This window comes from Phaethon aethereus, assembly GCF_964289735.1.
Source record: "Phaethon aethereus genome assembly, chromosome: 18".
NCBI classification, from domain to species: domain Eukaryota; kingdom Metazoa; phylum Chordata; class Aves; order Phaethontiformes; family Phaethontidae; genus Phaethon; species Phaethon aethereus.
In genome coordinates, this window is record NC_138594.1 from 1443099 (window position 1) to 1586880 (window position 143782).

The following is a 143782-nucleotide window of genomic DNA, read 5'->3' on the forward strand; positions in this document are numbered from 1 at the left end:
GTGTCTGGGCTTTAAAAACAGACCTTGACTCTGCTGAAGCCCCCTGAGAACCCCCTGTGCATCTTGCACAGCCAGAAGAAGTCTTCCTTCAGCGGCCTCCTTTTAGGTGTTGCAAATATGGGGGTGGCAGCAGGTCAAGGGGGTGAGGAGGGTCCATGCGTGGGTAAGGAGTGGCCCTGGTCCCCCCAAGCGAGTCTGGGTGAGAGGGGGATAGAGGCTCCAGGAGAACTGGCCAGGGATGAGCAGAGGTTTCTGCTCGGGGAGGGGTGAGGGATTGTCCGGTGCTGCTGAGTGGGGAGAAGGGGGTGGTGTGCGCTGGTGTGGGGGGCAGCGGGCGCTCGGCATGGGTGATGAGGTACCGGGGCTGCCTGTGCACGGGAGGAGGCCAAGGGCCCTTGGCTGGTGGGCAGCTGGAGAGGGCTGGGCTGGGGGCTGCTGTGGGCGCAGAGGCGGCACGGGGCATGCCAGGCGTGCCGGGGTGCTGGTGTGGGTGTCACAGGGTGACGGGGTGTCAGTGACGTGGCGGTGGAAGGCGCTGGCAGCTGTGGTGCTGGGCTCAGGGGCTTTCGGGCTGCCTCATGCTGTAGGGGTCTGTGACGGGCACGTGCAAGTCCCTCCCGCTGCCGCCTCTTCATCCCACGCACACCCGAGGACACAGGGTACCCCCGCAGAGCCCAGAGGGGCTGAGGAACGGATGTTTCCCCACATCACTTGGGAGGGGAAACTCTGCCTGAAACATGGTCCGTCTTGACCTGGGAGCTGGCGGGAAGATGCTGTTGATGCCTCAGTGCCTGCCATGGAGGATGGTGCACTATGCCAGGCATCTGCATAAAAACCAAAGGCATGAAGAATGTTATTTGACTCTTGGAACATTTTTTTTCTTCATATTTCTTGTATCTTTCAGGCAGGAAGGCCCAGGGAGAGTGGGACATCACTAGGATACTCCCGGGATGGAGATTTTTCGTTTGTTGAATCCAGGCTTTCACAAGAAGGAAAACCACAGGACCCTAAATCCCTTGGGACAGCCTGTGAAAGAAAATCACCCACACATTGAAGGTACTAACTCCTTCGGGGCATAGAGAGTACAGCTCATCAGGCGCTGAGAAAAAGGTGGCATCCACGACCCTGCTCTGGCACAAGGTGTACCAGGAAGGACAATAGCTGCCCAGGATGCAGGACACCACGGCACGGGAACAGGGTTACAAAGCAGTAGGGAACAGCCCTGAAGCTGTAAGTGCGAGGGCCTTGTGGTGACGGCGGGGTCAGGCTCTGGCATCCCTGCCGGGGAGGGCAGGAAACTGAAACGCCTCTCAGACAGGACCCAAGGGTCATGCCAGGCCAGCAAGCTGCTGGGGAGCTTCATGGTGGTGGCTGAGTGTGGAGGGGGCTTTGCAGGTGCTTCTCTGGCCAAGGCAATGGAGGGGTGAGCAGGACCTGTCCTGCCAGCACAGCCCGTGCTGTCCCAGGAGGCGGCTCCAGCAGGGATGGAAAACCAACGGCCGGGGCAGAGCTGGGATGGGCTCTTCTCCAGGCAGCGGAGGAGCTCTGCTACCGGTTTCTTTTGGGGCCTGGAAGGAGACCTCAGGAGTCCCTTTGATCCCTCCTCTGCCCCACAGTGGGACCTTGGTCTGGACTCAGCCACCCCAAATGCTCTGGACCAAATCTTGGCACCTCACCTTGGTGTCTTTCCTGCACTTTAAAGCTGTGACTGCCTGTACCACCCACCCTGCTCTTTGCCTTTTGCGACGGGAGACTGGCAGTGTGTCCTCCCAGCTCCTCTTCTGCAAGTTGAACAACCCAGGCAGGCGAGTGCTCCTGTCCATCAGTATTCCCAAAACAATCCTAGACTGAGGCTTGTTGTCTCATTCTCTGAGTAACTATAACTTGGCTCAGTCCAGGCAGTTTATCGCAACACATTTTGTTGCAGAGTGTAGTTTAGAGATTACGAGATGTTCATAGGAACTGGGGTTTTTTTCATCTACATCTTTTCAGAGTCACTTCTGCAGTGTCTCAGGATTGTTCCACATTTTGAGCCCATCTGTGGACAGATAGTCCCTCCCTGCAAACAGGTGGGTGAATGTCCTGGGAACCCTTTTTTAATCAAAGGAAAGATGCGATGAATCTGGAAACCGACACCAATGGGTACCGGGGAGGAGCCGGAGCTCTCCAGCCTTCCTCTGCCACTCGCCTGCGGGCAACAGGAGGTTCACCTCGGGGGGACCTCTGCCCGTGCCCACCACGTGCCCTGTGTCCAGCGGCCCATGGCGACCAGAGCTCAGCTGCTGGAAAATGCAAAGGGGTTTGGGCAGGGTACCAACTGCTGCCTTTGAAGGGGACACTGACCCGAGGGGCAGGGTTTGCAACCAAAGCCAACAGAAGAAAAAGCCTTCAGAAACAGGAGACTCCAGCTTGCTTGTTTAGAAATCTTCCAGGAGAAACTGTTGCCATGAAAGAAATACTTCTGCTCTTGCAAGAAGAAGGCTGTAGCTGCCCCAGGGCATGGAGCCGATACCTACTGGTCGTAGCTGGGACGGCTGTGGCTGCCCCAGCTGGCGAAATCAAACAGCAAACTGCGAGCAGACGAGTGGCAAGACAAAGGGGTTTTTAATAATGAAGGTGTTGCTGGTAACATAGGTAAGGAAATGTGCTTGCTTACAAGTTTGAAGCTGACAGCATCCCTTTAAATAAGGAAATACTTTTGCTGAGAGGAGAAAGTTATCTGGAAAGCCCTGTACAATGACGCAGTGTAGCAGCTAACACTACTCTGTTTCAAGTGCTATTAATATTCTCCACGGATTTCAAAAAATCTCTCACTTCTTAGAAAAAGAAATTCTTTTAAAAAAATGCAACCTGTGATCATCTATCCTAGCAGTGCCCTGTGACCGTTTGTACAATAGAAAAGTGGTGCTTTAAATAGTGAGTCGAAAGCTACTGCCACGTGCTTTATACAGCATGCAACAACGCTGCGGACTGGAGACACAGCAGGGGCTGCAGAGCCTCCCCTGACAGCTCCAGCATCCTGGGGGAGCGCCCCGTGGGGACCACAGCCAGGCTGCCCGCCGGCCCCTTGCGCTGGCCCTGCTCCCCAGCTGCTGCATCTCCGATGTGCTGTCCTTCCAGTAACACAAATATTAAATACACTCAGTCTGTAAATAGTTTAACAATCTTTGTCAGCAACAATATTTACTTTGGCAAAACCATAACTGCAAAGAAGTAGACGTGTCCGTCAAACAGTCTGCAGCAAGTTCTTTGGTGGAAGCCAAGAAGTGAAGCAAAGGCTCCTTCTCGCTAGAGCCTGAGGAAACATATTGCACAGAGACTCATAGGAGAAACGCTGGTGACTTCAGACGGGAGGCATCACTGCAGGAGAGCATCCACCTCTGCGGCTGCAGGAGAACTAGCTCCTCCAGGTTCAGTGATTCACAGCTGTTCTCCGGGTGGCCTTGCTCTGAGCTGAGTGAACAGTGATGCTGGGTGAACTTGGGGAGAAGGGGATGACTGCTGGGGATCAAGGAGGAATGGGAAGAAGGACAGAGGGATGGATAGCGGAGAAGTGGAGGCAACAAAAGCAGATGCTCACACAAAACCGCCACCACACAAGGGCCCGCTCAGCCCTGCCCCACCTGCAGGTCACCAAGTGCCCGTTTCTGGCTCCCCCTGCTCCCAGGTCACGCAAGGTGGTGGAGATCTATCCTGACTTCTGGCTGTGCAAAGCACAGCCCCTCCAAAGCCTGGCTGTATTTTCCATATAACTTGCTCCTACCAGGGACAAAAACACATTATACATCTCTTCATCTGTACCCACACCAGCTGGGACATGGCAGCTCCACGAGGATGCCACGTCCCTTCGATAACTGAACCTACAGCCTGAGCAGCTGCCTCCAACGTCCAGAGCTCTCTGCTCCAAGGTCACAGGCCTCAGTTCAGACTGCAGCTGGGGTGGGTCCCGGGCTTTCAGACCCCAGACACCGTGAGGACATGACAAGGTGCCACCACGAACATGGTGGTCTCCATCTTTCACCCACCAGGAGCAGAGCTGTGCAGGGACGGGGCAGCGCAGCTTCAGGGGCAGGAGGAGGGAAGCAAGGCGAACCCGGCTGTACGGAGAAGTGTGCTTATCGCCCTGGCTGGGCAGAGCCTCCTTGCTCCCACAGCCCCTGGCCTGGGCATGGCCAAGATGAGCCCAGCAGGATTGCCTAAGGGGCTGGACGGGCAGGAGGGGAGTAGAAGAGGGGGCAGAAATGGGTCCTCCTTTCTGTGATTTCCCATTGCCACCCAGGTGAGGTCTCCTCACCACACAGTTTTGTCATGAGCTGCTCCAGTTCCCATAAGAGTGACTGCTAAAATGGGGCAGGGGGAAGATAAAAGAAACAAAACTGAAGTTCTTGTCAATCTAAAGAAGTGTTGTTAAAGGCACTGGTGTCCTCTGTGGGGATGTGTCAATGGAGGAAAACCAAAGTACCAAAGCTGTTGGGCTGTCAGTTCGCAGTAACTGGAAATTCAAACAAGTTTTTATGCTGGGAAAATGACTCCAGTTTCCCCTGAATGTGGCACGTTAGCCCTGCGTGTTCTCCGCATGACAGAAACACTGTGCTGGCTGCTGCAGGCTTACAGTATCCTGCCTCCACCGCACTCCCTTTCACCACTGCTGCAGGTGCAGGTCCATGCTGGTGTTTAGATTGAGATCAGTAACATCTAGGAAATCAATGTTGAAGATGCTGGGACCCGCAGGGGTGAGCGAGCCAAAGCCAGTGGCGGAGCTGGGGGGCGTGAGGTCCAGCCACTCCATCGTTTCCCACGGAGACTCAGTGAAACTCATTTGTAAACCGGAGCCATCGGCAGGGGAAGGGGAGAGCTGGGTTTCCATGGGCGAGAGGGGAGTCTGTAAAATCTCTTGAGAGGTGAGCAGTTCATCTGCAGCTTTGCCAGAGAACCCCTCCATCATCCCTTCAAAGTGGGACTCTTCTCCCCCCATCTTCAGCAGGGTGATTTCACTGACCCTCCCCAGGGGACTGTGGGCATTCAGCAGGACCTCAAGGTGAGCATCACTGCTGCCCGGACAGTGCTCGAAGGAGAGCTGGGCTGAGGAGACCTGCTCAAACGTGGTGGATGACTTTGGGAGAGAAGTGCTGGAGTTCCCTGTGGACACTGTTATCTGAGGTACTTTCTGGAGGCAGGACCGATCTTCCTTAGCATTGGCTGGCATTTCTGTCAACAAATGAGAGGGGTTTGAGGTGCTCTGGCAGTGCCCACCACTGCTGGGCACAGGGACACCACCACAGCCACCCAGCTGGGCTCCTGGGCATGCCTGCAGAGACCCACTCCCCACTTGATCCCCTTGGCATTGCTTGCCCATCCTCCCTGTGGGAAGCCTCACACATTCCTGCTTTCTGACCTCGACTCCCCTGGTTTCGGACACGGTCCTCAGGGCACGAGCACTGGCAGCTGTCCCCACAGGGCTGGGCATGGGATGTGCACAGGAGAGGGCACAGGCAGCACTTTGCACAAGGGAGGGCGCTGGCAGTGCTCTATGCGGGAGATGGCACTGGCAGCACTGGGAATGGTGAGGGACACTGGGGGCTCTGCATGGGGAGGGTGCTGGCAGTGCTGTGCACAGGGCTGCTGCCCTGCTGTCCCTTCTCTCTGTGCAGTCTGCATAGGTGATGACCAAGCCCGGACCACCCCACCATTGCTCCAATAGGCTTTTGGATTCAATCTCAGTGGCTCCTGGCACAGGGAGGGCAAATGAAAGCTGTACTCAACTCAGGCAGCTCTGCTGGGGTGCACTGAGTGCACTGAGCCCCACGGGCCAATGCTGGCTTGGCGGGGGAAGCCCTGGAGGGGAACAGGGAAGCAGTGCGTACCTCCGCTCTCAATCAGCACGTCCAGGAGCTCGTCCATCTGCTGACTTCGTGTCATCTGCTGCAGCAAACGACAAAGAGGAGAGTAGAGGGCATTAGGAGGAGAGTCCCTCCAGCCACAAGCCAAGTAGGTGGCTCTAGACCCCCCAGATGGCTTTCTCCCATGCAGGAGAGAGTGCCACTCCAACACGGGGCTGGCAGCGGCTTTCAGGTGAGCACTGCAGGGCCCTGGGACAAGTATGGCAGATCTGGAGAGCAGGGCGCCAGGTTCCCCCACCCTGCCATCTATCCTCTGCTCTGTGGATGCCACAGACTGCCCTCTTCCCAGGGCCATCAGGTCACACCAAGCTTTTGGACCCAGCACCTCACACTGGCATGTGCCTCCTTGCAATTCCTGCAGCTCCCTGGGGGCAACACATCATCATCCTCCTTTCCTTGACTGGAGACTGGAAGGACTTTCTGCAGGCCTCCCTGCCAGCCAGCATAAGCCCATTTTTATCACTGCAAACAGCATCACTCCGTTTTTCTAAAGGTACTATCATGACCAGCACTGAGGCTGCTGACAGGCTCTCACAAGAAGTAAGGGGTTCATAGGCGATGGAGACAGTCCTCCCTATGGGAACAGTGCTCCAGGGTAAGGCTAAGGGAGGCAGATGGCATGGAGCAGGGTGCTTTGCTGATGGCCCAAGGAGGGAAGGTGAGGTTTTCTGGTGACTTGGGAATGCTCAAGAGTCTGTTTCTCACATAGCACTGAGCACCCCAAAGAAGAGTACACCAACATCCTGGGGCATTTGTGTGGGATGTCAGGACCCCAGGGTGGACTGACACCTTCCATCAGCACAGAAGATGCTATCCCATACAGTGTGGTGTCTGACTGCTATGTGGCAGTCATTCAGCAACTAACTCTTCAAGAAAAGCCCATTCCTTATGGAAACAAGCCTGTTCTACCCAGAGAACCCATAGCAGGTTGTAACTCCTGCAGATGAGTTCTATTAATCACAAAAGAACACCCTGCACAGCCCTAGCCCTATAGAAAATAAAAGTCATGCAGTTACCTGCTTTAATGCATCCTCATAAGGTGGAGGCTGCTTTACCTCTGAGAGGGCTGGGCTTGACTTATAAAAACTTGGGGGTGGAATAGAAAACTTTTGACCTGCCTGCGTAGCCATCTGCGTGGGGGAAATACAGGGAAATGGAGTCAATGCACAGGGAGGCATGGCGGGAAGCCCAGCTCTCTTTCACCCCTGTTGAAGCCAGAGTGGTGCCAGGGAAACTAATGACTCTGTGGGTCAAATCGGCTCAGACAAAGTGCCTGGCCTCCAGGCAGGAGAGAGGGAGGTAACTTAGTCTGTCAGCTCAGCTCTGAGACCCAGGGCCAGGCTGACCTCCAGTTGCTGCCAGAGCACAGGCACGATGCTGCAGAGCATCCTGGTGCTTGGTCCAGCCGTGAACGTGCAGAGCAAGGGGCAGAGAGAAATGATGCCAGTGATGCAGCACTCCTCGGCTGCCAGCTGCCTCCCAGCCCCTCTGCTGGGAACCCTCTCCATCGCCACCCACCCAGGACATCTCACGGAGCCCAGGCCAGGGAAGACCACTCAAAAGAGTCACTGCCAGGTCAGCACCTAGGCTTTCCCTGTGCCTGTGCCAAACATCTGCCTATCAGAGCCAGCTTTTTGCCAGTCACTCCTTCCAGGGAGGAAGGGAGGAGGAGGGACCTCATCTGAAGGTCCCAGTGCCTGCCAGCTGCTGTCCCCATGGCCTCTAGGCCCTTGTGTGCCCTTCCCCACTGCCTGGCCATGGCTGCCTTGTCCCATGAGAGCCAGCGCTAGGGTATGCAGCGTGGCCCCGGCAGGCGGGTCCGATCCAGAAGTGGATCCAGGGCAGTGGTGAGGCCGCTTGGCCTGGCTGTGCACATCCTGGCCACCTTTCTTCGGAGGGCAGGCCTGGGGGGGCGAGGGGGTGGGGGGTAGCACTCCAATGCTGGGCACAGAGAGGGAGCTGTTGGTGAAGAGAGTCCCTCACCACTGGGAGCCCCTTGCAGGCAGCAGAGGAATGCCCCCAATGGGTGGTGTTGCAGCCCGGATGAGCTGCAGGACACTGTGGGGCCGTCCCCTCCATACACCCCTTGCGCTTGGAGGGAGGAGCTGGCGATGCCCCCGAGGTGTTGCTGCTGCCTGCTGCTGCCTGCTGACCGCTGCCTGGTGGTCCGGAGCAGCCTGGCTGCCTCTCCTGCAGTATCACCTCACAGGACATACCCACAGCTCTGTCCCATTACCCAGCTCACCTCTACTGCACTGTGCCCCACTGCTGAGGTCACCCACTGCGTCCTGCTGTCCACTGCATTCCCCGCTCTCTGCCCCACTGCCCAGCTTACCCACAGTGCTGCTCCCCATTGCTCAGCTGACCCAGAGCAATGCTCCCCATTGCCCGTTTCACCCCAGCAGCAAGGTCCACTGCCTACCTCACCCCAACAGCACTGCACTCCACTGCCCCTCCCACTGGCAGCACTGTCTTTCTGCCCCTCTCACCCTAAACTGCTCCCCATTGCCCACCTCACTGGCAGTGCTGTGTGCCAACTGCCCATGTCACTTATCTCACTGTCCTCTGAATGACTTAGAGACAATGCTGCATCCCACTTTCTGCCATCTTGCAGCACTGCACCCCACTGCCCAGCTCCTGCTGCACGCTGCTGAGTGTGCTAACTGCGGGAATGTGATTCGTGAGCTGCCCTGCTCCAGCACTGGGTGTTTCGCAGTGGCTGTTGCTCTGCTGTGCGGCTGTTGTGCACTCAGAGTGCCCTTGCTGTATATTTTCCCTGAATGCAGCGTGCATACCTTGCACCACTGTGTGTGTGTTTTACATGCTGTATGATAGGTGTTGTTGCTGCTTGGGAAACCCTGGTAGGGTCTTGAGATGAATTGGGGCTGCAATCAGCATACCTTATGTTGCTTTTGTGTTTTGGCAGCCTGTGCCCCTCTTCAAGCTTTTGTACCTGTCCAGAGGGCTAAGTGAGGAGTGGTGGATGCTGAAGGGACAACTCTCTGCTCTGCTGGTTGCCTGGTGGGGAGGCACAAGCTCTATCTGACTGCAGACTGCAATTGCAAGCCTTGCTCTATCTTTCCAAGAAAAGGCTTCCCATATGACTGGGGTGTGACAGTATCCCTCCTTCAACCCAGTGGTCCTAATTCCTCACACACTGCTAGGAGCCACAACAGCTCAGCAAGATGCTGAAAAGCCCTGGAACACCTCAGCTGGGCTCTCCCAGGGGTGTAGGAAGCTGTGCCAGGGCTCTCCCAGGGGCTGAGAGATCTGTGCTGCACCCACTGCGGATAGAGGTTTGCCAGGGCTCCGTGGGGCAGAGGGAGCTGTGCCAGGGCTTCCCCACGGTGGAGGGAGCCATGCCAGGGCTCCATGGGGCAAGGGGAGGTGTGCCAGGACTCCCCCAGGGGCACAGCAAGCTGTGCCAGGGTCTCCTCCCGAGGGGAGAGGCAGCTGAGTTAGGGATCTTTTAGGGCAGAAGAAGTTGTGCCAATGTTCCTCCAGGGGCAGAGTGAGCTGTGCCAGTGCTTAACCTGGGGCAGAAGGAGCTGTGCCAGGTCTCCCCAGGGCAGAAGGAGCTGTGCCAGGGCTCCACAGGGCAGAGGGTGCTGTGCCAGGACTCTCCCAGGACACAGGGATCTTTGCCAGTGCTCATCCAGGGGCAGAGAGAGCTGTGCTGGGGTCCCCTGGGGAAAAGGGGAGCTGTGCCAGGGCTCCCCTGGGGCATCAGGAGCTGTACTAGGGCTCCATGGGGCATGGGAGCTGTGCCGTGACCCCCCAGGGCAATTGGGTGCAGTGGCAGCAGGGTTCCCCAGAAGATGCCCTGCAAAGGACTCCGCAGTGCCATCAGCTTCCAACCCACTGTCCATCTGGGCTACTCTCTGCTTTCCAGGCAGCCCCACACGCTGCTACAGCTCCCTGGGTGCCTGCCCTGGGTGCCAGCAGTCCCAGTCTGATAGGAAAGGACTCAAACTGGGATGTTTGACCCACGAACCACAGACACCAGCGCGTTCACCACTGCGATGCAGTCTGCGGTGCTCTCCACTTACCGATGCTGTGCGAAGGCAGCTGTTGGTCTGTGGGGACCCGCTGCGTCCTTCTGCCTGTGAGCCAGGGGACACTGAGAGGAGATAGTGGCTGTTGGGGGACGGCGGCAGGCTGATGTGCTGGGGGCTCTTTGCAGCCCCGAGTGGAGAGTGCTGGGGGGAGCACTGTGGGCTCAGGAATGTCGAGGAGGTGACAGTGCTTTGCCCTGCAGGCTCCAAGCAGTGGCTATTTACAATGTGAGGCAGCTGCGACACCCCACAGTTACTTAACTTATCTGAGCTGCTGGCTTGGCCTTTCAAGGCACTTTGTTTGGATGCAAATGGACAGCTGGACACCGCATTTTCTTGCTTGATGTGGACACCAAAGAAATGCTGAGTGGACTGCTGCTTCTCCTCGAGGCCATTGCTTCTCTTTCGCTTCTGGAGCTGCATCCGTAGCTCTTCTACCTGCCTCTGCTCTTGCTGCAGCTTCCATGTCAGTTCATTGATGACCTTCTGCTTCTCTACCAGCATTTTGTCTTTCTCTGTGTCGATCCCTTCCAGCTCCAGCTGGATGCTCCCTCCATTCATGCTGCTCATGAGGCTTTCTTCAGCACTGCCATGAACTGGAGAAGGCTGGAGACCGAACTGTGGTGAAGACATGGGCCCATCGTTGAATGTGTCTGGCAAAGAGCCGCTCACAGAGAGGTCAGAGGAGGCTGGAGAGATGGGTGGAGTGGAGCTAGTGCTGCCAAAGTGATAGAAGCCATTTGATAACATGCTGGTGGAGGACTGTGACTGGTAACTTGACAGGGTGCTTGTTGGAGTGACTGGGAAGGTGACAGTGGTGATCTCACTGAAGTTTGGCACCGTGTTGCTGCCACACTCCTGGAAGGGCCGCAGCCGTTCCATCAGCGCTGTTTTGGTACCTGACACAGGCAGGCCTCGTATTCGGAGCTGCTGTCTTAGTTCTGAGACCTAGAAGGAAAGTCACCAATGATCAGTCCCAATGGCAGATGAACCCTTTAGAAACACAACATTTCTAACAAGGAGTCTCAAACCACAGGCTCCCAGCTTCCTACTTCAAAGCTCTGACCCCACAGGTTCTCACAGTCTCATCTGCAGTCACCAGAGTCACCATGCACAGCCCTGACCACTGCATGTCCTGCAAGTCCTCGACCTTTCCTAACAGGAAAACCTTCCTCCTTCCTCCAAGAACTGTGACTGCACTCCATGAACCAGCAGTGGTCCTTGGGCCACAGGGGTAACCCAAGATTCCTTTCCTAGCAGTAGATTTCTACATGAGCAGAAGACTTTCACACGGACCAGGAACTAGCTGATGGTATCCTTTAGCTCAGAGAATGTGACCACATACCTTGGAGCCAGATACACCATATTCAGGCACCTGCACATGGTTCAGGTATCTGAGCTGGGGCATTGATATTGCCAAACTCGTGTTATTTCTACCTTATCTGATTTCTTTCTTTAATAATGAGTATTGCCCCCAGGTCTCTGCTCCTGAAAGGACTTTGCCTTCTCTATGGTTGAGGCTCCGTTAGCAACGTATGAAAGAACCATTGATATGAATGATTCTTCCTTATGCCCTGCCTGTCTTGCCTACATGAGAAGTTTAGGTGCTGTTCAAAGCAACGCTCGTAGCTGCAGACTCCATGAGATACCAGCTTGTGCAGAGAGACGAGCTGGCCTGGCTGCAATGACCACTGAGAATCTGAGTCACTAAGTGGAGGTCATGCTGACCTCCTAGCTTCTGGCTGGTCTGCAGCATCCATGATGTCAACCATAAAACCACAGAAGGTATGGAGCCATGAGCTGCAGGAGCAGCAGCACAGATCATCCTTTAGTCCTCAACCTGATGGCCTGCCCTGCAGCCATCTCAAGTTATAGCTAAGGTTTGCTGATAAATGCCCTGGAGCAAGGCAACCATGTGCCACCTGCAGAGCAGCAAACCCATGCTTTCAGTTACCGTTGCAGAGACCAACTCCTGACCCAGCGTGGTGTACTCCTGGGTTTGCTGATCTGTAACACGTGGTCACGCCCAGGCAATGCAGCCTGTGGCACTACACTGCATGCTCCAGGGGTAGCAAAGCATATTCAGGTTGTAAGATTCTGTTCCTGTGGTGACAAAGTTTGCACTCACTTTCAGATCATCCAGGTTAGATGGCAGAGGGCCTGGCTTGATAGATGAGACACAGGTCTGGCCTGAAAAGGTGGTTTTCACAGGAGAAAGAGGAGTGTTGTTGACAGAAGTTGATGAAGAATTCGAACTTTTGACCATTTGCTCATTTGATTGCCTGAAATAACAAAGGAGATTTGGGGTAACTTGTCTACCCCCACTTGAGATCTTTGTGCCAGTTGTACCTTCTCTCTGCTCCCTTAGGGCTTCTATCTCCTGTATCAGACCTGAAGGACCACCAACCCCAAGGAAAACCAGGTTGGGCTGTGAGGAGATCGCTGGTGACCCACCAGCAGGTCACAGGTGCCCCAGCCAGTGCACAAAGCCAGAACATCTTTGCAGGAGGCTGTGCTGTGTTCCCAAGCTTTTATGTTTCACTTGCATGCATCTATCCCCCTTGCAGTGGCACAAATGCATACGGGAGGGGAAAGCCTGGAGGGAGACAGGGCTAAACCCTGATATTGGCAAGTTGCCACTCACTTTAGCTGGCCTTGGTGCATCCCTGGGTAGCTGAAGTGCTGCTGCTGCTGCTGTTGCTGCTGCTGCTGCTGCTGCTGGCTGAGGATCTGGAGCTGCAGGAAGAGCTGCTGCTGCTGGAGGAGTCTGGCATATGCAGAATCCATGGGTGGAGGGGACTTCTCTGCCTTCTGGTCTGGAGGAATGTACTGGTGATACTTCAGCTTCTTCACCTTGGGCTTGGTGTCCTTGGGCTTTTTGTGACGGTTCTTGCTATCACTGGATGATTTGGACTGTTGGTCCAAGAAGGAAAGGAATTAGCTGGGAGAAGAGCTTCTGCTACCCCCATGAGAAGTCAGAGGCCTGGGACACAGAGAGGGCAGCTCCTGCCGGCACCCTGACACTCCAGCTCCAAGAGCTGCTAAGCCTGCATGTGGGGGACTCCTGTAGGGCCACATCTCATCTCAGCTGTGCTAGAGACCACGAGATGGAGAATGACCCTTCTTGCCTGGAAGGTATTTCAGTGTTTCCTTGTATCTCCTTCTGCTCCTAGCCTCTGGAGATGTTTCCTGAGCAATCACAGGGTGCAATGCTATATACCACATGCCATTATAAAATGAGTCAAATTGCAACTTTTGACAGCAAGGTTTGTCTCCCTGTGTTATTCCAAGCCTTAACGCCAAACCCACAGACCTCCCACACATGTTGGGTGCAGCATGTGAACATTTCAGGCTTGGATGCAACCGGGTACCCTGGGCATTACCTTCACGGCGGAAGGCACTGGAAGGGGTGGGCTCTCCTGTCCCGCTGCCTGCTTGGGGCTGTCGCAGCAGCTGCCCTGTCCCGAGGCCGGGTCCGGTGGGTGGCCGTCGGCACCATGGGGGTGATCCTGCAAGGGAGAGGTGAGCCGTGTGATGGGAGAGGGGATGTGGGCTGGTGCCAGGGCTTAGCCAGCCTGGATGGCCTCTGCCTGCAAGGGGCACCTGGTACCCCATTCCCCCTGCCCAATGTCATCCCCAGTCCCTCAGTCCATCCCAGCCCCCCATGTCTATCACAGCCCACTATCCCCACTTCTCCTAGGCTATGCCAGTCCCCTCCCAGCCCCTCTGTCTTCCCAGTCCATCCCGGTCGACTCCAGTCTCCAAGCCCTCTCCATTCCACCTCAGCCCAGTATCCTCATTCCCCCCAGTACACCATTGGCCCCTCAGTGTCCCCCAGACTAGCACAGTCCCCAAAGTCCACCTCTGCCTGCCCCAGTGCCTCCAGTTGCTCCCTATGCCAGTCCAGTTCACCCCAGTCTCCCTGCCTGCGCCCAGCCTAGGCTAATCTCCCCAGTTCCACCCAGTCTCCCCAAGGCTAGGCTAGTTTCTCCTCCCCTCTACCCCCCGGTCCACCCCATTCCCCCAGTCCCCCGAGTCCCTCACTCCACCCCGGCCCCCGCGCCCGCCCCGCCGGCTGCAGTACCCAGGCCCGTCAGCAGGGGGCGCGGAGGTCCCGTGCAGCCACGTGTCCCCCGAGGCGGGGCCGTGGGCCCCCCACGGCCACCCGGCGAGTTCCTCGGCCTGGGCCGCCCGCCTCGTCCCCCTGCGCTCCCCGGGCGGCAGGGTACCGTGGGCCCTACCTGGGGCGCCCCGGCGGGGCCGGTGGGGCCAGGCTCCGGGGCCTTGGTGCCGGCCGCAGGCTCGGTACAGCCCGGGGAGTCCTCGCTCCTGGCCTGCTCCGGGGACAGCCCGTCGTTGCTGCTGTCCTCCTCGAAGGCAAAGGCGTCGGCCGACTTGGGGAAGCGGACCTGGGAGCCTGCCAGGGGAGAAGGGGCGACGGTCAGGGCCTACCCTGCTGGAAGGGGGATGAGCGCACCGGCGGGGGGGACGGGGTGAGCCTTGTGGGGTGCCTCCATGCCTGCGCCCACCTCCTCCAGACCTGGCCGTGGGCGCAGGACGTGGTGCACAGAGCTCAGACACCACATCCTGTTCCCAGCCGTGCGCAAGGACGGCTCCTGGGTGTGCCCCCGCGGACGAGGCAGGTGGAGAGGAGGTGGCATCAGCTCCCGGCTCGTGCTGTGGGCCGTGTTACTCGCGAGAGGGAGAGAGGAGGCTTCCAAGGAGCCTGGCCTGCCAGGGGCAGGAGGCTTTCTGCAGGCAGGTAAGGCTGACGCAGGAGCAGTTTTGCCATCCTACCCCACCATCGGTCTGAGATGGGGAGAGGGGCATTAGAGTTACCCTCCTCATAGGCTGAACACCCTGACCCGAACACCACACCATGCGTAGGACCCTGTCCTCAGCAGAAGAACTGAGGTTGCAATCCACCTGGAGAGTGACCCATCTGTTCATGGCACAAGAGCCAACACACGTGGACCTGGCTGCAGCCAAACAGAAGCTTCCAGATCCTGTCTCTGTCCACAAGCTTCCCTGGCCTGACATGCTTCAAACCACTACCATTGCCTCCTGACTGCCCCAGACATTGCTTCTCCCCCTTGCAAAGCTCCCCGCACACTATCTCCTAGTCAGATGGGCAAGAGCTCTTGACCCCCAGCTCTTGCTGATAAAGTGCTGAAAAAGAAAAGGTCTCATGCGAGCCTCGGGAGGGCTGCAGGTGGGGGTAGAGGAAGGAGCAGCGTGGCCACACTCGTAATCTCCTCGTGCTTGTGTCTGGCATTTGTCAGGCAGCTTGGCACACCGATAGTGAGGTGACAAATGGGGAAATAGGAAGGGCCTGGGGACAAGCTTCCACCTGTCCCTGCTGCTGGACTAGCAATGTGCGCCTTCTCACTGACACACAGCCTCCTGCTCTGACCTCTGCCCCTATCTGGGAGATAAGGGTTATCTCTGCTTGCTCCGGCCCGTGGTGCCAGGTTGGGCAAGGAAGCAGGGAGCCCTGACTCCCTGCCTGAGCTGCTGCTCAGCCACCATATGGTGTGGGGATATGAGAGTCCTGTGAGAGCCTCTCCTCCCCACTCTCCAGAACATGGGGGTCCTCATATGTCCCTGGAAATAGGGCCTGTTCCCTCTCTGTCAGAGGCAACACCCAAACTGGGTCTTCCCTGAGGAACTGCAGCACTGCATGGTCTGGCACCTGGGCTGCTTCCATGCCTGCAGACAAGCGTGGGCATCCTCTCTTAGGAAAAATGACACCAAGCAAAGGGGGACTTTGCAAGACTCCTGCTGGGCATGGCATTTAGTAAACATGCGCTGATAAATGGTGCCAAAGCTGGGAGCCCAAGGGACCTTCAGGACACAGCAGCAGCCTGGAGCATGACAGGAATGTGCTGCATCCTGCTGCTTGATACCAGGGGCCTGTGCCGGGTGGGGAATGCTGCCCTTATCTGTCCTGCTCTCGCCCAGCTCGGGGCTGACCATATTGTTTCACGATCCCATGTCTCTGCTGTAATCTCAGGCAGAATGGTGTTTGCTCGCGGCTGTTTCTAATGCACTGGGTATTGTCCTCTCAAGCATATTGGACAAAGTGATGACAAGGACCTGGTAAAAAAATGTTCTTATATCACTGCTCAGCTATGTAGGGCACTGGCGGCCTCCTGTCACTGGGACGTTAGGGCTTTCGGTTGGGGTCTGGCACTTTCTGCTCACCCTGCCGGAGGTGATTAGAGGAACACGTCAGCTGAACTTTCCACTGTCTAAACAGTTGAGATTCCAAGGTTAAAGTAAAATGATTTTAAACCCTGTCATCTTTCTGGTATTGCAAAAACAAAAGGCTTAACCTTCAGAAGTGCCAGTGCTCATCCCTGTTCTGTGTTCAGCCCTTCGCCCAAACCATGAGCATCACAGGGTGCCTCTGACTCCAAAAATCAGCTTCAGGACCCTTCAGCCTGGGGCTTTCTTTTGCAGAAACCTGGGGGGCTGGGATTGTTCCTGGGGCAGGTGCACCACCTCCTTCTCATGGCGCCCAACAGTACCAAGTAGCTTCATGTTTGACCCTAATGTGCTGTTTCACCCTAAATGGGATAAAACTGGCTTACAGGAAACATATTTTCCCCAGCAATGTTCTAGAAGGAAGGGCATTGCGAAAGGGAGAAATTTAAAACTGAGCAAATAATTTTAAGCCAGACTTTTTGTTTTTAACAATTTTGTCCTGTAAATCTCTGTTTACCACAAGCTCCTGACAAGGCAGCTGGAGAGAAACTCTGTTCAAACTTCAAGCACACTTGCCCGGACTCCAAGCCTCAGCTCCAGTGGATAAAGTCATGCTCACACTGCCTTGAATGTTTATAAAGGGAGGATTTTTAAACCCTTTTTTTCCCACTCTTCTCTCCTTCAATAAGTGGCTGGGGAGATTTTACTTGAACTCTCCTTAAAAATTCCTCTTCAGACAGAGTCCTGGAACATTTCATCTTCAAAGGCAAGAGCTGTGAATCGCTAGAAATGGAGCAGCTCAAGGACCAGCCTGGAGAAGCCGCTGTACGAACGCTGCATGCACTTCACAGCAGGAAAACCAAGAGCAGGAGCAATTGTAGGGCAGGGCAGAGCAGTATCTGAGCCCGGAATATTTCATGTCATTTACGCTGATTTCTGAGATTAAATGAAAGGCAAAGTGCTTCCTGTTTCAATTCCCACTTTTGGCATCACTCCTGTCATTCAAAAACCCCTCCTGTCCTAAAGCCCTGCCACTGTCCCCAGCTTGGTCTGAGCCCCAGAACAGGCACTGTGCATGGATTATGCCAATGGAAAGAATCCTGTGAGTTGAGGAACCAGGAGCAACAGAACAAGGAATTTCCAGGGGTCAGAGCATCTCTCAATGCTTCACTTGAGGCCCGAGGGCCAATTTGGACATGCGGAGATGGAGTGGCAGAATCCAGGCTGGCCTCACAACCACACATGTGCACCCAGGTTCTCTCCCATGTGAGGGAGGAAGGAACGTCCTGTCTCCAGCAATATCATTTATGCGCTCAAAGCCTTGGGCAAAGAAGGGGTTTTAGAAGGGATGTTCTTTCTGAGGAGACGTGGCTGAACAGTTGTGCATGTTTCCATGGTCATCGCTCTAAGAGCTCTCTTTTCATAGGCCTGGATAAGAAAGCACGGGCAGTGCTGGACCAGGCTGCTTACTGTGAAAATAACAAAATTTAAGCAATAAAAGTAGTTCTTAATACCAGGTTGGTCACTTCCTGCAGTTGATGCAGTATGTCCTCATAACCTTGCCAGCCCCTGCCCCATGCCATGCACACAACACAACATGCGCGTTCACTTCCACTACCTTTTATGGCCTCTTTCACAGCTGAGTCCACAGGAATAATATTCTTCTCCACCAGCTCCAAAGGACCTGGCCTAAGAGCAATCTTTTCATTGAGATCATCTGCCAGTCGAGCTCTTTTCAGCTTCATTTGAGTAGACTGAATGGACCCCTCTGCAGCTGAGTCTAAAAGGCCAAATAGAAGGCATCGGTTCAGGACTTGGAGCAGTTGTAAGCACAGCGCTTGGTGAGAATGTGCTCCCCCTTCAGCACAGCCTTTCTGGGCTGTGGTCAAAACCTAAGCATGGCTCAGTGAAGAGCTGCTCTAAGGCTGGGAAGCAGGATGCTGGATTAGATGGGACTGGTAGGGTTTAGGACATGGGTTCACCTCTGACCCTTAGGCCCAGCTTCTCCATTCCCAAATAGGAGACTATCTTTATTAGCCTAGACTTGCAAACCCAGCCTGCAGCTGGAGCATCCTCTCCAAAGCCCAGGAACGATCTGCAATGGAAATGTCATTAACAAATGGTGCTTAACATGAGGGTCAAAGTGGACTCCAGATCCTGCCTGCCAGGAGCCCGTTGGCCCTTGCATTCCCTACTTCCGGGGAACAGCTGGAGAAAAAAAACATAAACAGTGTTTGACAACTGGAGTAAATTCCTTACACTGGAAGATCAAAAGCTGAGACTTTGGGAGTGGACATTTGGAAGGGGCATGACTACAGTGTTCCAGGCCTTCAGGGGAAAACAAGCTGCTGGAGAAGAGCATAACAAAGGCAGCTAGATCTGGAAGCTACAGCCCTACCAAACTCAGCTGAGTTCTCAGTTGTTGAGGGGTGACAGCAGAGTGGCCAATTACAATAGCAAGTGGTGATTTCCTGAACAAGGGTGATCTGGCTCCTTTGGTGGCACAGGTGTGAGTAGTGAAGGAGCGGGATCCTAAACTAGGCCATGTCTATACCCTCAGAGGTCTAAAGTAGGAAGGGCTGCATCTTGGTTGTGATATTTTCAAAGACTGGACACTCTTCTAGAAGAGATGCTGTAGGCAACATGAGCTATAAGGGCTTGATACCGGGGAAAAATGCTCTACAGGAGGTCAGGAGAGCTGGTTTAGGGTCACTGCTGGCCTCAGACTACAGTGAACACACATGAGTTCTTTGAGATGAACAGTAACAGGAGGTGTGCCTGGAAGGTATTTAGATGATAGAAGGTGTCTCAGCAGGCCAATTTCAATGAGCTCTAGGTCCTGTTATGAACCAAATGGACATGTAAGTCCATGATACGCCAGGGCACACCTCCATGAAATGCAGAGCAGGACAGGCAGAGGTGTGAGCAGGGCTCTGGCTGAGAGGTGTGTGTTGGGCAGCACAGCCAGCTTGCTTAATGCACGCCAGGCAGTATCTGGTCCACCACCAGCTGTGTCTTGCTAGCCCTGTCCATGTCTGGTGACTGCAGCCGTTCCCACACCTGGTTTACAGTCCACGGGCCCCAACTCCAAGGCTGTATTGCTATTATTTAACCTAAGGGAAAGTCACTTCCCACCTGTTAAACGGGCAATAGTGCTGGCTCATTTTAGGGATGGAGACCCAAGGAAAAAGTGAGGCAGTGGTGCTGATCTGGCATGGACCCCTGGCTCAGCCCTCCTGCATGCCAGAGGAAAAAGAAATATGGGCTTCATCCACGCTGAGAGCAGATACCAGCTTTTACAGTTGCCAGAGAGTGATGCTTCTGGCATCTATGCTTCTTCCAGGGGACTGACAGGACTCGAGGAGAGAGGCTGCACATCCTCCCTGTCTCTAAGGAGCTCATTATCTCTGGAGATAACGAGGGACACTGCAGTGTTTTGCAGTCTCTGATGGGATGCAGTGGAGCTGTGCCAGCTCTCTATCTGGGAGGGGACACCAGGATGGGAGAGGAGGGAGCTGCTGTGGCTCACAGGCTGATAGCAGGGCTCACCTTTTTCATATGGCTGCGCTTGGGTCATTGACTGCATTGCCATGAATTGTCACATAAAACACCCAGAATTAAGGCAAAACAAAAGATGTCCAGCTTTGGGAGGGTATTGCAACAGGGATTTCAGTGCCCTGGACAACAAATGCCCTGGGTATGCTTTCCATGAAGGTCACACCTCAGCACTTCTGTCTAACAGAGTCCTCTCTCACAGCTGTTCCCTACCCCACTGTCCTCCAGAGCATCTCATACTGCTCCCTATGAGGGATGGGACAAAAATTAGATGGCCTTGGATCTGCCTCTGTCAGGGAATAAATGTGTGTCCTGCCTCCTGAAGACCAGGTCTGGACTGAATTCCATACAACATGTGTCCCATTTGAATCTGCCTCTTATGAGCAGCTGGGGCAAAGTTAACTGTGATGAGAGTCCTGAAGGGAAACCAAGTGGGACGGGAGAGACGTGAGTCACAAGGCAGGAGACACAAGGAGTATGTGGGAGAAGCTCAGGCAGTCTTACCTTGTAAAATGTGCATATTGATCAGGTCTGATCGTTCAGGCCTGCTTCTGATCTTGTGCTTGAGATAATCTTCAGTCTGCAGAACACAAATGCAGAAAGTGTTACCTGGCTAAAGCAGCAATAAGGTACAGAGTGTCTGCCCCTGTGCCATCCCATGGTTCTTTTGGATTTATTGTAAGCTGGTTGAGTGAGCATTCTTTTTCACTGAGACACTGGCTTGTTCTTGGGCAGAAGTTCTTCAGAAAGGGAACAATGTGCATGGAGCTGCTGACTTCACTATCCCCACTCCTAAGCTGTGTCCCTTCAATTTCCCTTGGGCTTTTGATGCCTGAAGTATTACGAGAGCTTATGGGAAGGATGAGACCTCTTCTGGGAGTGGTGGATCTGCTCCTAGCTTAGCATACCATGTCGCCTTTGAGAACTGCACCAAGGCAGCTCCAGAGTCTACTGTTAGCAATGGCGTCTGTGGGAAGCCTGGCACTCTGGGGTGAGACATAAGGCTGAGCAAATCATGAAGATACCCAGACGCTCTACCCAGGTCAGTCACGAGGCTTAGCCTTCCCGTAGTCCTGCAGCTCCTATGCTCTGTGGTTCCTCACGCCAGTTATGATGTGGGGTTGGGAAAATCCACTTTGCAGATCACTGCAGCTGAGCTTGTGATGAGCATGGTCCTGGACCCTTGTGCGAACTTCCTCATGGCTTTAGGAACAGAAAGGCACTCAGAGGTACAGTAGTGCCTTCCCATAGGGCCAAGAAAGTAATTGCTGATGACAGCTGACCTCAAGGATACAAATATAAGTTTATCCCCTGGTGAAGAAAAGCTAGAGCATGGCTTGGACAAATTATTAGCTGTTTGCTAAGTTGAGACGCAAGAAGAAAAAATACAAAAAATGTACTTAGTTCAAAGAGATTAAACTCTTAAGGATAAATACAAAAGAATAGCACAAGCAGCTGAAGCAAACCTGGAAAACCCATAGTACAAAGTGTACAGGATCATGAGAAAAAGATTTTATAAGCACTTCTGTAGCCAGGAGAAGGCAATGGAAAGTGCTGTCTGTGTTCCATAAACAGGAGAAATAATTGTGGATGCTGCTGAGATGGCTACAGGATTTAATGCCTTTTTAAAACATCTTCACTAAAAAGATCTATTTATCAATCAGATGACTAAGCCGAGAACCTTCAGCAACAAAAGAGAACAAGCTGCAGTTATCAGGTTGGAGAACAGGTTGGAGAATACTCAAATGAATTAAATGTTCCCAAACAGTTTGAGATACACAAGGTTAGAGTAATAGCAACTATCTGTGGGTCTCCAGGAAACTGGGCAAGGGAGAGCATAATTTCTTGCTTCAAAAGAGAAGAAGAGAAGAAACTGGGAAATTATAAACCAGTCAGGAAGATATTGGACCAAATAATCAAACAATCTATATAAATGGATTTTGAAGACAGCAAGGAGTTGAGTAACAGCCAGGATGGATTCATCAAGAACAAACCACATCACACCAACCTAATTTCCTTCTATGGAGAGATGATGGAGTTCTGTTATGGGAATAAATGATGAATGTCATATAGCTTGACTTTAATCATGTCTTGACATTATCTCCCATGGCTTTCTCATATGCAAGCCAGAGAAATTTGGTCTGGACTAACATAAAAAAGGAGCATAGCTGTGGGTCACCAAAGGAATTAGGAATGGCTCACAGTCTGAACAGAAGAATATATCAAATCATATTACACAGCAATTTTTCCTACTAGTCAGTATATTCATTAATGCCTTGGATGACAGAAGACATACTCCTTAACTCTGAATCATTCAAAGCTAACAGATTACAATGCACCATGATTTGGAGTAATTGAAGACGTGATCTCAAATACATTTGATACAATTTAAAGAAGGACGTTTGGAAAGGACTGCATTCAGGTCACTGTTAGCCACAACTAAGCCGGCTGATTAAGCACTGGAGTGGATGAAGACTTAATCCGCCAGACATGCTTCTATAGTGGTCACTGGATAGTGGCCTTAGGAAGAAATTAGTTACTGCATAAATAGAGAAAAAACATAAAATACTCTGGAGAATCTAGTGATCAAGAGCTGAATGACATCCCCATATCAGCAGGCAGCTTTCTAGGAGATGCAATGAAGGATGTCAGATGGACCGTAGGAGTAGCAAGGCCCTGTTCTGCACCCTGCATCTGCAAGGGTCCGTGGGAAGAGTCTGGAGGACAGCTACAGAAATCATTAGTGAGCCAGAGGTGGGATCAATGAGGAGAGGCTGAAGGGATGTGAGGTTGGTCAGTCCAGAGGTGAGATGGCTATAGGTAAACAGGATGCAAAATACTTCTTAAAAGTGCTACAAGAGTAAAGATAAACAGTTCTGCATGTGCATGCATGTAGGAGGAAAAGTAATGGGATTAAACTGCAACAGAAAAGCTTGGGCTGGGAATCAGGGGACACTTGCTAACAGCACAGGTTAGAGAGCCCTGGAGCAGGTTGCTGGGGTGTCTGTTGGTGGTCACATATCTGTCAGGAGTGACCCAGATGGGGCTGTTCTGCTCTGGGGAAGAGGCATGATAGCTGTCCCCTGCAATGCCTCTCTGCCACACTTGCTGAGCTCCTGGGAATAAGTGCTAAAGCCCTGCTGAGCAAGACTTCCTCAGGAAAGTCAGCCTGCTCTCTGTCCTCCAATCCAGCAATCTATTATAGGACATTGACTTCAAAGTCTGCTGCACTGGCCTGATGCCAACCTCTAACATAGCCAGTGACATGTTTAAACAAATAATAGACATTTTATTTACTGAAGTCTTTACAATTCTTACCCTTCCCCCCAAATTTTTTCCCCAGTTTATTTTCACCAACACAATCTCTTGTTCGGACCATGTGTAGGTTTGCCTGGTTCCTGTGCCAGGTCAGAGCAAGCTGGTGTCCGCATCTCAGTGCAACTAAATTCACCTGATGCATTTCCAGCTAACCCTCAGACCAGGTCCTGACTTGGACTAAGCTTGAATTGCTGTCCTACAGACATGACATTGTTTGTGTTGAACCCAGCATTCACACTGCAGTCACATAGCCTGACTTTCTGCTGTGATTTCAGTTCCTTTTGACTTTTTCTGTTTATAAGCTGCATTTGTGTCACTGGGGTGCAAATGGTGGAGAAAGACCTCAGATTTTTTTTTTAGCATCAGCTGAAGTAGAAAAGCTTTCAAAACACATGAAAGTGGTTGTTGTTATCTGCTTTCTGTTTACAGAACATCAGTTTGGAGGAATATCAGCTAAACAACAAATGCCATTGAGTAATTATCCAGAGACAGCAACTGCTCCTTCCCTGTCACAACTCTTAGCAGGGTATCCTTGCAAAGGAGTATGTGTTTGTTATTGGCTGTGCTCATTAGTGTCTTCATTAGGATGCTCTAAAAATGCATGCAGTTTGGGATAGACTAGACCATCCTTCCCTTTTTCCCAGGCAACTAGCCAGTGAAAGCCTTTGAAGAGAAAGACAGAGACGCAAATGTATACTTAAACTGTAAAATATATGACACTTCAAGGATACTTTGGATTGCTTGAAATTTTGTAAGCATAGTAATTTTTCAGAGTCATATTCTGTTTCTTATGCCAGCCGTTTATTACTGCAGGAGACTCAGGGCAAGTGATTTGGAGTGTATTTAAGTTCAGAAGAGCACTTCTCCATATTTTACAATCATTCTTCCTCGCAAAGGTCCTTTTCCACATGACTGCAAGCACGTTTTGCAGATTAATGGAACAAACTCATGTGTTTAAGCAAAACCTGCATGACAGAGTGTTCCCTTTTCTGTGGACTTCCTTCCAGCTTGGTCAAGGCTGAATGATGGGTGCGTGGAAAACCAGTGTGATTTCCCAAAAAGTGATGGCATCACAGAGTTTTGATGTGTTCTGGAAATGGCTACTTATCTTATCTCTGCCTTCAGCAATATTTAGGGAAGCCTGAGATAATGGGGCTGGTGGGAGTCTGGCCCACTTAGCCCCTTGGACGTTGTGTGTTGTAATGGGCAAGCTGCACTGCCGAGCTAAAAGCCAGGCTCTCCCCTGATGACAAGCGTGAGCTCCCTGGGGACTCACTCCAGGTAACAAAGGGCATCTGCATTCCTTCTGCACACTTGCTAAATAGTGAGGCTCTGTTTGTCCTGTTTGCTGCTGGCCCTGCTCTAACCCCACGGACTTGAGTATGAGAGCAGAGCAACCAGAACAGCGAGGAGCAGGCTGTGGACCTGGCCCGGAGAGGAAAACACCGCTTCAGTTGCTTGTACATTTACTGGAAGGACTGTTGGTACCATGCTGAACTACACCCTGGCCACAGCCTCTTGTAGAACCCAGGGGCTGTTGTGAAACCCCATAGCTCAGGGCACAGATGGCCTCTCTGCCCTTTTTAAACCTCCCCTGCTTGGAGAAGGGTGCTGGAACCTTTGTGAACCCTGGCTTAGCCCCACCATGTCTGGAAGCAGGGGAGAGACCCTGAGCCTCATCCTTGGCCACAAGGATGCCAGAGGAGGGGACAGTGGTGGAAGGTGCTTTCAAACCCCGCAATGCATGCAAAGCGAGCCCATGTGTTCCCTCATTGGGATGGCTGCAGGAGTTACCTTGGCTCGCTCCAGACTTTTTCGCTGTTCATGGAATGTGGATGGGCTTTTCAGTGCTGCAACAGGAAAGAAAGAGGAGCAGTCAGCACAGGAGCAGAAGCAAGCAGCCACCAGGATATTCAGCAACAGCATTTTAATGAGTGCTATAAAAATAGCAACACAAAATAGCCCTTCTCTTTATTGCGCTGACTAAAAATAACTCAGGAAAGCTCTGGGAAATCCCGTGCTCTCAGACAGTCCACAGCAAGAGAGCAGGGGGGACGAAGAGCACGGGGAGCACAGGAGGCACATGGGCAGGGAGGGGGTGCAGGCTTTGAAATGTAGTGCTCTGTGAGACACATCAGAGAGCAGATGCGGCTTTTCCCTGGAGTGCTTCCTGCAGGTTGTGGAAGGCACCACAGACCCAGAAGACAGATCTGGGAAGAACAACAACCTGAGAGAGGACCTCACCTGCAAGTAAAACCTGCAGATGACTGAGGCTTGAGGTCTGCTTTACCTCCTGGGGCTGTGTGGGCACAGGCTTCAGCAAGGGTATTTCAAGGCAAAACCCCAGAGCTGTGGTCCTTTGTTCCTCCTTCTGGATTGAAAATTCCAGTTCCTCTGGAAGTCAGAGAAAGTTCCTCTTTCTCTGACCACCCATCCCTCTCCTTTAGGTTCTCACTGGGCATTTGTCCTGTCCCCTGCCCAGAAGCATCTGTGTGACATGGGACCTCCCTGAGTACTTGCCCGGCCAGGTAGCAGGCAGAAGATCATGCTCTCAGCATCTCCTAACACCAAGGAGGATTAACGCAGAGGAGCTCCCGAAGCAAAGCCATTAATCTCTGGCTGTTGGACCAATGAACACCGGTCCCATGGAGCAGTCTGTACTGGAGTCATGGAGGACCTTGCACATTTCCTTGTTTACTCTGGTTCAGTAGAAATTGGAGCAGAATTTGCACGATGAAGGGGTTAATATTTCTCAGATGCTGCAAAAATTCTTTTCTGGCTGTGTAAGCAAGCAAAATAAACTGTTCCCATTGGGACGGGGAAGGGGAAGGTGTCCTGACCCACAAAAATGATCTGCTACAACTCTTTGGCAAGAGGAATGCCCTTTCCATCTTCTGAATGGGATCCAATAAGGACAGAAATTATTTTCACACAGGACATGTTACCTCCATCAGTCTAGAGGAGGATGAGGAAAGGACTGGGGCAGCCAGGAAATGTTTGGGGACCCTTTGAACTGGCTTTTTGTAGACAACACCCTGGGCAACCCCCCTAACCTCCAGTGAATCCCAGTAAAACACAGAAGGCACATTCCTGCTCCTAACATTTGGAAAGCAGACATACAGACAAGCTAGTGTTACTGTGCCATGCTCCAGTGAGCAGCCATGAGGACTTGTGACAGCTGGTTTAATCAGAAGCAAAATAAAATGATGCACATGAGAAAATGAAGCTAGCAAGAGAGATGACCTTTACAGCCCTGCCCATTGTGAACTACTGACATTGGGAGTGTGTTATGGGCATTGACCAAACACCATGCTATTCAAGGGGAAAATGTTGCAGAATTTAGTCATTTACCAAGATGTTTGGAGGAATTATGTGGATGCTGCAGCTTGTATTAGTCTGCAAAACAAATAAAGACATTGCTAGCACTGGTTATTCAGACAACTTGTCAGGGCATGACATGTCAGCTTCAAATGGCTGATGGTCTGGAGGCAACAGGGCAGAGCTGTTGTGCTTGGTGTTGATAATCTTGGGACTATTGCCTGTAAGGTTTGAGTTAGAGGATGAGGTGGTAGCTGTGTACAGCAAGAGGGTCTTTACTTCAAGTGTAGCTATTTCTGCTGCCCATCACAGTGGGGGGAACCTTGCTTTGAGGAATCCTTGATCCTGCAAGATGCCTCCACCTCCTTTTGGGCAGGTGAGCAGAATCTGGCTGGGGTCCGGGGCAGGAGTCTGTGCAGGTCTAGAGGAAGGGTTCATCCATGTTCAGCTCTACAGCCTGCCTTTCTGCAAGTAACCCCCACATGCTCTTGATTTAAAATGCTTTTGCTGAAACCCTACCAGTTTCACTAGGAAAACAAAACTGCATGTATTTTTGCATGAAATGGAAACTTCCTACTTGGTGAGCCTGAAGAATGGGGCAGGCTCTGCTCTCAACTGCACTCTTATGCATCAGGAGCACGGCTGTGTCTCAATGAACCTGGATCTCCCCTTGCTTTCAGAGGACACTCCATACACAGAGTCATGGGACTGAAGGGACCCACAGGCTGACCTTGCCTAGCAGTCTGCCACCTCTCTTTATCTATAGATCTTGTTTCAGTAGTGTTGATTGTTTCGCCATCCAGTTGTTCAATTTACAATCTGAAAACATCTGAAAATCAGAGTCTAGATTTGAACCTGAAGTCTTGTGCAATGCTACTGCCTTTTGCTCCTGAGCATCCTCCTTTAGGCAGTTTCTTGCCTTCTCCAGTGATGAGGCCATCTGAAGTTTCACATTTCTTAGAGGAACATCCAAGGGAGTGTGAACAGAGCTCAGGTATGCAATGGCATTAATCTTTTCCAGTCAAACCAAACACAGACTGGGCTTGGTAAGGATATTCATCTCACTGCACTATGCTCACGTTAACAGTGACACTTCTTTCCGCACTATTCTCTTGGATACCAAAAAAAGGCCACCTTCCTAGGACTTACTCCAATGTTTCATGCTTACTGTGCTATAGCTGCACTGGTGAACAGCTCAGCAGGTTCTGTTCAACTCCCCTTCCTACAAGGGTTTCTACAAGCCCTCAAAACTTTTATCCAATGCTATTCTGTTACTCTGACCTTCCATCTGTCTTTCTGGACTCTCTATAAAATGGATCAGTTAGAAAAACAAAGTTTCTCTGTCCTGGGATTATATCAGCAGAAAATGTATGCAATGGCTTGAAAACAATCCTTGTGCAAAATCTGATGTGCAATGTGGGATCAAGTGTGTGCTCCAGGCCTGGTACCAAACCTGATTCTTACCATGGAGACCAGCAATGCCCATCTTTTCTCTTTCTAGAAGGGCTGTTCTCAACCACTGTGGGTTACAGCCATATTGGTTCATTTCTCGCCTTCCTGCAATGCATGTGAACTGAGATCCTGTCCTGGCCCACCTCACGTGCTGGTCCTCAGAGCCAATAGGGCATGGGAAGATATGGTTATATTTTTCATAAGGAATGACTCCACATGCCCAAGCCACGGGGAAGCTGACTGGGGCTCCCATGTATTAAACGCTAACATCTGACATTTCCTCCTGCGATCAAATTCAGCAGTTAAATTCTGCACTTTTGGTTTTATAATGGCCAAAGTACCTTTTTTTCTATTACTTTCAGTGAAGTGAATACTGAACTGTGCTCAAGCTTCTCAAAATGTCCTTCTTGGACAGAAACCAGACTGGAAAATATCAGCCTAGAAGTTTGGAGTGCAATGAAGCTGTAAGTAACAGGAAAATACCCTTCAGTTGCCATCAGATAAATTCAGCCTAATATGTGGCCTGCAATGTGCAAGTTTTAAATGTTAGGTGCCTTTTGTAAAAACACAGTCCCATGCACTGGGCCCTGCAGGGCAGCGTCAGGTACACAAACCTCTCAGTTGGCCCTACTGCTCCATACATCTGCAATGGGGTGTCCTGCACCTTGCCTGAGTGTGCCCACCTTTACAAAGTGGACTGAGCAGTTCAGGAGATGTTAGATATATTTTTGGCCACTGACTATGTTGCCAGTGCTTGCAATACTACAACAAATGTCGTAATATTTTGCTTAAAGCTTCAACTCCTGGAGTCCTGTGATTAAAATGCTTGCTCTTTGGTGGCAGGCAGCATAAAATCTGAATGTTTAAAGAAATAAACAGAAGAAAAATGAAAAGAACCTGCATTCATTTAAGACTGCATCAGTCTTAAAACTGATCATTCTGACAGTCATGATTTTTGTCATCCTGCTCAAATTTTCTTAATGCTTGATGCTGGCACTACTGTACTGAGAAGACATCTGTTTCTGTCTACTTTGACACAATCACGTGGCAAAGAAGGCCAACATCCTGGCCTGTATCAGCAATGGTGTGGCCAGCAGGAGTAGGGCAGTGATTGTGCCCCTGTACTCAGCACTGGTGAGGCCGCACCTTGAATATTGTGTTCAGTTTTGGACCCCTCACTACAAGAAGGACGTTGAGGTGCTGGAACGTGTCTAGAGAAGGGCAATGAAGCTGGTGAGGGGTCTGGAGCACAAGTCTTGCTTGAGGAGCGGCTGAGGGAACTGGGGTTGTTCAGTCTGCAGAAGAGGAGACTGAGGGGAGACCTTATCGCTCTCTACAACTACCTGAAAGGGGGCTGTGGCGACGTGGGTGTTGGTCTCTTCTCCCAAGTAACCAACGACAGGACGAGAGGAAATGGTCTCAGGTTGTGCCAGGGGAGGTTTAGATTGGATATTAGGAAAAATTTCTTCGCTGAGAGAGTGGTCAGGCATTGGAACAGGCTGCCCAGGGAGGTGATGGAGTCACCATCACTGGAAGTGTTTAAAAAACATGTGGACATGGCACTTCAGGATATAGTTCGGTGGGCATGGTGGTGTTGGGTTGATGGTTGGACTTGATGATCTTAAAGGTCTTTTCCAACCTTAATGATTCTGTGATTCTGTGAATCCTTCAGGAAGGCAGCTGCATGAGAGGGGCAGAGAGATGGGCGGGGTGCAGCAAGCAGTGCTATAGCCATTCTCTTAATGAGCTGTTGTTCTGCTGTTTAGGGAAGAGCTGGATAACAGTCTCCAAGGTTAGCCAGAAGCGAAAAAAGTGACACAGACTTTGGAAAAATTGTGATCTTAGCAGTGAACCCAAGAGGCCCTTGATGAGATGGAAAGGATAATCCTCTGCATGGGTCCCAGATAATCACAGGTTCATGCACATGAGCTACATCAGGATGGAGTTATCCATCGAGCAGGGCTGAGCTCCCAACTTCATTTCTCTGGTAGTGCTAGAGGTTTCATGATGTACCTGCAGCTGCAGAAGGGGATCATTTTCATTCACTTACTTTTTGGGCTCTAGCAACTGGCTTTCTGATGATGAATAATGCTGGCCTGGAGCTTGTCCTTCAATGCCAGGTTATCAAGCATGAATGTCAGAGAGGGGAAGGCACGGACAACATTCGTCAGTCTGCAAGCAGGCAGGCCCAGGTGGGGTTTCACTAGCCTCCAGTGTACACTGACAGTTCTGCCCTGTGGGGTCCTGGCTGGGCACAGGCACAGATCTGGAAATGTCTCACTCATCCAGGGGCTGCCTCTCTGCACTGGGGCCAAGGCAGTTACCCACCACTTCCTTCTTCCACAGCCTCCTGGAATGGGCCCTCTATACCTCTTCCTCATTCGTGGGTCTGATCCTGCCACAGAGGTTCCTGGCTTTTACAGGAGGACATGAGATTCTTTGCCCTTGCCTACATGAAGAGCTTTGTGAGTCTTCTGCTTGGTGTTGGATACGCTTGTCCTGCTACAGTGACCGCTTGGATAGGGAGCTATGCAGCTGAATTTTTAGACGGTGTAAGCTAAGCATCTCTCCTAACTTCAGTTTGAGCAGCAGCAAATGCTGGGCACCATTGTACAGCACCAGGGACAATAATATTTCTACAGGGAAGGAAGCAAAGTCCCCCCGGTAGCAATCTGCTCAGAACTGAGTGGGTCTGAGCAGGCTGCTGGTGCCACATGGTGCCCCAGCAGTGCCCAGGATGAACACAGTCCCTCTGAGCCAGGAGTGGGTGAAAAAGGCAGAAAAAGATACTCACGTGGCATGATGCCTTGGTCTGCCAGCTGCTCACGGGTCCTTCTCTGCTGAAGTCGTAGCTGTAAAACTGTGAGAGACAGAGTGTCAGGAAAAGATGCAGGATTTTATTAATAAACCTATCATTTATTTATTAATATCATTATTAATAAACAAATTATTTATCATCTATCATTATTTATTAATAAATCTATCGGTAACAATGTGTCAGGGGGTCTGTGTGTGGCACAGAGGTCTGGCACTGATCCCTGCTGCTGCTGGACCAGCCTTGGTGCAGCAAGTGCTCCAAGCCAAGGAGGACTGGCAGGAAGGAGCTGCGTAGCCTGCACTGAGCCAGTCCTCACTTTTGCAGACAGATGAGCAGGGCAGGGCTGCTTCTGGTGCAGGCAGTACCCCAGTGCCTGGGACAGACTGATCCCTGCCTGACACCTGCAATAACAGCCTCAGGTGACTATGGCTTCAGCTCAAATAGTTGCTCAGCTCTGAACTCTGAAGCTGGGAGGTCTTTCCTCACCCCAGCACTGTGGGTTGAGTAGAGTTTTCCAAATCCATCACCCTCCTGAGGGCTTGGCAGCATATTTCCAGCCCTGCAAGGCTTGGCACTGGATGCAGATATGCTTAGTCTGCTGAGGGGGATGTAGATAATGTAGTGAGGAGAGATTAGTGCCATCTCTGTATGAACCCACTGCTCCAAGGACCTGCAATCTCCAGTATACTTTCCTTTTGGAAACAATGCACTGACAGATGGGAATGAACCACTGATCAGGGTCATTAAGCAGCTTAGCAGCATGGCCTCAGCTACAGAGCATTGATTAGGTGTAAAACAAAGAAGCACCGCTCAATATTTACAGTATGCAATGACAACCTACCGTACATCTGCAGCCTGCCTTCAGCAAAGCCACCTCTGCGTGGCCCAGGACTGCACAAGTTAGTTCATCCCATCGCTCAGGTAACCCTGCCTGTACTTTGAGCTAGTAACATATTCTACACCTTTGTTTTTGCAAATTTGTCTTCAAGAAGATACACGCCTGTATCACAAGGTAAAACATAAAACTCACTTCCATATTTTCCTGATGGAAACTCAGTAAAGCCTGCCACAAGGACATATATCTTTCAGCGGTCACAATATAACCGCACACATATCCCCTGCCTACCAGCACACCCCCAGACGGCATCTCTTTAGCTGCCCTGAGAGAGCCAGTATTGGAAAGGGAAGAGAGGGTATAACAGCTTTTTTGTCCTCAGGAGCAGCTGCTGAGCTCTGCCAACAATGCGGCTTCCCTGCAACATGGATGGACCTGAATAATAATCCCTTCCAGAGGAGTCCCCAAAGCACAAGGCTCCCTGATTGCCATTGTGACTTTACCATGTCCTCTGTGCAAACCATGTGGCACATTCAGAGCAAATGTTTAGTGACGGCCTAATGTGGGACAATGATCTCCTGCCAAATTCCAGCACTTCTTAGGACACCAAAGATAGATTCTTGCTCTGAGGGAAAAATGTAGCCTTCGGTACCTGGTCTGCATGCATGCTATTCCTGTTATGCCAGTGTGAAGCTGGTGGCTAGAAGTCACTGTCTAAGAAAGAAGTCTGCAGCCCTCCATTTCCCCATGACACCACCCCCAGTCAGTGCTGGTTCTGCCCTTGGACATGGGTTTAGACCCTAGCACTCTAGGTATCTACATCGAACCCAGTTATCTGCATCCCCATTTTTCAGGAGTCACACCCCTGCCTCAGAGAACCTTAAAACCAAATCAGGCAGTCCATGCTTTAGGAATGCCTGTCTTTCCTCCTTGACTGTAGAGGCAGTCTAATGGTAACCAGCTCATGGTAGGTATCTTACACAGAGTGAGGTGGACCCCAGTTTCTCTGTGTAGAACCTTCTCTATGACTGGTCACATAGCTTTGCACTTTCGCCAAGGAAGAGATGTATCTTTATGGAACAGGTGAGCTAAGGGAGGTTGGAGACTGTCCAAGAATGAAGAAGCTTTGAAGCTCACCCAGGAATGATTCTCGACTCCCCTAGGTCCTGGTCCAGCATCCCAGGCATCAGAGCATCTTGTGTTAAACTGAGGCAATTTACAGACAACATCCCATCATCATCAAATGGGAATCAGAGATAGCAAAGACTTCTAGAGTCACATACAACACCCTGCCAAGGACACAGAAGTCTGCCCCATCTAGCTGTAAAATATCCCAAGTCAGGATGCTCCATTACTTCCCTTCACAGCTCCCACATGTGCCGAATTATTTGCACCATTTCGTTCCGACCTCCAACACAGCCAGGCCAAGTGATACACCACATCCACATGAGCAAGGGGGATGCTGTCAATCAGATGACTGTCTGTTCAAAGCCCACATTCTCTGCTTCTTCTGCTTATTTCATAGCCCTTCCTAGCAGACTAATAATTTAACAGCCTCAGGGTGCAGTCAGCTGTCAGCCAGGCCTGTTTAGAGAAAAAGGAGATACAACAAATTCCCTTGAAGCATAGCTTGGGAAGTGATGATTATTTTGAGCATGGTGGTTATAAGATCCAGAATCTGCCTTGAAGAAAGAAGTGCTGAAAACATGTGTAGGCTTCACTGCTAAGCTCTCCCTTTGCTTGGATGCAGGAGCAGCACTTAGGAGCCCAGATTTCGCGGATCCTACTGCCTTCCAGCAAACTGCATAGTCCAGGGGAGCCTACCCTACCGCAGCTGGTCCGTGCTCCAGCTAACAGCCTCTCCTTTGTTTCCTGTGCTAAGCATTGTGGATAGACCATCACAGAGGGGACATGATATTATTTAATGATAATTTTGTGCAGAGAGAAAAGGTCTCCAAATTGTTTTTCATGCTGACAGTCATAAAGGCTCTGACCCAGCAGTGATACAAGCTGTTTTGAGGGTGAGAGCTAAGCTCTTCCATGGGTGAGTGGCTATGGGCAAGCCATGCAACCTCCCTCAGACACGTGGTTCACCTTGAGCCATGCTGAGCTTACAAACTTTCTGGTCTATTCTAAAGCCACAGGGCAAAGACGAAAAGTTTATCCAGCCTTGCCTGTTCAGGGCAAGCTGACAAAAAATGTGAGGACAGGCATATACAAATGCTATTTCCAGGAACAGCCCAAGCTTGATGGTTGAAACAGTTATTTCGGCTACTGAATATTCATCAGTATCTGGACCCCCTCATGCAGTAGGATGCATGCCTTGACTCTCCAGTGTCATCTCTATGAACTTCCAAACCCTTTTGCAAACCATCTGAAGAAACGTAGCTGTGGACAGTGTCAGACAATAAAACTGAACTTCCCATCCCTGCAGAAAGTGGTAAAGCAGCCACTACTTTGGGCAGTCTCTGAGTCAGTGCTGCAGCTTGCAGCTCAGCAGATGCCAAGTCAAGGCTTGCACCTTTCCCTTACAACTAACAATGCTTAAAAACAGGGCTGGAGGAGCCCCTTGCATGATCCAAGCAACCACTACTGAGGTGCTTCTTGAAGGGGACTGGAATCCATTGAAGCTGTGTCTGACCCAGCTGCATTCCTGTCCTCTTCCTTTGCTACATGTCCAGAGGCCTGAGCTCTGAGTGCTGCCAATGACTCACTTTGAGATGCTGTCACCCACCACATACAGGAATTATTTTTTTCTGGAACATTCTTTTTTTTCCAAGCAAACTGCTTTGCTAACACTTCAGAGGAACAGTTACATTACAAAGAGTGATGAAAGGAGTACCGCTGGTGAGACAGTCTTGGTCCCACACTGCCAGCATCCTTGTTTCCTGTCTGCACCAGCTTGGGTGGTGAAAAGATGGTGAAAAGGTGAAAAGATGGTGAAAAGGTGAAAAGATGGTGAAAAGGTGAAAAGAAAAACCTAGATTACCTGTAAAGGTCCCTTCCAACCCAAATCATTCTAAGTATCCCCCAGGGAGCAGTCATGCACACTGGTCACCGTGTGGTACCAAGCTGTGCTGGTGCCATCAGCTTTCAGCAAGCCTGCTCCTGCCTATGGCACCCCATGATGAGAAATCCCTCCCTAGATGAAGCAAGGCATGTCAGAGCTATTCCAGTGATTTTGCTCATGGACTTCTGTTAGAAATAATCCTCTCTTCTATGCTAGCACCAAGTCCCATTTAGTGATACAGCCTCCAGAAACATCCTCTGCAGTGGGCCTGTGTCACTGGTGCAGAGGAGACCACCTGGCATCAGCCATAGCTAGCTCTGGTGGCCTGAGCTCTGAGCACTGCCTATGACTCGCAGTCTTGAGTCATCCTCCTCCCTAGGAGTTTAACTCAGAGCTTTAGGAAGCTAAAAGGAAAGCTTGGGCCTTGCCTGGCCTGGTGATGCACTGGAAAAGACATGTTCAAATCCTCCCTCCACCCCAGAAGTGAGCAGACCTGGCCACCTTCTTCAATCGGTGGGGGCACTTTTGAGTCCAGTGCTCAGCAGCTGGACAGAATGGGACTTTTATTACCTGCATCAGAGCATCCCCCATGCTGAGGCATTGCCAAAGCACTCATAGCACCCTTCTCTCTTTGGTGAATTTGCTTTAACAGCACAGGAGGCTGAGCAACACTGAGGCACATTGCCCAGGGAGGTGGGAGAACTGCCCTTCTCACAGGGTTCAGGACTAGGGCAGGGAGGCAAAAACATGGCTGACCTGATGTAGTGCTGGCAATGGTCTGTCTCCAAGAAGGAGGCTGGATCAGAGCCTGTCCCTTCCCACCAGCACTTAGGAAGTGACCAGAGCAGGTTTCCTGGAAACTCTGAGGCTGCACGAGGCTTTCTCCGCATTCAGCTCAGCCTCGCAGCTGAGACGAGTTGCCCAGGTGGAGCTGCAGGCGCATTGCTGCTGCTTGACTTCCGACCCAGCATCTGTCTCTATCTATGACAGACCCTCTGGAAAGGGGAGCGACTGAGGCAGAGTCCTTCCTGCTTCAGCTCTTTCCAGCTCTCTTATGTGGTTTCGGGTGAAATCCCAACAGCTGCTGGTTTCCTCCCTGCCTGGCCTGCACCAGCACCTTTGCTCTGGTTGGGAACCACATTCACAACCAGTGAAATCGCTGTGCTCTCATATTCCCCTGAAATAAGTCACTGCTGCTACCAGAATTGGTGGTCAGGCAGTTGCCTGTTGATCCCTGTGCCTTGCGCTGCTTCCTGCACCCACTGCTGCTCCTGGGCTGTGCAGTGAAGGGGACCGGCAGGGGCACCATGTTATGCCAGTTTGACCCAAGTGCGTGACCATGATGGGAGGCAGCAGTTTGGCAAACAACTGAAGCTGGCACTGCCACTGAAAAAAGCCGCAGCAAGTCACTGTCCACTCTGCCAGCCACCCCAGCAGCTCCTTCCTGCCCTTCATGGCCCAGAGCTGGGGCTTTAGGAGCGTGAGTGTGGCTGAATGGCGGACAGGATGGGGACTGCTCTGCTGGGGCCAGTGGGGAGCTGGCAGCAAGCTGGGAATGGGGCGATGGGGAGGAGAGACTCCTGTGCTCAGCAGCAGCAGCTTTGTTGCCTGTCAAACAGCAGCTGAGCAAATGTGAAACACATGTTCGTCCATGGCCAGTGTATGCGGCCATGGTGTGTACCCGAGGAACCTGATGACTTGCCCCTGCTCACAGACCGGCTGCCAGAAAATGGCCCTGTTTTGGACCGCTGGGTCTCCCTTGAAAGGCAGAATTGCTGCCTGCTTCGGGACTGCCTTCACAGGTGATGTCTGGTGCTTTCTCGCGTGAGCAGGGGGCAAGCTGCCCAGTGGGAGATGCCTGTGGGATCCTTCGACTGTCCCAAGGTGCCAGCAGGGCGGGAGCAGGGCTGGCTTGGTGGCAGGGTTGCTTGTGGCCTTCTCAGAGCTGTGGCTGTTTCTTGCGGCTGCGCCAGGAGCAGGAACCTGTACTCAAAGCCGGACGCCCAAACGGGCAGGGCAGCCCAGAGCAGTGCGGCTCTGTCCCAGCTGGGCAACAGGCCGACATCAGCTCCTGATGTGGGGGCTGTACCTGGGTGAACGTGGAGTCACCCTGAGCTGGGTGACGAGGGAGCTGACCTCCTCACCGGCCGGGTGAAGTATGGGTCCAGCAGATCATCACAGGGGCTGCTTTTCTGGAGCTGCTCTTTTACAAAAACACCTCGGCCAGGCTCTGTCCTGTGGCCCTCCATGGCTCTCGGCCCATCTGCTCTGCTGATAGCCAGGTCCCACAAAGTGATTTCTCTGTAGCATCACGTCTCCAGGCCCATGTTGTCCTCTGACAACATGGCCTGTGTGGGACCCATGTGAGCAGAGATGAAACTCAGCCAGCCACAACCCAGCTGAAAGTGGCACAGCTCAGCTGGGACAGCCATGGAAGGCCCTGGTCAGCGCTCTCATGGCCGGGAACTGCCTCGGAGTGGGGCCCAGCCACACCAGCTTTACCTCTGCCGGTGGTGATCTCGCTGCAGAAGTGGGAGTATTTTGCATTCTCCCAGGCAGATGTGCTACGAATTTGTGTGTGACTTGGGAGGCTGCAGTACACCAAAGATCTCATCTACATTGGTGAGACAACATCTCTAAACCCATGTCGAGGCCTGCAGATGCCTTGGAGGACACATAGGACCACACCTAGCAAGGAGCCCAGGCCGCCTAATGGGCACAGGTCACCACTAAAGAACAACTGGCTGTGAAATCCCTCTGAGGGCTGCGTCCACCATAATGTGCAACCCCAACCTTGCCATGGTCCTGAGAACAGGCTGTGACCAGACTTCTTTGGAGTCATGCCTTCAGGATCCCTGTGAGCAGCCCATACATCCTTCTTCTCAAGCACAGTGAGGTATGTTTCAATCTGTGCTATAACACATGCCTGACTGACAGAGAAACGTATGTCTGTCAGCTAAAACACTAAGGTATAAGCTGCTGGAAAAACAAAACCAAGCACAAACTGATCTACATCAAGTCAATGTTTTACAAAAACTTCATGAAATCACAAAACAGTGTCATTTGTCATGGAGAAGCCATGGTTTGAATGCACACAATGATTGTGAACTGTATGAGTTCATGATCTGAGAGGAAACCCATGCACGTGCTTTATCTTTGGACACTGGGAAAATGAAAATAAAGGTTCTGCCAAAATGCCTGGCCTAACACCCTAGCAAGACCTACTCTCTTCTGCCTTTATTAGCCTGCTGATTTTGGTCCAAATCACTCTCTCCACCACAGGCAGACAGAATAAACTCCTCTCCAATCTCAACCAGCTTCATTCAAGCCCTGTGTGTAAGCATGAATCCTTTCCTCCACAGAGCCAGGAAAGTCTTCTCTGCAAATTCACACCCATGTGTCCACAATTAGGCCTGGATATTACCCCATGCCAAGCCATGCAGAGCCATATTTAGAGTGTTAAACTTTCACTTCTCACCAATTATCTGAACTACCACTGATGTTATGCAGATGTTGGCCTTGTAAACTCTCTTTCCATATCGCTGGACAGAAAAGGTCAGAGTTAATGTTAAGTCTGCATTTGCCAGCTTTGTTTGCTCTGTCTGATGACAATATTTCTCTGCTGCTAGAGTACAGTTGGTTTGTATTCAAAGCAGGAGATCACTTCACATAAATGATTGTCTCTGGGAAGAGTTAAATATGTTTCTGGAACAGCCCTTAGATGTCCTAGTTGATTTAGTGCAATCCCATTGATAATTGGAGCACATGGGATAGCATGGCAGGCTTGAAGAATCATCATTCCTGCAAAATTTGTCAGGATGACCTCAGATCAGTATATTTATCTTTGGCAAAACAGACAAAATAAACGTGCACACAGATCCTCAAGGAAGGGGAGGGGGAACCTGAAGGCCTGCAGCATGTTGGTGATTTGATCTATCTCCTCTCGAGCAGTTCCTGGTGCCCTGCACTGGGGTACCTACTGTCCCTCCACACTGCATGGCTATGCTGGTCCCTTACTGTGGGAGAGAAGAGCAGAAGAAAACACCAGGGGACTCAAGGAAGGACTGCTGGGCACTGTATGAAAAAGCCACTGCCTCCACCAGATCAGCCTCTCCTCGCGAACTTTCTGTTTCTTGCCACTGATGCTGCCAGATGGAAGCAAGGGACAGGAAAGCTGACCCTTGAGCCACTCTAGGAGGGACACTTATGTCCCACCATCTTCTAGTTGCCACCTTCTTGCCCCACTTTCTGCCTGCTGTGTGCCACAGACATTAAAGGGATCCTGGGATGAGGAAACAACAAGCAACTAATATATCTCTAACACCCTTTAACACACACATAGCTTTTTCAGCTGCTCATTGTGTGGAGACCATGGAGAAACAGCAACAGTTGAGTTATTAAGATTTACCTCAGCCCTCATTAACATTGGCCTGGAATCCTTCAAAAGGGATTCAAACTTGTCATGAGTCACGGAGCACAGCTAATCCTTCCCAAACCTGGGGAGCAAGCAAAGCCTCACACCTGCCTGTGCAAGACCATTTCCAAAGCAACAGCGCATCGTTGAAGCACAGCTTCTCAGGGCTTGGCATTTCAGGGCCTGATCCATCCTGGCTTGTCTGTCCCTTGCTCTGTGCAAGCTACACAGCTCTCTGAGTGAACTGCTGTTGTCTGTTGGCATGTTACAGCCCCTGAGTCATGCAGGGAGGTGTGGTGCAGGACGATGGGTTGTCTGAGACATCCATCCCTCTTCCAAGCGAATGGAGGACAGTAAATCAGAGCACCGCACCTCCCGCCATCCTTGTGGGGCTTTACAGCTACCAAAGTCTGCACAGGGAGCAGGGACACCAGAGGAAACTCTGTCCCATAGAGGCTTTGCACATAAAAGAGATCTGACCACAACCATTAAATGTTAGCTTTTCTTCTCCCCATGTTACTACAAGCTGAAAACAGCATTATTGATTTATTTGTATTCCTCAGCATTCCTCTTTCCTCCCCTGTCTCACAGACTGCAATGAGCAGGGTTGTGCTGCGGCCATGTCCCTCATTACCTGCAGTGGTCGCAGCAGTGGGGAGAGAGAGGTGCAGACACGTATTTGGGATTTTGGCAAGCCTGACTCAATAAATAGGCAGAGAAATCTTGTCAAACGGGAAATCTTTCACCAGGCAATAGTGAGGGATGGCAGTTGTGGGAATAAGTCATGAACCAAAGAACGCCCCACAAATTGACTGCCCTAGAAATGCTGAAAGGCATGAGAATTTATGGATGCAAGGACCCACAAAGTTTACTTTTACTGGAGAATCATTTGAAAAATATGTTTAGAGATCCCACTGTTGGTTCCTTAATAAAGCCAGCTTACAAATAAACCAGAAATGAGCCTTAAAAACAATACTGGTTCATTTGAAAAGAATGCAGGGACATGTAACACAGCCCATCCTCCTCTGTCAGAAAGGTGGCAGTGTTGCTTTGTAGTTGCAGGAGGAATTGTTACAGACTGAGATTTTTTTCAAATGAACAGCAATGTACCATAATATACCAACAAAATCTAAAGAATGACTTAATCTAATGAAATGTAAGATCAGAGCGATATGGAAACCACACTAAAGCCCTGGCCCCAAGTTTTGTGTAATTCAGCCAGGCTAGGACACTTGTGTTTGCACACACACTCTTGGATTTTCAACTAGCTGCCAACTTTGTATTTGCCGAGAAAACAAAGTTTAAGTTGACCACCCAGCTATCTAAGAGATCCTGATAACACCACTCATGTCTACCATCAGTATCATAAATCTCTAATTTCATTATCTACAATGCACGAGGAGGCAAAAACACACACTGCGTGGGTGACATGCCAGACCGGGTGCATGTTCCAACGTGACTACCCTGTCCGGTTTTACAGCGTCCCATACGGCACATGCGGCTGGTTTGTCTGAACATCCTCACAGATAATATTCCCGGGGAGAACTTCACCCTTGGGAAGGTCAGAGAAAGCTCCTCGAGAACATTTTTTTGACATTACCATTAATATTACAGTATGTTATGTTAATTAAAAAAATTACAAGTAAAGATACCCACTCACAAACACAGCATACTTACTATAAATAAAGCCAGTGAATAAAGGCATGAATATCCAGCAGAGGGTCTGATTTAGAAGTGACCGTCCCATAGTTCACCTTCACTCACCTTCACTCACGCTGAACGTCCTCTGAGAAGCCCCTTACCGGTGCTTCCCCTAACTTACGAGACAGAGGCATGTTTTACTTGCAAACCCTCCGAGAGTGGCAATCAATTGTGTGGCTCTGGTTTTATTTCTCTGATGATGTCACTTTAAATACTTTTCATGTTCCATTTGTTATTTTTACTTCTAAAAATGACGCATTTCTTCAAATTCATTTTTCTCCAATTAGTCACAACTTAATGGAACAAAGTCAGCTGCCTGCATGTCAGAGAGAGTGTCAGGCCCATCCTCACCGCGACTATTACAGACGGACCCACAAGAGCACCTGGAATATACGGGTGGCGTTAGGTACCTTGTTTATCTCAGATGCCCTTTTGGCTTCCTGCTCAAATCCTTTGCAGCAGAGCCAGGGCAGGAGACCTGGGAACTGCAGTTTTACGAAAATAAACCACAGACATAAATCGAAGACAATGAAAAACCAGGAAAAAAAAAAAAAAAAGCCACACAGAGGAAGGAAGATGCGTTTCTCCACTTGCGGAACAGCCTCTGTAAGAGCAAAGCCGTGACAGCTCTACTACCCCCTGAATATTTTGCTTGCATGCTGCTTCCAAACATTTAATGCAAAACAGTCTGTAGCTACGGCTTGCCGGAGAGAGAAGTTTTAAGAGAAATCTCAAGGTTTCCCCTACCTGATCTGAACTTGCTCCGAATCAGCAAGGAGTGCTCAGACCCCAGGAGTGTCATGGTGACTCGGGGACCAGATCCAGACGCCCCTCACTTAAACCATTAACTTCCTCCACAGAGAAAAGCCGACCAGACCACGGCTAGTGCTCAGGATTCATCCAGCTCTCCTGGACTCTCTGGGTGCTTTTACAGCTGGCTGGCAAGAAGCAGCAAGTGGCTTTGAAAGATTTGGTCCCATCCAGCACTGACCCTCCACAGACACCAACTGCTCCCCCTGTGCTGTGTTGAACTAATTAACGTGGAGCTAGTGGGAGCCTCCTCCCGCCCGGAGTTTACTACCAGCAGCTGGGTGTCCTGGCTGATGTCATCGTCTAGCGGGGAGCAGCGACTATCGGAAAGGGTCTTAGCAGAGACAGAAGTTTGATATCTGATACTAATTACTACCGGCCGGTACGCAGCCAATCAGGGCGCTCCCCGGCTCGGCCGACTTTGGGAGCTGCTCGGAAATATCAACAGAGCGAGGGCTTAACTCTTTGCAGCGTGGTGCGAGGCAGGCCCCGCGGCCTCCGGCTCCCTCGTCGGGGCGGCCAGTGTGGTTTTGGGGTCCGTGTGTCCCTAAGGTGAAGGAAGGGCTGGGTCAGGGCAAATGTCCCGGACAAGGGGACGGCTGGGCGCCGGTCCTTCTGTGCGAGTGCCGCATTGGATGCCCTTCCCATCAGGGAGACAGAGGACGCGGCTACTCGGCACATGGAGCTGCGGCTGCGGCTGCTGCCGCCCCTCGTCCGGCTTGTTTGGGTGCTGGCATGCAGGGCAGGCTGCGCCCTGGGCTGCACAGGTCCGAGGCTGTGCTAGGACGCTGGAAGTGAGCACAGGGGTGCTCAGGTGTTTCGGCTGCGCTTGCCTCCTGCCACGTAGGTGAGCCCAAAGCTGCGCTGCTTGGTGCACATCTTTGTCAGTTTGTGGCTGCATCTGTAGGATTAGCCGCTCGAGATGCTTGCATACGCCGTGGCTCAGGTAGCACACGCTGCAGGCAATCAGAACATGTCCTCTGGTTCTGTTACACACAAACACTCAGAATATTGCCAAACAAATGAGGCAGGGCTAAATCTTGACTTAAAGTTTCCTGTGCTACAGATGAGCACTGCAATCCCAAGGAGGCTGGGCACAGCCATGTGCTGGACATAGCTGCAATGGAGCATGCTTCTCCACCTGCCAAACGTTCTCTCAGAGAAGAAAACCTGTTTGCAAACAGCCAAAATAAAGAGATGCGGATCCTTTGAGGCTCCCCATTCCCAAGCCCATGTCTGGTTCACTTGAGGTAAGTGGATGGAAATGAACTTACGACACCTTTTCCCATGTAACATAAGTGGTACAAGTTAAGCTAAGTCAAGGATAGGTCTCAGCTTCCCTGACACATGGGTCTCACCTGGGAAGCTGCCTAGATTCCTGCTAGAGCATAAACATCCACCTGAAAACTCCTTCAGACCTGGTTTGGGGTTTTTTTCTTTGCTTACTTGGTGTTTTTTTGTTGTTTTTTTTTTAAATCCTGTGGTTATTGGGAAGTTCTTGTAAACATTTTTGCTTTGTGATAGGAATTTCAGGGCTTCCAGACTCCTAGGCCCATGTGGTCAAAGACCTTAGAAGCCTGGTAGCCCCAGAAGCTCTGATTCCAGCATGCCCCACTGAGAGCTGAGAAGTACCGAGGTCCCGCACCCCCCTGTAGTCCATGCGATGTGGCTGCTCTGAGCTGAGCTTTCTATCTGTTGTGGGCTGGACGTGTGGTTTCCTGGTCATCCTACATCTGATAAAGTGGATATTCCTTAACGTCTGACAGTTATTGAAATAAATTAATCACCAAGCATGGACGTGATTCAGTAAACAGAGCCCTACTGCAGTATCCAATGAGCTGGCTTGTTTCTTACTAATTTTCCTAATATTTAGTCCACTATGTTTGAAATGTCCTATCTAATGGACTGCTCCTCATAAGTAACAGTGTCCTGAAACAAATGCCACCGTTTAGCAGAACCACACCATGAGCAGCTCAAGAAGAAGACAGGACTCATCGACACCCAGTCTCAAATTGCAGCTTCATGTAGATTTTTGCATTACAAACTCCTGTATGATTTACTGCCCCTGCTCAGGTACCCCTGGATCCTTTTGGAGCCTGCCGGTTCCTAATGTCTTCTGCTTCATGAATTAGCTGGACCTGCCTGAGGAAGGTCTGGCCATGCAGCCTCATGTGCTGGTGACACCCTGGATCTGTCCCTCTGCTCCTTCAGGACTATCTTCAGATGTGGTCTCTGGTTCCACATCAGCCATGATAATGCACATGTCACCCAGCAGCCCAGAGGAAGGGTCTCTAGCACTTTTCACTCCACTGTTATGTCTTCCTGTGAGAAGAGGAAGTCAGTCCCTTCTTGCTGCTACTGGAGTGGTTCCTGTCCATGTCCTTTTCTTCCTGAAATTCACCATCTCCAGTCTTTCGAGTTCAGTGGAAGAGGAGTGGAGTGCAAGGGAGACACTGCAGTCCGTGATCCTGCCATGACCAGGTGACCCACCTAGTGGATGAGGGAAAGGCTGTGGATGTTGTCTACCTGGACTTCAGTAAAGCCTTTGACAGTGTCTCCCACAGCATTCTCCTGGAGAAACTGGTGGCTCATGGCTTAGACAAGTTTACTCTTCACTGGGTGAGGAACTGGCTGGATGGCCGAGCCCAGAGAGTTGTGGTGAACGGCGTTAAATCCGGCTGGCAGCTGGTCACAAGCGGTGTTCCCCAGGGCTTGGTTCTGGGGCCGGTCTTGTTCAATATCTTTATAGATGATCTGGATGAGGGCATCGAGTGTTCCCTCAGTAAGTTTGCAGATGACACCAAGTTGGGTGGAAATGTTGACCTGCTGGAGGGTAGGAGGGCTCTGCAGAGGGATCTGGACAGGCTGGATCGATGGGCAGAGGTCAAATGTATGAGGTTTAATAAGGCCAAGTGCAGGGTTCTGCACTTCGGCCGCAACAACTCCATGCAATGCTACAGGCTTGGGGAGGAGTGGCTGGAGAGCTGCCCAGCGTAAAGGGACCTGGGGGTGCTGGTTGACAGCTGGCTGAACATGAGCCAGCAGTGTGCCCAGGTGGCCAAGAAGGCTGACAGCATCCTGGCCTGTATCAGCACTAGTGTGGCCAGCAGGAGTAGGGAAGTGATCGTGCCCCTGTACTCGGCACTGGTGAGGCCACAGCTTGAATCCTGTGTTCAGTTTTGGGCCCCTCACTACAAGAAGGATGCTGAGGTGCTGGAGCATGTCCAGAGAAGGGCAACAGAGCTGGTGAGGGGTCTTATGAGGAGCGTCTGAGGGAACTGGGGTTGTTTAGTCTGGAGAAGAGGAGGCTGAGGGGAGACCTTATCGCTCTCTACAACTACCTGAAAGGGGGTTGTGGCGACGAGGGCGCTGGTCTCTTCTCCCAAATAACCAGCAATGGGACGAGAGGAAATGGCCTCAAGTTGTACCAGGGGAGGTTTAGATTGGATATTAGGAAAAATTTCTTCACTGAGAGGGTGGTCAGGCATTGGAACAGGCTGCCCAAGGATGTAATGGAGTCGCCATCTCTGGACGTGTTCAAAAAACAAGCGGATGTGGCGCTTCAAGACATGGTTTAGGGAACATGGTGGCGCTGGATTAATGCTTGGCCTTGATGATCTTGAAGGTCCTTTCCAACCTTAGTGATTCTGTGATTCTGAAAAGGCCATCAGCAGGGACGGCCTAGGACCACCAAAGAGCAGTGAGCTGCCCCAAGTGCACTCTAGGCACAGGAGCTCCAGGCCTGATATCAAAAGCCTGGAGGAGGCTGGCAGGCCAGGACTGGCCCCTGCTGCAAGGCACTCTGCTGGGTGGGCTTCTCCCATCACCTCCACAACCAGCACGTTGTCTCTACTGAGGCACGTGCACAGAAGAGGAGTTGTTGAAAGACCCCACATCAAGGATGTAGACAGTGCAGAAGCCTTCTGGGTCCCTGAGCCCTTGAGTATCATAGCCTTTCCTCTTTCATGGAGATGCATTGGCCACCTAAATGAAAAATGAAGACAAAGGATTCTTGTTTTCTAGCTGGACTACTAAAATAATTAGTGGGTGAGATGGACATAGGCTGTGGTCGCCTAATTTTTCAGAGCAGCCTGGAGGTGCCTTTAAAGCAGTAAATAAAAGAGAACCAATTAAAATATTCAGTTTTTTACTTTCAGAAAATTTTTCACATGGTCCCACACAAGTGTGGTGTTCTAAGGCAGGAAGCAAAGTACTGTGATTAGTCAAAATGAGGGTTACACAAGAAAAGGAGGTAGAAAGGTTGGGCAATGATCAATATGGAAGAAGGTCAAGCACTATATGTATTATTTTTTTAGGTGGGGTAGGGGTTGCAAAATGTACAGCTGAAAAAGTAAACAGGTTAGTAAAAACCCAGAATGATCAAGAAATTGGTGTGTGGCCTGCCTCAACTGGGGAGGATGACCAGACAGTGGCAGATGGATCCCACCTGATGTGGATAAATTTCTTACTTTCATGTCAGTATGGAGGATGAACCCTGCAAACTCCCCAAGCAGAGAAGCCTGTGAGGTGGAGTCACGCAAAGATCACAGGTTCCCTGAGCTTGAGTCACTGCGAGTATGAACAGAGGTTAAGTTGGATGAGATGGTTTCTACGCTTCAGAATAAAGCTTTCTACTTGTTTGTTGACTGTTCACCCAGATTAATGAAAAGTGTGATGTGATTTACCCTGTTGGTAGTTTGCTAGGGATGTACGTGATGTCCCACCTGGCTGGCCTGAGCTCCATTTTAATGGGATACCTTTGTTCCTCCCTACTCTCTTCACAGGACTTTTTATTAATCTGCAGAGAATTCGTGAGCAGTTCCCCTGGAGGGCATATGTCAGACCAGCACTGTGTATGGGAGGTTGTACTGGCCATGTATCCCAGGGCTAGTACTCCGCTAGCTGAAAGAGTGAGCCTGCTTCTGTCTGAGCACATTTACACCAGATGTTTAGCTGTGTGAGGCACCCCCGCATCCTCTCACACAGTGTGAGTTTCTCAGTATCAGGGGTTCCTCACAAGAGATGTCAGAGCCTGTCCTGAACGCCAGTACCTGTGCAGGATTGCTGGTGTTATGGCTTTGCTCTCTCTTCCTTGGCATTACAAGCCCACGAGGGAATGGATGAGACTGTTGCAGCTTTCTTTAATTCCTTTTTCTTGCAAGATACAGCCTGTGGCCACTGATAGTCCTTCCCCTGAGCTCCCACATCCAAACAATCAGCATTGGCACTCTGCTGAATGACACCAAAAATGAAAAAGAACAAGAAGATTGAAGTGTTGACCAAGGGGCTCAAACTGCTGCATATGATCTCATCTAAAAACTCACCTTCTGGTTAAATCAGAATTTTCTTAGGGAGACTGAGGAGACACTCTGTGTCAGCACAAACAACATCTCAAGATGATCTTGCTTCTCTGGGACTTCTCTCCTTGCAGCTTCCTGTCCAAATAGTGTTGGAGCCACCACACTGAGAGTACTGAGGTGCTCTTCTGAGTAGGCTACAGAAACTGTACTGGTCATTTCGGCAGCCACTAGACTTGGGGCTGTCATTTCTCAAGTTTGAAGTGACCCCAGTTTCTCTTCCTTGAGTCGTAATTGCTAATGCTGGCCTCTTGACTGTGGAGATGCATAGACGGGTCATTTCCCTTCCCCTCTCTGTGCATTATTTACATGTATTGATGTTGAATCTCATCTGATATTTCATCTTTCAAACACTCAGCATTGAGAGAACCTTCTGCAGCTCTTTGCAGGAAGTTTTATTTCTAACTGCTTTAGTAATCGTGAGTCATCAGCCCTTTTTTCCCTTCTGCTGAGGAACCCTGTCCCAGCACATGTTCCTTTAGCTCTCCACAAGCTACTTCAGTCAGACTCCTGTCTTTAACAAGTCATTAGTCCTGGGAAGGCCTTTCCTCTTCCCACCTACCAGGTTGGAGCTAGAGATATCTGAGGAGAAATCCCATTGAAAAGTTGGTGGAAACCCACATCCACTGTATTCTGTGGTCCACTCTTAGCCATGCTGTCAGTGAATACTTTTGAAGACTTTTGCACGATTGGTGGGCATGATAACACCCATACATACAATTCCTCCATATTTCTGCTAAATCTGTTCAACAAATTTGCAAACGAGAATGAACATCTACACATTTATAGTTCCTTGGGTCCTCACTGGAACCTTTTGTAAAAACAAGCATCAGAATTACCACCCACAGCAGATAAGGATGTTGGGTCTCACACCATGTTTTGCAGCAGAGACATGTTCCTTTCAATATTTCAGAGTTCTGCAGTCCTCCAGGGCTACCAGGTCCCAGAGATTTGTTACTACTCATTTGACAAATTTCTTCTAAAATCACTTCAATGCTACTTCAACAGCTCCTTAATCACACGCCTAGGAAAGACAGACCCCAGCATACTACTGGACCTGGAGATGTTATTATCTGGCCACCATCCTTTCCACCTCTTGCTCTTCTGCTGGTGCTTGCAATGGTTGTTCCTCTCTCCTTGGGATGCTTTATATAGTGTGCCAATTTTTTATCCCAAATGAGGGCAATGCCCTGCCCTTACCAAGCCAGGCAAGTAAAGTAAGGTAAGTTAAGTTGCACAGACATGTAGGGGGGAAGAAAGCCAGTTCATGAGCACCACTAGGCACCCAACTTAGGTTTCTACTGCCGCTTACCCACCTGACATCCTCTCAGAGTATTAACTACAACCCAGTCCGCTATTTACCACTTTGTTTAATGCAGAGATAAGCCTGTGATGGAATTAAGTGATAATGAAGAAAGCCAGTAAGTCAGATTGTTAAACAATGCCGGAACCTGGTTGCGCCAGGAGAAACTTGTGCCACCTTGTGAACACTGTACACATGCTGTACCTACAGAGTACCTCCATGGGGAGCAATGCCACAGGTCTGGCCTGGGTCTTGCAAACTGCTGCCTCTCCCTGCTAGGGCAGGTGTGGGAAGGGATCAGGCACACATGGGCTCTTGTGAGAGGCCGTGGTATTAGTTGACCCCAGGCTTCTGAGATGGTGAAGATTCCAAGTCCCATGATGATGATTCCAGGACCTGCTCTTATAAATCCTTTCTCCCCTCTCCAAAAAGGAACATCCACAAACTATGCCCTGTAGAACCATGCCATTGACAAAGGCTGAGATTTTAGAAGAGTTGAAAGACATTTTCTTCTCCTCTTCTCCCTTCCCTCCCTCTCTCTCCCTCTCCCTTTCCTCCTCCAGGGAATACTGTGTCCAAACCTTGCAAGCTCTAGGTTCACTGCCCATGCTTGTTTCTTAGGAGGTGATGCAACCTCTAAAGAGAGGACTCATCTCCCCACATGACTCAACTGCTGAATTCACAGTCCAGAGCTGGTGTTTCCCTGTGCTGGTCATTACGTGAGAGTCAGCCTTAACCACATGTATCCCTGATGTCCTCAGGAAACAGAGGTAAGTTGTCTCCCGTAAACCTCAGACTAGAGGACAGGCCCTGAGATCACACCACAGATACTGAGCCATTTGCCTGGAGTCTATCTGCCTTAGGTAGCCCAGAAATAGTAAAACCCTCCACAAAGTCTTCATGTGTTTCCAGAGATCACACTGTCTGAGCCCTCACATGTCTTGGACACATCTGCCACCAGGCACTGTGCTGCACCACAGTCACTGTTCATCTCTGAAAAGAGCAGGCATCACCACCAGCCACCACCTTTCTTTGGAAGGTGAAACAGGCACATAGGTACCAAAGACTACAAAGACCAGCATTGCTCCCTGTTCTCCTGTTTCCAGCACTGCTTTAGGCATCTCTGCTGTAAATGGGGTCAAATTGACTGCTGTGAGTGAAGAAATGAGCCTTAAATACCAGAATAAATTAGTCATGGCAGGGAATTCCTTTGAACTGAGAAGTCGCACCCCAGAGCCATAAGGATATCAGCTCTGTGTTGCTCACCAGATACCAGGAAGCAGTCCCTTCTAATCTTACAGCACACCCTATTGTTTATGGTACTGATTTATTTTAAAGCAGATTGTTTGTTTCTATGTAGATTTGCATCTGTGGGAAAAAGACCCAAATGAGCTGATGTTACTGTGAGATCCCTCTGGGGACTTAGAGGGGTCAGTGTGTGACACAGTGTCTGTGCCACAGAAGCCCAGACACCAGCAGGTCTCAGGGCTGTGGAGCCACAGCCCCAGGGAGAAACGTGTCCCAGACCCCCCCCAGGGCTGTGCCGCCAGGTGAGGCTGGGGTCTGCTTCCTGCCCTCTCAGCCTCGTGCAGGGGATCCACTTTGCCTGGCCCACTATGGCATTTGTTTTCTCATTGCACAGGAGATCCAGCTCTGCACCAGAGAAGACCTGCCATTTTACCAGTGTACTCCAGCTGCTGCTGGTGTTGATGCCAGCACAGAGTGTATTTATCGGCATTGTCAACAGCAAATCCCTGATTCAGCAAACCAAATTCACTGCAAGACTTAGGGTTGGATGTAATGCCAAGTAAAAGGTCTCATAAACAGTTTGCAACTGTCCAAGCAAACAGTTTTTCCCCAAACCTGATATTCTGCCAGTCACATCTGCTCAGACCATCCTCTCCTGTATGAATGAGCCCAGTTTGGCTTCTTCTCTCTAGCACCTGGCAGCTCCATTTGGGGAACAGCCCTCCTGCCATAGCCTTATTTCTTGTATCTCCACAGTGTGCTCTGGGAAGACAAACCTGATGGGATGAAATCATGACCCCATCCCATGTGTAGGCTAGTGATAATTTGTTGCGTGCTTGTGCAGCTGTACTGGCGAAGGTCCCATGGGGACATACAGCTGTACTGGCACAGAGCTCTGTGCTGAGTGTCCCCAGGCTGGTATAATTCTGAATCCTGAAGGAGGGGGAAGGCTGGACAGAGATTTGCCTTTATAAATATGTTGCTCAGGAGAAGTGCATTCTTCCACTCATAACCGATACAGCTGTGATAAACTGAATGTAGGGCAGGTATTACAGGGAAACCAGTAACCAAGACTCACTATCCTTTGAAGATACCTTCTGCCAGGATGTCATCACCTTGATAGTGGAAAAAGCAATCTTTCCCTGAGGGAGACTTTTACAATGGGGCAGGTGAACTGCACATTAATGGGTCCCAATGATGGAGACATGGGTCACTGCAGTCGTGCAAAGTTAAGGCAGATATGAATCTCCTGTTCTGAGACTGCTGTATCAGAGCTTCAGCTGTGCTGTTGGTCATGGTCTTTAGGAACCTGCAAAGAAATTAGCTTCTCTTTGCATGCCTGAGGCTCAGCCCAGGGTGGAATTGCACGGAAAAGAGGTCTTCTGGCCCTCACATGGCAAACAGTCAGGATATTCCTCTCCATGACCTGGGACAGACAGAGCTTTTCAGTGTTGGAGCTAGCAAAGCAGCAGTGTGCTCTGTCACTGTGAAGTGGTCTCTGGGAAATGGTTCTGAATTATCTTAACTTGGTCCTAGCTCAGTCCTTAGCCCAGAGCATGGTATTTCTTTGGTCGGGAAGCTTGTGAGCACGGGTGTTTCAACACAGCCCAGTCCTTACCTTCTGATTGCATCAGGCCCTGGTAAGCACCACCACAGCAGCATTTGCCTACCTTGAATTTGCCACTGTCTGCCAGGCGTTTTAGCTGCTCTGTCACCTTTCTAACTGCTCATAGAGCTTGAGAGCAGGAATTTATGGTGGAGCTCTTCCCGTTCTGACAGCAGACAGGCCTTCCTTGAATTCGAGCTGTGAACTATTTATCACAACACTGCAAGCATCCAAACAAGGTCCCTTAATTTATGAAGGTCCAGAAGATATTATGCAATTGACAACACGAACACAAGAATACTTCTGCACTTTACTAAAGCTACTATTAAGCTGCCTGATGGTTTTATCATAATATTTACTACTTTGTAAATATGCTAAATTCTCCAATCCCAGTTTAAAACAGAGAGATCAGAGAATGAAAATAGGGAGATGACATAGCTGTTTAAAGATTATGTAAAATGTTTTTTACTAGCATAAATATTTGATTGTAAAACTCTGCCTGTTGTGTTTACTGAGCAGGGATGCGCAGTGAGTGCAGAGAGCTGCTGCAGCTGGGCACTGTAGTGGAGGCTGCCCCATCCCTTCCCATGGGGTCCAGGCTGTGGGCACGGTGGATGCACTGACGGTTGTCCCCGTCTTGCTGACTCTAGGCAGTGCGCAGAGTGGGAGGCTCACTGCTGACACACTGGTCCTTCAGCAGCGGTGGCTGCAGCCAAACCGTCATCTCCAGGAGTCTCAGGGCAGGGTGAGTCAAAGGGAGTGAAGGAAGAGTTAAAAGCTCAAAGTCTCAGTTGAGGCTAGGGAGGTCGGCAGGAGGGGTGACGCTCTCAATGGGGATGCTGGCTTGAGCACAGCTCTCAGGTCAAACAGGCTGCGCTGGCAGGAGTTCAAGGAACTTGGGGACCTCCTATGTCTATGCAGAGCAGGGCGAAGGGCCAGGCTAGACATGGCCCATGATGTCCAGAGGCAGCAGTGGTCTGGTCTGTGGAGTGGAAGATGCCAAAGCTTCCTCCTGAGTCATGATCATGGGGGGACACCAAGGTCAGGGCCAGCACAGCAGCACCTTGTGCCTTGAGCACGCCCCTGGTATGGACCCACAGGAGGGTCTTGTCCCCCATGTTCCTGTGGGGAGATGGTGGAGAGGAGGACTGGGGACAGGCTTTGCCCACTCCCTGCGAGCATAAATGAGGGAGGTGTATGCTGAGTGGGACAGCATATTTCTGTGTCTCACCACCAGGGCAGGCGAATTTCTATTTTAATCCACTGGAGATGGCATTCTGGGGACAGTTTCCCAATGGAGCTGGGCAGGGATGGCAGAGTTTGGTGACTTGTCTAACACCCACGGTTGCTCTGATGTCTCAGGCCACAGGCAGGGTGCTCGCAGATGCTGAGCTCCCCTTGCAGCAGTGCCTGGGGTAAGCCTCAAATGCTGCACCCCAGGAAAGCAGGGACTTAGCCCCTCCATCCCGCAAGTGCCTCGTGCATGGTGCAAACCAAGCCTACGGGTTGGCTGTCTGTGTCCTTCCTCCTGCATCCCTCAAGCTCCTCCTCCTTCTCCTCCTGTCTTGAGCAGCCAGACACACAGGTGACCCCAAGCAAGAGTCCAAGCACACCTTCCCATCCCCAGGCCATACTGCTAGATATGCTTTACATGCTGTCTAGGCTGCATGTTGACTGCGTGTTCCTGAAGGGATGTCGCAGTGAACGGGACAGTTGCTGCATGCAGTCTCCTGCCTTTAATGCCAGCCAAATGGGTCCTCTCTTCAGGCAACCCTCGTTCTGTCCCAGCTTGGGCAGCACATGTTGCAGCAGCGTTGGCGCTAGAAGCCTCTACCAAAGCATGAGAGGGGGAAGGCTGGGGCTGCGGTGATAACTGTACAAGCAGGGCTTCCCAACCAGCTAGTCTTGTGCAAGCAGCTGCGGGACCAGTGTTGAGAGCAATACGGAGCATTGTGAGCCTCCAGCCTGAGCTGTTGCCTTTCGTAGCAATGACGAGCCTTTGGCTACTTGCTGGATGGCCAGTGCAGGAAGGAAGGGTTTTTTGCGCCTGACCTGGCTGCTCCAAGCTCTGGTGGCTTGGTGGCTGGCTAGAAATGAGGGAGCAAAGCCATGGCAGTGCCAGCATCACCTGCAGAGCTTGCGGGTCACACGCTTTGCCGACCTGTGTCGCCCCCTCATCCTTTGCTCACTGAGTGTTTGCAGAGAGACACTCGGTGGCTTGCAGGTGTCTGGAGGGGCTGCACAAGTCCTGTTAGTCCATGGGAGCAGCTCAGTAGCCAGGCAGTGCAGAACCTGTCAGGCTAACAGACCCATGAGGACATGCCTGAGCAGGGCAGCACACCCCAAGAGCTGCAGAGGCTCTGCAGGGCCCTGGCCGGCGGAGTGACCTGGCTCCTGTTCCCTCTGCAGCGGGACTTTGGGCAAGTCACGTCTCCTTTAGGTTTCCTTATCTCTAAATGGTGGATAATGAGGCTAACCCTTTCGTAGAGCTCTTGGAAATCTCCCATCACGCAGGGCCAGATAAGAGCTGTATTGTTGTAAGCCTTGCAGCAGCTCCAAAGCTGGAGGTTTCACTACAAAGCAAGCCTACACAGCCTACCTTTGCTCTGGCGGTGCAGGAGAGCAGCAACGAATTGAACATTTCCATCCACATCTATCTCGACGCAGCCACTTGTTTTGTGGCCCAACCCTAAATAAGGAGTGTGTTTTTGGGGAGGGGGAGTGACACGCACTAGCGAGCGATACGAAGCAAAACTGGGCCCGGGTTAGTGGCGAGCAGAGCTAAAGCCCCAGATATACATTGGATGGGCTGGGAGCATTATGTATTTCTGGAATGCCTTCTGGTCTTTATTAAAATGAAACCACAGCCAGCCCAAGAGAGCTCATCACCCAGGCACGGGGCCAAGTATAAGTTACTTCTACAAATATTTATTTAACCATATCAATGACAAACTCTTTTGTATAAATGTTTTTATTTAATCATAATTTACCAATTATTTTAAATCAATTGTTTGCCTGGTTTCTAAACACTAATCAAGAGGCTTGCATTAGCATTAGTCAGGCGGATTAGATGCATTATTTCACTGAAGCTTGTGCCATTGCTTGCCTGCCTTGGCCACAGAAGAGGGTGCAGACGGATCCCAAATTTCACTCAAACTGTCAGATTCCTGGAGGACCATGCCTGCGGCATTGCCAGTCCTCCACACCCGGGTGACCTCTGGGCTCAGATGAATTCCTCAGGCACAGGGGTGCACAGACACTGATCCCGCCTAAGCCTCTCGGGACAGGACTTGCCTCCAGTCTCCCTGGGCTAATGGTCCTTGCCCTCATGGAGGTGCCAGCCCCATCACAGATGCTTCAAGTGCCCTGCCCTGCCACTGCTTACCCCTCACACCTAAGCCTGGACCTTTCACTGGTGTAGGAGAGGTTCCCCAGTGTCCCCTCAGCCCAGAGTATCTGGCAGGAATATGTGAGTGCGGCCATGGTGGTTTGGTGCAGAACAGGAGCTGGCGGATGATGGTGTTTGTCTCCAGTGTCCAGCACCCTGCTCCCAGCCCTCTGAGCTCCCTCACCTCCTCAGAACCATCTTGGAAGGCCAGCTGCCAGGCATCGTTTATCCCAGCTCCCTCACACATGGACCTTTTCCAACCCCACCTCCACCCACCTCCCACCTCCACCTCAGAGATTAGACAACTTTTAAAAACAGAGAATCTGTGATGTCTTCAGGGCTCTGACTCCTCCAAAGCACTGCGCGGTGTGGTGAGGGCATGGTCTGCACCCAGCCAAGCCTCTGTGGAGATGGACACCCTGGGGGTCCCTGGGGGCTGGCACCCACCAGCGTGCCCGGGGGCCCTGCACGCAGTGGCCTCTCGCTCGCACGTGGCAGCCTTCGGGGAGTGACTAGTCCTGCGCTGCCGTGCAGACCCGAGGCCAGAGCAGGAATCTGCTCGTTGCGATCTGCCTGCGTTGTTTATTTATAAGATTTCAGGCTGCTACTGTCTCGCACCTTGGCTCGCTGCTCTGCAGCGCCTGTGGTAAGCACCGGCTCTGCAGGGAGTTCTCTGTTCACGCACGTATCTGTTCATCATCTGAGGCAGCGACTGCACCCTTTACAGCGTGTGAGCTGCCAGCTTCCCCAGAGCACCGATCCCCTGCAGCCCTCCATGGGGCAGCTGTCTTTCTGCTGCAAAAGTGACCCCCACCAGCCATTCACCGGGGTATCTGAGTTATCTTCCTACACCGGTCACCGTTTAATCAGAAATGCGAGCTGCGCTGCCACCAAGCTGGGAGAGCTGGTGGTTAATCCTGCTTACAGCAACCTCCCCAAGTCCCCCACTTCAATCAGTTTAGGCTACTCGAGCAGGAGAGAAAGCAGAGACTTTGAAATTCTCCCAGCTAGGGAGGGATATGGAGGTGCCAAGGTTTGCAAAACACGGATTTGGAGATGAATAACCTGAGCAAAGGCTTTGTTACAGTGCTGCAGCAGACACAAAATTTCCAGAAAATTTCTTCCAAGGTAATAAAACCCAAATAAAAAAAAAGAGAAAGTGAAGCAAGTTTGATATAGCCATGGGACTTGCCTACTATTTTAAAGATTACGAAAATAGAAATAAATGCTGGGGATAACCTTTTAACATTCAAGTATATATCTATTTTATCTGAATGATGAGAAATAGACCCACTGCTAGAGACAGAGCAGCACTGCACTTCAAAACACGTAGCTGTATGCCCTTGTAGTCATACCTCTACAATGAGAAAACATTAAAGCAATGGTAATAGGGAACAAACAGGAAAGCTGTATCGACAGGGCTCTGAAATGCTGTGTAAACATAGACCTAATGCTATAATGCAGATGAAACGGAAACTCTTGGAAATAAAATCATTTCACACACACTGCTCTAAAAAGCCTTTTCCTGTCCATTCTGAGGGAAGATGTCTGTCCTTTGCAATATCCTATTTTTTATAAATCTGTTTTTAGAAATTAACTTTTTTTTCCCCCCTATTTAAAGTATTGAGGGATTTTTCAGAGCCTCGTGTCTCTGGATGAGAAAGAAAAGACTCTGTGAGAACCCCACACCTGACCCGTGCTGGTGGCGAGAGGCGATTCCTGCCTGTGCTGTGGAAGGTGCCAGTCCTGGGACAAGCAGGGGCTGCTTTTAGCCCCTTGTTCTGCTGCGAGTAGCAAGGCTGCTGCTCTGTGAGAGCCACATTCATCCTTCCCAACTTGGATGCCTAAAAATTAGATGCACAGTTTGGCTTTTAGGTCTCCTGCACAGGCAAAGGACAAAAGCAGGTGCTGGCAGAGGGCCATCTGCTCTGCTTATCTTCCACCCTGAGCGCAGGCTGGGGGGAACAGGTCTTTGGAGGAAATGCTCTCTTTCCGTCAAGCAGAGAGGAAGCCTAGATGACAGGTAAGACTAGATTCTAACTTTCAGATAACTGTCGTGAGAGGAGATGAATCCCACCAGACGTGTCTGAGACCAAAGGACAGAGAGGACAGTCGATCACTGGCGAGCGCAGAAAGACGAGTGTAGGGGGAACGGACTTGTGGAGGCCAAAGAGATTCCTGGTGAAGTGAGAGCAGTGCAGCAGCATGGTTAGGAAAAGAGCATATCTGAATTTGTGGGAGACAAGAGACGCAAGCAGTACTGAATAGTGGCATTAGAAAGCATGCAAAACTGGCCAGGAAAACCTGGTGGTAGAAAGCAGGTTAGCAAGCACCTGGGGTGAACACTGGAGCAAGCCCTGTTCTGGCCTGCCCTCACTTTCTTTCCAGTCCTCTTCTAAAACCCTCCCCAGCTGGCCAGCCTAGTCTGTGTAGATATATTAAGGAGTTACGGTGTTTGTGGTAAAAGCATGAAATCTGCCAGTCTTAAGATGTCACTTAACAAGACCCTCAGATGTGGAGCTGCAAGTACTTGTTTGGGTCAGGGAGAACTATAGAAAAGTGGATGTGCTGGATGACATTTATTCCAACTTATTCTGTCTGAAGAGTGGGCCTCACGTCATGCAGCTTCAGATCTCTAATCCCAAACTGGTCATCCAGGCACATCTGGAAATGTTAAATATACTGGGGAGCAAGGAAGGATTCCTGGCTTCTGTATTCATTTTAGGCTGAGTATTTACGTAAGATACTTTTCTTATCTTCTCTAACTATTTATAGTTTTGTTTGTATGTTTGGGACCTAGACGTATCCCACCATGCTTCAATAAATCTGAAATATCTTTGTTGACAAAAAGAAATGTCATCTGCCGTTAATGAAAAGAAGGTAATCGTTATATTGAGTTACTAGTATAGTCAATATTTTAGTAAATGCTCTCTGGGCAGATGTTGACTCATATATGTTAATTCTTAATTTTAATTTCTTTTTAAAAAATTAAAAATTTAAGAATTAGTTGTTTTAGTCTGAAGGGCATCCATACTATGAAAACAAGGAATAAACCAGACAAAACAGATCTTCCTTCGGAAAGATCTAATATTGTCACTAATGCTCCTCGCCACACGGATCAATAGAAATGTAAAATGACTTCCAAATGCCTGCCATCAGCAGGATTGCTTGTGCTGGTGCACGAGGGTGATGGGTTGCAAGAATGAGCCCTCTGGCTGACCAGACCTCCCATGTGGTTCCCACCCGGAGTTTCAGGTGTTAAAGCCTGAACAAGCAACCTGCCATGGAGCTGGGGACCAGCAGCCCTAGACCCGACAACAGGCAGCCCGGGCAAAGCGGTGACAGAGGGGTGGCTGTGAGCAAGGGGAGCACACTAAAAGTGACAGGTTACAGCAGGAAAAAGGAGTCATATCTTTTTGTGAGGAAAGGTTTTTAATTTTTATGTAAGGAAGGGGATTCTGCCGGTGATTTGGTGATTTTGCTTTGGGCTGAGCATGGGTAATTTCATCAGGCTGCCAAGCAGGGTGATTTAAATACCTCCTTCCCAGCTTCTTTTAATAAAACCATCTCTGAACATGTCCAGTTTCTCCAGACAAAAGCTAAAGAGGGACCTTCGCAGAGTCCTTGGATTAGTTTAAAATGAAATTACTGTACTCCCTGCAAGCGGCAGCCAGTGTGCCTTCATACTGGAGTGGGGGCAGCAGGAGCAGCCCAGAAGCCTGTCTGCTGGAGTGGCTCCGGGACTAGCGGCGCCCAACACGGCCGTGTGGGATGGGGAAATGCAAAGTGTGCTCAGCCCCGTCCCCGTCACACGCGCTCGGAGGGATGAGCTTGTGAACTGGCCCCGATGGAAATGAAAACAGACAGGCTCTGCTCCTTTAATATACCTTAAATATTCTGAAAATGAAAGGAGGCAGGTTAGTTTGATTTCATTTACTCTGAGATTTTATTTTAATGTAGGTTTGATAACTAAATGGAAAACAAATGTGGTGCATTAAAGGGAGGCGGCCCAGCACAGCGGCGGGAACAGGACCGGTGCAGGAACATTTCTCTAAAGATCCCTTCTGGAATGTTATTTTGAACTCTTCGAAACGGCAAAGGTTTTTAGACATTGTATGTTTTGTTAAGTGTCCCTTGGGAAAGCTGGGTTTAAAATTAGTCAAACTCTTTCACTTTTTTAAACCCTTCCCTAAAATAGTTGATACAAAATTTGGTGGGAATTCTGCTGAGAGCTTAAGTTGGCTGAAACAGACAACCTAATGGAAATGACATTTGAGGAAAAAATGTAAAAAAACTGGTTTTCTTTCTGGCTTCCAATGACATAATCAGGACACAACAGGACTGCCTGCTCCTCCAAGTGTGGCCCTGACCCCGGGGCTCTGGTCACCAGTTTCCCTCGTACAGGAGAAGGAGGGAAGCAGCTGGGAGAGAGCTAAAAGAGGGAGATGACTGCTCTGGTACGGCACCGCCCGTCCTCCTTGGTTGTATTCCTCTGTGGGCTGAGGTTCATCACCCCTGGACTGCATAACCTGGTGAGCAGGCCAGCAAACATCTCCGTCTAGAGGTGTGTGGTAGAGTTGTTGCTTTTTGATGGGACACCTGGCTGGCTTTCATGCTCGGGAAAGGAGGGGCAGACAGGTTTTGGCCTGAAAGGAAGCATGGGAGAGCTCTCCTGGTGATACCCAGAGAGATGCTGCACGGAGGTTTCCACCCTGGGGTGACCTGTCTCATCTTCCAGGTGGTCACATCATTGCAAGTGACAAACATCTTTGTGACAGCTCACATCATGGTCCCAAGGGACCTGCTTCTGGATGAGAGTCTGCCACTCTGCCCTCGCCTCGGCCCAACAGAAGGAGACACCTTCTCTGACAGCTCTCTTCACCACGGGTGTCAGGTGTGCCAATTGCTGTGAGCAGTCCAGGCATCTGCTCCGTGGGACGTGAGGAAGGCTTGTGTTGGCAGTACACACCACTCCTCCATGCGCTCCTCAGCGGTAGAGCTGTGACAGCTCAGAACGTGCCCCAGAAACACATCTGGGACCTTGCCCAATCCGGTAGCTTATTTACTCGAGGCATTTTGTCACTTGGGGAGATAAAGCTGCCTTCACACACCTCAGGTTCCTCTCAGCACAGCTGGGAGATAAGGGCTGAGGGACACTGGCTCCTACTTGCCGTGGACCTTGGAGGATTTCAAGGAGAGGCCGCTTTGGGAAGCCACCTCTGCTATCGCTTTGACAGGTGTCAGCTGCGCTTCGAGCAGCCAGCCGCAGACAGAGATTAGCCAAACGCGTCTCCTGCCCAGAGTGCTTGGGCTTGCCAGGCGTTGTTTTAAAACACAGAATGGGAAAGGATTTTGAGCTGAGATATGGGGCTTTATTCAGAAATGGTCTGACCTAAAGACCTCTCTATCAGCAGCCCCACAGCCATTGCAGATGGGGTCCTTCCTGAGAGTGGTCTAGCTGATAACAGGGAGGAGGGGCTGTTCTCCCATCACAGACCCCAGTTTAGTGTCTGGTGTGCAGGGGATGAGAATGTCCTTTGCATTCTGCTTTCCGATCCCCAAGGCGTGCCAGAGACACAGCAGCGTCAGAGCAGCTGCTTGGGAAAGTGGTGATCCCTTTGGAGAGGTACAGTTGGGTGAACTCATGCCTGTGGAAGTGGTATCAGCCAGAGAGACAGGCACTTCCACTGCACAAACACAGCCAAGAAAGTTAGCTCTGACCCGGAGACTCCTACCTGCTCCTACATGTGTGCGGAGTGATGGGAGCACGGCCTGTGAGTAGTGGAGTTCAAAGGACGTGGGATATGGCTGTGGGCAGAAGGAAAGAGATGAATCAGTGTGTGGAGAGCAGGTTCGCCCAATGATGCGGCAGGTTCCCACGGAGAAACCGAGGACTGCTCAAGGGGAGACCAAGAAGCAGCCAGGAATGCAACAAGCTGATCGCAGATGCGTAGGGCTGCCAGTTTCTGGGGGTGGTGGATGCATGTCAAGTTAGAGAAACTAGTATAGGAGACAGAGCTCTGGTTGGCACTGATGCTCAGGGAACCTGCCTTTGTCACCCGCCAGCTCAGGGAAGTCCCTCTGCAGCAAGTCACTTCTTGGCCCGCTTCCCCTCCCACACAGAGCTTACTGAGATGCTGAATTCCTCTGGGTAGGGGTGTCCCTTGTCATGGTCTGTACAGCTCACATCCAGATGCCTCGTATTCTTGTTACCTCATTGTAGATGGCATTTTTTCTGGAATTCGTGCACTGTTGCCCAGCCAGGCTTATCGCCTGACGCACGCTGCAGCTTTCCACAGGCTTTTGCTTACCAGCCGTGCCCAATCTATAGGTTGTGGTGCACAGTCAGGCACAGGAGAGACACATATCCCGGGCAGGATATATGTATCCATGGTATGTATCTATTGTGGGGCCCATTCTGGTAGCACTGAAAATTGGCATTCCTCATGGTACCCACATTTTCATGCCAAGCTAAACTTTCTTGTCCTTTTCAGAGATATTTATAGATGGGAATCTTGACAAGAATGAGTTTCTGTTTTGGAAGGAATAGTTTTATTTATTACTAACTCTGATTTGAGTGTATGTATGTGCTCAAAGGTGAAAGCAAGTGACAAAAACGTCACCTAAAGAATGTGGTAAGTGAATCCCTGGGGGGAATGATGGGGAAAAATGAGACAGTCTTTAAACCGGATGCTAAAAATCTCGAGACAGGCAAACATGCTCCTCCTGTTCTGGATGGTGGTGGGGCCAAGGCAAAGGGGCAGGCACTGCGAGCTGTGTTGCACTGGTGTGTGCTGCAAGCAGAGCCGCGCTCACAAGGGAAGCCTTTCTTCCACGCTGCAGACTGCTCAGACCTCACTGGAGCAGTATGTGCTTAAACCCAGTGTTTTCCAGAAAGGAATTATTTTTTTTCCAGAGGAAAACTGTTGGCTAAGAGGATTATATAAAGTCCTCAGTTAGATTCACTAATGTCTCTGAAAGGCAAACACATCTGAGCTGTTGTGGGAGGACGTGTCGGGTGGGGGGACAAACCATTCCGGCTTGGAAGGAGCCATATCTCTCAACAGACTTACTGGTAGGTTTTCACCATTACCATAGGGATGAAGGGGACAACCAGTAGACACGATGGGAATGACCGCATGTGCATTCCTGGCAGTAGCAAATTCTTGGAACACAAGATGGCAGGCATGTCCCACAACCCCTCCCCTCGCTGGCTGCCTGCCTCAGTCCCACCTCCATGTCCTGGGTGGCCAACCCCTTTGACTTTGCTTTCTCCAGATCCTGAATACATCCACACACTTCTGCCTTCCGGTGCCTACAGTCTCCCATCCTGCATGCTAGGGTTGGCATATACCCTGCAGACAGAAATTGTTCTCCAGAAGGCAGTTCCATGTCATTATGAAAAACAGCAGTAAGATCTGACAAAAAGCAGTGCAGAATTGTTGAAAACAACTGAACAGTACCCAAAGCTCTGCTTGATTCTCTGCTTGTTGGTGAATACAACCACCTCCTTCTGCAAGCAGACAACTGCATGACCACTATATGTGGTGGACAGTTCCCGTCCCTTCTTGGCTGCACACCAAATGACCAGGAAAATCCTGTACTACAGCCTGGGAGAAAAGAAAGAGATTTGGTTTTGTCTGCTTGTGAAAGCGTCTGCAACTTGACATGAGCTGGGATTGAGAGGAATTCAAGGAACTTGCCTCTCCCCAGGAAAAAAAAAAAAAAAGAAAACCAATTGCTTCAAAGTATTTTGACTGCAGATTGTTATGTGGAGTAACTAAATAAAGAAAAACACAACACAAATGGTGCAGAAAAGAGAGCAATTTGTTTAACAATGTTTAGAAGCCCAACAGAAGGAAAGCAGCCTTCAGGCATCCATGCTTTACCTCTCAGGTATCAAGCACGCACTGGCAGCACCCAAGTGTTAAAACCTCCTCATGAGCTGCAATGCAGGGCTGCACCTGCAAAATAGAGCCTCAGCACAGCTAAGAGACTGCTGTTGGGAGTCTTGCCCAGTGCAGGGCACTTCTCATACCCCTCAGGAATTAATGAGAAGCTGCTGTAGCACAAGTATGGCAAGCAAGGTTTTCTCACCTTCCTTCCAGGTAGACTAGAACCAACTTTGGCGTAGTTTTGCTACTGCCTGGTTAGCTGAACCAGCTGTCTCATGTCTGCGGTTAGCTCTGACTATCTGCCCAGGGAACATAATACAGCTTCTCACCTTCAACCACTTCCATTCATTCTTCCCCCTTTGACATTTCTCTCTGGCCTAACATAAAACTTTTTGACTTCATTTAAGTATCTCAAGGACGGTGGGAAGGTCTATGAAAACCACTAGCATTATTCCTGCTGACCTTCCTACTTGGTTTTAGTTAAAATTGCATGTTTATGGTTTTACTCAGCATCTTACAGCTTTCAGCACAAGAAGACCATGGTCCACAGCAGGTGCCACCTCACATTATTTAGAGGCGCAGCAGCAGCATCTCCAAGGCTGTTGACACAATCAGAACAGCCAGCTCCGGGCAGCAGGGACTGCTCCTGCTTGGAGACAACAGCCTCACTAAGAACAATGGTGCTCCTTAGAGACAATATCAAATTTGGCCCAGTGTGTCCTTGCCCTGTAGTCACACATGGTTGTCATCTCTACACTGCTGCCATTGCTTCCCATGAGGGACGACTAGTCTCTGCAGCTATTCCACTATTCGCTTTTGCCCCAGCGATAACCAGACAAGTATGAAACAAGAACCCCCTGCTCTGGCAGATTACAGTGTCTTTGGAAAACCTTCCAAAGTGGACTGGGCTTTCCAACACCCACTCTGGCAGGACAGCAAATGGCAGTCAGAGTGGGGTGCCTACCTGCATTTTACAGTACCTGCCGGCAGTGCAGGAACCGTTGACCCGGGTCAAGCATGAGCGAACCTCTCAAGTCTCCAAGCACTGGATCATGGTGGTGATGACTGAGCAGGCTGCTGGGCTGGGGCCGTCAGCCCCAGGCCAGTGGCTGGGCTTGAGCTGGGGCTATGCACAGCTTTGTACTTGTGTATTTATCTCATCTCTTTCGCATCTTTGCTCCAGACTGCTGTAGACAGGCCCTTAAAAACACAGGTCAACCACGTTCCCACTAAAGTTCTGCAGAGCCCAGCGCTTCCAGCAGGAACATGACACAAAGATGGACACAGCCCAATCTAGCTGCTGGACAGCCATTTCCCAGCATATGGCACAAGTGTGGGTACTGCAATACCCAGTGCCCAAGAAAGAGATAAACACTCCTAATCCTTGCAGTGCATTCTTACAATAAACCTGCATTTGTAGCATCTTGCATGTGACTGCACTTGCCACCTACTACAGAGAATGATGATAAGAAGCACAGGAGCACTGTGTTCGTCTGAGATGGGGATGTGCAGCGTGTTGCTCCCAGCCCTCCAGTCCCGGTGCTGTGTGCTGGAATCTGGGCTGCATCATCGAGGGACATCTCCTGTTCCATCCATGTGACCCTAAATGCAACCTCTTTCACCAGCTCTGTGTGCTGCTCTGAAAACCTCTTTCACCACACCTCAAATCCTGTGTTCAGTTTTGGGCCCCTCACTACAAGAAGGACATTGAGGTGCTGGAGCGTGTCTAGAGAAGGGCAACGGAGCTGGTGAGGGGTCTGGAACACAAGTCTTATGAGGAGTGGCTGAGGGAACTGGGGGTGTTCAGTCTGGAGAAGAGGAGGCTGAGGGGAGACCTTATCGCTCTCTACAACGACCTGAAAGGGGGTTGTGGTGAAGTGGGTGTTGATCTCTTCTCCCAAGTAACCAGCAATAGGACGAGAGGAAATGGCCTCAAGTTGCGCCAGGGGTGGTTTAGACTAGATATAAGAAAAAATTTCCTTACCGAGAGAGTGGTCAAGCATTGGAAGAGGCTTCCCAGGGAAGTGGCAGAGTCACCATCTCTGGAAGTGTTCAAAAAACCTGTAGATGTGGCACCTGGAGACATGGTTTAGTGGGCATGGTGGTGTTGGATTGATGGTTGGACTTGATGATCTTAAAGGTCTTTTCCAACCTTAATGATTCTGTGATTCTGTGATTCTGTAATTTGTCTTTAGAGCACCTGGATACCTACAGATCAGCTTCCAAGCAGTCCTGTTGAAAACTTCTGAGGTCAGCAATGGGGACACAGTGACAATTCATTCAGGCCTCTGGAGTGCACAATTCCCCAGGCCACATAAATAGGCATATGATGATTGCCTGAACTGGTGAATTTAGGATCCCTTTTTCCAGTTTCACCACTACTTATGTTGTTCTTGATCTACATATCCCACTGTATTACCAGTGACTGCAACAAGCAAAGCAAGTTGAAGTCTACAGCCAATGTGACGGGGTTGGGAGTCCTCCAGAGCTTTGAAACAGAGCTACCAAGCTGCCTTTTTCTTCATGAATACCCCATGAAGACAAAGGACCTTTAAATACAAAACCATTTCAAATAAAGCCAGGAAGTTCAATGTGAGACAGAGTGAAAAGCAGCAAACAAGATACTCTTGACCCACTGTGCCCTGGCTGGGAGGTCTCTTCTTCAGATTTACTCTCCAAAGGGAGAGCCTTTACATGGGAGAAGAAAACAGGAAGGGATGTTCAAGCTCAGATGACGATGGACACAGTTCCTCTAAAGTCTCTGCTTCATGTCCCCCCTCCTTCGTCTCCGAGGAAAGGGTTGGACATCTCAGACAATAGACACAGGAAATACGTATTTGAAGCAGTCCTCTGGGGAAGACCAGCCTTGGAAGAGGGAGGCCAAGACGCCAGCTTCCCAAGCAAGCTAAGACACAGGGGCAGCTCTGGAATGCATTTCTTATTATAATCCTAATCATGGCTTTTATTGGTCTATATTTTTGTAACTATTTCTAATATCACAAATATTTGCGTTTCCCTGATTTTCTTAGATCCACGTCACATTCTCAGCTGCCATCTGTTCACAATGCCATCTCAGAGAGGTTACTGAGCTGAGTGGGGAACCACGCAGATCAATCCTTCAGTGCCTTGGAGGACCTATGCCAGACATGTGGTGGGGAGTCCTGTGAGGCAGGACCCATCTTCAACCCCTCCTGCAGAGGCCCATCGGGACATTATTCTCTTTACCGATGTACACTGGCAGCAGGAAAGGCTGGGGCAAGGGGCAGGTCCTGACCCTGTCCTTCAAACGTAGCTGAGCTCCAGACTCTTGGCTGTGAGCCCTGTCCTGCACTGAGACGGGCCAGTCTCCTTTTGTGGAGAATCAAAGGTCCATGGGACCCTCCCTCTTACCAGGCCAGCAAGACACTTGCAGGAAAGAGGTGACTGACTCCCCTTTGGGGTGATTTGACACCAGAACAGGATCTCACCTGCATCCCTGGTAAACATTCAACAATCACATCCTGGCACTGTTCTGCTACAAGTTTCCAAGGTGGGATGCTCTGCCAGCTCTGTCAAGAGGGACACCCCACCAGTGGTTGGGAATCGCCTGCCTGAATGCCCCCTCCCACCCCACAGCACTACTCAGGATATAAAACCTGCCCTGAGTCCTTCTGGCAAGCGAAATGTCCCTCAGCACACAACGCAGGCAGAGTTTGCAAGGCGCAGATCCCCCGAGCGGTGTTTGGGCTGTGGCAACCAGCGGTGGGAGCTCCGTTACCCCGGAGCCCAGAGCCAAAGCGGCATGGTGACTCAGGCGGGGGGACACGGCGGCCCTGCCAGCCGCCCTTGCTGATTTGTGCTCCCACTCACACCCTCTGCGCAGCTGCTGCCTGGGACATCCCATGCTGACAGAGGCAGCCCAGACCCGCCTGCTCCTGCCGCTCCTAACAGGAGATTCTCCTCGGCAGCATCTCGACAGCTCTTGGGAGGTGCAGCTGAGAGTGACTCGCACGTGCAGTGATTTGCAGTGATTTGTAAAGCAGGCGGCCTTGCGGACAGGCAGCAGAGGTGTCTGCCTCGGGCTGCGTACCGGCCTAGTGGAGCCCTGCAGCAGGCCCAGCCGGTGCGCTGTGGCAGAGGCCTCCTCCAGCCAGCAGTCCCGACCGCCAGATGTCTGAGCGCCTGCTGGCGCCAGGCCATCGGGAGGAGCTGGGGTCAGTGTGGCCTGTGGAGAGGGGAAGGGGTTAACGGCTGCCAAGCATTTCTCTGCAAGGTTGCCTTGCCAAGACAGCCAGGCTCCTCTCGAGATGTACGTGTGCTGGAGGGGAGCTGGGGGGAGCAGTAACCCCACTCAGCTGCACCCACAGTCATGCTCTTGCAGCAGTGGGGCTGACGGCCAAGGCAGTTCTCCCAAAGCTGATGAGCCCCGGGGTAACCGAGCTCTTGGCCTGGGCTCCTTAGCGGGAGGCGGCGGGATCTGAAACTTTTATTGTAGAAATATTATTCCTAATTCCCAGGCAGTAGGGCAGAGATGTGAAGCACTGAGCCATTCAGCCACTGGGCCTGTGCTCGCCTGCCCTCCTCATCTGCAGCTCCTCGCCCAAGGCCTGCCTCTGGCCCAAACCCATCTCAAGGTCAAAGCGCTTCTGAATTAGGCGATATCCCCACTGGTGACAGCTGTATGTGGTCAGGGTCCCCACCCTGCTCTACAAAGCTCCTGAAATGGGTTTCCTGTCCCTAGATACACCGGCGGAGCTGCTTGTGGTTTCCTCACCAGCCAGCGTCAGTCCCCGTGGCTGTACTCCTGGCAGCGTGACTGCCATGCTCCCCCGCTTGAGCAGAGCCCATCCCGAAGAGGTTACGCAGCAGGTCCCGGGAGCTCACACAGCACTTCCTTGGAAAGCCAGCGCGCCTGAGCCTGGCACCGCAACGCGCGGCACGCACCGCTTCCTTGCCACGCGCAGAGGGGAGCTCTGCCCCGCGTCTGGTCCAGCAGCGCACCACTGCCCACCTGACAGGCAAGGTCCCCGCCTCGGAGCTACACAAATAGCAGGATTTATCACCTGTTTGAGGTTACGCTGCAGGGTCTGGATCCCTGTGTTCCCTGCAAGGACTGAGAGCTGCAGCAGGTACCAGCTCCTGTCTCCAGAAGACCCCATGCACCTTTCTTCCTCACCCTTTTTGCTCTCCCCAGGCAAGGGGCAGAGTAGGAAGAGGTAAGGGCACCGAGGCACTTCTCGGAGCAGATGCTGTTATAGCCAATGCACGTGGAGGCATTGCATTCCTCTCGTCTGCTGTGCACCCTGTGCCCAGCCCAGAGGCGGCTTGCGGGAGGGCTGAGCATGCACCTGCTGTGAGCGAAGGGACTGTGGCATGCACCAGATGTTGTGCCCGGCTGCTAGCCACGGTTCTTACTTGCCCAAACAGAAGCCATGACCATGAATGCTCTACTACATCCATGAATTCCACCTCTGCTTGGCAGCAGGAAGGAGGTGGAGCGGCAGTGCCAGAGGACCTGGGCACCCTGTAGCCAGCATAGTGATGTGAGTTGTCGTGGCAGCAGTTGTCCAGTCCAAAGCTCACAGCAAGGACCTGAAGTGACACTTCCTCCATTGGAAGATGTGCAGAAGAGATCACAAAGCTCACAAATAAAACAGGTCAAACTTTGGAGAGCACCTCATCCCCTGGTGCTCAGAGCAGTTGCTCAGTACCCCCCGGAGCCAGTCACACAGTAAAGAACGGGAGTTTTGCCAAAATGTGTGCTCAGCATGGCTTGACGTCCAGCTTGCTGGGATTTCTGGGAGTGCTGGGGTTCCTGGTGAGCATGTGCACGGCAGCTTCACGCTGGGGCAAGTGTTTGCAAGGCAGAAGCATGTGAATTCAATCCCAAGTGAATATTCATCTGATATTTCTTACCAGAGTGTATTTTTGGGTCTCCTGTTTAAAAGCCATCCAGTTAGCAAACAGAAACAATGGCAGATGATTTAAACTATCAGTCACACAATGTGAATTCTAACAAATAACCAAGTCGAATGATAGTTGTTTAAACTCTTTGCTCATGAATAGGGGCACATTGGCAGAGCCCTGGGGGAGCAGCCTGATTTCTGGCCGTGGGGTCTCCACACTACTCCTTGCCAAGCACTTGTGTGAGGAGGCTTGCTGGGTCTCACCAGGAAAGGGGGGTTAAAAGCTCCCCAGTATGGGAGAAGTTGTCACTACCCCGCGCTAATGTGCAACAAACACATCCTTCTTTCCCTCCACTCGCATCTCAGCAGGCTCCTGCCTCTTCTCTGCTCTGGGCGTGTGATGGGAAAGATTTACTGGGTTCCCGTGCGGGTTGTGCTGGTCGCTCTCCCTCCCCTCCCACTGCTGAGCCCTCCGCACACCCCTGCTCCCTGCCTGGAAGTGGAGCTGGGAGCCCTGGGTGGTGCACAGCTGGGCTTCCCAGGGAGGAAACAGGGTGACCAGCTGCAGGAGCTGTATGTGGCAGGCACACGCTGTCTGCCCTTAAGAAAGATCATTGTGGGACTGTGGGGTACAGAGATTTGGTCAAGGGTAACTTCTGAGAGAACATCTGCTACTTTTTGAGGCACAGAGAGCTACAATGCGAGCATTTAGAGCAAACCCTCTTCATCTGCACGCACACGTTTCAGCAGTGCAACGTGTTTCAGCATCCAGAAACTCCCAGTCTGGAAAAAATGGGACTTCAGGGTGTCCTAGGAGATGAAAGACTGAGCAAAACAAACAGACCTTCCTGGAGAGATGAGAAAATTTCAGAGGAAGGGCTGATAACCAGAGCCTCTGCTTCGGTTCTCCTTAGCTCCTCCACACCAGCAGTCCCCTGTGCACAAGGCAGATTGTCCCTAACACTGGGCAGCTTGTGCAAACGAGGAACCACCAAGGTTCTCTGGACCTGACCCCACAGACAGCAATGTGCTTTTATCCTCCAGTGAATCATCTCCATTTTAAAGCGATTTGATTAGTCTCTACTGTTCATAAGGAAGGCTGTTCCTGTATCTCCCTCCTGACGTTCAGACTGTATTTCCTCATTTTCAGATTAAATTCATAATGACCATTTGTTCTTTTGCCAGCAAAGATCTTTAGCTTAAACAGCCAAGAACAGCTCTTCTTAATCCCTAGTATTTACCCCAGACTTATGTGCAGAGAGCAATGGATGTGTCTCTCTCTTGAAGCAGGCAACCAGAACTGCACGCACCTTTCCAGACACGATCTCTCCAGGGCTCCCTGGCACCAGTTTCTCCCTATCACTGCTGGGAGGAACCATCTTGAGGCATCTTAGCATTGCATTTGCCTCTTTCATGGTGACATTACATTGGCGGGTTATATTTGTCTTATGATGAACTTGTGCACTCCAGTCCTCCCTGTGATTTCCAGCTGCTGAACTCCCAGTCTCGAGCAGAAGCCCACTTCCTGAGGGCATGATGCATGCTGATACGTGGCAGCCAGTTTCCAGTACTCCGAGATCAACTAAAACTAAGATCAAATATCATTCACTTAATGGAAAGTGTTATTTCTACAAACTGCTCTCCTGTTAAGGCTGAGACCATCACCATAGCAGCAACAGTAGTGCTTCCAGTACCCAATGTTTGGTAAGTTGTATTAATTATTGTTAATTTCCTGCCACTTTAAACAGGAGAATTGCAAGTAACAAACTTCTACTAAAACCAGTGAGGCATGTGTCTATGAGGAGGAAAAGCAGCCTTGCATTTCCACCATGCCACACTGACCAGCTCCCCGTGCAATGGGACATACTGCAGCGCAGTGACTGCTGAGGCATTGTTGCTCCCCCTAAAATAATGTTTCAAAAATCACGTGCTTTTTTAATCATGCCTAGCTGACAGGTAACCATCAAGAGACACAGTGAAGTACAGGGTACCTTTGACTGTGCAGGGCAATGTCTTAAGGGGCATTCAGAGCTCCAGGAAAAAGCTGAAAGGGCCAAATCCTGCCATGAGGCTGTTACCTAATGTTGTGATGTACCACTGAAGCCGTGCAGTGGGGAGCTGGAAGACTGTCCCTCGTATATTTTATATGGTGCTTATTCTGTTAGGAAAAACAAGGTTTATTTGGTCTAGCAAATTTATTTTCCATTCTCTGCAGTGCTCAAAATTTCCAAAGACTGAAAAAAAATTAAACCACGATGTTCTCTGACAATAATGCAGACAACTTACCACCTGAAAAGTCAACTCCCCGAGCCCTTAAATGAACTGCAGCACACCTTGAAGTTTGGCATAAACCAGAGATTATACCAGGGAAGTGTCAGGGAGCCTGTGGGAAAGCCAGGCAGGGAAAGGGAGCTGTGAGGCCACAAAGGGCTAACTGCTGCTCTCGGAGGTCCGTGGGCAGGTAGTGCGACCGCAGAGTTTGTAAACTGTTTTCCTTCCTTTGGCCCCAGAAGAACTGTGTGGTTTATACACCTGCTTTGGGTAGATCCAAACTGTTCCAAAGGTATCCCTGAAAATCCACAAAACCCCACCCTGTTTTTTCCCTTCCCCTTTCCCCTGGGTGCTCTTGGGGTGGAGACTGAGGGGCTGAGACCTGCCGGTCTCTTGGGGGGGGGTTGCTGGGGCTGCACCTGCCTTGTGGCCAGTGAGGTGGTGCTGGACCTACCCACAGGCGGCCACGCAACGGGACACGACACAGAGGATGCTGCTGGCAGGGTGAAGTGTTTGCTGGAGCGTGTCCAGAGAAGGGCAACGAAGCTGGTGAGGGGTCTGGAGCACAAGTCTTATGAGGAGTTGCTAAGGGACCTGGGGGTGTTCAGTCTGGAGAAGAGGAGGCTGAGGGGAGACCTTATCGCTCTCTACAACGACCTGAAAGGGGGTTGTGGTGAGGTAGGTGTTGGTCTCTTCTCCCAAGTAACCAGTGATAGAATGAGAGGGAATGGCCTCAAGTTGCGCCAGGGGAGGTTTAGACTGGATATTAGGAAAAATTTCTTCACTGAGAGGGTGGTCAGGCATTGGAACAGGCTGCCCAGGGAGGTGGTGGAGTCACATCTCTGGAAGTGTTCAAAAAACGAGTGGATGTGGTGCTTCAGGACATGGTTTAGGGGGCATGGTGGTGCTGGATTAATGGTTGGACTTGATGATGTCGAAGGTCCTTTCCAACCTTAGTGATTCTGTGATTCTGTGAAGTGATCTCTGCAACTGGCAGTGGGCTTACAAATGCCGCCCTGACAGGTGCAGTGGGTCGCTGTGGGGCGGGGGCTGGGAAGGTGAGGAGGGCAACCCCAGGCTGGAGTCGGTGCCAGCAGCTCCCTGGCCCCAGCAGCACCAACAGAGCTCTGCCTTGGCACCCAGTGAGGCCGCCAGGACCCTCCCGCCTCCGACAGACGCGAGGTGTGTGGTGGGGCCGTGGCGGACAGCCTGTGATGGGGCAGTAGCCTCTCATTAGTACCACTCTCTGCTGTGCAAGGAGGTGATGGTTACTCCTGCTTTTGGGGAGCCTCCCCTCAGAGCTGAGATGCTGGGCATCCTTGGCGAGAAGCTGGCTCCAGCCCTGGCACTCCCTCCTTCACAAACTTGGTCACAGCTGCCTCAAATTCCCTGCCTAAATCTGCTGGTGATGGATGCCTTGACCTGGAGACCTGTGCTTCACATTCTCACCAGCAAGCCAGAGCACAGCTGGGGGGCACAGCTCAAGTTAGGGAAGCCGTTTCTGCCAGAGCCAGGTTGGCATCTCCCTCTGGAGGCTACTCCTAAGGGTCTGCGCTCCCAGAGCAATCTTGCTCTGCTTTTATGTGGTTCACTGCCAGTAGGTCTCTGTCCCATAACAGCAAAGGCAACTGTAGGGCGAAGGCAGGGAGCAGGCAAAATAAAGCAGGTAAAATCAAAGGGAGAGCGGAGACCTGCAAATGAGCCAGGTGGAGGTGAAGTGGGTTCTGGAGCTAGCTGTGTGTGGGGTTTGGATGGGGATCTCTCCCCTCCTGAGAGCACATGCCATTGTGAGAACATGCTCAGCCCTTGCTGGGAAGGGCCCTTTTCCAGCTCATTTAATTGCACCAGTGCCAGAACTCGGAGGGGGGTTCGGGAACCTTCCCCCTCGCTGCCTCACAACCCAGAGAAAATATCCCTGACTGCTTCAGCATGAAATCCCAGAGCTGCCTCGTGCGAATCCTTAAGAGGGTAAACACGATGGCATGGGCACATGTGGGGCTCGGTGGGAAAAGGCAGGGGGACCATATCTGCTTTTGTTGTGTGCTTTACGAATAAAGCACAAAACACAGACCAGATAAGTAGCAGAAGTTAAAACCTTGCCTTTGCCCCTTCGGGTTGCTCGGGAAACTTCGGCAGCTCAGTGGGCCGAGAGCATGTGCAGCTAAAGCCAGATGAACAGGAAAAACTGACCCAGCATCTTCAAAGGATTAAGGCAACAGGCATAAGCTATACACCATGTAAGGCTTGGACAGGGGGAAGAAGAGCTTTTTCATGAATCACTGCACAGTCTGCTCTCTTGTGTGTTTTTCCCTGCAGGATGAGGCAAAGTGATAAGCTTTCCCTAACCTGCCTCGAACACTCACACAGCCTTTCACCATTCCTCTCCCCACGCTGTGGAGAACAGAGCGCAAGCGGAACAGAGACACAAAAGCTGAGAAACAAAGCTCATCCTCGTCTGGGCCTCTATCATCTTCCCTTCCACAAGTAAAACTGAGCCCTTCTTTCCCCTTGCAAGGGCATCTCCTTCAGGGCAGCCTTTTGAGCCTTTTGTCCGTGATCACAGAGTGGGGAGAAGCGACGGTCACTTGCTGAGCTTGAGATCCCAGTTCCTGTAGGCTTGGAAGATTTAAATGGTGCTGGAAGAACCACATTTACATGAAAAGGGGTTTAAAAGCAATCAGGGAATTGAATACAGAGGAGATCTTGTCAACTAGCTGGTTCCATTAGCACTGTCAGGAACACTAAGAATATAGACATTACATGGTTTGAAAATGTTTCCAAGAGTTCTGTGTATTATTATGTTATCTCTGATCTAAACCCCTGTTAGGGATTTCATGCTCTTAGCCTGTGTTTGAGATTCAGCACATTAATCAGTGAGATCTCTCTGAGATGTGTCAACAAATTCAACTCGCTGTTCCGAGTTAGTTGCTCCGAGTGAAGGAGCACCGTGTTTAGGAGCAGCTCGAACCTGCGTGGGCTGAGTCACAGTGCAGGACCTCGCGAAGGGAGAAGATGTACTGGAGCGCCTTTTCCGAGGGCAGTGGGGATCACAAAGAAACAGATCGGGGGGACACAATCCTTTCCATCCATCCTGGCTGCTCCCTCTTCATATTGCTTCTCTTGGAAGTTTCAAAAAAGGGCAGCTAAATCTTAAGAACATGTATAAATGGAGCACTTGAATGTTGATATGAACCCCTGGAGGAGGAACGCTCCAGATACCTCCCAGCCTGCGCTCAGAGCAGCGAAGGGACTGAGCGGAGGCTGCGCCCAGACCCAACAGTACCTTTTGGCACGAGGGGGCTGGTGTCACCCCTGCAGTGGAAGGAGGGGGGCACCCGGCAAAGGGACAGTGGCACTTGGGAGAAAGGAGAGACAGATTTCTGGTGTTCCCAGCCACAAAGTGAATGGGGGTGTAGCCGCAGAACCTGCAGAAAGGAGGACATGGGAAAAGGTTGTGAGCTGTTTGTTCATCCACAGCTTGTGCTCCCTGCAGCATGGACAGCTTGGCAAGCATTGGGCTCGACAAAGATTTATGCTTCAAGCTCTGGAGAGATGGTATTTCCATCAATCCCAAGAATGCAGAGCACCCTGTGGCCCATCCGTATGAAGCCCAAAACATTAAGGAAGAAATACTGTGATGGCATGTGACAGCAAGGCCTGTATTGGTGTACGGGTGCTGAGGGCAGGCGCATGCCGTGACAGCAGTGCTGGGAGCCGCGATCTGCTCGCCTGAGCACACGCCCATGTCTTATTGCGAGCGATTGCATCCACGTAGGAGTGTGAATGTTTGCACAAGTGCACCGGCAGTGGCAAGCGCACATGTGCGCTAGTGATTGTGTAAACGTGCGAGGGAGAACTCTCGAGTTTCCACGCGTCGTTCCCTTAGATTTCATTTCTTCTCTAATGCAACCCATGCCTGGGAGTCAGTTGGCAACATAGTGCAGCGCAGTACCCCGACGTATGCTAGAAATCTAGTCCAGAAGGCTAATTATTCTCCCTGTTGACCAACATTTCTGAGACAATAGAAAGATGAAAATTAATTGCAGAACTCATGGTTTTAAAAGTAAATGGAATTAAGCAAAAAGTTCTCTGCCAAAATCTGATCTAGTAAGAGTAAGAGTGAAAGGGAAAATAAAGGGAATGTCACGGGAAACACTACTTTGTAACACTGCGTTTCCGCAGCGAAGATAACCTTGGATACAACCCCTGATCAAATCCACATTGTCCTGACAAGGTACCACTGTATTATTCAGCTGCTTTTGTAAAGGCTGGAACAAAAGTCAGCCAGCAGAACACAGTAAAAGAACCCCAGGAGCAGCATTGTCACGCAGGACCTTGTAACTGTGAGTTACAAGGTGAGTAACTTGAGTTACTGCACATAAGTCTGCAAAGCCCTGAAACTTTTCACTGGCTAATAGCATTGATCAAGCTCTGCATTAGCATTGGCTGGCTGTCAATGATGCCTACCGCAATACGTGTAAGCTGTATTAGCCAGATGCTACCTTTCTTTAAGCAAACACTGTGATATAGATAAACAACATCTATATGTTCATAGTGTTGGTGCAGACCAGCCTGTGCATCCTCCACACATGAGCAGCTTTTAATTTCATACAAATGTGTGTAATCATAACCTCAGTTATCAACACTGATTTGGGAGTAAAGATACCCTTGTAGCTGAATTGATCCTCTGTTTTCATTACATCCTTCTCAAAGTTTTTGGACAAGTTTTTATGCATCACCTGGTCGTGGCTAGCAGTGCTGGAGATGTCTTGCACTTGACTTTATTCAAATTCAAAGGGAAAAAACAATTTCTGCACTAGGATCCCACATGAGCAAGGACTGCCTAGCCCTGGATCCCTGGAGGCCCCAGTGCCACCAAGCTCTGGCCAGTGTGCTCTCCATGGACTGCTCACGGTTTGAAAAGTATCAGTGGCCAAGATCTGCACTACAGCAGAAGCAGCACACTGCCATCCCCAACACGCAACCCCTTAGCATGAACACCACGGTGCTCTGACTCTGAGCTCTCATCCTGCTGGAGATGCTGACAGCGGTGTTTCCTCTTGTCCTCAAGAGGTGATGGCCCTGGAGCTGACCCTCTAATGGTAAGAGTCTGTCTAGGAACACCAGGCAGGCAAAGATGGGAGTCTGTCCATGGAGAAGGGCACGAGTCAGGGTGCTCTGCCTCCCTCCCCTTTCGGATGGAGCAGCTGTCATGATCCCATCCTGCCATGGCCTTGCTTTGGCCCCTTGTCATTGTCACCAGAAAGCTGCATTGTCCCCTCCCGCAGCATGAGCTGCTGCAGGCGCCTGCCTCGTGAAGGCCTGTGGTGAGGGGGAGCCGCGGCTCAGCAGAGTGGCCGTCCCTCCGGGGACGCCCCAGGCCGGTCTGCGGGGCAGCACCAGCCGCTGCCGGGGCAGGCTTGCTGCAGCCTGCATGGGTCCTGCCTTCCGGGTGGTTCAGGAGCGGACCGTGCTGAGGTCCATTCCAGGGAGAGACAGGGCTTCTGAGAACATGAAAGACAGCTCGAGCAGTGTCCAAAGTGCCTGGCTCCACCTCATTTTGGGAAAAGTGAAAAGAGGGGGATATCCGAAATAATGAGTTTTCTGAATATTTATTCAAAACATAACAACAGATAAACTCCAATCACATGTTGCATTCAAATATTGGCATATTTATTCCAAATATGGTCCTGTTGCAATTGTATGATAAACATGAAAGCGAGAGTGCAGTTATTTATGTCCTGCCTTCAGCTTCTCAATAGCATGTTTAAGTTTAGGGTATTTACGCTCTTTCATCCAGCTGTCCAACTTTATCAAGTCCTGTACAACTTAGGAGAGGCAACCATGCCAGCAGCAGAGCAAGCCCCAGCAGACCTTGATAGGACGGGCTTCCCTCGTGGAAAGCACATTATGTCCCTCCTGCTTCTCTCCTGGCCCCCATGGAGCAGTACTGGCAGAAAACTGTTGTATTACATAGTCCCCTGGCAAGGAGGGAAAGCCTTACTCCCTGGATGGGGCTGAAGGAGCTTCCAATATCATTTAAATGAAACAATAACTCAATGGTAGCGAACAAGGGTTATTTGGGGTGCTCCAAGAAGGCACATACTGTGCCCAGGAGCAATGGAAAATTAGGCAAAGGGAAGTTTTGACTGAAGAGCCAAAAAAAGCTCTTGGCAGGACCTCCTGTACTCTGTGGAGCCACCTCTCGCGTGGCAGGATGGATGCCCTCCTTAACTGCTGATTTGGAATTGAATTCACACTTACTGGTATGATATTATGTTTACCTCCATGCTCTGCTGTGCTCTGGCAATGGACCGAAACTATCAAGAGTCCTGAAGAGGGACAGGTCTGGAGCTGTACCCAGCACAGATATTCTCCTGGGCCTTGGTCAGGCTCCAACGGTCAACCTCAGAGAATGAGGCCACGGAGTCCACAACTACCTGGTAGAAGAAACCTGAGGGCAACTGGGTAGGGCGATGGAGACTGGACAACCATCTATCCCCTGAGGTGAATGGACAACCATCTATCCCCCTTCTGTTTGCTCCATCCTGGTTCTGGATGAAGGACCTCAGAAACCCATTGCTGACTCTGACTAGTCTGAATTGTGGGCTCCAACACTGTGACTCTGGGCTCAGTTGGAGACCCCGGGGCTCTTTGCAAGTAGGAGTTTCCTAAGGGAAATTTAGTAGGTGAAGGACTACTAGGGGGCAAAGACACAGAGTTGGGAAGACAAGAGGTGTTCCTCCTGACTTGTCAAGCCATGAGAACAGCAATATGCCAGCAGCAAAATATTGCAGGGATAATCCAACTTCTGCCAATATACATCAACGTGTACCAACAGGCTCAGGAGACAGGTGTCCTGCCTGTCCAGGGGACGGGAAGCAAGGCCACTGAGTGCCACAAGTAATGGTAGACAAATTCCACACGGTGCACAGCTGTGCACATACACCCACACACCCGGTACTCCCCTGAGCACTGCTGATTTAAACTCACAAATCTCCTGATGTCACAGTCCCTCACCCCCAAATTATAGACTTATTGTTGCAGCAGCTCTTCCAAGTTCTTGTCAGGTTATGATCTACAGAGAGTTCCTTGGAAGCTCAGTCCCTCAAGCCTGCCCATAGCAGAAAGTGCAGTCTGTGCCTGTCCTGCACACAGGCTGTATTGGATGACTTGCAGAGAACATAAAATTTCCAGAGGAAAGTCAGACAAATAGTTCAAGTGTCTACTTTGCACTTGAAAAGTAGTATTGGATAACGCCTCAAAGTCTTAAATTTATCCTCTGAAACTTTGTCACAGGAGATTTCTTATACACACAAATGTATAATGTGCTCAGAATCCATGTGGTTTCTGCATTTACAGCATCCAGATTCTCCACCTTTAATGTGTTGTTTTCTGAACTCATTGAATGTGTCTTAGCGCTTGAATGATTACAACAAAAAATGAAGTGGGAACCTCGGCATGCTCTGCTGTTTCCCTGCTGTCCTTCAGGTTTTGTGTCTACACACTATGTCAGGGCAACCATGCACCTTGTCCTCAGGTAGGATGCTTTCTGCCTTCCGTCTTTTCTGATCTTGTTTGCACCTTTTCTGCCTTCATGGCACCCTCCTCTGAGGCGAGGTGACTGATGCATCCCAGGTGAATGCCTGCCAGCCTTTTACACAAGCCTGTTGGAGGGTAAGAGTCTACCCTTGGTAGCACTAAAAGTGAGCTCATTTTTGGTTGCTTTTGACTACACTTTTGCACCGACCTCCTGTTTGGACTCAGCACACATAATTCCTTTGAATGCAAAACTTTGCACTACCAATTCAAAAATTCACTTGTGAGACTGACCTACTGTGAGACTGAAGGGTGGAGAGGTGTTCTGGGCTGCACCATCTCCAGGTGGGCAGACATGGGCAGTCCCAGTTGCAGTGGTTTCTCAGAGCACTGTTTTGTCCTCTGCACAAATGAGTGTGTTCACATCACTCGGTTATGCTCCAGGTCTGAATGTGCACGTTTCAGAGCCATGCTTGCAGTCTGAGAAGTTTTTCTGCATTCACCAAACAGAACCTCATTGCCTGGCAGAAACTGGCTTCTTCCACACCCACCCATGAACGTGCCACTCTGTTACACCCAGTACTCCTGCCCAGGCATCTCATAAGTCACAGCGAAAGCAAGGGGATTGCCACAGGCGTCTCTGAGGCTGGGATTTAAACCAAGCATCACAAAGTCCTGCACGTCTGTTGTTACTGATGGTGGCATCTCATCTGGAAGGAGCCCAGCACGTCTCTTACAGCCCGGAGTGCTGCAGTGCCAGCTAGAGAGGACATGGCCGCGTTCGTCAGCTGAGACCATTGAGTGTGCTGTCCGCTCCTCCAGCCTCTCTTCCCACAGCTGTGCTAATCTTTGTGGTTTCTCTTTACCAATGCTTCCTCCAGCCCTGTGCTGGGAAACAGTGGTGGACAGCCCTCTTTGGCTGAGCTGAAGTCAAGACTGGAGGCAGGGAGATAAAACCAGTTCTCCCACTGTGCTGAACTCAGCAGAACTAATTGAGGGGCCTATTAAGAAAAAATACGCAGCAATATCCACATTTTAGAGACATTTGTGCAGGCCAGAACCACACTTAAAAACATCTTCCAGTTCTTTTGTCATCCATTTCATTTCCAGTCTATGGAAAATGAGCAGCAGGGGAAGTTAAGAACTTGCTGATTGCCTCAGATTTCTCAGTAAACTCCCTCATTAACTACCCTCCATCTCTGTCATCTCAAGGTAGTGTTAACGTGGAGGATAAGCAGAGGGAATGCTGCACGTAAGGAGGTAACCAGGTCTATTTATCCGGTAAAGCATCACAAATTTTCTGCTCCGGGTCAAGTAGAGGTTCCCAAACCCTTTGAGCACCATTTATCTGCAGCAGCATTCCCATTGCCTGAACCCTATTGCTTTCAAGAAAATAAGTTGACTGACTAGGAGCTCGAACAACTTGGAGACAACTTTTAGCTTTGGCATATGAGAATATAGGCTTCAAATCCAGTAAAGATGAAGCTGATGCTGGGAGCAACAGCTTGAAGATGAGGCTGAGGTGGGGTGCCCACTCCAGGACACTTGTGGGCTTCCTGAGATCAAACAGGACAAACGAGAGATGGCCAAGGTCACACACTGTGCTGCAGGAAGCATGAGGTTTTGATACGGATGTTAGCACAGCAGGCTGCTGCCCTGGTGGTGACCTCTCTGCAGCCCGAGGAGTGAGATACCAGCTGCAGAGCCATGCAGCAGAAACGCCTCCTCAGAGCATCTGGCTACTGCAGATGGAAACACAGGGAGGGAGCAGCAAGATGGTGTGTGCTCCAGCAAGCTACCAGGAGACAGAGCGCATACAGTCATGTAATCGCCTGTGCAGGAGGAACAGTAGAGTTTCGAGATAAAGAAGAGTTATGCATACAGTTAAAAGTAATGAATGGACTTCACCTAGAAAGAAGAGCAGGCAGAGAATGAAGTAAGAGTTTGCAATCACATGGCACCAGAAAGAGGAAACGCGGTTTTGGAATCAGCCCTGAATCTGTTAGAAAGGCTTGTCCTGAGTCCAGCAGAGCAATCCCTGCATCCCAGGGGGGCTCGTCTCTGCCTCGCTCAGTCCTGTGCGGCAGCACTGGAGGTGGGCAGGGGATCGGCTGAGCTGTGGTGAGGCAGAGCACAGCAAAGCAAACCCTTTCCCCTGCCAACGGCTCGCTTCGAACCTTGAAGAGTCATCCCCAGAGGAGCACGGGATGCAGCGCTGAGCTGCCGCTTCCATGGCTTCGATTCTGGTGCGCTGCGATGGCACCAGAGCGAAGGCTCCAGCTGCCCGTGGACCCAGGTGCCACAAGCTGGGTGCTCGCAGGTGGAAAGCACCTCGTCAGAAAGCACTTTGTCAGAAAGCACCCAGTGCAGGCGGTGCTGCCGTGCAGCATCGAAACGTCCTGGGGCACCTTCTAGGGCAGAGAGCACCAGGGTGTGACATCAGATAGAGAAGTGATGATAAAAGAAATTGCAAGAGCTGGAGGGTAGCAGGTGAAAAGGGTGGCTCCAAAGGGAGCCCAGAGACACCAGTCTAGACTGAGATGGCAAGCCAGAAGCTAACTGAAGTGAGCTGAGGTGAATCCCAACCTGAAATCCAGCAGCAGGCTAAGGGAATGCCTGCCTGCAGGCTAGGAAAGGATGTGGCCTTTCTCTTTTTATTTGCAAGTCCAGAGCAAGGAGGCAAATATTTACTGGGATGTTTATTTGAGAACAAGTTGGTGGGAAGAAGAGCACGGCTGATATCAAAGGAATGCTCATTTGTGTCATAGCCTTTGGAAAGAGTGTTTATGATTAATTCATCTTTCTATGACCAGCACTATCCACAGAGTGTTTGTTATTTATTTATTCATTTATTACCCTTTTCTGTATCCATCAGAGTGATTTATAACATGTAATGAACCGAAGATCATTAGTGCGTGACTGAAGAACTGGTACAAGCTTATCTGCAGGACATTGCTCGGCAAAGCACCAAATTCTCTTCTGAATTTATTTTTCCCCATCAATGTATCATCTAAGATGTGGTGTTTTCTTGAGCCTGGCCATTCCGAAGATGTTATTTCCCTTTGGGAGGCCCTGGTTGTTCGAATGTTCAGCAGTTGACAGCTGCCTGGAACACACTACAAAAGGATTAAAGCCAACAACATTTCTATCTTTTCATCTTTCTAGCCTTAGACTGAATCAGGCACTGGCTGCTACTTGTTGCTGCTATTCACGACATAGCTGGTGTTGCTGTGACCTTTTCTCTGTTATGGTCTTATCTGATGTTTGCAGGACTTTGTATAATTGAGCAGTTTATGTATAACAATGTTTCTGGGTCATTTTCTCTCTGTTTCTGGAGGAATTTATCATTGGTGAAAGGTGCTGCAGAAATGACACTGCAGCATGGAACAGCCTCCGGGCTGTCACAAGGCAGTTACAGCAAGGAGCAGCTCGTCTCCTCCATGCTGCTCTGAGCAGGCTGCCTCGGCCCTGGGCAGAGAGGACAACTGCAGCCCAGTGTGGGATGTCCCAGGACACAGGAGGCAGAAGCTATGGTAGAAGGTGAAACCAGAACAACTCTTCTTGCTCCAGAGTTGTTCTCATTCAGCAGAGCCTGCGGCAGCCAAGCAAACAAAATGTGAGTTCAGCAGAGGCTTGTTCCTGAGCACCAGGTGTGTTTTTCTGTCCAAGTTGCCATTTCTAACAAGGTCCTACCCTATCAAGGCTGCACAACTGCATGCAGGGCCATCTTCTGCTGGAGCAGTGCTAAATCTCTCACCCACAGTGCTCATGGTGGGGCATGTTGCTGTCACACTCCCTCTGCCTAGTCACCTGTTGTCCCTCAAAGCCCACCTGTGGCATATCCCACTGGATCTTCACGCCCCAATCCCTGAGTCTGACCTTGTTGCTGGGGAAGGCATTGCTTTCCCACATTTTTGGCGTTTCCTCCTGCTTTGCTTAGTGTGTGCACAGGCTGGGAGAGGTCTCCTGCTGTAGCCACTTGTCCATGTAGATCACAGTGGTGGAAATGGGTGAAAATCCACGCTTCTGGACATGGGTTTTTCATTGGTAGCTCAGTGCCAGGCACAGACCCATTGGAGGGAGGATAGACAGTCTCTGCAGCTGTGTGGGCTCTCCCAAATCTTGTGACTACAAAAGCACCTGGCTAAGGAAGGAGCCATGGGTCTAAGTCAGTTACCAACACACTTCAGACCAAGTTTTAACAGCAATTTTAACTTCAAAGATGGGACAGAGCCTATGTCTGAACAGCTCCAAGCTTTGGATGAGTCTTGGTGTTTCTCCTATATAAGCTCCCCGAAGCACCAAATTCATTTCCCATACCTCCCAGCTTAAAGCATAAATCTTTGAAAAGGCTGCTTGAATTTATAAGCTGCAACTTCTGGGATTGTGAGATCTAACACTTTCTGCCTGGCACTGGCTTCAGCACCACACAGCATTTGAGTTATATTGCAAAATTTTTGAAGGCTTTAAGACACTTTATTTGGGAAAATAAAACCATCTTTAGGAAGAGAGACCGTGTAACATCCCTTTCAGAGACTGTATTCCCAGCACCCAGGGGAATATGTGTGTGTCCTATTTTGAGATAAGTCAAACAGAATCTATCTCCCTGAGGCAGAGCACATGCTCCGCACCAAAGGAGGTCAAGAAGCATTTCCACCCTGCAGCTGTGTGGCATTGCTGAAAAGCAAAGAAATCCTCCAGAAAATCTTGTGAGAATACAACTCCAATGGAGGAAAGCAGGTAGAGTTCGGTGTGAAGTCTTGCTTAACTGTAAAGTCCTTCCTTTATGAAAATAAAAATGTTTTAAAAAGGAACAAGTGTTATATGAGGTCATCTCCATATGACTGTTGTAACAACACCCCTTGAAATATAGCAGAGAAAAAAATCACAGAACCACAGGTCTGTCGGCAGGAAGGGACCTTGAGAGCCCGTCATCCACACTCTTCCACAAAGAGGGATTATCAGCAAAACCAGGTCAGGTCAGCCATGGCTTGTCTACCTAAGTCTTCAAGACTTCCAGGGATTGAAAGCCCATAGCCTTTCCAGGAGATCTGTTCTAGTGCTGCATTACCCTGTTGCTGGAGTTTTTCCTGAAGTCTGGTCTGAACTTCCTACCATGGGTGGCTTTTGGCACTTGCTGTGTTGTCTCCCACTCCTGAGAAGAGTTTGATGCAGTCGCCTTTGTAGTTGCCCTGCAAATAGTTGCAGTCTGCTGTTAAATTCCCGCTGATCCTCCTTGTTGACAGATGAAACAAGCCCAGCTCTTTCTACCTCACATCATAAGCCATCTGCTCAAGCTTTTCTCTGTACTGTCCCCAGTTTCTCCTACCCGCTGTCAGCTAGGGGACCCAGCACAGAACATGCTCCTCCTGGTGTGTTCTCCAGTAAGGAGTAGGGAGAGGCAGTCAATGCCCTCAATTTCTTGGCCAAGCTCTTCCTACAAGGGCTTTGCCTTGTTCACAACAAGGGTGCACTGCTGGGTCATATTCAACCTGGTATCCACCACAAGCCCCAGGTCCTTTTCAGCAGGGCTGCTGCTCAGCCCGTCGGATATGAGCCTGGGAAGGAAGTTAGCAAAGCTCTCCCTGTAGCCTACTTTTGGCTCTGCAGAGCCAAAGTGAAGGACAGCACCACAGAGCAAGCGCTACTCAGGATGGAGCTCCCTTTCCATGGCCTTCCTAGAGAGGAGAGGCAGCCTGTCCAGGAAGCGTCCCTGCACCCTGCCTGTTCTGGAAGGTTGCAGAGCCTTTAACTCCAGCTATGACCAGCTGAAGAGGAGAATACAGGCACCCATCCTGGGTAACTACAACCCATCTAAGCCAACAACCCAGTCTCTGACAGCAGTCAACAGCAGATACCTATTGAAGGAAAACAGAGGCAAGCATGCAAGGATACCTTCCTAGACTGTGTTCCTCGCCTCCAGCAGCTCAGCAGCTCAGGAACTATCATGAGAGCTCTAAGTCTCTCTTGTGTGCTATTATACAATAGTTGTGTCTGATATGCCAGGCAAGAGTGCTCTAATTGATGCTGGTTGAAATTTTAAGCAGATGAACGCTTTGGGCTCATCTCTGTGATCCCCATCCAGCTTCCAAATTCATGGCAATGCTGTACACTTACCACAGTGGAATCGTTATCTCGATTATGCACGCTGGGCATCACTGCTGTTCCTTAATTGGGGGGCATCTGGTGGCGGACGGGAAGAGGATTGCTGCCCCGGGGAATCAGCGGGCAGCAAAACACACACGGGAGGCCAGCCTGGCACGCAGGAGCTCAGGCGTCTCAGTACTGCCAGCACCACGCTGGGGTGGCAAGGGATGGAGATCTCCACTACACCCATTTCAGTCCGCATTACTGGGAGGACTGGTGCTACCTAGGCAGGATGTGGTCTGTGCCAGAGCGTGTGGGAAGCTGGTTGAAGGCAGAAAGAATGGAAAATGTTCGCTGCTGTTTCTGTTTAACTTTAGGAACCGATCCAGCTGAGATAATAACAGAAGAGTTCACTTTGCCATGTCAAATATGCAGGTACTTTGCAGTATTAAGATTTGATGCCCTGTTCTTATAAAACAAGTCCCTGATGATTATGGGAAGAGAAAGTTGCCCATAAACAACATTTTATTTCTTATTTAACACAAACTCTTGGGCAAAATGAGTCAATCAATTTTTCATAAAGTATAAAACAGAGATAAGTGCTTGGGATCATGTGTGAGTCCCTGTCAAACAGAACCGATAAGTCCGTGATGCAGTACAGGGAGTGCTTTGCAAGTATTGTCCAAGTGGCCTTTTCATTAGTTTGCCTTAAGCAGTTAATCTCTTTTTTCCAGGATACAGACTATTTTAAGTCCCATTACATCATACATGCATTTTAAATAGTAATTTTTCTTCCATGTCATGCCTAGGAGGATTTGGTTGTTTTTTACCTTTTTTAACACAGTCCTCCCCATCTTGCTGAGTTTTCCAGCAGGGTCAGAGTTAAGGATCCTCCAGGCAAGAACTGAAAGTGCTTGTTTGCAGTGAGTAGGCGATGGCTGAGAGGCAGGATGAGAAGCCCTGCGATTTAGGAAACCCTGCCAGGCCAGAAGCAGGGATCGGGTCTCTCCAAAGGCAGCCCTGCGATGGCGAGCGAACCACAGGGCGAATGAGCGGAGGCATTTACTGCCTGTGCGTGGGCTACCATAAACGGGAGAAATGCGGGCCCAAGCCAGTGCGCCTCAGCAGGGCTCCAGCTTCTACAGAAAAATACTTGAAAATGATTTAGAGGAAGAAAATGTGCTTCAAAAGTGTTGCTGGCATGTTGTTGTTTCTGACTTGCAAATCAAGCTCCCCATGGCACTTAAAAAACCCAAAAGGAGGTACCAGCTGCTACCCACCAAAGGAGGCCAGAGTCTTTAAACAAAGCTGTTCCTGGCCCCACACGGGCCCTCGCAACGGGTGTAAAAAGTGCCTCGACAACACCTTCGATGTATCTATCTATCTCCCCTGTATTTGGATTCACTGTTCTCATAACAACAGAGCCTCTGGTACCGAGATCAGCTTTGCATGAAGTTCACACTTTATTATTAGCCACAGTTGAAAGAACAATAATAAATCAACTTTGTTCTCTCAGAGTTACGGGTAAAACAGAGATCACGATATTTATAAGCAAGGTTGTAAAGGGCAAAGCAGTAACATGTTTTGTTGATATCCAGCCGCGACACGCACCGCTGAGCCCTGGAAGCCTATGGTTGGCAAACCTCGCCTCTCAAAGCGGGCTCCTTTTCCTTCACGGAGGGGAGGTCCCGCCAGACCGTCCCTCGCTTTGCACGGTTGCGCAGAGAGTCATTACATGGCGGCTGGGGTCACCCTGGCGGGGTGCCCTCCGCACCAGGGGTTGGCTCGGGGTTTCCAGCCCCTTGCCCACTGGATCACTGCGTCGCTGCGATGGGAGGGCGGGCTCCTGCCCACCCGAATGGACCCTGGAGAAAGGACTGGGCAGCCTGTCCTCACCAGGACGTCTTCCAGGTCCTCCTCTAGACCTGGAGCCATAGACTGTAGGTGGGAGCCCTGATTTCTGTCTTGGGCATGCTTTCTGCTCTCTTCAACCAAAATTGCTGTGGGTGAGAGCATCCGTGGGAACACCCCACCGCGGGATTAATATGGTTTGTGTAAGTTAAAAATATGTGTAAGGGCTTTTGAGAGCAGTCCAACGAAGTTTAACATGGAATACCTGGGCTTGCCTGGACCAAAGTCCCTTTATCCAAACCTTCTGGAGGGCTGGAACAAATGGGTCAATCACCTGGCATGATCCCATCCAAAAAGGATCACCCAGCCATGGTGATCCCAGCCTGCTGAGTGCAAAGTAAGGAATCAGGGGCCTGGGACCACACATAAAACAAGGAGAGGAACAAGCCAGTGTTACACGTCTAGTTTGGCCCCATCCCATGCCATCTATTCTGGTTCCTCTGCCACATCAGTGGGACTCTCCAGGCCTCTCATCTCTGGGTCTCAAGTACTTGGGATTGCTCCTGTGAACCTGCGAACTGGGACACCCCCAAGCCTAGATCCCACCATCTCAAGGACCAGAGCAGAACCTCCAAAGAGGTTCTTCACCTCCCCACAGGTTTGGAGAAGAGAGGATGATGGCTGGAGAAATCATTCACATGTCTATTTCTTCAGCAGGCCTGGTATTTCAAGAAGAGAAAGGGGATTGTCCCAGATATCGACTAAAGGAGTGGGAGCTGGAGACAATTCCTCTCCATCTTCACCTACAAGGAGAGTGTCAGGTGGTTGAGACAGAAGATAGACAAACAGAAAGGAAGAGGAATCTGCCTGCCCCTGTGTAGCCTTGATTAGCTCCTCATACCTAGTTACTGACTTAGTTCTGCTGCAGGAGGTGGGCAAATGGAGCAGGAGACCAGTCCAAAGAGCTGGGCTGAAATAAGCTTCCCCCCAAGATTCACTAGTCCTGAAACTTCCCATGTCCTCATCAGCCTTGGCCATGCCTGAAACCACGACAAGCCTGAACGGGCGAAGCTACGCTATTGCTACGCCTCCTGCAAAGCCAGAACAAGGAATTGAAACATTTGTGATATTTCTATAATCATGAATTTCTGATTTTTTTGTGCAGCAATTCCCTTTTATCTCGTTCCTTCTTATTAGTAATACACAGGCTTCTTCTTTATATTAATATTATGCAAACAATTTTACAGTTACAACAGCACTTACTCTGATAGTCCACCTCTCCTTCCCTTGTTACATCTCATGAAGATTTAGTCAACAAAAACTACACTCTGGGCCATCCTTTGGGCTGATTTTTTTTGTTCTGGGCTTCTGTTGCAAACTTAATAAAAATATCTCCTTTCCAGCAATGGCTTCTACACCTTTTTTTTAGCCAAAGCGATTCCCTTTCCTGGGTTTCGGAAGTGAATTTCAGTCCACAATCACAATAAAACCGCACAGGTAAAAAAAAGTAAAGAAAAGAACTTCTTGTGCCGGTCTAGGCTGAGTGTCCAGGTCTGGTGTGCTGGCTGCCGCACAGCAGATCTGTCCAGTCCAGGAGTGCTTACACCAGCACCTCTCCTGCAGCGATGTGGCCAACAGAGGGAGGGAGTTTAACTCCGAGGCACTTCAAAAACAAAAATACTTTCTGAATATGCAGCAAGTCAGCTGAGTGCTATCTCAAGCTAAAGAGCCAAACGCTGTTCGTAGCCACTCAATGAATTGTTAGCAAGCTGCGCTTTCCCGATGACTCCAGGACCAGTTTGCCAGCGCCAGGGTCCGCCCAGCAAGCACCTCACAGGACCTGACCTTCGGCACCTCCCGGCGTACAGCCCTACCGCCCAACGACTATGCCGCCACGCGTACCGTGCACCGGGAACATACGGACGCGATCTCGTGCAGACTGTTGTGGCTGCTGCAAACACACGAAATGTAAATTGTGAAAGCGAAATTGCAAGGAGAGCTAATCTCCACATTGTGTTAGACAAAATACCAGCATGCGCGCAGATAAGCACCAAGTGTGAAGTGTCCGGCGGGAGGAGGTTTCACATTCCGCCTGACTCAATGGAGCCTTAAAATAGCACTTCCCGCTGCAATACTTTAAACAAAGACATCCAGGGGATTATTAATACCATGAGACAGAAACCAGTTTTATGTATTCCAGCACGGGCGGGCAGAAAGGGAGCTTGACACGTTCGAGCCATGGCCGGGTGCGTCTGACGGCAGCTCTGCCCTTGTGGTGCAGCGCGGTGCTCCGGCCCGTGGGACCCCTCGGCCCTTCTGCAGGCCCGGCGGGGCAGGAAGGGAACCCGACGCCGCGGCAGGTTGCGGCTTCCGAACAACTCGTCGGAGCGATTCTGCGCTGGGAGAGCAGGGTGAGCGCGGCGGGGCAGGCGCTGCGGCCGCCGCAAAACCCTGCGCCAGGCTCTGCGGGCTCTCGCAGGGGCAAGAGCTCAGCACGGCCCCTCAGTCCGGGCGACGCGCTGCGCTTTTGGACGCAGCCAGTGAAGAAACTGGGGCTCGAGCGCTGTTTTGGAGGCCCCCCTGCAGCAAATATCCCCTGGCTGGGCGAGCGTGGGCGAGCAGCAGCCTCGCCCCTCGCCGGGCAGCGCTGCCTGCCTGGCAGATGCTCTCCTGCTCTCTGCCCGCACTCGGGCCGCCTGCCCTCCGGTGCTGCCGCCGGCCCCGTGCCCGGGCTTGTCTGCTCGCCGGGGACGGACGCAGTGGTTCCCCCTCCTCTGGCAGGCATGTCCTCTGGGAGAGTCCTCTTCTCTGCACCCCCCCGTGCCCCGTGCCCTTTCTCAAAGGGCAGGGGAAGCTTGGCAGCAGAGACCTTGCTGTTTTTTTGGCTGTGCCTTCACTGTCTCTGACCCCATTCCCACCATTCCCTGGAGCCCCAGAGCCTCCAGCTGCCATCTATATGCAGTTTTTCATCGCGGACTGTTTTTTATGCGGGTCTTGGGAGAGAAAAGAACAGAGGAGGTGCAGGAGCCACGACAAACAACTTCCCATTTTTATTTTCCCAATTGCAGAGCGCTGTACAGAGCATGTGAGTCCTTATCAAATTGAGAAGCCTGAGAAATGTCTCAGCTTTCTGTATTTCTACCACTACATTCCTACATGTCACGGGCAATGCCGAACTGGAATGTGCCTTTGCAACGTGCTGAATGCGCTGAAGTCCTGCTGCCAGCGCGGAGAGGGCCACCCTGCCATGGATGCTGCGGGACACCCGGGGCGCCTCGTGGCAGGGAGCTGCACGTCTCCTGCGCCCGCGGCTCTGTCTGATGCCCCTCTCCGCTGGGACACACCAGAGTGATGCGGCAACAGCTAGAAACACCCCTGAAATCTCAAAAGATCTATGGGACTGCCAAAAAACCGATAGTCATCAAAAGCCATCCGCAATGTCCACACTGTGCTACGTCCTCCGTGCTCTCAAGGAAGGGGAAAGAAAACCGGAGGGGCTTCGTGAACAAATTGAATTAAATAGGCTGTTTTACCTGAAACAGGCAAGCGTTGAATGCAAGAAGCAGAAAGGTTTCTTGATTCTCTGTGTGTCCAATCACTGTAAGGGGATTTTGCCAGAAATAAGTAAAACAAAATTTGGTCTCATTCTTCCATCACAGGCATTGTCAATAGTCATTTTCAGTCCTTGTGCCTGCCTTTCCATTTTGCCAGCACAACCGCTTAGGTGGCAAAACAGAGGTCAGGGAAATGGTGTAGGTTAATAAAATAAAAGAAAGGGTTTTTTTATTCCAAACTCTAAATCTCTGTAACAACAGAAGCCAGATAGATAGATATTGTAACATAATTTCCTTCAAGCCTGAAAATTAATTCTCCCCATCATCATTCACTAGCCTTTGAACTTATGAAACTTTGAACAAATAAATTTCACTAAAGAGAAACATTTCTGAGTGGACAGGAATAATGCTTAACAGACTGAGCTCTGAACGAGCCCTTTGTAATGAACATTTACAATTTCTTGTGGTGTAAGTATGATGAGAGCACACCTCACTTAAACCCAGTCCGCAATGCAGCAGTGGCACAATTAATTATGGCAGCAATATTTTGCCACATCTGGAAAAATCTGTGATGGAGCAAGAATTTATACTGGTTAAAATTTTTCCTGCAGACTGCTTCATCTCAGTGAAAATTCCTGAGAGTTGACTGGCATGCGCGCTTCTGCAGGCTCTCGCGATTTTACTGCTGTTGCTTAGGGCTGTGCCGTAGATCCAGTGGCACCGAGGGCCCCTCTGCTGTGGAGACGCTGCCCACAGCCAAGTGGTGCTGCCTGGGTCCTGACGTGTTTTCAGGGACCTAAACATTTATCAAGTACCAGCTCTTGATGCAACATCTTGATGGAAAACTGACAAGGACTGCGACTGTTGAGGACTGTCAGATGTTAATCTGATGCAGGTACATCACACCGAGTAACAGATACACTGCTTATTGTCACAAAAATTATCAAAGTTTCTGCACTGTGACTGATCTGTTCTTCTTCTTTAATTTGCAATGTTTGGGGCAAGGTGTTTGGCCCCACAGTTCTGGTTAACATCTTATCTGAAAATATGAATAGCAGGGATGTGTAATTATTTTTTCACATAAAAATATTGTTGTCAAGTTAAAATACAGGGTCTGTTATTACCTTAAAAACATTAAGGAAAGACAGAGTATTGTAAACAGACAAGCAGAAGGTGATTTATAATAAACATGTGTTGAACCAAAACTTCCGCACAGCTTGCTCTGCTCGCTCTATCTGCATAGCTGCTGATAGATTTCATAGAACTTGCTGCTTTTGGTCACTCCTTGGAGCGCTGCTCGCAAAGCGTCCGCACCAGCCCCCCGTGCCCGCTGACCTGCCCAGCATGCGGGCACTGCAGGGACATCGTTCAGTGGCTAATCTTCCAGAATGCACACTTTTTCCAGCTCGGATTCCTTACACCCAGCACACTCCTGGGACGCAGGCCAAACACAGGCAGAGTGAAATCCTAAACTGTCCACGAGACAGCATACACAGAGCAACAGGCTGACAGAAACCCCGGCGAGGTGTTTCCAAAGCAAACATCTTGTACGCAGTGATAGGATCTGAGCTGGAGGATTTTTGCTGGAGTCAACCTTTGTTGTTTTCCTTATGGCAAATACTAATGAACTCAATGGTAAAATATGGCATTTCCCAAACAGCAAGTCTCCTCCCCGAGATGCACCATCTCCGGTATGGGCCTGTCATCAAGCCTTCGCCTTTAATCACTCAACACATGTTTTCAATCCTCATGTTCATACGGTAATAACTTCACTCTATTAGTTTTCATTTGTCAGACCAAAATGCCCTTTAGGTTGGAGCATGCTGTAGGACATTGTCCAGGCAGGTTATTCTTAGTAACAAACAAATTTACAAAGAAAAGCCAGGTCTGCAGTTCAGCCTTCGTTTTTATTGCTTGCACCGCTCCTGTCACGCCTGACCTCCGGCCCCTTCCCACCCCAGCAGCCCCCGTCAGCTGCCCACTTTGCTTTGTGCTTTATATAAGTTACTACAAAATGACAGAAATCTTCAAAGCCAGCTTATTTGGGCCTGGAAATTCCCTTTCTGCCTCTTTCCGCTGCACCCGTGGGGAACGAACTCATGTGTCTCAGCCAGATCCTGAGAAATCCGGCAGAATCTGCAGGGGTGGATGCAAAGGGGGATGCGCATCGGTGCGTGTCACCATGCCACTGCTGGAATACACGAGGTCTGCTCAATGCCCTCTTTGGCTGTGCTTTGGCCCTAAAGGCTGCTAAAGGCAATGCAGCTTCTTCATAAATAAAGGCAGCAGGAGCCTGGAGACGAGTTCTCCGCAGCCACATTGCACAATATGCTGCAGCAGCACTGTCATCCCAGGTAGCTACAGTCTCTTCCCACTATTGCAACGTGGGGAACTGCATTTAGTAGTCTGGTTTGTTTATTACACAGTAGAAAAGTAGTTCTTGTCAGGCAACTGAAAAGTAGAGATTACTCTGTCAAAGTACCCTCAGAAAGGAGACTCAATGAGAACTGCATCGATGCTAAATCTCACTTTTCTGCTTTCCGCTGGGACATCGCATTTCTGAGATGTAACGGTGTGCTCAGGTTCATACAATTACTGCTCTGAGCTCTGCATCCTCCCTGTCAGATCTTCCATAAAAATTAATCCGTTGCACCTCCTGAGCAGGTGGTGGTCTTGACGCGGACACCCGCGGAAGTAGTTTGTTGAGACTGCCCGATAAATGACTGGTAAGACAGTTGCTTCATAATGGTTTTTAACTGTGCTGTGCTGATCACAGATATCAACCATATCTCCCAAAAGGCTATTTAAGCCTATATATGGTCAGAAGACCATTGGGCCAGCATATTTGTTTTGTTTTGCTAGAATCAGATAGCTAGGACCCATCACTGACTCCAGTGGGGTGGAGAGAGAACACTGCATAAGGGTGACATTTCTGAAATTATGGAGACTATGAACTTGAATATGAGGAAGTTATTTCTCCTTCTTAAAGAACAAGTGATGGGAAGCAGGAGGGGAGTGATAAACAGCAGCAGAAATATCAGGGATAATAAAAAAGCCAAAGAGTCATTGCACAGCTCTCAAAGATGAACAAGAGTTAGTGGAAGCTGCCTATTCCACTACCGGTAGAAAAGTATTTCCCACAGTCTCCTTTCTCTGTTTCATTGGTTTTTGGCTCTCAGTCAAGGGAGGATGAACATAGGAAGTTAATATACATTGGCCATGTCAGCTTAGCTGTAACCAATCCTTTCTTTCACAAGTGTTATTAATCATGACATAAATTATTATGGTATAAGTTGTACCAAGAGCAGTTTGCAGTTCTGCTGCATCATCGTCGTTAAGGGGAGACTGAAGGAGCTGTTTTTTCATACAGAGAAAAGCAATCACAAAAGTGCTTGAACGATGGTGGGTGTGTGGCCATCTCCCTGTGCCCATGCCCCAGTTCTGCCCAAAGGCCTTTTCCAAGCCCTTTGTGACAGGCAGCTGCCTGTCCCTGGTCTCTCCACTCGCCTATGCACACAGTAGGGTTTGCATCTGCTGCTCGCTCTACGGGCTGATCTCAACCAACTTGTACATTTGCAGGGATCTACAGCACCTTTCAAGGGCACTGCGGGGACACATAAGAGCAGAGTCTCCCTCTCAGGTGCAACAGGGGAAGGAAAAAATGGGAACATCTGCTCTGTGCTGTGTTTCTCAAGGGGTGCAAGAGCAGGGCTGTTGAGAAGCAAAGGCTTTGCAATTAATAAAACCAATATCAGCCAGAGGTCCTGGACCTCCTCTGGTGACCGAGATCCACATCACCTGTGCAGCGCTACAGCTAACAGGAGCAAGGCAGAACTGCTCCGTAAGGGCCTATATATATTCTTTCCGAGTGGAAGACCTCTTCTAGGTGAGACTTGACAGGTTCCCAATGGCCAGGATGTTTAATGGAATGAATAGGGAGGGGCAGGTAGGTGAGAGAATCAGCGATTTCTCTTCAGTGCACACTTGCTCACTTGCAAGGTTCCTCACATCTGAGGAATATGACAAAGTTTTCAAAGTTTTCCATCATTTTATTCTTGAGTTTTTTGAAGATGGCTGCCAGAAGGCACTGTTGCAATGGCAGTGTATTTCAAGGTGGTTTCCAGATAACGAACAAAAATATTGTTAAATTGAAAGAATTGTAACTGGTTTGGTTTACATGTCTTACAGCTGATTTACATGAGCAGAAGTAAAAATTAAAGAATGAAAGTCTATTTGTACTCTTTAAACTAATAATTTGCCACAGCTTTCCATTGCTGAATAAAAACCTGAATCAGTCCATCTTGGAAACACAATATATGCTGTCAGAATAAATATTTCTCTTTACCAAAGGGACTTGGAGTGCACGTATGCAAACAAATGTCTCTCTGAAGTAAATCCATTAACATACATATTGTCATAGCATTACATCAAACCACAGATATAAATCTGTCTCTGACATTAAAAAATGGAGTAAGGGATTTGTTCCCTGTTTGTTAATAAGCAGAATTTTCTTTCAAGGACATATAATCCCGTTCTATTTTCTGAGATGCAATTATGTCTTAAAGTAGTGGTGTTTGACTTCCATGTTCTGATGAAAGCTAAAATGTAACTTTGCATAAGAATATAACTTATGGATCCTGAAATTCCCACAGGTTCATAGATTGCATGTGCCTGCGAGTTGCCCAGAGCTGCTTGTCAGTGTGCCACTGGAAGCCAAAGGAAAGTGAAGATATTTTGACTATGCAGTAAAAGCACCAGGAAGTACTTATTTAAAAAATAATTTCCCAGGGAGATTTCTGAACTGTTTCTGGATAATAGTTGACCACTAACGTTTCTCACTATTGAACTGAAATCTTTAGGACCACCCTTGCTATAGGGCTGTGATCTGCTGCATGAAATAGCTATCAGAAGGAATAGCACTAAACAGGTAATTCAGCCAGACAGCGGCAGATTTTCATACTGTCCTGTCCTTTCCTAAGACTGTAATCTGGCATTTCCTATGTGTTGCTGTAAACACTCGGTCCCAAACCTTTGTTACACTGCCTGTGTCCCAGAGAAGATCCCACAGCAGCCTCTGACTCCCTCCTCTGTTCCCTTCTATTTTGGTCTCGGATGACAACTTAATAAAAAAGTTGCTCTGCAAATCTTATGTCCTCGGCTTCTCAGGATGTGCCAGATCCAACAATGTCTATGTGTCAGTCTCGTTGAGAGAGAAACTCTTGCACATGCTTTGACCCAGAGAGGATGCTTCTTCAGGCACCTCTTCTGATGGTCTCATTACAGGTCCTGCTAGATACTGTGATGGCTTTAGCAGGGATGCAGAGCACCACACTCCAAGGTGTTTCTTTTCTTCAGAGACATTTCCAGCCTTTTGGATTGCTTGCTCAGATAAAGTAAGAAATTCTGGAAGAGGCCCTTCTTCTTTAGCTTTTGAGGGCTCATTATCACCTCATCACCCAAAGCGGTGGCATACCAGCTTGGGTTATCGCTTATGCCAAAACAAGGTGTTAGCTTGGAAAAAAATGTGCCTGTTGTCCCAGCAGCCCACAGAGGCTCCTGAAGAGGTGCCTGAGAGGCCTTGAGCAGCAACTACACCTTAGTTTCAGTTCTTTGTTGTATTGTACACAAGGGGAGAAATCCATCGGCAAAAGTCAAGAACTTTGAGTGGCAGGGACATTGGAATGACCTCATTTTAGAGAAAAGAAGTGGGGTCGGAAGCAGAAAATTACTTCTCCAGTATGCTGCAGGTAATTAATGGAAGATCTGGGAACACCAGCTCTAACTTCCTAATGGGAAGAAAATTTGAATAATGTTTTGTTTAGGAAAAACTGATCTGGGTTTGTTTGGTTGGGTTTTTTTTCTGAAGCAAACTGGAGCACTTAAGCGTCCTGACAGTGCCCATTTTGTCCTCAGCCTGCAAAGCCCTTCCAGCAGCTCTGGGGCCAGCACATGGGGCAAATACAGGCAATTGCCTTTAGAGAGCTCAGAAACTTTAGGAAACGCTGAGAAAACCTGTGGAGATGGCTCTGAGAAGGAGTCACTATATTGCATTGATTCATCTCCAGGTGAAGCCAAAGTAACACATTTCTTTGCAATATGGGCCTTGCAGTCACATACCAGCAAATTTTCCCCAGCAATTCTCGTAGTTCGAGATGTAAACACAGAGCTGCAGATCCCCAATGAAACCAGAGCCTCTCTGGACTGTAACGAATCTTCCTCTGGCAACGGACCGGAGGGAGATCAAACTACCTATCGCTGTTATTAGTAATTTCACACAGCTAGCAGCGTCCCTCTGCTGTATAGAAGTACATGCACAGAACGAAGCCCCCAGCAGGCATGATTTTTCTCTGAAAGGCAGTTTGTTTCTATTAATGTTTCTGCAAAGTGGCTTTTCCACTGGACAAACTCCTTGCCAGCAGCTTTTGCTCATCCAGCTGCAGCTTGCTGCCTAGAGGGGCTGCTGGAGACTGTCTCCACAGCACTTGCTGCTCCTGCCTATAAATAACATTTCAGATGCCCAGGCCACACAGTCACACTGCAGGAAAGGTCAGGCATAATCGTCATCACCCAAAGAGATCACTCTCCGCGACTGCCCCACGGCTGAGGCTCGCTGTCTGAACCGCAGCCAATGCTCTGGGCCTTATCAGGGCTGGATCGCACTGGGAATTTTCTGATGAAACAATTTTATTGGAAAATGCTGATTCATAGACATCAAAATGTTTCATGGAAATGCACAAGTTTTTATTAATTTACAAGGAAACCCAGACATTATTTGGATGTACTAGTGGCTGGTCGGCTGCCAGGGTATCCCATGGCTTCCAGTGTGTCTGTTTGCAGGACAGCTGTGTCCTCTGGACTGCTTCAAATGCAGGAGCCTGGGCACTGCAAAGGCCTCTGGTGGCCTTGCTCTGATATAGCTCTCGGCAGCCCTTAAACCTCAGCGTGAGTTGAGTTGTGGGCTTTTGGGCTTCCATTCAGTAAAGCCCTGGGGGTCACCAGGTGCTTGGGGACTGTAGGCTGCAACTGCCTTTCATCCTTGGAAAGCAGGGAAAACTGTCTGGTTTTTTTTCACAGAAATAGGATGAAAACATTATTTCTTTTTTCAAAGTGACAATAAACCAAGTGTCTTGGCACAGCCTTCCCACTGTGGGCAAGCCATCTTCAACATCTTGGAGCTCTCCTGGAGCAGGAGCCCTGCTGCACCCCTCAGCCTGGCGCAACAGCCCTACCTGCAGCCGGCCTCCGTGCCTCCTGCTTTGCTCCCATGTTCCACGAATTCATGACAACAGTGAGTCACAGGCACAACCATCTGGCTCACTGCCCCACCTCAAGGTCAGCTGGGACCAGCCTATTCATGAGCGAAAGTTACCCAGAGTGACTCTGTCACCAACTTCTCAAGCCCGTGGTCCCTGGTAGCCCTTCCCCATGTGGGCAGAGGAGCCCTGTGCTGCAGGACAACCTCTCTGCGGTGTTGCGCTGCCATGGAAAATGGAGTCCTACACTGGGGTTTTGCACTGGCAGAGACCACCTCTGGTAAGACTTTGTGCTGGGTGCAGTTTTTAGGCTGCTCCTCTTCACTCTGTATGCTGGAGCCTCGCGGCTGCTGGCGCCCTTGAGGATTTGCTGGTTGGTCTTTCCAGGTGGCCGTATCCATGCAGGACAGCCTACCAGGGTCCTGCTCCATGTGGTGTGGCAATACTGTACTCACCATCTTCGTGGCCTTGTCCCTTTCCTTTAGACCCCCCCACGGGTGCTGTCCAGTTCACTCTGTGACTTTTAAGGACCACAAGACCCAAACTTTACCCTCCTCCTAGAAGGAAGCTTCATGAACATCAGCTCAGATGTGTTTGATGCAGAAAAGCTGAGGTCTTCAAAGAAAACAGACTGTAGAAGTTTGAAACCATTCCCCCCTGATGCACTGTTCAGTGTCTTTGCAGACATGGTGTCTTCTTAGCCTCAGTCCAGAAACCTTCAGTGCCTCCCTTGGTGGCAGCAAGATCTGCACAGTCTCCTCTCTGTCCTGAGCAAAATCCCTTTCTTTCTGTCACCCTGCGGCTGCCCTTGCGCCTACTCCCTGCTCCTCTCAGGAATTTTCCACCTCTGCTCCAGCACCCGTCTGTGTCCCACCTCTCCCCTGCGGGCTCCCCTCCTCTCCTCTTCCTCCCCAGGGCTTCACTTGCCCCAAGGATTTTTTTAGCCAGAATGTGGCAAACAACAGCCTTTCCCCTGCAGCCCAGCTGGGGATGTTTTACCATGCAGAACATCCTACATAGCACTGTGCAGAAATCAGGCACCCCCGTTCCCCTTCCCTGCCCCTCTCTGCAGCTGGAGCACCACTGGAAGGCTGAAATCCCCCCGGCACCTGGGGCTTCTCTCTGATGAGGGCCAGATGATAAGTCTGTGTGCAGAAAGGGAACTCCTGACGCCAAGTTCAAGAAATTGGGGATGGCAAATATAGGCAGAAAGTATCATGAATTTAGTAAAATCTTTGCTGGCTTGGAGTACGAAGCCCTGCTGTGGAGCAGGACACTTGAGTCTCTGCTAGAGCTGGTTGAAGCTTCCCCTCTGGTCTCCCAGAGGGATGCCATGGAGGCATTCTCCTTTTGCCTAAATTTTCTATTTTTGGGAAATCCCTTTCTCATCTCTGCTCTAAGTATGGGGAGACCCTTCTCCCCAGAGTAATGCGAACCCGTGCCACTACATGCCATTTGCCAGTCAAAGTAAGCAATGCTGTGCTGAGGAGATGTAGGAGAAGACACCGCTGTCGTTCTGGTGAGATGAGGTGAGTATTTCCTTCATGACAGCATTTTCTCCACAACTCATAAAACATACAGGGAGACCTTTCCGTGGGAGGAGGAGCGATAGGGTGCAGAGTAGGTGTAGTAGTGTAGAAGCTGGTGCAGGTATTTAGTACTGCACTGCAGCCGCTTTACCCCATAGCTGAGTATTGGGATGTCACAGGGATGGTTATGGGATGGGCAATCCTGAGAGACAGAGAGAGACACCAGTCCCATGGGCTGATAGAGTGAAACATAAGTGAACTGTGAAAAAACCAGGCAGAGCAGCAGTGATGTACCCAGGGCCAGCACATGCTCCCATGGGGCTGGAACTCAGGAACTCAGCTGCATCCTTGTTCACAGGTTTTCTTGTTCCTACACCCTCCTCCGCAGTCATAGCTGGATCATATTGGCTGCAGATGTGTGAGCAATTGGGTGCCTGTGAAATTCCTTGTACCGAAGAGGAAAAATGAAAAAAATCCAAATTTTCAGCCCCCTTCTTCCAGCCAGCACTATGCCAGCACCTGAGGATGAATGGCCCCTGGTCCCTCCCATCTTGTGCTGAAGGACCTGGGGAGCAGAAGCTCTAGTACAAGTCATCACAAATACAGCTGCGTTTCTCTGGTGATCACCTAATGTTGCTGCTTTCTTCCAGAGCAGAAACAGAGAATTTTATTCAGGAAATAAAACATGGCACAGAAAGTCACAGCAGCCCAGAACAAGTGAAAGTCAAACAGTCTGGAGAAGGTGAAAAGTGCAGGAAAGGGGTTCTCTTACAAAAAGCAAAGATGAATAAATCTCCAAGATCATTAAGATACAGGCTGTTTGCCTCACTGCCAGATTTCAGAGTTCGAGAGTTTTCTCATTCTGTCCTCCTTTTCTGTCCGCGAGGAGAGCTGCAGTCAGCCCGACCTGCACCAAAACAGAGCACGCAGCACTCCGCTATGCTGAAATGCAATAGGGTGGACTAAATTCAGGGCCAAATTTACCCTGTAAGTCCATCCTATAGACTAATCCCTTTCCTGGGCTGGAGGGGTGTCGCTCCCACTCTGTGTTCATATATGTTCATACTATCACACTCTGAAACGCTCTTCCCTTGCCGGTGGCTCCCTGCCTTTGTGCTTCTACCCAGAGTGGACGGTTGGGACAGATTTCTCCTCCAAATCACAGAAAACAGACGGTTGCACAGATGTGGGAAACTGTAACGGTTGTGGCTGGCATCACAGGGAAAGTGAAGCTAACCACAGGTTTACCAGGGCTGGAGTGTGGGTTTCCTTGTGGGCAAAAAGGAAGGGGCAAAGCTTGTGAAGCTGTGAGCTCCTCGCAGGTAGTGAGGGGAGGAAATGTGGGGACCAAAGGGAGGTAAGTGGCTAAACAGCATCTGTGAGAAGGAGAGGCAGGAGAGTATGGCCAAGACGGCATCCCTGAATTTATGGGAGAGGGAAGCTTATTAAAACAAAACAAAATGAAAAGAAAGAAATTAAGACCTGAAAATGAGATTTGGTCTGAGCAAGGTAACATTTCCATTTGTTTTGTACGCATTGCACATGAGGAACTGTGAAGCACTGGAAAGGCACAAAGAAGCAAGCTTGTACTTTTTTTCTGAGCAAATTAAAGATTAAACATTAGATTTCTTCTATTTTTACAGAAATAAACTCAAAGTTATTAAAATGCCTCAGTCAGCTGTATGGGCTTATGCTATATAAGGTCAACAAACTGACCTGCATCTACAACTTCCATAATGCTCTACTATCAGGGCTGGCTTGTTGATGCAGCCAGTATGGGATTATGCCTTGTGCTGAGTGTTGCGAGTCTGTGCAGGTGTAAGCTTTCCGTCTGATACCGCGTGTGGCACCTTCTGGCTTTTGCCTGTTCCCCGCTGCGGGACGGCTCTGGCAGCCGGGCGGCTGCCAAGGCTGCCAGTGAAGGAAACCACGTGCAGTGGAAGGGCGCTCGGTGCCTGCGGCGTTCCTGCTCACAACCTGAAAGGAGTCCAGGTCAGTTCTGGCATTGCTGGGGGTCTTGGCAGGCAGGAAGGAGCAGTGCAAACCTCTATTTCCCTCTGCCTTGATACTTCCCAAAGACTGTAGTATATCCAGGACAAGGGGCATTTCGACGCTTCCCGAGCTGTAACTCAGCATCAGAGAGAAAAGAATTATGTTCAGCTGGGAAGAAGAAGAAACCGGGATCATGCTCCTGGGTCAGATGGAGAAAGGAATGTCATTCCTGGACTCCCTTATTTCTTGGGTAGTCAGTGATACTCATGCTCTTTTTAGAGCTGCTTTGGGTACCTGCAGCTTCTCTTCCCCTGATACTGTCACCCAGCCTTGCTTTTTGCCCCGGAGCACCTCGCCTCCTTGTTTCCTGTGAGGGGGCAGTTGCACCTTGCAGAGCATGGGGATGTGAAATCATATCCTTCCTTCCTCCTGCTTAAGATGCCTGCATTTACGTATCTGCTGTTGTCTTTAATTAGTATGTCTGTGGCTTTATGCACCTGCTGAGGTGCATTTTCTTGCAGTCCATTTAAGATGGAGTTCTTCACACAGCCAGCTGAACATGAGCCAGCAGTGTGCCCAGGTGGCCAAGAAGGCCAACAGCATCCTGGCCTGTATCAGAAATAGTGTGGCCAGCAGGAGCAGGGCAGGGATCGTGCCCCTGTACTCGGCACGTACCCCTGTACTCGAGGCCACACCTCGAATCCTGTGTTCAGTGTTGGGCCCCTCACTACAAGAAGGACATTGAGGTGCTGGAGCATGTCCAGAGAAGGGCAACAAAGCTGGTGAGGGGTCTGGAGCACAAGTCTGATGAGCAGCAGCTGAGGGAACTGGGGGTGTTCAATCTGGAGAAGAGGAGGCTGAGGGGAGACCTTATCATGCTCTACCTGAAACTACCTGAAAGGGAGTTGTTGAGACATGGGTGTTGGTCTCTTCTCCCAAGGAAGAAGCAATAGGACAAGAGGAAATGGCCTCAAGTTGCACCAGGAGAGGTTTAGTTTGCATATTAGGAAAAATTTCTTCACTGAAAGGGGTGTCAAGCACTGGAACAGGCTGCCCAGGGAAGTGATTGAGTGACCATCCCAGGAGGTATTTAAAAGACATGTAGATGTGGTGCTTAGGGACATGGTTTTGTGGTGGAGTTGGCAGTGTTAGGTTAACAATTGGATTTGATGATCTTACGGCTCTTTTCCAACCTAAATGATTCTATGATAAACCATTATCATATTTCTTTGACAGCAGCACTCATGCTGTGCACAGCCATAGCAGGATTTGCAAAGGACAGGGCTACTCTCTATAAACTCCACTACACTGAGAGCACTGACTCTTACGCTACCCTTCCAATGACACTTCCACTGTGGGAATATTTTATTTCTTTATGAAAACAGAATTATAAAATATCCAGCCTCCATGCAGCTCTTCCCAGAGCTCTCCTCTGTCTCTCATCAGTGTGTTTCATTTCAGGAGAATTCCCCTTCATGCAAAGCTCATCCCTAAGCAGCTGTCACATTGGGCCAACCACCCAGACAGGAATAAGTCTTGGAAATAATCAGTCAAGGTACAACATAATTCTGCCTACTATGCAATAACTGGGAGATATACATCTGTTGTAATGTTCTACTGGCAGCTTAAACAGGTTTTTAAAGAGACAAGGCTGGAATAACACTCTTTATGGCTTTCAAAAATGCTAAACAGAATATCTGTTTTTGAAAAAAAGGAAATTGTAGATCAGCTAGTTTAACTTCCATTTCCAGAAAAGTACTGGGACAAATAATAGAGCCAACAAACAAATACTGAAACAAATCAGGGAAAAGAAATAAAACACAGCCAGTGTGAATGTGTCAAATCTAATCCTTCTGTGACACTTGTGGATAGGGAAGAAGCAGTACATGTCATCCATCTTCCCTTTAACAAGGCTGTTGACACTCTCTGACATGACATTCTCAAAATCTTATTGGGAAAACATGGTCTGTATGAAACTGCTCAAGGTGGTGCAAAACGCTTAGAAATGCACACTCAGAAAGAATCTCTCGGTGGGTCAGTAAAGGCCACAGAATTCCTTGTCTTCTCTGCGTCCTTTTACAAAGTGGAGTAGAAAATTATTTTATGTAATGAGAGGAATTTGGAAGGGGACACATGCATGCAGCAGAGCAGGATTACATCTAGAAATGATTTTTAAAAAGAACTTAAGATGCGACAACAATTACAGAAACAAATCCAGTGAGAATTAGTCAGGAATGGCCTATTGCACACAGACAATGTGCAGAACAAAATGCTCCGCAGCTGTTCTGTGGAAACAGACCTGGATCATGTGCCATGTCCAGCACATTGGCGATGCTACGCAAAGTGTGAGAAGGGTGAGCACTGGGCTAGTACAGTGCAGACTGCAAAACAAATTGCTTAAACCTCCTGCTCAGCTCAAAGTGGGCATGGTCTCAGCTTGAGCACTATGTTCTGCATTCACATTAAGGAAGATGAGAGACAATGGAAGAGAGCCCAAACGATGGAGAGAAAGACCAGAAGTCTAGAAAATAAGACCTTCAAGGGAAGAGCTGAAGACTGAGGGTCAGTGTGGAGAAAACTGGGCTGAGGGGAACCCTAAGAAGTTTTTAAATCTAGAGAAGGCTACCATGGAAAGAAACAGAGCATTTTATTCTCCATACTCCTGTTGGGTAGGAGTATGGGCTTGCACTTCAGGAAGGAGCTGGAGTGAAGACACCTCGGGCAAGAGTTGGAGTCTCCATCAAAGAAGGTTTTTAAGAACGGGGTGAACAAACTTCTGTCAGGAATGACCAAGGGAAAGCCCAAATGGCTTCCTCCAGATGTACCTAGCATGCCCATATGGTTGTGTGGATTTTAGAGGGGGTGTGTAATGCTTAGTTCCAGGCTTATGACAACACTGTGGTGTTTTATATCATTTTCTCCCAGATGCATGCTGTCAGCTTTAACAGCTGAACACTGCTTCTTGTCCCTTTCCCTCAGCTCATCTGTGCTCCTGCTGCATAAGCCATTCCTCACCCTGCAGAGATGCTTAAAGGCAAGCAACTGTGAATCCCTGGCAGAGGCAACCAAGAGGCACCTCAGCAGCTCAGGCTTTATAAGAACCCTATTTCTAACCTCAAAGCGCAGACCGTAACAGGACCCTTGGTAAGCAAGAAAAAATGAGATCTCTCTCTGTTTCTCCAGAGAACGCGGGGCAGCGGCAGCAGTGGTGCAGCAGCCGGGGAAGCAGCCGTGGGAGGAATGCTGCCTGTTTCTCTGGTTATTGCAGCAGAGCCGTGATTTACATCCCTCGGTAGGCTACAGCGGAAGCAGCAAATCACCTCTTTTACATGGGTTCAAAAAGCAATTAGACAAATCCATGGAAGAAATATCCACTGGGGCCATTAAATCTAAAGTCTTTCTCCTGGTTAAGGAAAGCTCTGCATCGCTAATTGCTGGGTGGGAGAATTGCTACCGTGTGATTACCCTCTTTTTCCACATTTCTTTTGGTGGTAGCTGTGGATGGGAGGGTGAGCTGAAATAACCTCTGCCCCGATCCAGCCAGGGCCATTCCTATGTTCTTCAGCCGCATTCCCCGTGCATTCATCTGGGATGGCCGCAGACCCAGGGGTTTATTAACAAACAATTGGAGACTGGAAACGACTGAACCCTGTCCCTCAGAGTCAGGCCACCTCCCAGACTTGCTGTTTTCTGGCTGCAGCTCAGGAAAAGCCAGGAGCCCTGTCCTGCTCTGAATCTTCCCTAGGTGAGCACAGGTTTCTGCTGCAAGGGGTCAGGACAGGATTTAGCTCCAAGCCTTTTTCTGCCAAACAGATTCTCCCCTGCACTGGACAAACAGCAGTAAAACAAACTGGCAAAGCAAATGCCATCCCATGTGCAGAAGCATGCCTTTATTTAACTAGCACCAAAGTTTTCAGATGCAAATAGCTTATTGAGTTGGATAAAAGTCATGGCAATAAATGTTCCTTTCTAACTTCACCCTACAAAAATATCTTTGAATAATAGGATTACGTTTTTCCAGAAATATTTTTTATTGATTTACAGCAGTATCACATTAAAGCAAAGCATTAGAGTTCCTTCATTAATGAAATAAGACACACAAGTCTTATTATATTAGTGATTTTCACAGAGTAACTCAGTAAGCTATTTTTAATATTCTCATGGAGGCATGCCAGAAGGATAATATTTTTATGTTCTATAGCAGAGAGTCAGTTCTGACTGACTTTAAAGCGTGCTTGAATGCCCAGGCATGTTTTCCATCCCTACAAAGTGACCAAGGAGAGCGGAGTTTTACCATCAGCAGAGAGCAAAACTTTAACAGCATGAAATCCCGGTTGCCACAGTGTCAACAGTGGTTCCCACACACGGTACCAGGAGAGGCTGGAAATAAAGGATAGCCACTCCTTCCTCTTTGAAGGCAGTGGAACGAATCACTGTGGCAGCACTGTCATGTGAGGAACGCTGCATTTCACCCAGCTACAGGTAACAGGAAAAACCTCTGCCCTTTTCCCACAGCTGCCGTAGGGATGGGAATCCTGACTCGTTACCCAGTGTCCAGACTGCACTCACTGCATCTTTTCCAGTGCGATTCCCACCCTCGTTTCTTCTCTCTCCAATGTCTCTCCACTCTTTCTACACATTTCTTTGGTATTGCACCTCAGGAAGAGCGAGGACCAAAGCATTGCTGTCCTGGGTGGCGTACAACATGAGCAAAGCAACACCTCTGAGCAGCCTGTGCACCTGTGGCTGGACCAAAGTGCAGGCATGATCTCAGTTTGCTTTCTGCTGTGCTGTAACTGTTCCTCTGCATGTGATACCTCTTCCAGACAGTCCCACATTGCAAAGGGCTGTTTCAGGCCTAATGAGAGGCTCTTACCAACTTTCAGGCTCATTTTCAGTGGAGCAAATCTCTACTGGGTGAACAGGATCACAACACACACACATGTCAGGGGCTTCCTGAGGCTTTTTTTAAGGCAGATTGACATTTAAACCCACGTTTCAAACCCTGGTTCAGTGCTAATAAAGGCAGTCTCCTTCAGGGGACCTTTGGGAGTACAGCAAAGCTGCTGGTCGTTCCCACTGAGAGTCCAAGAGCTAAGGGGAACAGGAACCTATCAGTGGAATGTATGAGAGCTACCAGGTGCATATTTGGATGACAGCAGTCCATGCTTGGACAAACCACACAATGCAGATGGATGGATTCTGTGTCATCCCCTCCATGGTTTCAAAAGAAACATCCAAGGGCTGGCAAAATCTCCCACTTTCTCAGGATTGCTGCTCCCTTTCAATCCCCTTCCCAGCTGGAAAGGGTGTGTGTCTTCCTCCCTTCCTTGGTGTCTGTGCAGAACTCACCAAGGTGGCACAGCATTTCCAAAATGATGCCCAACCATTATCCCTATACGACACACATCAGGGTCTGTAGGAAATTGAGGTGACTTGCACAGCTCTCTCGAATCATGTCCACAGATCTTTATGCCCAACAGATACTGCAAAGTAAGAATTAAAATATGCTGCCAAGGCCTCAAGTAGCGAGGCCGCATTTGCAGATTCTGGAAGCCAACTTCGTGCTCTCTCTTGGAAGTTCTTACTTTGAGCAGTGACTATGCCAATATAGCAGACAGGAGGTGTCTGCAGGGCTGGGCTCTGAATCTGAGAAACCTCCAGTTACCATCACGGCCATCTACCCATGTGCAGGCCTGGCATCATACCCATCACAGGCATCTTGGGATGATGCAGAACCTTTCTGGGCTGTACCTGCCTGTGGGAACTTCTCAGCAGGACTGAAGGCACTCAGTCCAAAAAGAGTCTCTTGGCAGCACTCTCCTCTGCTTCCAAATGGGCCTCAATTGCAAACAGATGGTCATAATTTTGAAACCCCAAGAACCAGAGGACGAGACTGCAGAATGCTTGAAAGCACCTTTAGGATTCTCTGGCAAGATCTCCAATGTGACAATGATGTTTATGGACTACACGCATCCATCAGGAAGGGATCTGTCATGTTTACGTTAACGTTGCGATTCCTCTTGTTTTACTAACATCTTTGCTAGTAACCATGTTCCTTCCAAGCACTGCTCCGGCGGTTTGCAAATGCAGGCCTGAGTACAGAATGTGCAGTGCTTCTGCTGGCTTCACATTAGCCTCTCCTGTAACTGATTTGGACAATAATACTGTAACAAATCCACAGCCACCTTGGTCTCCATGCCTGTCACTACGCAGCAAACCATGGCTGCTCATAGCTGCGGGCGACAGCAGCTCTGGCAGTCCAGCGCTCCTGCTGCTTGGGCAGTGCTCCTCCAGTGGTGAACAGCCCGAAGCCTGTTCCAGGCTTGACTTGTGGTCCTCCAGGACTTCTTGCTGCTCGTCCCCTCACAAACACAGAGGCTCACCACTTGGTGTTTATGGGCCTGCTAAAACTTTGGCCAGCTTCCTGATGCCATCTCATAATTAACAGTGCCTGTACGTCCCAGTCCTTCTGTTAAAACATCCCTGGGTAGCTGGGGAATGCTTCAGTGTGAGCAGCGCTGCTCAGTGTTTACTTTCACATTTCCAAACATCCTTTTGCATCCTGACCAGTTCAGCCATCCTTGGCTAAACTGCGTACCGCTGAGGACAATGTCTATTGTCCTGCCTGCTGCTGGCTGGCCAGAGGAGCACTTCACATCTGGTATGAGCATTGTAGGACTGTGGTTTTGGGAGAAGCACCCATAAAAGGAACAAACTGAAGTTCATTACCCCCAAGCTGATTAGTGTTTAATGTCCACTGCCATACCCCTAAAATCCATCTGCGATTGCAGCTCCAGCCCCTGCAGCTCTGTAGATGCTTCTGACCTCCAGAATGTTTAACAAGTGCAGTATCAGGAATATGGGGACAATGAACACAGCGATGATGGGAGACCATGGCTTTGTGTTCACAGGTGCCCGTGCCGCCTGGTCAGTGTGGTATTGCAGCCATGGTCATGATGGTGGTTAGCCATGAGATTTATTTTTTGGCTAGTTTTAACATGAGACAGGAATCGTCAGGCTGTGAAAGGCTCAGCCAGGCTCCGGCGCCATGCCCTGGGCATCGGTGTTCAGTAAGCCCATGCGGGGAAAGCGGTTTTGAATCAGCCTCCCTCCTTGTCCCTGTAGTCCATCTTCTCACACACGCCCATACCTGGAAATCCCAGAAACCCTCCAGCCAGTGTGATGGGCAAGAGGCACCTGGAGCTGAGCACCTCCCTGGCAGCTAGCGGCCTGGACCGGCTGTTCCCTGCTGCAGGGGAAGCTTGTTACCCTTCACCCAGGCAAAACAAGTGCAAAACAGCACTGGGGCAAGAAAACCAGCTGCTGTCCTACCCAGTCTGGAGAGAGATTCATGAGCCGTAGTCCTGGAGATGTGGAAGCCAGCATCGCTACCTGGTCCATGACCACAAAACACGTCCCTCCCTGGAGCTGACATTGTGGATGCAGGACACTGAGCGTTCAACAGCTACTCAGGTACGGATGCTGATTTATTTCTAAAGTGTCCAGGTTCTTCATCTGAGTTCTGATCCTTCATCTGTGATGGGTGTGACAGTACTCTGGTTACCAAGCTTTAAAAGAGAACTCACTGCAGTGATTTATATCCCTCACTGCGAAAATCAGAAACATCATCCAGGGAAACAAAGTACCAGCAACACAACAAAACTGGGCACAAGGAAATCCATAGGACAGCCAAGAGGTTTCCCAGAACCCAACTATCAAAACGTTCCCCTGCTGCGGAAGAACCCGGTGAGACGGTGTGGGAGGCTGTGTCAGGAAGGAGGGTTTATAAAGCAGAAACATCAGCAATATATGAAGAAAATTGCAGGTCCTAACCCAGTCCTGTGGGTCCAGAAAAGCCCAGTGAAGCGATACCCATATTGATCTCTTGTGTCCCCACTTCACAGCCTCCAGCACTGCCTGCCCCTGAGCAGCAGGATTTAGGGGAATGGGGGAACAAGGATGAGGCAGCAGAGATTTCCCATATCTTCTGGGAGATGTAGTGCAGGAGAAACAACGGGTATGCAGACCCAGGGTTGCTGCAGTAGCTCTCGAGAGATTTTGCTGCTGCTCAGCAGCCTCAGAAGGAACAGCCCTCTCCCTGCAGCGTTCTCTACGTCCAAGACAGCCTGTTTTGGCCCTAAATGCATATATAACAAAGACACAGCTGTGAATTTCCTCTCTTCTCATTTTAAAATATATGAGCTGGTTTGCACAACCCCAGTATGAAGCAGCTTTTCCTGTCCATGGAGCTGTTCTCCAAACACCACCCCAGCGAACTACTGGGAAGCAGCCACAGCGCTAAACATCTGCGCAAATGTATTGTGCCAGATGTTACTTGAAGACGATGCAGCACTGGGTATGGAGATGGATTCCTGGAAGTGCCACCCCTTCAAGCTTGCCCAGAACCAGTTCTGAGAAAGCCGGATCTACAACAAACATGGGAATGGAGCGCAAGGGCTACGATCGCAGCCTGTCCATCCCCCTGGGAGGTTTTGCTTGTTGCACAAGCAGAGCAACCGGGCACACAGAGGAGCACAAGGGCAGACAGAGCTGTGGTGACAGGAATGCCAAAGGAAGGGAGGAATCAGCCCCAGCCAGCCCCACATAACCAGCTCCAAGCAAGTCTCCCACAGAGATCTTCCTGGCTGCTGATAAGCCGTGGGAGCAGGCTCTGCGTGCGGCCTGCCGGTCCCGCTGGTGCTCCCCCGCTCGCCACGAGGCCTGTGGCTCCGGCGGCACTGGTCAGTGCGGCACAAGCCCTGACCGAGCCGCCGCGCAGTTCCCTTCCCAGGCGCGGGCGCTCACACCGCTGCCTCCCCCGCCCCGGCTGCGCTGGAAGCGCAGGTAAAGCCGGTCCACCCCCTCTGCAGGGAGCTGGAGGCCAGCCCCGGCTCACCCGGACTCTGGCTCACCGCTGAGGGTGGACCTGGCCCCTCGAAGAGCCTGGCACCCTGCGGCAGTGCCCTCCCAGCTGCCCCCGTCTGCACGGGCAGCCCCTGCTTTGAGCCCACCCCCCCTTCCCACGGGAATTCCCAGGCCTTTCACCCTGGGCTGCCTCTACTGATGACCATTTCCATGAAGTTAGTTAAAAAAAGAGCTTGCGCTGCACCGCGGAGAATGCCGTGAGGGTTATGTGGTGCCCTGTGGTTTCTGTGCCGTTCCTCTGTAAATTGTGCGGAGGTCAGACAGCTCCGAGTGAAGTGCCTGCGGGGTTCACACATGCACACGTGCACGTCCCCACTCACAAACACTTGCGCACACAGACACGCAGATACAACTTACGTACTTGCCTTCCTTGTTGTCTCTTAATTTAAAAAGTCATTCAGACTGAAAATATGTTTCCTCTTTGTGAATGGACAAATCTAACACAGATGGTGCATTAACTGGAAACATCTTTTGTTCCAGTATGTTCATAAATTCATTCTGTTCAAGGACAGAAGGCACCATTTATGATCATCTCTTCAATGTTCCCAATTTTTACAACTTGGTGATCTCCTACTAAAAGTTGTAACAAATCATCACCTCTTCCCCTCTTACCAATACTACAAAAGCACAGGTTTAAAGGCTACCGGTGTCAGTAGTGAGGATCAGTGATAACTTGCTGACACCGAGCAAGGCTGTCTTTGTGTTTGACTGTAACGAAGTCTACAGTACTTTGTGTCTCCTGTGACAGCCTTCTGTCACTCCTTCAGGCTCGCTGCTCACCAGCTGAGAGCACTGAGGCAACTGAGGATGAAGCAAGGGCCAGAGAAACTTTCCCAGATGTTTCTGCATAAATGTGTAATGTCCTTTTACATAAGAATGTATCTTTTGGGAGGAACCAGCATGTCCCAGCTGAAAGACTTGAAGTGCCGGAGATTGCAGTAGGTCACTAGGTAAGCCGGCCTAACAGGCAAATTACTGTGAAGAACTATTTAAGCCTCATTTCTTAGTCAATTTTTCTATTAGGCCAGCTTACCTAGGGACTTACTGCAATAGGTGTCTTTCCCTACTGTTCCCTGTTAGATTCTCCACTTGGGTACACGCATGCTTGCTCATTATGATGCTGTGGATATTCCCATTACCTCCAGAAATACCTAATCCTTCCCAGAATCCTCCTGATTTTTTGGTGTCAATGAGCTCAACGTGCTACTGGGTCCTACAGGTTAAACATGCACGGAGCAAACACAGTGTTATTCTTGCAAGAGGATGTTTTCTTTTTGTGATTTCAGGGCTATCAGGTTTTATACCACAGATCACAGTTTCAAAAACAAGTTTCATGTGTTCAGATGTCATTCACATGCCCATTCATCAGGCCTGATCACGAATTAAGAAATGTGTCCTGGATTGAACTTTATCCTTGACTAGCTAGCTCTCAAAATCAGCTACAAAAAAGAGGGAGATACTAAGTGCAATCTGAGCACAGGTGCTCCCAGCAATGGCCTCAAGAATGTGCAAATCACGAAAGCAACACAGAAATAACCACAAATGTAAACGAGATGAAACACAAACGCAAACTGCGCGTGGAGAAATCAGTGCAGCAGGGAGAGGAAAGCTTGTAATAGCTGACACACTTTGTCTATTTAATCACAGGCATGGTTACAAGGGAAGGACAATAGACAGAGCCTGGATACCGAGCGCTAAGGCTGGTCTGACAGTGGAGTCAGGGGACCCGGTCTCCTGGGGACTCAGTCCCGCTGGGTGTTGAGCAATGGCCCTGAGCAGGGGGGCACTCAGCCCCACCCCGAGAACGGGCTCTTTGAAGATAATGGTGCCTCAGCACTGCTGTCTTTTGCAGCACCAGGGCTGCGATAAGCAGCAGGGTAGGGTCACTCATGGAAGCATCACAGGACTTGGTTCAAAGCACGTGGAGGTGGAACAAGGAGGATCATGACACATGGCTATCCCCATTTCAGTTTGATTTCTGAAAGAGGAAACAAAGCACCAGCTTTGAGTCATAATGGGATTAGAATTGTTCTTAGAAACATCTCAAAAGGTACCTGAAAAAGAAATGGGACTGGCTCACACATAGCTCCACTGTGAGAGGGGTGAAGGTGATTACACGGAGTTGGGCATAGCCTTGGTTTTGGGTAGAGATCAGTCAACTGGGCAGGGACATCATGGGACCAAGAGCAGGTTTAGTCAAGGGGTGGGGGAGGGGGTGGGCTGACTCCAGTCTCCCAGGAACCATCCTCACCCTGCACGCGATGACCCCATCCAGAAGAGGTGGGAACCCCACCTGAGGAGCATGGCCAGGGCCCCACACATCCAGCGGGTTTCTGTGTTAGAAGGTGAACTTGGGACTTGACATGAGAAACCGAGACTCAAGGTGACTCTCAGGCTACCGGGCAGGTGGATGCAGGAGGCAAAGGCCAACCTGCCTGTGAGATGAGTTCTCTGCAGGGTGGGCCATTTCTATCTGAATGCATCCCAGTGTGTTAGAAATTGGGAGAAAACGGTTCTGCGATGTAGCCCCCTCCCAACAAGCCCGTTCCCTTACCCTGCAAACTGTAGCTAGCAAGGGCCAGGAGCCAAGAGCAACGCTGATCATGAGGTGTCAGGAAATGTTTGCCATGACTTTATCCTTAAAATAACCCCTGTAGCCATTTTGCTCAGCAAAGAAAGGTCCTACTCAACCTCCCGGTGCACAGAGCAACCCAGACCCCCAAGGAGGAATGATGGGTCACTCAGTGAACTCCTATTAAAATGACAACTAAACTCCAGATGGCCAGCAGAGAACAGAGTGGGACTGCCACTAACTGGGTCCAGTGCAGGGTCTTCATCCTCTGCCACCCACCGTCTTGATTGCTCAGCCAGATTGAGAACTTGTGAACTGGCCTCCCCCCGGCTGTCTTAAAGAAAAAAATAGATCCTAGGAAACAACTGAATTTCTTAGTGCCTCAGTGATGTGTGTGGTGCTTGTGCAAGTGAGACGCAACTCAGAGCTCTGTTATGGAAATTTTGCTCTCTGACAAATATATTATGAATGACTTGTCTTGGAAACATGCCAACATGTAGGTGCTGCTATCACAACATTCGATGACTTTAACTTACTGTGAACGTTCTTGCGATAAATCATGGAAAACCTTGCTTGTGCTATCTTTAGTCACTGCAATGTTTCACTCTCACAAGTCACTCACAGCTCTAAAAATACAGTTTATATCATTGGATTCCTGGAATTCTTTTAGTTCTTACATTCTGATTTAAGTGGCATTAAAGCTGGGCCATGCAGTTCAAGGCTGCAGGCTGATATTTCATTGCAGATTAGATATCACCTGGGTTCAATAAAATTTTTGCAATATTTATTTGATTTGGATCCAAAGCTAATTTGGAAAATCTTCCTGTAGATACACCTCTTACCTGGCTATGTGGAACAAGGGCTAGATTTTGTTTGGGACTAGATAGTAATTTAATAACTGTTCTAATATAGATTTAAACTAAAACACATGCTCACCACAAGAACTGAGCTAAGAATATGTGCGTTTTTTTCCCCAAAAACTGTAGGTATCTTGCCTCTTCTGGCCTATGCACTGTGATGTTGTGATGACTTCTAGGTCAGACATCTCTCTCTTTTCTCGTTTCACTGACATGTCTTTCTTAGTAGTTATTGATTCAGAAACACCAAGAGCAAGAAAGTCTTGACCTTCCACCAGCCCTTCTGGATTTGATTACCAGCTCACCAACGACTGATAGTTTGAGCAGAATTTAATGCTTTCTAATTTTCCTTGATAAGGACTACGAAGCACGTTACCTTTTTTTATCCCAACTGGCAGCTCAACAAAGCCCAGCAATAAAAAGCACCATTTGTGTAATAAACTGCTGTGCAATCTACTACTTAGGAACACGGGCCCTGAAAATGTGCAACCTTTCTGCACATTACGTTAAACGCAAACCAGATGGGCACTTGAAAATCCTCCCCTTTGTTGCAGGGGGCTAAAGGAGCTGGTGGTCAGAAGGTCTATTTCACTACACAAATAAACAGAAGAGCTTAACTACGTTATTTTCCAAAAATCAGCAATGGGAAACCTATGTGGAAACATTATGAGCAGTTAGCAAACGTGCTGCTGAACCAGAGCAGGCACAAGGGGAACTTTTCAGCTCTCCTAACTGCAGTAGTCAGTTAGTGGCCTCTGGCCATGTGCCTGCGCACTGGATCCATCACCTGCCGTGGGAGCTCTGACACCCAAACTTGGAGATATGTATGTGGAGACAAATGGGTAAAATGAATCTCTTCTCTTGAGTGTCTCGGTCAGAGCTGGTCACCTAAACTCTGATAGTCACTGAAGAGGAATGGGACCCTCCAGATGGGACTGATCTCGTCCTGAGCAAAGTTTCTGAGGCAGAGAAACCTTGTCAGATCAGACAGGATGTCTTGCGCTTAAGGAAGTGAAAGTGCGAGATGATCATGATGATCATAAGTGAAAGATATCTCACTCTCAGAGTCCTAGGGCAGGGAACAAGGGACAGTAGCTCTGAGCGAGGGACGTCGCTATCTCTGGACTGTACTAGAAGATGCCTAACTCCTCACACTGAGCACACATATGGAAACAGTTTTTGAGGAGCTGTTTGATAGCTCTTCTAGTAGCTTCTGAATGTCATCTGACCCCTTTTCTTGTGATTATAAGTGTTATCATGAAATTCTTTCTGAAATCCATCTGGCCAAATTGGCACTGGGAGACATGCATGGCCCAAGTCATCCACAGAGCCTGCACCCTCACTGCCTTCCCCGCTGCCAGGAAGGTATGCAGAGAAATCATTATCTTCAGTCACATACACAACAAGCAGGGTAAGGGCAGTCTTGAAGCAAGCTAGAGAAGAGAAGCTAAATATTGTACAGCTGTTCCCATGGCACAGCTGCCACAGATAAAGTGCAGGTGTGCCACACGATGCGATGGGGTGAGATAAGATGGAACGGGGTGGGATGGGATCTGTTACCAGCTGAAGAAAATGATCCTGGGAACATTGATGCTTCAGAGTGTTACCACTGGTCTGGTGTCAACATCTGAAAGGGTTTCAGATGGACCTGGGAGGGAAAAGCAGCTTATGGATGCTAAGGATTCTTAAAGTGCTGTCAGGAACGCCTATCCAGCGGGCAGGCAAATCAGTTTATTACAAAGATACAAGGTGTTGAAGTGAGCATGTTTGTTTTCCTTGGCTCAGCAATTAGACCCCATGTGGAATGGGTTGCCCTGTAGACTGGAAACTGGGGGTCAGAGAGCGCTGAGCCTGTGGATTACTGAGCCTGTGAAGGATGCAGATACTAAGCACCTCTGGATCAGGGTGTGATGACCTTTGGTACCTGCACAATGGGGCTCTGATTCACGCTGCGCAGTGCAGACACCGCCCCTCGTTGTCCCCAGGCTGGAGGCTCCAGCACCCCAGGGAGGTGGATGCTGGGGACTCCAGTGCCCTGAAGGGGCCCATGTGCCCACTGCATGGTGAATTATCTTATTGCTTTTTGTATCTGTCTTTGTGTGCAACCAAACCAACTCTGGGAGGAATAGAGGTGTGGGCAGAACATCGTGTGTCCTCACTGAGAGATGCCATGCATTCACCTTGCGACTCAACAGTGTTGCTACATGGACAGCTGAAATGGGCTGGGTAGAGTGTTGACTGAGAGGGTGAAGTCACTATGTTGAGCTCAAAGTGCCTTTCCCTGCCAAGATAGAAGTGCAAGACCTCGTGGGTCCAGTACCCAGCCAAGGTGCATGCACAATGGGGAGGGTCTAGACAGATCTCATCTCTAAACCCAGTATCACTAGTGACTTTAGAGAGACCCACAGACATGTTTTCCTTGGGCTCTTCCAAGACAACTGTTCACAGCTCTGCCCAGTTCAGGCCAGTGTGGACCAGAATTCAGGAGATGTCATAGAGCATATAAACACCATGGGCTGTAATCAGGCAGAGTCATGGTAAAAGGGCAGCCTGACAGTGTACCATCCCAGGGGCAGGAAAGGGCCAGGGGTTGGGGGTACAGCTGAGCAGGCAGATGTCAGGATTCCTCCTTGTTGTAGAGGTAACAGTCTCCCTTTTCCTGGACCCATAAATCCAGTCCTGGGGTTTTACAGGTCCTGCCAAATGGGCTTTCTGCTTGCTCAAAGGTGATTTATTTTTACAAATTTAAATGAAATCCCCTCAGCCATTTTTGAGTAATACTAGAGTTAAAAAGACTATTTTCCTATTTAAAAATATTCTAGCTAGACTGTTTTTATTAAATCAAAGTTAAGTCAAATAAAGACTGCAGTTGGAAAGTTCAGACTCCGGCAGGAGCTAGTCCTCTCTGAGGATCGGTGCCCTTGACAGATGGGTGTCTGTCCAATGCCCACCGAACCACTGCGGATCATAGCTGGAAAGGTGATGGGGTAGGGGCCAGATCCTGCCTGGCTGAGGTGTGTACACCCTGTACCCTCAGGAGATGGGCTGCAGCAGGGGACGGGGAGGTCACACACCTTGCACGTGTTTCTCCTTACATGCCCTGGAAGATCCCTAAAGTTTCATCCCTTTCACCCACCTCATTCCCAGGCATTGTCAGCTTCAGTGGCATAATCTTGGGTGGTGGGTCCCTGCTCCCTCCTGCTGCTCTCCCTCATGTATTTGTGGGGTGACGGATGAGGGTGGGAATGGTGAATACACCCATACAGGTGCCCTTCACAGGCGTGGAATACGAGGAGACACTGACAGCTTACTTTTTCCCCACAGCAATCCCGACTACTGACCCTCTACCCTGCAATGAGGGGACAGGGTACAAGGTCCCTGCTGTGACCACCCAACAAATGGCACTGAGTGGGACAGGGAGGCTCTGCCCCTGGCAGGGTCAAATCTGCTTCAGGGCTCTGCGGTGTCCTGCAGGGCAAGGGGAGGTGACCGCTGTGTACCACTGTGGAGGGCAGTCTGTGGGGTCCTGGGATGTCCCCCTCCCTCTTTGTTCCCGTGTGCTCGTCAGGCTGCTCCACCAGCCCTGCAGGAGCTGTCACTCCAGAGACCATGACATCAAAGGCAGGCCCGGGTGCCACATGACATGCGTGACACTTGGTGGGCCCGCCAGCTCCTGAAATGATGTGAGATGAAGGGAGCCGGCTGTTCCCAAATGGGGACAGCAGGAAAAGCCGAGCCCCTGCGCTGCCTAAATGTGTCAAAGAAAGGGAAAAACAGCAAAAGGAGGAGAGAAAAGGGCTGGAGCGATGCCCAGACTGTGGGGGGCTCTTCTCACTTGGAGAGTCTGCAAACAGCCCAGTGTAGAGGGGCTGCAGGGGTAGAGCCATGTCCCGGTGGGCCACCAAGCCGACAGCCCCGGTGGCCATGAGCCCCTGATACAGGGTCAGCTGCAAGGCAGATGCTTGCAGTGCTGCAGGGCTTGGTGCCATCAGTATCTGCATGTCTGCTGGTCATGCCGGGAGGGAGCTTTTGCCTGTGGGCACCGGGAGACGTTTCTTTCTTTGCCTTTGCGTACCAAAAAAAACAAGTGGGAAAAAGGATGCAAAATATAAGGATGTGAAAGCTAAAGAGAAAATGTGGGTTTTTTACATCACCAAACAGTCTGCCCCTTTACAAGTCCATGTCATCTTTCCCATTGTTATCATTATCTTAGGTATACTTTGATATCTGGGACTGTAGAAAAGAAGTGCCCTCACTGGTGTGACTTAGTCTGACTATGGGCAGACCCTGGGCCTGGATCTTTGCTGTGTTACTCCAGTCTGACACCAGTACATTGCCATGATGACATCATTTGGATTATTTCTGATTTATAGTGATTAAGAAAAATTGGGTTCTGTACAATAACGCAAACAATCAAAGACGCAAAGCAAAAATAGTGCCTTCAGCTGCACTTTCACATTGCATGATATTTTGAGGACTTAATGTTGAAAGCCTTAGAGTGCACAAAAGGAATTTTCTTCATTTCATATATTATACAGTTGCCTGAAAGAAGCGGCAAACAGCTCCTCAGCTCGCGCATGCTTTGTGCAGGCTGAATTGTGGGGTTTCCTGTCCAACAGCTTTCTACCAACAGATCTCTACTGAAACGCGGAGCAAGCCTTGCCAGCAAGACTAGTTTCTGGACCCATGACCAAGGAAACGCAAATGACCCTTGCAGAGGCCCGGGCCAAATTCTGCTCTCTGTTACACTGTTCTGAAGCAATTTTGCTGAAGACAAGGTTAGCTAAAGCACCCAGTGCTCCGTGAGAGCAGGACAGATCTGTCAGTGCCTTTGCAAACAGAACACTCTCTCCTCCACCGACCAGTTTCTCATCCCCCTGATTTCCCAGCAAATCCTGTTACTGGTCAGAATACCAGTCTCTTCCTAAGACCCTGAGATACCATATTTCAGTCAGAATTATACCAAACACTTGGATCACAAAGAACATGGTATCTGCGTCAAGTTTGACAACAGCATTTAAGGCTGAGACCCAGAAACATTGAGCTGAGGAGCCACTTCCATTAAATATTAAAATGTTGCCGTCGGAAGCATCCTCAAAAGCACCACACATGAAAATGAGCACACATGAAAATGAGCTGCAAACCCAGCACATATAAGAGATGTTAAACCAGGGTTTATCCAGTCTCACTTCCCCTCTCTTGCCACCGCTGGGTGAGGAACTTACCGTTCTTCCGCTCCGCAAAGGGTGGTGGCTGGAGCTTGGTGCCATCTCTCACTTCGCTGGCAGACTTTTCTTTGGGTGCCTTTTCTTCTTCATTTCCACTTAGTGCACTTTTGTGGTCTGAGTGATCCTGTTTGATCACACCATTCATCACCGTGCCTGAAGGGACTGCTCCAGGTTCTGGCTGCTCCACTTTGGATGATCAGGTAGAAGAAGAAGACACCAAAGTGACCTCTGGAAGAGAAGAGGAACAGGTAAGGACGAGGTCCCCAGTGAACACTTGGAACAGTGCACAAAGACTGGCATTTCTGAAACAATCAGACCACAGACAATTAATTATTCCATCTGTTCTTCTGTGTTAGAAACCACAGGGGAAATTTCAAGGGAAGACTTCAGGATTCCATATTGCCTGCTTGATTCTGTTCACCTTGTCTGCTGGGTCTGTATCCTTGGCTGCTTTGCTGGAAGAATTTCCACCCATAAGCACAGAATATTTGCAGAAAGCCAGGGGTGTTATGAAAAAACCACAGTCATGGGGCACCCACATGAGAGAGCTCCTGAACTGTTAGAAATACAGAACAGATCTACAAATGAGAACAATCTTCCGTTATATAAGACTGGTTTGCTGAGCAAACTGGGTGACAGAACTAATTCCACACAACACAGAATAGGCTGCTAATTACATGATACAGATAGCAAATGATGAATAGCAACCACCAGCTAGCTTTTACACCAGGAAGTGTAGAAACATCCCGCAAAGTCAAATATGCATGCAAAAACTATTCTTTGATCAAAGTTGTGGTTAGCACACATAGAATCAAAGAATCATTTAGGTTGGAAAAGAGCCTTAAGACCGTCAAGTCCAATTGTTAACCTAACACTGCCAACTCCACCACAAAACCATGTCCCTAAGCACCACATCTACATGTCTTTTAAATACCTCCCGGGATGGTCACTGAACCACTTCCCTGGGCAGCCTGTTCCAGTGCTTGACAGCCCTTTCGGTGATGAAATTTTTCCTAATATCCAAACTAAACCTCTCCTGGTGCAACTTGAGACCATTTCCTCTTGTCCTATTGCTAGTTACTTGGGAGAAGAGACCAACCCCCACCTCACCACAACCTCAGTTTCAGGTAGAGCATGATAAGGTCTCCCCTCAGCCTCCTCTTCTCCAGATTGAACAACCCCAGTTCCCTCAGCTGCTGCTCATCAGACTTGTGCTCCAGACCCCTCACCAGCTTCGTTGCCCTTCTCTGGACTCACCCCAGCACCTCAATGTCCTTCTTGCAGTAAGGGGCCCAAAACTGAACACAGTATTCAAGATGCGGCCTCACCAGTGCCGAGTACGGGGCCACGATCCCTGCCCTGCTCCTGCTGGCCACGCTATTTCTGATACAGGCCAGGACACTGTTGGCCTTCTTGGCCAACTGGGCACACTGCTGGCTCATATTCAGCCCGTTGTCAATCAGGACCCCCAGGTCCTTTTCTGCCGGGCAGCTCTCCAGCCACTCCTCCCCAAGCCTGTAGCATTGCATGGGGTTGTTGTGACCCAAGTGCAGGACCCAGCAGAACACGGTAAAGTTTAAGCCTTTATGAAGAATTTGACCAGTTTAGGTGAATTTTTTTTAGAGTTTTTTTAAAGATTAAAGGAGCTGTTTGCTTGTTTACCATATTGTTGTCCTCTGAGGTTTATGTGAGGTTTATGGTTAAAATATGTCAGGAAAACTCTCAGGAAATTTTACAAATTCAGGTTGTGATTCTACAAAACATCTGGTCAAGGAGGTACTTCCTTTGATGACACTCATATCTCACCAGCAACAGGGAGGGGAAGGACTCAGCTCACTCCAAATGTATTTATGGGATGCAGGCATATGACCCAGGAGGAGCTGCTCGTACTGTATAGCAGAAGAAAACTGCAAGGACCATTTCAACAAAGCATTGTCCAAAAAAAAATCTCCAGATGCTAAGTGAAAGTGAGTGCCTGTAAGAATCAGCACCAGCTCCTAATGAGTCCCATCAGGAAAGAGCTGAGGAGAGCTAAAAAAGGTCATTTGTAGAGAACAAGAATAGAAAAGTGCAAGATTGATTCAGTGATAAAATCTGATTTAATACAAAAAAGTTACCAATTTACTGTATAAGGAAGTACGAATAGTGCATTGTATATGATACCATCTCCTCCACGCTACATGTGCCAGGACTGTCTCACACCCCTCTTCCTACCCTGCACCAGCAGGGGTTTTGCCATCTGCTTTCTCCTCCCCATCCATCTCACTGTCTGCCCCCACCTGCCCCAACCATTCCCCCACGGCCGTGTCCCACTGGCAGCAGGTGAGATACTGAGTCCGTCTGTCCTGCTTTACACTGTGTTTTGTTGCCGGGAGATAGTCCATGTAGTGTGCCCACGGGGTGGATGCGCTGGCCAGAGAGGAGGTCCCAAGAATACCCGTGTCACTTCACAAGTGGGACGTAAGACCGTCCCCATGTGCATCACCTGGGACAGACAGTGTCCATACCCAGCCTCGCCGTCTGGGGTTGCAGTTTCCACCTCTGCTTCAGCATTTCTATCTCCCTTGAGTGGCTTGTTGACTTATTTCTAGTGGTGCGACTGCTACGCGATACATCCTCAGCACTGTGATGGGCAACCAACCTGCTGCACAGCCATCCACTGGTGGCTGTAGGGCTGCAGATCCACTTTGGCGCAAGCAGCATTATCCCCTAACCTCTCTATTTAATTCATGACTAGTGTGGAACATGCAATAAGTGTTTACATTACTATTTTAAAATGTACATTTTTTTAACTTTTAGAAGTTGCTGATATGATGCATCTTTCCAGTGGAAACAGTGGGTGATGACAGGACAATCCAGCAAACTGCATCTGCTTACAAAAATGAGACTTTGTTCAACTGAACACTAAATCTTTGATAAATTAGTCAGGACTTTGGTGACGTACATGTTGAACCAATATGACAGTTTTATATGGATTATGATTATTAATGTTTTTGAAAAATAGAGAGCGTGAGCCAGACATCCAGTGCTGAAGCTGCAAGACCACCAGCAGAGGCAAGACTCTTTCAGGAAGGCTTCTTACAGGCACTCTGTACAATCTTTTTGCACTCAGAGCATATGCAATGTTTTAATTTGCAGTGAGTGTACTGGGGTCCTTACTGTCTGAGCCAGGAGGTCATGCTACAACCCCAGAGACACATGCTTTCACAACACACTCAAGTACCACTGGCTCAATGGTGTTTTTTTTCTGAAGTCAAATTTGGCCTCAAAACATTCCTCATTGTTCACTCACTTCAGCCTGAACTGATTGTATTTACAAAGCTTAAGCACACTTTCGAGCCTCAGAGCACATCTCCCATCAACCACTGCTGCCAACACATAAATTGCAAGGCTATACACAGTACAGGCCATGTCCCATCTCTCTCCGCCTATAAACATTAAATTCATAAAGTTGGACTACTATGGTAGCTCATGGGTACTTCCTTGCAAGACACTGGAGATCCTCTGGAGCAGATGCTTGGTTTACAAGGCTCCCTGCTTTCTGTTCAGAGAGCAATGTAGCATGGATAAGGACCAAATTCACTTCCCCTTAGCCATGCTTGCCCACCCATAAAGGCCCAGATGGGGCTTGGTTGCGTCTCTTTCCCAAGGACTTTGGCTCACATGTAAAACCAAGGTCTTCTGAGATCAGTCCCATCAATCTAGTCAGGGAAGGGGCACTACAACTACAACCTGCAGAGCCAGATCGCCTCCTGTGGAAGTCAGTGCAGATCCACAATGGCCAGACACTTCACCTCATGCGTGACTTTTCAGGAAAAGGCACGGGTTTCCTGGCTGATGCAATGCCTGCATCTCACTGCCACTGTCCAGTGCTCTTCAGACCAATGCTGAGGACATGGGAACCCAATCTGCAGCTCTAGTGAGGAGAAGAGGGAGAAAGCACAAAGGGCACGAAGCCCCATGGTCCCTGAAGCCTGGAGCTGAGTGCTGAGCTTGTCACTGAGGGAGCCTGAGCCCTGAGTCAGCCCTGTGTCCCTGGGACACTGGCCAGGGTGGATGGACTCTTCTGACTGCCACTGGGGCAGCGACTGGCCAAGGGAGGTACCTGAACACTTTTGGGTATGGCCAGGTCATGCCACTCATGGCAACATGTCACAAGTTCCCTTCCTTGACTTTGAGTCATAGCAGCGTAGGGTGCTCACGTGTTCCTCAGTGACTGTCACCCACCATGTCCCTAACGCCTGCTGCTGCTGAGCTCGGGGCCGTAACATGGGCAGTTTGCATTGGCCCTGCCCTGCAGATTGACCACTCTGGGCAAACACCCTTGGGTGCTGCCTTCCTCCCACTCCTGCCATTGCAGTAGGAGGTAACGGAGCAGCACACCCAGACAGGCTGCCTTGCTGCCCCTCCTCCCGGGCAGCCAGTGCAGCGCCCACAGACACCACACAGGCTTTTGAGTCTGTCCGGCCGGGGGAGATGTAGACTGAGGACTGTGCCAGCCTGCAGCCCCAGGAGGCCCAGCACGCGGCCCAGACACTCAGAGATCTGCAGCCCTTCTCTCCAGGGATGAACCTTTCTGCACGGAGGAAGCAGGTTTGGAAACCAGCAGCCAAGGCAAGTGCAGCAAACGGGCACATCCCTGCAGAGCGGCACAGACTGGCAGCGTGGCTGCAGGTTCCTCAACCTCCCTTCTGGCTCCAGCGTGCCTCGCCATGCAGCCGGGGTGACTCGCCGAGGAGGCGGCCCCTGTGTGGGGACAGCTCTGCCTTAAAGCTGGCTGTTGGGAGGAAGGCACTGTTCCCACTATCCCTCGCAGCAGGGGCTGTGTGTCTGCTGTTCCCTGCGGCCTCCCCTCACCTCTCCGCTGAGCCCTGGCTGTGTCCCTCAGCCGCCTGGCAGCCCCCGGCTCACCACCATCAACCTGCCCGTAGGCTCACAGCCGAAAACTGCTGAGCATCAGTGACAAGGCCTGGGTTACCACTGCTCTCATCCAGCCGGGGCTCTTGGTGCTGCTCGGGCTCTGCGGAGGTGACGATCTCCCAGCCTTCGCCGGAGGAAGAGCTCCAGCACACCGTCCACCCCCACGCTGGTCCCCTGGGGCTCTGCAGGCTGCTCCGAGTTTGTCACAGCTGGGAGGAGTCTGTGTTCCCACATGGAAAAACTTCCTGTGACTTTTATAATTTTATCCCAAATCGGGGATAAAAGGAAGATATTGCAAAATAAGTAAGAGAAAAAAGGCATAGCAGGTCATTCATAATTTTTCATTGGATAATTTGAGAATATTCTATTTTTTAAATGTTTTTAACCTCTTCTTAGGAAATATGAACTAAACTGTGGAAATTAAAAAGTATTTTAAGACATGGGGAAAAACGGTGTCTCCCTGAGAAACAGTTTTGGCTTCAGCAGCTCATCTTCCAACAAAAAAATTGTATGGCTGGAAAATTCCTAAAGTGAAAAAAAATCACTGTCCAGGTCTCAGTAATCCACATCTCAGGTGTCCACATGTCAAGCAAATGCCTGGATCAAGCTTCTTTCTAGCTTTCCAGGAGTGAGCTTCCTGCCAAGGTGCACACCAGAAATAGGATCTGACAGTCTTAGGAGTAAAAGAAGACCTTTATTGTACCCTGCTCTGTGATCTAACATAGGTACAGGCACTTCTTGCTCTGCTCAGTGCCACTGCAGTCCTGCAAATATACCTTAGCAACCCAAAAAGAAAGGAAAAAAAGGAGACGGATAGCCTCATGCTAAGCATGCGTGATGATCCAGGATCATCCAGGATGATCCTAGTGCCTGAGCGGAGGCCTCCAGCACCATCTGAGATACCCCTGCCTGGCCGGCAGGTAGGATGCTGGGTCTGAGGTACCTCTACAGGCTTGAGACATCCATGTTTAGGCACCTGGCTCCTGCTGGTGGCCTCTATAGGACTAGGCACAGCACCCCAAAATGCGCTTTGCTTCCAACCTTTAGGAATGGCTTGATAAATGACTCCTCTAAGAGGCCGTCTCCTGCTCGGGTTACCATGGCACAGCTTTGATGGTCTGCACAGGTATTCCCTGCCCAGCATGGACCCATATACCTAATCTTCACTTTCTACCTTCTCGCCTTCCCCTGTGCCACCTCCTGCATGCGCTGAGGTGGGAACAGGCATCGCTTACACTTCCTCGGATACTGGATTCACCTAAAGCCTCCCCTGCTTTCCTGTTTGCTCTATCGGAGGCTGAAGTGGAAGTAAATACATTTAGCTCTAATGCCCCTCTTAAGCAATCGTGACCCACAATAAAACTTTAAATATCCAGAGAAAAACCAGGAGAGAGATGTTCAGAGATGCAGTTCAGCCTTATCAAATTCTTCACGTGTTTGTTGTGGTGTGTTTGTATTCCTGGGCTTCTGCCTGCAGGAAATTTGCTGATAAAACCATCTCACTAAACATGGACTTTGTGCATTTTAGCTGATGTTTACAGTGCTCAGACAGTAAGAGTAGCTCTGGATTTCTGTGGGCAAATGTCTCATGGACATTTGCACCGTCTTGTTGCAGATGCTGATCAAACCCTGTTATGTAAAAGCTCCAGCAGGAATCCTGCCTGGTCCTCCTTAGAGCCATGCCATGTTTGGCAAGGCAGAAGACAACTCTGACCCTTGCTTCTGCACCCAGAACAACAAAAGACCTTTGCTCCTCTGAGACCATCCTGGGGCTGCCAGGGAACGCACCACTGCTATTATCTCATTGTTTTCCTTGCAGATGATGTCCTGGTTGGATGATTCCCCTCACTGAACTCCCTCATGCCTCCTCCAGGACGCAGAAGCCCCATCCTGTGACAGCACTGAGGGCAGTGGCATGGCTCGGAGCCTACAGGCTGTTTCCCACAGATCTGTGTGTTCTTTCTGCGCCACTGAGGAGTGACCTGCTCACCTCTTCAACCTGCGTGCAGGGAGCTGCGGTTCAGGAGGAGCGCATGGAAAGGCGGCCAGGGGACTTCCCCAGAGAACAGAAAACAAACCAAGGAAACCTGCCACAAGCCTGGATACCCCCCTCCACTGACAGGTTATGGAATCCTGAAGCTTCTTGTGCAACCCCTTGGTGGGACCAGTGCCAAGAGCCAGTGAACAGAGCTGTGCAAACATGATTCCATGAAATCTTCACTCAAGGCAAAATTGCCTAGTATTTGGTCACATTGCAATCTCCACGCTCAGCAAGGTTTGCCAACTGTTCACACTCCCAGGGGTTTTAGGATAGTATCTCCTTCCCAGCCTCCAAATTCCCAGCTCTGATGTCTGCTCCAAGCTGCCCAAAGGCCACGTGGCCTGAGACAGCAGCAAAGAGCCCAGTGATGCAAAGTGGCGTCTATCTTCATGCAGGACAGCTCCTGGCCTTCAGCCTGGGGAGAACAATGAGAGGTAGGCACCATTCTCAGCAGAGCATGTCAGCTCTGGCCTCAGCCTCATCCTCTTTGCTATTTTGAAAATAAGTGATTTCTCCTTCATTTTTCATTGAGTGAAGCTTCAAGTGGTGCAAACAGGTAGAGGAAGCAGTGATCAGGAAATGGGTTATTACCCTAGACCCTCCCAAGATCCACCTCTCTGCCAGCCCTCTAAATAGGCTGAGAATACTTGTGACAAAACCAGACTGACAAATGGTATGCTTCTGAAATAATTGATCTTAAAGTTAACGTGGACTCATAGTGATTGGATTTACTGCGGCAAATTCCTGGAGAATTAAAACCCTGCTTGTGTATCCATATCCATGGCACATCTGCTGGTGCTCAAGGGCCCTTCCCATTTCAGGGACCCCTCGTGCTGCCCTGTGAGTGCAGGCAGGCTGGCGTGACCTCCGTAATGTAATTTATTATACTGTAGTAGCACCTAGAAGCTAATTTATTAGTCTGGAGAGGAAATACCACGTACAGCATTGCAGTGTTGTCAAGATGTGGTAGCAAGGGAAGACAAACACAGGAAATGTCAGAATTGAAAAGAACCTTAAATATGAGGCTGAATGACTGTGGTTTGATACGATGGCATGTTGTGACCATCACAAGGAAGTGAGGCTTCCAGGGCGATGGGTTGGCACGGTGATGTAGCTGGAGTCTAACATTTTGGCAGGAGGTATCTCCCAGGAGCACAACCACCTGACGGGCTTAGACTTTCATCATGATGTCGCAAAAAGCTGTCAACCCTCTTTGTCCTCCTGCTTGCAGTGCTGCAGAACTGACACTACTGCTGTCTCCTTCCCTTGCTAGCAAAGTGCCCACGAACATGGGACATGTGGGAATGCCTGGCAGAGCCTGCAGCATAGATGGGATCAGGGTTGAGCCTGTGGGGACATTTCTGACCGATGGACTGTATGGAAAAGGCAATGGCAAAGCACTCCTGTTCCATGTCTGCCTGTTGTTTCTGCAAGACCTTGTGATTTTTAGAGAAATACTGGGTCCGTATTAAGCTTCCAAAAGGTAACAGCTTGAAAACTTTGTTAAACAATGAGCTTTCTCAGGAGAACTGGGAGGAGGCTTGTGCTATACAAAATCCCTTAGCTGACATCTGTGCCAAATCCAGAGTTGTGCCCACTGCCAGCTGTCTGATCGGACCCAGAGCACCAACAGTCTCCAGTAAACATCCAGGGCCTTGAGAACAGCGTGTCTTGGGTCGGTGACCCAGTGCAGCTCTCAGAGCTCTCTCTGTGGTTGGCATCCATCTGACCAGACGTGACGGTGCAAGTGCAGGCGCTAGAGCTAGGCACTCTGGGCTCCCTTTGCTTTCACCAGGGTGAAACAGGAATTTCTAGGGCACGGTCATCGTGCCTGTCTGTGAGCTGAAGAGCAAGTGAGATGATCTCCTCCCTAAAGCACCCATTTCTTGCCACTGGCTGTAAAAAGACCCCGTGTGATGGACTCGGGTGGAGAGGTCTAGCATTAGCTGAGACAGTGGCCACTGTACCATTTCCAGTGATTATTCCAGGATGTTCAACCTACAGCCTCAGCTTTGCTTGGAGTCTCTTCATTCACAGCAGCTTGAAAAATAATTTCTTTGCTCCAAATGGGATTTATCCCTGCCTGGTCATTCTACAGCCAGCAGGCAAGCAAGGCAGGCCTCCCCACAACAGAGGGGGCCCATCGTCATTGCTGGAGTGGCCAGGAGTGAAGGTCTGAGCACTTGTACATCACATTGCCCAAGGGAGCCGGGAATTTTGGAAAATCACTGTGCAAACGCAGTACTTGCTCTGTAACTGATCGGCACCACACTTAGACGTCTCGTCGAGCTGGCACTCCCTACGTCGGCAGTCAGAAGAGACAGGCTCTTCGGAGAGCCCACCAGTGCAGATGTTGGGTGCCGAGCCAGGGTGGAGAGGACACCCCTTTTACACACATTGTCCTCAAGTTTTGACACCTTCTCTTACGGCACCACTGCTCCTCCGCATAGGCTCTGTATTGGCGCAGAGGCAGACCCAGCTCCTGGCACTGTCCGGGGAAAGACATCCCTGCAGCCCGCATGCTGCTAACAGGACCCATCCGCAGGAGGGGTGTGCGTGACGGATGGCAGCGTGAGGGATGGATGATGGCGATAGTGCTGGGACATTGTGCTGTGCTCCAGACACACACAGCAAACGCTCCAGAGGGAAAGCGTGAAAAGAGGGTCATCTGCCTAGTTTGAAAGAATGAAAGCTTTGAAAAAAAGAGCAGAGTCTGTGTGTACGACTACAGGAGCCATAGGAGTAAAACTTCACTTCTGGATGTCAAGGACAGAGGACATGTCTTCATGTTGATGTGAGGGAGCCTGTCTCAACTCCCATTCTTGTACAGAGCTTATTCAGGTCTAGTCATGGCAACAACATTGAAGGTATGGATGGCGGAGCCAGGGCTGCTCCTTTGGACGCCTTGTAGACTTTTTGATGCCCAGTGCCACATGACACAACCCCTGTGGAGACTGCAGCACTTTTCCCTAGTGCCCTGCCCTGATCCTTGACTCCTGTGAGCAAGCCCCTTACCCGTAAAAGCCAGCCTGCTCTGCCATTCACAACCTCTTTCCACACTGAGGAAGAGATGCAAACACATGGAAGGTCAAAACTACAACCCTGCTCCCTACAACCCCCAGAAATGCAGTAGAGTGGATGGAGAAGTCGGACAGGGAGCTGAGCCACAGCACAACACTACGTTTACCCACAGCCTGTGCTCTGCCTGTGGGCTAGCCCCGGGCAGGGCACAGGGGCTGCAAGCCCTCATTACACAGGCTGCTCTACTACTGCCGTCCACTATGAGCGCTTTGAGTTTTGTCAGCTGTGGTTGTGGTTTCTGCATTTGGCTTGAGATTAGAAGTACTTAAGGATTGCAGTTCATGTGCTACCTGGCGTTTACCACCAGTTCTTAGCACTGCTCATGTGTCTGGGGCTATTTTCCGGCAAAACAGTCCATTCGAAATACTACTGTAACTTTATTGGACCACACATGCAAATATTTCTGAGCTAGATAAAACACCTCCTTATGAATCTGGGCCATGCTTGTAGTTTTTAAAGTAATCTTAAAATAAACTTAAAAATCTTAAAATAAGCGGTAATGTCCTAAGTATGCTGAAAAGGCTCAAAAAGTGACTATCAACCTCAAATTTGTTATTGCTGCTTGTTCTGTTTGCAAAACTGCGTTTAGGCTAATCTCATGAGTTGTCCATGTCTGACTCTCTGCTAGGGCTGGTGGTGCTTGGATCACACCGGTTACTGCTGAGACACTGGGTGCAGGGCCCTGCACACCTGGGGCAGCCCCATTCCCGGCACCCTTGGTCGCCTGAGGGTACAGGCAGGATGAGATTTTAATAGAAGTAGCACTTATTTCTAAACTGTTATTTGATTTGATTTTGGTTTATTCATAAATGTTTAGCAATTGGCTGCTTCTGTTAGTGGCAATGCAACCTGGACTGTTTACAAAGGACAACCCATGCTCATCATCTAAAGCAAACAGCGCTGTTTTCAGAATTTGATTTAAATCCGGCTCCAATCAAAACTTGTATTTTTCAACTTCTCCAGTGAAATGGGAATCCCTGGTCTCTGGAAGTGTCCTGTGGCACTTACCACTACCAGCATCACTGTTGCCACTAACGTAACTGCCAAGTCGTGGCTCTGATGGCTGCAAAATGAGCAGGTTACCTGCTTCAATGAAGTGTGCAGGGTTCCTGAGGCCAGGCCCTACAGCAGGCTTACACATCCTACTCTGAGATTCCTGACCTCATGGACACAAGTGTCCAGAAACTCCAGGCTGAGTTTTTTCCTTGACTTGGATTCAGGAAAAAAATTATTGACATGGAGAGCTGTCCTGGACTCAGCAAGCTGGAGTCTCCCACCAGAAAGGTGGTCGTCCCTCTCATGGGACTGGTTTGCTTATGCGGGGCCCCGCAGCACCAAACTGAGGTACTAACTGAGGTCCCTCAACCGACTGGACAGGACAGCTGCTGTCTCGGACCCAGCTCTGCTTGCCCTGCCCACGTGGCGTTACACAGCCTGGATGCCCTTTGCATCGGGTTTGTGCGATGCGTCCGTGTCCCAGGGTTGCTCCCTGCCCGGCGCGTCTGATAGAGGCCAGTGGAGCCCGGCTCCCGAGCCAAGTCCTTACTGTGTGTGGACTATGGCACCGCGGCCACCAGGCAGGTCTGGCTGTGATCGGCCACCCCTGAAACGCTGTCCTGGTGGCAGCTGCACCCCCACCACAGCTGCCTCCCCACACTTCTGCAAGCACGCATCGGCTTCTCTTGTAGAAGGTTATTTGAATGTCTTTGGTTATTGCTGCATCGTTTAACCGTGTCCTAATTTTTCAGTATTTGCGGTTATGTCTGATCTTTGTCTCTCTTATTTTGTTACATTTTAGAAATGTAATAAACAAAATCTTTCTAAAAGAAAGAAAACATGGCAGAGATTTGAAATGGAAAATGAGCGCAAACTGGACCCATGCCTCTATTAGATGCCAGAAGGAGGGGAAGGAACAAAACCCACAATGACAAACACTATTAATAAAGTGATGAAGGCGGTTCTCAAACAGGAGTGCAGCTGGAGGCAGAGCCAGCTTGCTGGCCTGGGACGGTCCCTCTGCCTGGCGCAGGGGCCTCGCCAGCTTGAGTTGGCACGGGGAGCATTCAGTGGGTGGGAAAGGCCACAGACTGACCTTGCAGTGCTTTGGGAAAGGTCCCAGACTGCTGGCAGAGGACTTGTGCCCATGGGGTGAGTTCCCACTGCAGCAAGGACTAGCCTGAGCCAGACTATGGAGCGGACCTGCGTGTTGGGCGGGCCAGGCCCTGTGTGTTGTCTCGCCAGCCCTATGGCCATGGGCCTGAACGCTGAATAAGAACATGTCTGATGACAGGGATCACGTACAACTTTGAGTTTCAGCTTGGTGACCTGGAACCTCTATGCCTTCAGCTACCCCAGGAAGCAAGAAGCCAGGAAAGGCGGGAGAGCTGCTGATCTCTGCCACCCTGGTATCCCCTTGCCCAAAGTCTACCAAGACTATAGGGTGTGTTTGTCCAGACCTCTGTCTTTCTTGCCCTTGACTGTCGGCATGGTCAGGAGCTGGAGCAGCCATGTTTCTGCTGCATAGAGGGCAGCCATACCTTGGTCTCTCCCACCGAAGCATCTGGGCTTTGGTGTGTGTCCTGCGCAAGCCACTGTCACTGCATAAATTAACAGAGCTGCCCAGTAAGAGCTTTTAATAATAATCCCCCCTAGGGAATCCAGTGCATAGCCTGTCTTCTTGTGTTCATTGATGACGTCAAAATACCCTTTTATATGGGGAAGAGTCAATAGAAAGTGCCTACAACTGCATGGCAGGTCCAAAGGGGACAAGGAGGAATGGGAAGGAGGTCCTATGTGCAGGCATAAAGTGCTGTTCAACATTTAGACCTGCTCCACAGCACTTTGCTCCGGAGCCTTTACATGCTCCACCACGCCCATGAGAAGGCTCAGAAACAGCATAGCTGGCCCTGTGCCAGCAAATGGACATCCTTTGCGCTCATGGGTGTGTCAGTGTCCCTTATCATCCCTTGGATGCTCGCAATGCTTGGCTGTGCTGGGAGCAGGATTCTGACTGCAGAGCACAGGCTGGACAGTGGACCGGTGGCCAGTGGCTCTAGCAGTGTGCTGGGAGGGGATTCCTTCTCCAGTGTGTTGTGCTCCCCAGCCACCACTGTGGATGGGCACTGAACCTGGCAGAGGTCTCCAGGGCAGCGCGATTTTCTGAAAAATGCATTGCTGCAACTGTCAGATCACAGACCCCGCAACGGGGAACCAAGAGTGGGACATGGGTGGAGCTGCCACAAGCCAGAAGTGGCCACAGGGCTCACGTGAAAGGCTCTGCTTCAACTGTTCGCTCTACAGGCTTCAAGCGCCCTTCACCTCCTTGCTCCCAGATCTAGTGTAGCCAAGCCTGGGATGTTCTTCAGTCTCCTGCTAGACTTGCTTGGCACTGTATGGGCCAAGGGACCAGGCCATGTAGTCATAACCAGCCCAGGATTAGCAAGGAGGGAGCCCCCCTCAGTCCTTTGGTGAATAGTTTTTGCAAATGGGAACCATCTTGAGTCAAAAGACAAATCCCATGTTTTTTCAGCGTGCTGCAGAAGACACAGGTCCCCACTTTGAATGAAGTATGATTGCATGATGGTCCTAAGCTTGAGACCACCCTGAAGTGGGTCACTCACTCAATGTCCCATGGCAGCTGTGACCATTAGAGTGAAGCTGAAGAAAGGACACACACCAAGTCCTGCAGGAGGCCTCAGTTATCTACAGGAGAGAGATCATAGGATATCCATGATTCATACTACTTTCTCTACAGAGGGATGCAGGACCAGGAGATCAGCATCAGTCTTTGGGTCTGAGCCTCTAAAATGATCTCAGTGACCAAAATAGCTAAACTTCTACCTGCTCTTCTTGCACGCACAGGACTTTTAAAATTGAAACTCCTAAGTGAACCCAGGTGAACACATGCTTCATACCAGAAAGGAAGGAAGAAAATGCAGAGGAGCCTGACTGGGCAAAATGCTGTGTGGTGCCAAGTCCAATGAACTGTGAGCAAGATACCTCACCCAGGCACGCAGGAGTGCTCTGATACTAGAGAAAAAGTGCATCGGATCCAGATCCCATCTTTAGCCAAAACAGAACACTATGAAAGTGAGCTCCTTTCTCCATTCCTGCATCCCAAGGCTACATCGGGGAAAAGAAAACTTGTGGTTCTTTCAGACAACTAACTAAAGCTCTGTAGCAGGGGGAGGGTAAAACAGTGCAATAAAGAGAATCAATAACTGAAGAACCTCTCTCTTTGTAGCATTCTTCCAGAAGGAAATTAAACATTCAAGGCCCATTATACCATTATTTAATTTTTCACTCTAGGATCATTCCTGTCATGTCATAAAATCCCTTCCATTAACTTATCAAGCTCCATCTAGAAACAACATAGTCTCCTCGCCCCTTGTTTCTGGTTTGGAAGGCTGTTCAAGAACGTCATTCTTCTACTGGCTAGCAATCTTAATCTATGCTCCAGTCCAAATTTATCTGCAAAATCACCCAGACTCAAAGCACCAGGCCTTTGACCAAAAAGGGCCATGTTTAGCCAAGTACAGGTGGGGTTATTGCAAGAGGCAAGGCTTAGCATTAACTGGAACTCCAGGTCCAGCTGCTACTCTCAACACTGGTCCTTCTTATTTCAGTGTCCATGACCCACAACTCCCTGAAACACCTTGTGAAGTCAGTTCCCCGGCTGTGTGGGGAAGGATCAGAAGACGCAGCAAAGCTGCACAGGAATTACAGACCTCTTTCGTCATGGATAACATTGATAGCAGAAAAAAAATATTATTCCACAGCTGTACAAGGATAGATGCCCAGTGTTTCCACGCAGAATCCCAGAGTCCTGCTGGAATTTTCTTTCTGGATGAGCTGAGCCTGGCTTGGAAAAGACACATGCATAGCTACAAGACTAGGTGCAGTGAAGTGTCTCCACTGATGGTTTTGTCTGTGTGTTTGGCAGTAAGATCCTTTGGAAAGTGTTGTCTAGGTGTGAGAGAAGAAAGCTCTCCAGTCTCATGAAATACCCCAGAACGATCACCAACTATGGCTCGCCCTGAGGCAATGGATCCCTATTCCCAAGCCACACCTCACATCAACAGATTTAAGCCCTCCTTAACCAGAAACAAATCAGCTGTCAGCACCAAAACAGCCAGTAGGTGCAGCCAAGTTCAGCAAGGTAGAAGAGTACTAGATTGGGTGGCTCAAACCTCAAACTCTGGCATCATCACTGGACATGCGGATGTAATAGTAATGCAGAGTTAAAATGTATATGGTACAGGGGAAACACATCTATCTAAAATGGCTTTTGTAGTCCTTGTGCCTCAAGTCTACCATATATATCTGAAGGCACCTGGATAAAGATGACTGAGTGATCTTGGATTTTCAGAATATTTCTCATGACTTTCCTCATTGAAAGCTGTTAAAGAAAGAGCTGTTATAGGATATGAGTGTTTAGAAATAATAAGCAAAGGGTAGCTTTGTTTTAATGAAGGCAAAAATTGTGCTAGGGCTTATGCTGGTCAACATAATGATCTAGATAAAGAGACAGAGAAATTTTCCTTATAATGCACAATTACTCAGAGCCCGAAAAAAGAAACCTGATATTGGAGAGCTACAGAAGGATATCCTGATATTGAGTCCCTGAGTGATAAAAAGGCAAATGCAAAATAATGTCCGTGGGGAAAAACAATCCACAGAGAAGAGCAACGAGAATGATCAAAAAATAGGTGAATTGGTCTGGGACTCTTGGCTTAGAAGGAGACGTTGGTGTGGAGGACTGCCCAGTCAGGAGTGGCCCACACAGCATTGATAGGAAATGGTTGTTCGCTGCAAAAACTGGGGAGGATCAGTCAAGTGCTCAAACATAAGGTTTAAAAAAGACAAAGGAAGGGATTTTCTCACCCACTTTATAGTTAAACTGTGGAATCCTTTGCTGCAGGATGCTGAGTACATGAAAGGGTTGGATGGTTCAAAAGGCGCTCAGATACATTCATGAAAGAGAAATCCCTCATGGGGTATTAAACATAGGGATGCTAGGTGTGGTTCAAGGAGCCTCTGAGTCACAGATGGTTAGAAAACAGACCCACAGGGAGGAGGGTCCCTGAGCATTCAGTGGTCTCCTCTAGCCATGCCCCCATGGTTGGAGACCAGACGGTCAACTAGACCGACCTGTCTTTTGACCCCAAATGAAGCCATTCCTATTCTCTGACTTCCACAGATGAGCATGCTGCAGTGACTGCCTATCAAATCTGTTTCAGGACACGTGGAGTGCAGGCAGGGAGGAGAAACATGTATGGATCAGGAAAGGATGGAGATGTGTGGCAATGGTTCTCAGGGCCAGGCTGGGAATTAATGTGCCTGGCACAGTGAATGCTCCAAGGCTGCGAGGAGCTCTATGGTCCCATCACATACCCCTGCTGCGAAAGGACATTCCTCAGAGCTATTTGCTAAATAATGGAATCTAAATTTCTGCCTTCTTGTGGCAAAGTTAAAAAAAACATTAAAATTAACCAAATTATACCCTGGTCTAAACAAAGCAGAGCTGGGGCTGCCAATTTCACAATTATCCCAAATGTCTCTTAATATGACACAGATAAATACTTTCCAATTATTACCCAATGGAACAAGGCTGCCTTGGGGGAAATGGAGAACAATATATTACCGGGGGGGGGGGGTGGGGTGGGCAGAGACCCAGGAGATTAAGAATTTACACTGCACTACTCCTGCTGAAATCCACTCATGGCAGGGGATGAACACAGCAGGGAGTGAGCCCATCCTCACCACTGCCTGATGCTGCAGGTGGGACTGTTCCTGCAGCAGTACATGGGAAATGGGCCACCAGGGAACGGGTCAGTGAGGAGGATTGATATCAAGGATTTTGCAACTTCTGCGTCAAGAAAGCCGGAGGTGGGTTAAGGGCTACCAGTTGGCTGCAGGGTGCTCTACCAGAAGGTGCTGGGACTAACACCACTGTCCTATCCAGCGCAGCTGCAAGTGCAGTGTGCAGTATGTGCTGGTGCACAGAGAGAGGGGAGCAAGCTGCCTGGGGCGGTGGCAAACGCTGGTGGCATTGCACACACAACAGGAACACGCTCTGGGCTGCTCCTGGGTCTCATGCTCATCTTGCTGCCCACTGCAGGAAAGCATGCGTTTGAATTCAGGGTGAGGTACCTGTACAGCAGGGTGGTACTCACACCCAGACTGCTTTGTGTGTTGAGTGGCGTCCTTGGATGGCTCTCGACAATGTGTATTCGCCTGTATTTTGGCCCTCAGTAATGCAGCAAGCTGTCTCCTGCAGCATTTTCTCATTAAAGATGGTAGCTCACAGTTTTCCACTTTCCAAGTCTTCCACTTACTTTGCAAGAAACTCTGGGTTATTATGCTCTCCACATCCAGGTTGTGCATGCACATGTCCTCTGGGAGCACGGAGCTGAACTTCTCCATGACAAAGGGTGTGCACACTGCAGTAGCTCTGTGGGATTTCTGTCATCCAAAATATTCGTTCCTGGAGACTCTATTCTCTGACTTCTTTGCCCCATTGCTACTTTCTGGCCTTGTGTGTGTCCTTTGCTCTCACAGTGGTCCTAAAGGCCACCCTCATGTGGGTAACATGGATTTGTTTCAGCAGGAGATCCCTCATGCATGTACCGCCCAGGCAGGAAAGCTTTCTCTGAAATAGATGAGGAACACTGAGACTGAAACCCACCTCTCAAAGGCGGGCATGTCTGGGTATGCTGCTTTTACAAACACATGCACTACAGACCTTGCTAGGCCTCACAAAATACATAAAGTAGCCTTACGAAAACATGACTTAAGTGAAAAATAAGCATGGGCTCCCCTTGATGGACCAGGTTCCAGACTCAGGGGTTCCTTCAGACCATCATTTCCCAGCTTTTCTGTGCAGCCAGAAGAGCTACAGACATTTGTCTCCAAATGAATACCCCATGACCCCTCAGCCCTAGGATCCAAGGTCTGAAGACAGTGCTGGACAGCACAGGGACTCTGAGAAAGCAGATTACCAGCTGTGGCAACCACTGCTACTCCTGATTGTATGGTCAGGGAAACTGTACCAGGGACTGCATCCTGCAGCCCTTCCCTGACACGTAGCACCCTGTGTCAAACACTGCTTCCTCATCTCCCATCGGCGGCTGCTCAGAAGCCGGGAAATAGACCTGCCTGGGACAGGAGAGGAACGGGAATGTGATGGCCAGTATGCTGTAGGCAAAGGGACAGGTCGTGGACGTCCCAGACCCTGACCAGCCTGCCAGTGGCACAATTTTCACTGGAAAACATTTGAGGACCTTTACAAAGAGATTGAAGACTGCTCCTGGTCTGCACAAAATCCTCAGAAGTCTCAGGATAGGAGCGATTTTTCAGATGAAAATACACTACTGCTTTACCAGACTTGGTGAGAGGGTTGGGATTAGCGATGGGACTAAAAAGCCCTGAGAACAGGAACTGTACCTTGCACCGAGTTTTTGGAGCCCCATGCCACGAGGGCCCTGCACAGAGCCACATCACCCGCACTGCTCCGGACAAGAGTCGTGAGGTCCCAGCATCTCCAACGCGAGCTGGTGTGACCCCGTGGACCAGCTCAGAGCTGGGCAGAGGTCCCTGGGGCTCAGCCTGGCAGCAGAGTGGCTGTGTTAAGCATGGCTCTGGGTCCGCGCCCTGTCTCACGGTCAGCTCAGCCCCGCATGGCTTGGCCAGGGGAGCCGTACCTTCCCCTCTGCACGTTGCTGCATGTGCAGGGGCCCTCCTCTTCCTCAGCCTGCTCATCTCAGTGGACAGACAAGTGGTTCTCCAGTGGGGTGTAGGGTAGGTGCTCCTCAACCTGGGTCTCAGCTACAGATCTCTGCTCATCCCAGGAGTTGAGCAGGAGCTTTATTCCCACCCACAAAAGTCCTCACAATCTCAGAAACTTCTCTTTTCTCTGTCACAACAAGCCCACAAGTTTCAGAATTTTGCATTGGAGAAGGATGCTTCTCTCACCAGGGGAGCTTGCTCAGAAAGCCCAGATCTTGCTCTGCGGCTGGCTGAAGGACCTGAGTATGTGAAGGTGTGTCCATGTTGTGGGCAGCAGCACAGGGCAGGCTGAGCCCCGGGGCGGGGAGCAAAGCCCATGCACTGAGCTGACGGGGTAGCTCTTCGCCCCATGCTGTGCCAGGGGTGGTGAGACCCTTCCCCACCCTGCCATCCTTTTGCCCATCCAAAAGGGCTCAGGGACCTACCTGCAGCCTCAAGCTCTGGGTCTGGTTAGCCCCAAACTTCCTACCTCTCTTTCCAGGGAGCCGAGGTGCTAAGTGCTGTAACGATTAATACTACAGCACAAGGGTGGGTATGGACGCTGGTTACCTTAGGAACCCACAGAGGGGTAATTTTCTGATTCATATCAGATCCAGAACCAGTGCTTTACAATTACATACAGGCTTCTTGTTTTGGTAGAGTAACTGAAAGCAGATGCTGGATGGAGCAGCCAGCGAGAAGTGTAAGGAAGGACTCCCTGTGGGTAAGCACAGCCCTGTGCACTGAAACAACCGGCCCGAGAAAGGATTTTCTTGCTACCTAAAGCACGCTGCCACATTCAGAGCCAGCCAGCCTGGCCCACCGTGAGCCCCGCTGCCGGAGAGGACCGGCTCTGTCCTCTCCCCTCTTTCAGGGTCGCTTTGTCCCTTTGGACTGACCCCGTGACGGAGCACGTGCAGCTCCTCCCTGGCGCTCTGCAGGCCGTTCCTCCTCCGGCTGGGGTGGGTTTGGTGCTCCTGTGAACTCCTGGGCAGACGAAGCTTTGTGGGGAAAAGTGGTGCCCCTCAGCCATGGGCTCCTCGGGACAAGCTCGGAGGGGGACACAGAGCCCACCAGGGTATACTCAGTACTTACTAGCTGCCAGGCCACCCATTTTCTCCCCCAGGCCATTTCAGCTCCTCCCTGGCAGCAGTTAGATGCTTGTCACAGGTAAGCTGAGCCCCAGCACTGCCCCGTGTGCAGGATGGGTGCATGATCATTTTGCTAACCCTGCTCTCTCTGTTTGCAAAGGGAAGCCCAGCAAAGCATCTCCATGTACTTTTTTGCTGCCACCAGCTCCAGGTGCATGCAAAGGGCTCACCCCACTCCCTGTGCATCCGAACCCCCTTAACCAGCTGAGAACCTCTACAGGAAAATCCACCATCCCAAACCACTCTGTGCAAACCTGTGCACCACCTCGGAGGACCCATGAGCTCTTCCAAGCTTATGGGCAGCTGGTGAGCTAGGTACAAGGAGGCACAACCCCTTCCCAATTGTCCTTTGCATCTTCCTGTTGAACCTTTTCTTTCCCTGGGACAACCTGCATGTCACCACATGGCAAAGCCAGGATGGCTACAGATGTGCTTTTCCCATGTCCTAGCCTCACCCCACCTCCTGTCTGCAGAGGGTTTGGCAGCAGAGACCCGTGCTCTTGGGAGAAGTACAAGGAAGAGATGGGGGCAAGCTGGGCCCGGTGGGCACCGCCCTGGGGAACACTCTTGCATTATTTAGTACCAGTCCTGTTAGTACCTCCCAAGAACCATGCATGTCCTGCTCATGGCAAGTCTCTCCCCTGCCAGAAGAGGAACTAGGGTCGAACACAGAGAACTGAAGTGCGCGGTACACAGGGGTGACGGCGAGGCCCATGTGCAGGGCTGAGAGCACCACGCTCTCTTCTGCAACATCCCAAATCCTTCTGAGCCAGAACTAGTGATGGACCTTTGAAGTCCACAGTCTCCAGCACATGTTGTCATGGGTTTCTCTAATCTGATCACTGATCTTAGGTAAGATTTGTGTGTGCCTCCTGACCACAAGGATCCCAGCAGCACGCTCAGAGTGAAGCAGGGAAAGCCTGTGCACTGGGAGAGGCAGTGATGCTGGTACTGCATTAGGAGAGTGAAGAGTCAAGTGAAGAAAGAAGGCAATGAAGAAAAGGGATGAACATATCCTTCTGCTCACCAGATCACGCAGTCCTTCAGCTGGAGAAGAAGCTGAAGACACCCTTTCCTGATGCAGACTGCACTTCTGCTTCCAAAGATGCTCCCCTGTACTGCTGCCATCTGCTCCCAGCGCCAGGTCTGGCTCCGCAAGGCAGAGCTACCTGTGCTGGGTGGGAGTCACTGGGCTTTCCTCTCCGGCACGGGCAGCCTTTACGCCACTGTTGAGCTGGTTTCAAACCAGAGACGAGGACAGAGAATGAGGGACGAGTGTGGGGCTGCTGAGTGGAAACTCCATTGATTACTCGGTGCGGTACCTTCCTGACATCATGAACACCTCAGCCCCAGGGAAAATCTGGGTTCTATCAGCTCTTATAAGCAAGTGTTTCGAAAGGTTTACAGAAAAGTAAAGTAAACAGAGCTCTGAGTAACAAAAGAGCCTCGTTTATGCATTCTTTGATTCACTGTAAAGGATGGTGTAAACTGACTTTTTAACCAAGCATTAGGCAAGATTTGGGCCCCCGCCATTATATAATAAACAGTGACATGGCTATATTAAAATATTTACTTAATGCACTGAAGTGACTTATAGTATGAGTGGCTACTCAATAGGATGGCCTAAGTGTTAAGGCGTCAGGTGCCATCGCCTGTATAAATATTCTGTGTGCACTTGTTTATAGGAAAACCCCATCTGGATTTGGCTAAAACAGCAGACACCCTGCTGACCCCAGTTTTTGCTATTGGAAAATATAACACAAGTGTTCACTCATCTAAAATAACAGCAGCAGTTAAGTGCCATCTGACAGACAGAAGGGTATTGGCTTTTCTCAATAGACAGCAGCCTTGGTGCTGTGAAGGGCTTCACAGCAGCGGCTCCCCAAGATTTACAGCATCCTGTGGACCAGAAGCAAAAGGCTCTGCCTCCCTGCTTGTAGCCCTTGGCAGACAGGAGACATCAGGATGCCTGGGCACATGCAAAAAGGCTCAGCCACACCCAAATCCGGCTGAAACACAGTGGTGGGCTGTGCCACTTTGTGAGAAGACAGGAGGTCAGGTCCCCTTCTCCATCTATCCAGCTGCTCTGAAACGTTAAGCAGCTTCTGCCCATCTGTGGTGTCCACCCAGTTATATGCACCCAGTGGAAGAAGTATCTGGGGCCAAGTAAAGCACATGCTGGAGCAGCAATATACCTGCAGCATGTTGCCACCTCCTGAGCTGGCAGTAGAGGCAGGGAGCCTGGGACTTGCTGCCAGGAATGGTCCTAGCTCGTTGCTGGCAGGCAAGGAATGGAGAGGCATGAGAATCCTCTTATGGGCTGGAAGGAAGAGGTACCTACTCCCAGCTCCTGTCTCTCCCAGCTCCTCTCCTTCCACAAGGCCCTGACCCAGGCAAGCATTGCTCTCCTCCAAGGATGAGCTGCTGTTCCTCCCACACTACACTACATGTGTGTACAGGCGTATCCAGACACCCGCTCATCCTGTGAACCAGTTTCTGCACCTAATTCAATCTGAGTTCAGCTTTTTTTTTTTAAGTGAGTGACATGAATTACATTGGCCTTCCAACTAAGATCTCTTTAGGACCTGCCACAACAGCACCAGCATTCCTCTCTTTCACAGAAAATATAATCCCTGACAAAGCCAAGAACTGCAGCTTTGTTTTCCACAGATACATCTCCTTCATGTCTCCCGGCCAACCTACAACCAAATAGTAGAGTGGCATCTTTCTCCTACGTATTTCCAAAAAGTGGGCTCAGCTTAGGGGAGATGTGGGGCCATGCAGGGAGAAGGAAGAGAACATCCTGTCCTGGGTCACCCCACTTGCGTGAGGGGCTATGAAAGGGTCTGACCTTCTCATCACAACGTGGGCCAGGGCAAAGAGGAAAACACCTTAACTGATGATAATCTTGACTTCAGTGCTTATGATGGTCAGTGCTGACACCACTGTGTCCACTTTGGTTCCAGGAGGTTGAAACACTGGTGGGAGACAGAGAAGAAGGGAAAGAGTGCTGATGCACTTGTCAGGCACAGCACAGGGGAATTATTCCAGGCAGTGGGCACTCATGCCTGGGAGGATTACATGTGGTGGGGGCTATCCCCACAAATATTTCCTCTCACTCTTGTGCATCACAGGTGTGTTGGTGAGGGGTCTGGAGCACAAGTCTGATGAGGAGTGGCTGAGGGAACTGGCGTTGTTCAGTCTGGAGAAGAGGAGGCTGAGGGGAGACCTTATCACTCTCTACAACTACCTGAAAGGGGGTTGTGGTGAGGTGGGTGTTGGTCTCTTCTCCCAAGTAACTAGTGATAGGACGAGAGAAAATGGCCTCAAGTTGCACCAGGAGAGGTTTAGGCTGGATATTAGGAAAAATGTCTTTACTGAGAGAGTGGTCAGGCATTGGAACAAGGCTGCCCAGGGAGGTGGTGGAGTCACCATCACTGGAGGTGTTCAAAAAACATATAGACATGGCACTTTGGGACATAGTTTAGTGGGCATGGTGGTGGGGTGACGCTTGGCCTTAATGATCTTAGAGGTCCTTTCCAACCTTAATGATTCTATGATTCTATAAGTGACCTCTGGAGATCTCTAGGTCAAACTTCTGCTCAAAGTAGGACTAAGAACAACATGAAATCAGCTTTGTATAGTTGAGTCTTGAACACCTCTGATGATGGAGACACCATGTAGGAAGTCCATTCAGAGTGGCTCCCTCTTTCAACCCTGACAGGGGCATCCTCCGTTCCCAAGGACAGGTGGGAGGAGGAGAAATGAGAAGGTCATTGGGAGCTTGATTCCTGCCCTCAGAGAATGCCCTTGCCACTTCAGTTTCCTCCAGAAGGCTGCTGGCTCAAAAGCCCTCAGGTCTTCACCTCCCCACATGACCTTCCCTCAGTGCTCCTGGGTGGGACACACAAATGGCTTGGGTGCCCAGTGCCCCCTGCCTCTTGTCTGAAAGTCTCTTGCAGGCTGGGCTTTCTTCCTGAAGGAAGACATGAAGCTACCAGACAGTTGGCATTTCAGTTTGGCAATAAAACCTACTAAGCTAGTAAAAGAAGGGTACTTTTCCATTGGAAAATGATACTGAAGGAAAATTTATGACTGTCGGCAGAGCTCTGTGTCCCCTGGAGGCTTGGTCTGACTGTGGGCAATGATCCAGCAGCTGTCTGCAGGAACAGTCCACCAGAGCTCTCCTCCCATTGGCCAGTCCAGCAAGAGGCAGCAGCTGGCTGAAGGAATCAACCCAATCCTTGAGGACTTTGCATGTTGCTTGTGGCTGCAAGAAATCCCCATCCTGCTGGTACACGGTGGTAAAGATCTACCACAGGTCCTGGAAAACAGGTATGATCTCGCTACCTCCTGTGGGAGCCCACCACCAGCCCAGGGCTGGATGCATGCTTGGTGGCCCCCACCATGTGTATCCTAAAGAATGGGACCTCATTGCTTTTAGACTGCTTCTCCAGTTGCTCTAAACCAGTATTAATCCTTATTCCACTCTGTTGTGAACTTCCTCTTCTTTCCAGCCTGCCACCAAAGCAGTAAATACCCTCTGCTCCATCACCGTGCTAATTCATGGAAGTCTTCAGGGGTATCCCACTGGGGATAGAACCTGGCTGTCTCATTCACCACAGCCTTTCAGACAGACACCAGATAATAATGACCACTGAGCACATTTGCTACCTCATTTTGTACCCAGCCTTTAGCAATTCCAACCAGGCCACCTTCTGTCTGCATGTACACAAGGATGTCATCTGACAGCATGCAAAATCTCTGCAGCATTAAGTTATTTGATGGTTATTGCTTCCCCCTGCCTCTAACACATATGTTAGCACAAAGGAAAACAGGTGTTTCAACATTATATTTTTCTTGACAAATACATGTCAGCTGGCTGCTACACCTCATCATGTCACAGAATCACAGAATCATTAAGGTTGGAACAGACATTTAAGATCATCAAGTCCAACCATCAACCCAACACCACCAAGCCCACTAAACCATATCTTGAAGTGTCACATTTACACGTTTTTTGAACATTTCCAGTGATGATGACTCCACCACCTCCCTGGGCAGCCTGTTCCAATGTCTGACCACTCTCTCCATAAAGACATTTTTCCTAATATCCAGCCTAAACCTCTCCTGGTGCAACTTGAGGCCATTTCCATTTCACTAGTTACTTGGGAGAAGAGATCAACGTCCACCTCACCACAACTCCCTTTCAGGTAGTTGTAGAGAGCGATGAGGTCTCCCCTCAGCCTCCTCTTCTCCAGACTGAACACCCCCAGTTCCCTCAGCCGCTCCTCATCAGACTTGTTCTCCAGACCCCTGCCCAGCTTCATTGTCCTTCTCTGGACACGCTCCAGCACCTCAGTGTCCTTCTTGTAGTGAGGGGCCCAACACTGAACACAGGATTCGAGGTGCAGCCTCACCAGTGCCAAGTCCAGGGGCACGATCCCTGCCCTGCTCCTGCTGGCCACACTATTGCTGGTACAGGCCAGGATGCTGTTGACCTTCTTGGCCAACTGGGCACACTGCTGGCTCATATTCAGTCAGAAGTCAACCAGTCCTAGTTGTCCTAGTCTAATGTCTGCAAATGGCGTGTTCGATTATTTGTTCCAGTATGTCCCAGTACAACTGGCATTATGTGCATAGTCCCTTATATCTGGCTCTATTTTTCTACCCCACCTGAGGACAGACACAACCGTGTCCCAGCCCTTGTTCTCAAGGAGAGCTGCCAGGAGCTGTGAGGTGGTTTCAGTGCCATAAATGACCTAAATGCAGAATTTCAGCAGGCCCAGCTGAGGTGAAAATAAGTGCATTTCACTTATTTAAGCACTCTCAAACTGTTTCTTTTCTTATTCAATCCACATTTCTCCCCCTTTGTAGCTAGTTAATTGCATTAATCACTTCATTGAAGTTAATCACTCTAGCAACAACTGAAGCAGAGAAAGCATTGAATTCTTCAGCCTCACCATTCCATCTGTTGTTGACTTTCCCTCTGCACTGATCAGAGGGCTTGCTTTGACCTTCCTTGGACTTCCTTGGCTGAGCACCTTTTTTAACTAGGAGGAAACTGCAGCTGGGCAACCTCGCACC

The 143782-nt window shown here is 50.0% G+C and overlaps 1 protein-coding gene across 1 annotated transcript; it reads right to left on the reverse strand.

Moving 5' to 3' along the window:
• Positions 1 to 4639: 4639 nt before the first annotated feature.
• Positions 4640 to 117881, reverse strand: MYOCD (myocardin; the record flags this gene model as incomplete). The annotated part of the gene is made up of 13 exons (XM_082008070.1): positions 4640 to 5208; positions 5865 to 5922; positions 6917 to 7030; positions 9950 to 10903; positions 12084 to 12237; positions 12600 to 12868; positions 13339 to 13464; positions 14197 to 14372; positions 17781 to 17942; positions 20222 to 20297; positions 24830 to 24885; positions 30600 to 30665; positions 117734 to 117881. 13 exons carry the CDS (start codon positions 117879 to 117881, stop codon positions 4640 to 4642), a joined length of 2928 nt encoding a protein of 975 aa, XP_081864196.1.
• Positions 117882 to 143782: the final 25901 nt, after the last annotated feature.